The following is a 101,299-nucleotide window of genomic DNA, read 5'->3' as shown; positions in this document are numbered from 1 at the left end:
ACTGGTCCCTTCCTCCCAAGGGAAAAACACATTTGGGTCAGTCCTTAAAAATTCAGTGACAAGAGAAAGGTTCTACTTAACTTTTACAGCATTATAAAAAAACCACAGCACCTTCTCTTTAAAAGCCATTTTTTGTTCTCCCTTTTCCTTCTGCATCTGCGCCAGCCCCTTTGGTAGCCAAGCATAGAAGACTGCAGTACATGAGGACAAGCCCAAATGCAGTAGTATGAACATGGAAACAAAGCAGAGAATCTCTAGAAGCTCCCCTTACTTCCAGTGCCAACCCTTAAATGAGGGCTGGGAAGGGGGGGGGATCCTGGCTGCAGCCCCTCCAGTCACTCACTGCATTGCACTGCACTGCAAACACCTGAGCTCCCCTGGGCTGGCCCTGCCCTCCCACCAGGTGCTTCAGGCTCAGCATTTCTGCTACAGAGGGCAAGGTATTCTTACAGAAACTGCAGATATATGCAGAAATGCTTTCACAGGAACATTTTAAGAGAAACTGATTTGAAACTATTCTGCAGAGCAAGTCCTCCATCCCTGTACCTGCTTGAGAGGCCGCACACAAATACAGTGGAAGGACCAATCTAAAATTATTTCTGTGGATTGAGCAGGAGTGCTCTCACAATCACTGGAAATGCTCTTAATTGGTGTGGCTCAATGGTGCAGTTCAGAGCTGTTAGATCTTCTGCCTCTGCAGAACACTTTTCACATCCTGGCAATCACAGTCTGGCCAGAAATTTGTTTGTCACGTTCAGGATGAGCTTCCGGATCTCCAACAAAGTGCTATTTACTCTAAGGCAGGGCAGTTTGCAGTAACCATGCAAGTTCTCATCAGCCTAAAATGCAGAAACATCTGCTGGGGTCATGAGATATTTATTTGCTGTTGATGAGCAAAGAATCGGCTCCATTTGCAGCTGGCACAAACAAAGGATTGTAGGGCTGGGGAGACAAACAGGCCTCAATTATCTCCTGAGCTGCATCTGCACTGCAGCAGAATGGCAAAAAGGGGTGATTCCTTATGTTGACCCTTGGTGACCTTATCACAGCACAGGAACAACAACAAAAAACACTGTATCAGAGCCTTCCTGAGCTGGAGGTTAAAACAACCAGGGCAGGACTCTCCAAGAAACTCACAACCCAGGCCAGGCAGTCTGTGCAGCACAAAGCTGGCTTAGGATGATCTTCACCAATCACCTTGTGCACACTGGAACGCAATTTTGCAGAGGGTAAATGCTTACATCTCCACCATGCACTCCCACTCTCCCACAAGCCCTCAGACCGACTTGACTTGTTATACAATTATTTTGTTTTGAGAAGAGAAAAATGCCCCAAACATTACGTATGCACACACAGACACAAAGCCTTGGGACAACCTGATGTGAACAATTGGAAATATTAGCTTCTGGTCCAAAAGATGAACACACAGGGATTAAGAACTCCAAAAATTTAAATAGAACAGAAGTAAATCTGCATTGAAACAATATTATAAACACAGCAGAAGATGCGGACGTCACTATTTCCAGGTGCAAAAGTAAGAAGGGCTCAATAACCTGAAGGAAAAGAGCCCAGGACTTCAGGCAGACTCAGAGCACGCGATGCTGTCAGAACATTGGTGGGAAACACAACATCAGCAGTGCCACATCTGCTCAGCTCCTGCACTTTGGTTTGGATTTACACTGGTAAGTATGACAGTACGGAGCGCCTGTAGCTGTTCTGTGTTGGGGGAACCTGAAAGACTTCTTGTTTCTTCAGAGTCAAAACAGAATCAATCAAAACCAATATTCAAGCAATAGGGAAGAAAGTCCAAAATTACAACCTTTTCCTGAAGTGTGCTGCTTCATCTGACATTCGTCCACTACCGGTACAGAGCTTCACACAAGCGTTCCGTTCAGGAAGGAATGGCCGTTACACCAACGCCTGCGATTCCTCCGAAGCAACGGTGCGCGTCCTCGTGCTCCTCACCGCTCTGCGCGGGCTGTCGGCCTTCAGCTCTGAGTGCTTGGGCTTCTTGTGCGGGTAATGACTGCCACCTGCAGCAGCAAGGAAGAACTTCCCTGCGATTTAGAGCTTAATTGCCATCGCAGCCAGAAGCTTTCCTCCCCCACCGTGCTTCAGGGTGAACACAGCAGCATTCCATCTCACTGAGCGTCAGTACAGATGTATTACATAGCTTAGAAAGCGATGAGAGGGAGAAAATCCAGAAGGCAACTGAAACTCTGCATAAGGATTCTTTCACCCAGAGGATAAACAGCTGAGTGAAGAGGTGTCCCTAACCCTGCAGTCACAGCATGCACACAGTGTTCTTCAGATGGAAACTGTCCTTGAAATCTACCACTTAAGATCGATAGAAAGTCACTTAACTGAAGATGAAAGATTCAAATTTAAAGTATGTCCTATACTTTTTTTATTTTTAAGATAAGCAATGAAGTCTATCACCAATAAATCCTAGGACAGCCATTCTGCCTTGTGATGGTGCAGAAACAAAATTCAGACCCGATTTACTTTATTATGCCATCCATGCCCCCACAGAATTTAGGGAATCCCTCGTAACAGATTTCTGAGTCCTGCAACGGCAGTTACAACAAACAGGTTAAAGGCACGAGGACGCAGCCCAGCGTTTATTCACAAGGAAAACCGCAGTTTGACCAGCAGTGTTATCACTTAAGGCCCTTTCTACGGAGCTCTGCACCCATCAGAATGACTGCAGAGCTACAACTCACCGAGCCGGCCGTTCAGCAAAGCTCCCCACCCAGTGGTGAACGCTGCAGGCGCAGTTTGCCTTCCTGTGCAGGGAAACGACGCCGCTGCGGGCAGCTGCCTGTGACATGGGGCACAAAAAGCAGCTCACACACAGGTAAGCCGTCAGGTGTAGCTGATCTAACATAGCTAAAAAAATAGAAATAAAAGATAACATCTGAAAATAATTGTCCCCCCACCACGTCGTGGACCAGCTGCTGTGAAACGATGACACTGAAATTACATATGATGGAGGTCTTAACGGCTTGTCGTACGTGGACTTATCCAATACACACCTCTACTGACCCCATCCTACAGCTTAATTTCATCTTATTTTTAATCATCGGAGACAGAATCTATGTAGACCTCTGCTAACAGCAGGAAGAAAACCTGAATCATTTATTTGCATGTTGAAAAAGCCATTTCCACAGCTAGCATCCATGTTCTAACAGATCATTATTATCTTTCTCATTCCAGCACTTATGCACTATTTAGGTTAGAAGTTTCTTTCCATGATCAGAATCTTCTGGCATCTGAGCTTTGGGTGCCAGGAGGACACTAGTTGCCCTTAGGACTTCATGCCTAGAAATCCTCCCCTGCATACATTGTGTAATATTTGCCCAATGTAAGCCAGGTAGAAACAAAAGCTTCTTTAGGAGATCAGTGAAGATTTTCAAACATGATGGCTCCTAACGCAGCAGTGAAAAAGTAATCTTTATTTTAAAATAAAGATCTAAAGCACTTCAAGAGAAAGCATCAATACAAAAGCATTTATGTTTCAGTAATTTATTTACAAGACAATTAGGCAAAAATATACCAAAACTCTACTCCTGCTCACCAGCCTCATTCTTTGCTACCCACGTTGCTTTTCCCCTTGAAAAACCCAGACACAAGGGGCAATTAAGAGTTCCTCTGGAAGCTGTTCACCAAGTGATTAATGATCATGCTGTGCATTCCTCCTGGTTCTCCTATCCAGATTAAAAAAAAAAAACAAAACACACAGTACAACAAACACAGCTCCACATCTCTCTCTGGAGACCTGGCCCTGTAAGGAACACTGCGCTAGGAAGAGTTGCAAAGCATTGCACTCGAAGCCAGGTGCAAGAAAGCGAGTTTAAAGATACATCGTTCATGTTTGCTAAGAATAACATTTGATTTAACTTGCAGTATTACCAAGGCAGCAAGTGATGATAAAAGTGTCACAGAAATGGCTGTTTAAAAAAATAAGTCTCCTTATGGGTAAGCAGAAGAAAATTCCATTCTTAGATCAGTCACACATGTAGCTGCTTTCATATTGAAACTGGAAAGCTGGATGTGTTCTGTCCATAAGTAAAGCGAGATACAGGACAAATCAAAGACAGTAAACAAAAACATACAAGTCTGACATTGATTTAGGACCCCCCCATCAGTAACAAACAAAATAAAACACACAGATCACAGACACTCAGTTGAAGTACCAGTGTTTCACAACATCTACGCCATGATTGTCCTCACATATTCTTTGATTATGCAGTGAAACTTCTTTGCTAGCTTCATACGACAGGTTCTGCACTTGAGTGAAGCTCCTGGAACAAATGAAGCAGGTGAAGTCAGTCACTGTGGAGGAAAACTTTGACCAAACCACAAAAGTATCCACATGGAGATTCACAGCTTCCCTCCCAGTGTCAGAAAGCAGCATGCTGCAGCAGTCCTGCAGTCCAACTAAGATTACACAGACTGAACAAAACAACTCTCCTTTACAGGCAGGGCAGGGACAGAAACAAAGATGCCTGCAACTGAGCAGGACTATTCCCTCCATTAATGCTCCAGGACCCATTCTGGATACAAAGGTGAGATCTACACATTTTTCTCTGAACACACAGAGAGTTTTCACACTGCTGTAAATACCTTCGAAGTTCTTTCTCCAGCTTTTGAAACACCTCTTCAGTACCTTGCAGTTCACTGAACGCTTTTGCACTTTCTTCTGAGCAGTCTGGCATAACTTCTGCCAGAAGTTCCTGGGTGACAGTCAGCTGCTTTTGCAGTTTGTCTACAACATAAGAGACGTTACATTTTTTTTTTAAATGCATGCAGTTAATAATACAAGATTATGTAATAGCTACAGCAAGGAGGAACAAGTGAACAACAAACTATTGCTTGTTAAGCCATTAGAAAATCAAAAAGCCAAATCACTTTTAGCTACAGACTAACAGCAACAACTCTATTTCTACTACTTCAACTTGCTGATCAAGCTCAAGCACCTCACAGAATTTTACCAGATTCAAATACAAGAGAAAAAAGTCAAGCTTTAAACCCCCAAAATTCCATAACTAATTGCATGTTGGAAAGGACCACCAACTTGAAATTTATCCTGTCCTTTCCTTTAGCATTCACAAAGCAAAATATATGTGCCTTACATATTTCAAAAGCTCTTACAAGAATGTTATGATTTTCAATAAAATCTTCCCATTTGTTTTGAAGTGTAAGCAGGGATGAAGTTCTACAGGAAGCACGAGTGAGTCTGTCCATGGGACCCTGCCCTTCACACAGGAACAAAAAGACATCACCATATTTCTACTACTCTTCAACTTGCTTACACATTAGGAAGAGCCAGCAAGGAAGAACGGAATGAATACAGTAAAAAAATAAAATATAAAGGCTTATATAGACTGTCCTAATCCTAGAAAGTTCATTTTCTCCCAAAGATATGTTAAAAAAAAAAGTGTGACAGCAGTTTAATGGTTAGATGGAGACAGTAATTATTCATATCAAAACAGATGACAAATGTTGCAGTCCAGTGTCCAGACAAACTCTATGAATGGCACTAAAAACTGCTCCAGTGACCACAAGCAGGTCTAGGAAACACAAGATAACAAGTCTGGCATATAGAAACACCTATTTCTGAAAGTATATTTGAAATATAATGTTCATACCTAGGTACGTTGGCATATCTCCCTCTATGTGAATGTTTTTAATGGGTAATTTATGTCTAGTGGCATCCAGAGCAACTGCAAAGCTCTTATACTGCTCTTTAAATTGTTCAAGAAGAGGAACAAGAGGAGAAAGTACTTCCATCTGAAAAGGACATGATGAATCAACACTTCTTCACAAAGCAGCCGTTTTGTACACATATAAAAGCAAGCATATGTTCAGTTTTGCCAATCAGTTGTTCAAAACACCCTACCCTTCTAATTTGATGCAACAAAACTAAGAAAACCTGAGAGAATATGGAGGCTTTAGCTTCTAAAGATGATCTGCTATCAAGAAAATCATTACAAATTTGTCTTCTTACAACCAGATCAGAACTATTACTGTCTAACATACAAAAGTATAAAGCAACAGGAGATGTCCTCCACGCATTTAAGGGTTGGCATCTCTGCTCCAGCCATAACATCCTGCAGTTACAAAATAGTGTGGTTTTAAGATGTTTACAGTCCATGCACAGGAGATGTAAACTGCTCTGGCAGCTCGTGCTGCTGCCCCTCGCCTAACAGCAACAACTTCTCCTTCCTGCCTCCATCAGGGAGGGTCAAAAAAGTGACAAAGGCATTTGTTTAGATTACTAGAGAGCACAACAGGCTACAGCAGGAAGTAGATGTTTACAGATGCATAAAACTGTGCCTCAGCAGGCCACAAAAGCACAGAAATCATCTTTGAGAAAGGATTATTAGATTATTACAGTCTAGTAGCTGTCAGTACGTTGTTAACAATGTAACAGATCGTTCCAACGCAGAATGAACTGCAATAAAGCCTACCTGTTTCACAAGCTCCTCATCAAGCTTTTCTTCTCTCTCTCTGAGCAGAATTTCACGCTTCAACTCATAGAGCTTCTCCTGTTGTCTCTCTTTTTCTTCACACAACATTAACAAGTTTTCTTCTGCTTTTTCCTCGAGCTCAGCCACATTCTTCCTCTGCTGTTACATCCAAGAGACATCCATAGCTAAGGTAACTTACTTAAGCTGAAGCAACAAATGCAAGTCTAGCACACTTAAGTTAAAGCCTTCTCTCCCTTTTCTCTACTAACTCCTAATTAATATATTTTTTGTAAAGGAAAACTACACTTATGTACTACTGAGTGAAAAAAAACAAAATCACTGCTACAGCCTTGAATTCCAAACATTTACTCCTGCTTCCCTGGAAATTCAGTTGTTCCTGCTTCATGAAGAACCAGCACCAGCTTAATAAACTGGCATAGAATTCACTCAGTTTTCAAGGCGCACCCATCACGTAGGCTTAGAGCTCGTAGTTTAGAACACATAAAACCATAACAACCTGACTTTCATCAGCATGCATACAACTCGATATCAAAGTCGTTTAATTTCTTTTTAACCTGAAACACCACACGCTTCACTGACTCACCTGCACTCTTAGGTAAGTTAAAATCAGCTCCTGAGAGCTCAGCTCTGCCCCCACAACAGCAGGATTGTTTTTCTTGCAGAAAAAAAGGGAAAAAAAAAGGAAAATTCTGGATCAGTTGTGGAATTTAAACAGTCATATTTTCAGGATGTAAATAAATTACTGAAAGTCCATTCTGTGGCCAGAATCAGCATGATCATCAGCAACAGTCGCCCAGATGGATATTAACTAAATGCCTATTCTTTGTTCATCCAACCCTTATACTGCTCTCAGCAGATATCCGAAACACCAGAATAGAACCTGAGGACTTAGCACTGAGGGAGGTTAGGTAGAAGTAATTTTCTGACAAAAAATGGTTGGGAAGTATTTAAAGATAACGTGATATAAATAGAATGAAGCATAAAAAGAATTAGCCTGAAGAGATGCTACAAACTGAGCAAATTTTTTTACTACAACAAGCTGTGGTAAAACTTTGAGACACCCAATGAACAAACATTGCAAGCAGTACAACAGAGCTCTCATTTGGCTTTGGAGCAGCCCAGAAACCTGAATGGTTGTTACCAATATTAGAGAAACAGAAACTTTTCATTGCACATATCCCAAAATAAAGATGCTTAACAAACGGAAGCAGCGAGACTCACCGATTTCTGGTTTTTTACACATGGCCCTTTATCTGTTTTGCAGGAAGCCTTTGAACTTGAAGACTTCTGTAGGACGGTTTTATCTGTGTCATTAGAGAACAGTTATTAGCAATACGCGGGGGTAGGTCAACAGACATCAGATCCTTCAAAGGCACTAAGAATTTAAAGATGGTATATCTACTTACTGCGCCATGTTTTCAGCTTTTTATCGGGCTCACAAGATAACGAGGATAAGACAAATATTTAACTTTAGGTAACAGTTACCTAACAGATGTGGCATAATTTTCAGAAGAGCTCCTTATCTAACGCTCCTTATCTGTTACAAAGGCCTGATGTTACTTTGGCCTTTAATATCTGATCCTAAACTCTAAAAGAAAAAAGAGCACACCCAAAAGATACCGAGAAGTAAGAGGTTAACTCCAACTCTGAATTCTTTAAAGCTTCTAAAGTCTTTAAATAAACTCAAAAAATAAACATTTATCTTATTTAATACCATCTTTTGGCAAATCCAGTAGAAATCTATAATCAAGTTAATAGATATATATTCAAAACAATAAGAAATTAAATACGAATGGAGGTTTACCATTAATAGCTGAAAGATCAAGGTCTGGTCGAGTAATTTTATCTCCATCTAATAAAGTGGATTGCAGGTCACCTTTCTCAAAACTACTCTGATTTAACAAGCCAGAGGCAACACCTGCAGAAAGAAGCTGTTGTCAAACTAAAATTAAAGCAGATATTGTACAAGCTCACATCTCTATATGCTTTTGTATGGGAACTCTTGAGTCACAGCCTGATTGAGCACCTGGGGAAAGGACCCGGTCAGTCCTGGGGGCACAGGTGAAGGCAACTCAGCTGTGAGACAGGAGGGGGTGGAGCCTGGCTGCACCTCTCAGAGCTCATTTAAGGGCTGACTGGCCCTAGGGAAGGATTTCTTTCTGGAGGTTCCTCCTTGGTGAGGTACTTGTCAATCTAGAATCTTCTATGGTAAATATTCTTCTTCTCTTCCTTTATGGCACCTTTCTATCATGCTGGTCCTTCTGTCATCACACCTTTATGGTAGCATCTTTCCCATCACATTCATCTGTCCAATTACTACAGCTTTTAATAGTATGGGGCAAACTTTTCCCATTCACTTGATATGCACCAGTTGTGTACTCACTAAACTTAGATAAAGTAGTTCAGAATTTTATCCCAAACGTTTCCAGATTAGTGTTTTATGATAACATCCAGACAAGAGTTTGCATCTCTTAATCCCACGGCATAATCCTACACATTAATTCCCTTAGAGATAGCAGCGATGTAAGTATTATAAACATCACCTTACCACATGTTTTAAAGTTGTTAAGAGCAGCAGATGCTGGAAAAACATTGAGAAAATGACAGAATTCAAAATCCTTCTGATAAGACTTACCAGAACCTTCAGACTTCTGGGCGAGCGCCGGTCTTGCTTTAGCTGTGGAAGATGCACTGGAAGTCGATGACGAAAAGGATTTTGTTGAAGCATTCTGACGACCAGAAAGCAGACAGGAGTGAACGTGGGCAGCATCCACAGCCCGCCCTGTCCCCCCCCCCTCCAATACCGACCATCCCCGCCGCTCTCCCGGATGCCCGCCCCGCGCCGATGTCACACCGCACAACGCTTCGCTCACAACTCCGCGAGTCCAGAGCGCCCTTAGTACCTTACTGGACTCTTTCTTATCGTACTGCAGGTAGCGGGACTTCACGATTCTTCTCCCTGAAAGAGCACAGAGCGCTCAGCCGGGCCCGCGCCTCAGCCGGGCGGGCGGGGTCCGCTCACCTCACCCCGCCGCTACCTTTCCGCACGTTCTGGGACGTTTCTCCGTCCGTCAACGCGGACATTCTTCAAACATAGAGCAGGGGTAACAGCGGCAGCGAACGGCAGAAGAGTGGCGCCGACGATCGCCCCGCGCTGAGGAACGCCGCGGCCGCCAACACGTTCGAACCGCGCGCACGCGCAGCGCCGCCCCGCTCTGAGGGGATCGAGGCGCTGAGCGCCCCCTGGCGGCGCGGAGGACCAAAGCGAATCCCCACGGCCGGTCTCGGCTCCGCGCCCTCGGGGCTTCGGAACGGGATGCTCCCCACCCGGGCTGCGCTTACAGAGGAGCGCTACGCTGACCTCAGCATTAGCCTGACGCAAGCAGGGAGGACCCTACGGAGGCTGTGAGTGATTCCAGACGCTGCCCTTTTGCTCAGCCGAAGCTCCCGCTGGGGAAGCCTAAGCCCGCGAGAAGGATCTCCTGCGCAGCCCCAGCGTTGCAGAAAGCCGCTCGGGGAAGGCAGTGAGCGCCAGCAGTGTCGTGAGGCGGCCCTCCCAGCCGGGTTTTGGAGTTTTAAGGAATCCGCACACTCCCGTTTCTCGCCGCAGGGCCCCGCCTTAGAAAGCACCTGGCTCCCCACGAACACCCGCTCCCAGGAGCCGTGGGCGAGGGCGGGAGAGCCGCCCCCCGACACGGCCCGCAGCGCCTCGCGCCGCCGCCAGGGGGCGGTGGGGTGAGGAGAGGGTGGGGAGCGTGCGCAGTGCGCGCGCGGCGCTGAATGGGTGCCGCCCTGCCTCCCTCCACCCGGAAGTGGCGAGCGGCGGCTCCGCGGGGCCTGCGGCGGGCGGCGGCGCCGGGTGCAGCGCTTCACACGGCGCCGGAGGTAAAATGGAACGCGGTGCTCTTCTGTCTTTTCCTTTCCTCCGTGAGTGGCTGAGCTTTGTAACGGCGGTGCCTCAGAGCGACCTCATCTCGCGCTGAAGGCGGGAGCGGGGCTGCCTGCCGGTGCGTGGGGCCGGGGCGGCGGGGCTCTGTGGGGTGGGGATCGCTGTGCGCTGTTCCCGCGCAGCCGCCCGGTGCCGCCGTCTCCTCAGGTTCGGCCCCCCCGTTCCTCCGTCTGTGTGAGCAGCCTGTAGCGTACCGTATAAACACCTCCGCCCTCTGAGTGCTTTCTCGTTGCTTTCGGGCTACTCTTGACATCGTCGCTGTTGCTGCCGTGCTTTATCACACCTCTGTGGCAGCGCCGGCTCTTCCTGCTGCCTCCGGCTGTAGAAGCGGAGCTGCTGCGGGCGTCCCTTGAGTGCACGATGCGGAGCCAAACGCAGCAGAGCGCCGTCCTAACCGTGACAGCAAAGTGCTGCCGTGGGTGATTTCCCGGTGCCGTTATTAAAGCCGTTCTCTATTACTCTGTAAGTATTTTTGCACGGTTTACTAACGTTTGCTTTGTGGAAGGTGAGAGGGGCTTTGTGCCCAAAGGAGTTGGGGATTCCTCGGTTTTTGCCTTCTGGAAATGCAGCTGGGGATGATCTCAGGCTGCTGGTGGATGGAATTCACCTTTCGGGGATGTCATCGGGATCCTCCCACGTTGCTCCTAGAGGTGGATGGGTATCAGTTTGTCTGCCGAGCTCTTTGCTAATAGGACCTTGTGATGCATAATGAGAAGATCTCTGATTTCAGACCTGTCAGCCACAACACAAATGACGGAAGTGTTTGCCCTGCAGTCACAGTGTGAGGTAACCCCACACAGTTCTGCTCACTGGTGCCATACCTGTCAAACTTTATGACATCTCCGGTGTCTTTAATCAGAATCCTGACAGAAACAGATGTTGTTTTTCTTAAATTAAATACATGGAGAACTTTTAAGATGTAGATACATTAATCATAGCTTCAGTATTCACTGTAGTGCTTTTCTGAAGAGTTAGGATTGGGTGTTTTCGTCTTTAAACATCAAGAGCAATGAGATTCTTTACCTTCTCCACCTTTGAAGTTTTACATCATCTCTGCTTTTCTGGGCCATTTCCTTTAGCAGAAGCTAAACATACACTAAACTTGAGAACTTGTGATGGAACGATTTTTGTACAAACATTGAACCACTGTAGGTGGTTTTTTTTTTTTCTTTTTGTTACTGTGTTCAAATGTTTGCCTCAAAAAGCTTTTTTATTAGCAACTGAATGCTATAAATTGTGCAGTGATGGGGCACCAGCCTGCAGTGGCCCAGTCAGGTTGGTAGAGTCATAAGCCTGTGTTTTTCTGTGCAACCTAAAACGTTTGTAGAACTGAATAATTCAGGAAGAGTAAACGCAGCTGATGAAAAATTTAAGTGAGGTTCACCTAGTAAGCAATGCTTTGTACAGACTGTTTTCTGACAAATGATGATTCAAACATCAGAATTTTTGAGTAATCCCCTGAATAACTCTTTGACTCACACGCACGTAGCTCAGTATTGCTTCTGAATGCGGTCTTTCCATTGCTGGATGGCCGTGTGGCCACAAGATTTTCCTTTAGAATAGAGAAATTCCTACAAGGTGCAACAGGATCAGCTATCATGGCGGTTGTGGAACAGAGTGAGAAAATGATTCAACAAGGAGTCCATGCTTCAGAACTTCTGAAGTTTGAAATTTGAAGACCACAGGGGTTCATTAATTCACATTTTTAAGAAATGAGCCATTCTCATCCTGCTTTTTCCTCTGATTTTTGAATTATGATTGTGTCCGTTGCAGTCAGATTTTATTGAAACAACGTTCTCTAATGTGGTTAAATAGGATGCATGTTTTTCAGGTAGTTTCTTGGTGCATCAGTGGGTTTGTGTGTGGCTGGTAGAGTTGCTTTGGATGGCCTTTATTGTTGTGTCTTACTAAGTTAAGCTTAATGCAGATCCTGGCGAAACTTGTTCTACTTTGAAGAGCAGCAGTGTTTAACAACAGAAGCATCATAAAAACTGTTCTTGACACACTGCTGGTGAGTCAGTACTTTTTTTTCCTCAATTCACACAAAAGTTCAGTCTGAAGTTTCTTGAGATAATTTGTTATTGGTGTGATTGCAGCATTAGACCTGTAAGGTTTTTGCTCCTGCTGTTGAAAGCTGTGGCACTATGAAGGATGGCAGTGAGATGACTACAAAAGATGATGAAGTAGTCTGAATTTCTTTCTACTCACATCTACTAACACATTCAGTTGTCCCTCTGTTCCTTCTGATCTTAACAGGGACAGATTTTTGTTTCCTCTGACTCATGCTGAAGTGTCCATCTGTAAGCCACACTGTTCGTGAGGTAATAACATGTTATAGACTCTTAATGTCACTGTAATCCTGATAAGGTATCCTTGTCTCGAGGTTACATTGTGTGTCTGAGTCACTTGGAGGAAGCAGAGGCTGCAACTTAGGTGACTTATGGGCACAGATTGGGATCAGGGTCTGGAGGGCCAGAGGGAGCAGCGAGAAGGTAACTGGGGAGGAACTGCCTGCAACGAAGGTCAGTTCTTTGACTCTTTCCTGTATTACACTGTGCTACTTGCACTGCAATCCAGCTTCTGCTTTGTTAGGCAGCCTGTGGCAAACATTAACTTCTCTAGCAGGGTTGGTTGCAAACAGTAGTACAAAATGTGTTGCAAATGTGCACGTTCCACTCAAAACTACTCCTTTTGGAGTAAAAAAGAAGAGCTTTCAGTTAAGAAAAGCCCGGGATCTGGAGTTATTTAGTTCAAGAGAATTTTATGTAGCCAAGAAAAATACTGAAGTGTTACTATAATGCAGAACAACTTTCAAGTAAATCTACAGGAGTCTGGAAAGTTTAGAAAGAAATTAATTTGCTCAATAACAGCATCTGTATGTTCTTGTGATGTGGTGAGACAAGTTGAGGCTTTGCCTTACCTGTAAAGGACTGTTGGTTCTGGAAATTCTGGGCTGTGGAAGTTCCTTGCTTTGGAAACTGAGGGTAAGTAACAGCTGAGTGCTTTTGGGATGGCTCAGTGTTTTCGGTTGATCAGAAGGAGCGGGCTGTTCTTGGGACAGCATCTGGCAAACGTGATGTTTGTGGGTTGTAGAGCTCAGGTACTTGTGATGTGTTTCTACTTTTGTGTTGGAAAATACTTGATGAGCTGTGTGAGGAGCTTGAATCCTTCAGGTTGAGGAATGCAGCGTGGAAATGTATGTGAAAATTTGAAGAAGTAGAATATTATAAAGTTCACCCTCAACAATTTTGCTGTAATGGTAGCTTTCCCTTTTTAGCTTTGCTATGATTCATTGACTAAACATGTGCCTTCAAATTATGGCCTTGTTTAAACTAAACAGATACCCTGCGCTGGTCGGGGCCAAGTTCTTTTCTAGAATTTTACTGCATTATTAAATAGGCAATGTTGGGCTTGATGCATGCTAGGAACGTTAATTAGTTCAATAGAGACTGAGAAAATGGCATCATAAACATCATAGAGAATTTGACTATTTTCTTTTCCTATTAATGTTGTTTGAGGTCAGGGAAGGAAAATTACAGATCAGTGACAAAGTGCATGGATTGTGTTTCTTTCATACAGTATTGAAGTGGGTACCTGAAATGTTGCCCTAGCTGGCAATCTGAGTGGCAGGGATCAATCCTACAGCAACAGATTAAATAGTTTGGCCTCACTTTCAGTTAGATTATTGTTTGGTAAACCCAGTGGTTTTTTGGTTTGTCTTTTAAGCAAGTGAAAGTGCTAATTTATAGATAATATAGAAATAAATATAGCTTTGTGCTGTTTTATATTGTTTTTCTGCTAGTGCTGTTAGCAGACCATTGTAGCGTTTGAGTACGTGAGGCAGTAGAGGGAAAGGAAGAAAGTCCTGAGGAGAGGTTTTGGGTTGCAGGGACGTGCTTCCATCTTTGTGGCACACTGGAGTTTCCTGCTGGGACAGCTGAGTAAAGCAGCTGTGGCTGGATCTTACATGGGTCTCTCATTACTCAAGACCTCCCAGTTCTCTTCTGTCATGCTTGAAACAAGTACAACTACATCGTGTGTATGTCATACTGGGATAACAAATCCACCGTTTCAAGGGCACAGATCATGCATCACTGTGTCTTTTAACATACTAATCCCTTGCAGGTGATGCCCCACTCATATTGAAGTAATACAGTCTAATGGTTTGAACAAAATATAAGAATTTCAGAAGTTTTGTACTTCAACTTTTCTTTTGACTTCTTGCCTTTCCCAGCTTGCCTAATTCTTCTCCTGTGTTATTTTTCACCGCGCAGGTGCCAACTTTTAATTGTTTTGCAGATGCTGATGGCTGTACTTAATTTTAATTGCTGTGAAGATACATTCTTGCACTGCTAGAGGCTTATGGAAAGTAAAACAATTAAGGAAAACAGGAAGGACTCAATGTGGAGTCTGAAAGTAGTTGATGTGCACCTAATGCCAGTTTCTACCTCCTGCTTGTTAACTTCTCTCACACGCCGCTTTGTTTCTTCTCATGCTTTGAAAAAGAGCTTCCTATAAGGAGCAGCACTGAGAGAAATCGAGGTAACTTTGCAGAAATTTCCACCTCCTACAGATGGAGCTCTGCAGTGATGAGGCTGCGCTTTTCTGGAGTTTGCTCTCTTGCATGCTGACCCTTATGGTTTCATTATTACTTTAAGCTCTCGCATTTCTCCTTTTTCTTATAGTGCTCTCTGTACCTGAATTCAGTCGTGTGCTTCCTTGATGAACCCAATTTCATAGAAGCAATGTGTATTTTGATTCCAGAACTAATCATTGTTCAGACCATTCAACATAAATGGGAGGTTGGCACTTAATTAACTACAACATCCCTACAGCATATCTGTACCTGGGGACTGGCTGACTTTCTACAAAGGCCTTTAGCTGGCCTTGCCATTAGTGGCTGTTAGGTTTCTGCAGTGCAGGGCTGCCTTCTGATAACATTTGTGTCTTCTGTTACACTCAGTTTGTCTAGCTTTGAATTCCAGCCCTGGGCTTTGGTTGTAGTTGTGTCCTCGATACTGATGAGTGTTATCAGACTCCAGTTCCCCATGCAAGGACTCAAATCGCTATCAGACTACAACGTGTTTCTATTAGACAAAGCTTCTAGAGGATTTTGCTGTAAGGAGCTGCTTTCTAACAGATTTTGTTGTTCTTTACAGCTTTTTAATAAAATGTTAGGTATATTCTAGATGTAGTACTGGTTATGCACCTTCTTAGTCCAAAGGTAGCATGGCCACCTGACTGAATAATTGTTTGATGTGGGAATTATATTAACTGTTATGCCTGTGGTGTTATGTAAGAAGCTCATGTTTAAATGATTACCCACTAGCTTTTCAAGCCTATTTTTGTTACTGCTTTTCAGGGTAGCTCCTATTCCAACCCTCTGGTGGTGCTTGCTTGTTAGGGAAATCTGAAATGATGTACCTGTAAACTGAGTTGCTCGCTCCTGTCTTGCATCATTCATCCAGCTTTTTGGTTACCTACTGCCTTCTCAATCTCCGTATGATACGTTTGGTATCACTAATTCTTTGTTCATTTGTTTTAGCACCATGCTGAAAATATTTACATTGATGGCAGGAATCCAACTTGAATCTCATAGTCTCATTGCTTGATGATAATCCCTCCATAAATGAATACTGGGGCTCCTCAGGTAGCTGACCTGCAGTCTGTTATCTTGCTGTCTCTGTATGCTCTCTGCTTTTAAGTTCTGATTTGGTTTATGAAGTGCTGTTTGTAGGTCAGAGATGCACCAAAGTCTGTCTCTTTTTGAGCAGTATAATCATCAGATTTGACGTCTCTAAGAAAAATCACAAGTAAATTGGAAAGCAGCAGTTTTTCCTCAAGTATCATGTGCTGTTGTTTTTTTTCTGAAACACATTTAGTACGTTCTTAGCCAGGTAAGCTGTGTAACAAAAAGAGAAATAAGTGTAGTTGAGTGCTACTCTTCCTTAAGTGACTTGTAAAATTTTACTTTTTTTCCTTCAATCCTCATCATCAGTACTGAGTGAGCGCGTCTGATCAAAGCTGCTGAGTGAAGGAGCAGCCTAAAGCTCAGTGTTGTTGTTAGAAGCGAGCTGCCTGTGTCTGGATTTCATGTCTGATCATAAGAGGCACTGTTACGCTGATGGCCTTTCTGTCTACTGCTGATGTGACCGTGTGCTGAGATCATGCCTCTGCAAGTTCTTTCTGCTGGGTTTAACTTCCAAAGTTCTTACAGGGTGATGGCTGGGGAAGCAGAACTCTCACCTGTTTAAACTTCCATCGAGTCGCCTGATTCTGAAATCTGTGTATAGCATGATTGAGTTAAGGCCAACATCTGCACACTGCTTTGCCAGAAATCTCTCCTCTTCAGGATGAAGAGTCTTTCTCCTCCTGGTTTCTCAGTCTTACACACCTGAGCAGTCTGCCAGCTATCACACTGTTGTTTGCTGTTATGTGCCAGGCCTGGGTTTTTCACTGTTGAGAAGAGAGGACATCTGTGTTCTGGTTTCCTCTTTAGAAAGTGTCATATGGGAGTCTTGAGCAATGCACCAAATTCGTATCCTGGAAGCTGATGTGAGACAAAGTTAGAAGTGTCTGTCACTACCAGAGGTCAGCAGCTAGGTCCAGCTCTTCAGTGTAGGCAAAAAATTAGTGCAGTAGCATACAGTGTGTCTGAAATTAGTTGGTAGGAGGAAAAAAATTAAGGGGAAGTCTTCGCAAGACTGTCTCCTTTGAACCATCCAGCTACTTTAAAAGGAAGATGGTCACTGTTCCTTTTTACTGTCTGTGCTCCAGATTCATCTTCCCCTTGAGCAGCAGTCTGCCGTATGCTTTGCTGTGCATTGAGGTGCTTGAGTTTCTGTGGGTTAAATAAGCTTTACACTTGTGTAAGTTTTTCAGAGATGGTTCAGACTTGTTATGTGCAGGTCAGGGATAAAAAGCAAAAATGGAGAGGGGTTTTGGAGCTCGTTGTTCCATCCTTGTGTCTGGTCTTGCAACAAGCCATCCTTAATGAATGGAGAATTTAACAGGCAAGGAACCATTCTCTGAGGGATCGTATAGCTTGAGCAGGGATGTGCTGTGGTTTGCCTTTCTTTGTGGCTTGCTCAGCCTTCCTTTTGATGAGTAGCCACTAAAAATGATCCATCTTGCATAACAGTGTCTTCTCAAAGCTTTCTATTCAGAGTTCCCTTAAAGCACCATTCTCTGCTCTGGGGCTGTTCATGAGGCACAGCTATGTCATATGTTTCTGTGAAGTGATTCATTACTTGCAGTGGAAGTGGCAGCTAAATGCTTCCAGCTCTACTGATTTTAATTTGAAATGATTACTCTCTCTGGCCTTATGCAAGTTCCTGTGCAGTTGTTTGGTGGCAATGTTCAGCAAGCAAGTGTATAGTTAAAATGCTTTTGTTCTTGGAACAAAAATGAAGTGGTGTTCTGCGCATGAAGACTGTTAAACAGTACATCATTATCTCCTGCTATATGTTGCTTTGGTTTAGCATTTTATTAACTTAACGATGTAATCAAACGTAGCCCTGCTGATCTGGGTGCACCAAATCACAGCTGAGAGAAAAATCACTCCCCAGCAAAGGCACAGGACTGACTATTGAGGCTTCCAGCAGTAAGGAGGAGGCTGACTTCTGTAGGTGGCTGTGAGGTTGAAGGTCACTGGACTCCTTGGGGGTGACAGGAAGTAAAAGCAATAATAACGTGTGATAGGTTCGTGGTTCATGGAGGCTCATGGATGAAGTTCCTGAAATCTAGTGAGGAGGCAGCCACTGTGATCTGCTTGTGAATGAACTGGGTTATTTGGGATCTTGTTAGCTGAATTGAAATGTCACTGCGATAAGATTAATTGTATGGTGTTGACTAAAATAGGAGATAAAAGGCAAGCTCAAACCTTTCTGCAGCAAGGATGTGGTTGACTCGAGTGAAATTAGCAGGCTCTTTTCTGGGTAAGTTCTGTGTTTTCTAGAAGTCACCGCAGTGAGCAGGGTTAGGAGATCACAGCAGCGTTTGCACTGTTCAGTTACAGGCTCAGTTTCCTAAAGCTGAGCAGAGTAAAGCTGCTTTCTGTCTTGTAGGGTTCATGAAGAGAGGTCAGAGAAATGAGAAAAGATGTGAGCAGCAGTGTCAGAACTGTCCACCTCCTTGCATCCGTGCACGGCTCCTCTGCCAGATTTCATGGTAGTGCTGATTTAAGAAATGATCAAACCCTGTTTCTACCTCAAGCTGCTTATGAAGCTCTGAAGGAGTTTGTGTGGGAGGATGAATAAATGTTTGTGTAGCCGTGCAGAGAACCAGGTCAGGGCAGTCCTCTGAGTTAAAACTAACCTGTGGAGACAAGGAAGTCCTCGTGCAGATGTCTGTCCCAGTTCAGTTTGCTCTGTGGCCATAATGGAAAAGAGGGGAGGACATGGGAACAGAAGAAGTGTTGTAGTTATCCACAGCATAGGATAGGCTAAACAGACTGAAATAAGCACTAATGTTCACAGTGTTCTCTAGTTAAGAATTTGCCTATCTAGTAACTTACCTTCATCTTCTGGAAAATAATGCCTTAATATGTCTTGCACATCTTTTAAAACCTGACTTGTTTTTCTTCTATTTTTTTAAATTTTGTTCAATCTTATTTTCCTAGATGATGGGCACTGCATCTTAAACAAGAGCAGAAGACTGAAGCCCATTCTGGGGCAGAATGAGTTTAAAAGATGCGGACAGCGCAGTTTGCCAGACAAAAGCTGCCTATAATCTTCATGTTTACCCCCAGCTCTCAACAGAAAGTGCTCCCTGCTGCAAAGTGACAGCAACTAAGGACACCACGTCTTCAGATGTCATCAAGGATGTGGTTAATATCTTAAACTTGGACGTCTCAAAAAATTATGTGCTTGTGGAGGTGAAAGAAACAGGTGGTGAAGAATGGGTACTTGATACAAATGATTCTCCTGTTCATAGGGTTTTACTTTGGCCTCGTCGTGCTCAGGATGAGCATCCTCAAAAGGATGGATACTACTTTCTTTTGCAAGAAAGAAACACTGATGGGACCATCAAATATGCCCAGATGCAACTGCTATCCAAGGAGACGGATGCTCGACGGTTGGTTGAAAGAGGTTTTCTTCCATGGCAGCAGGAGGACTTTGATGACTTGTGCAATATTCCCAACTTAACAGAGAAAACACTTCTAGAGAATCTCAAATGCCGCTTTCTAAAACACAAAATTTATACTTATGCAGGAAGTATTCTGATTGCAATTAACCCCTTCAAGTTCTTGCCCATTTATAATCCTAAGTATGTCAAGTTGTATGAGAATCATCAACTCGGGAAGTTGGAGCCTCATATTTTTGCCATTGCTGATGTGGCTTATCACACAATGCTTAAAAAGCATGTTAATCAGTGCATAGTTATATCAGGTGAAAGTGGCTCTGGAAAAACACAAAGCACAAACTTCTTAATTCACTGCCTCACAGCACTGAGCCAGAAAGGGTACGCAAGTGGTGTGGAGAGAACTATTCTAGGAGCTGGACCAGTTCTGGAGGTAAACTGATACTAAAACTGCCTTCTGTCAAAATTGTTTTCTCAAACCTTCAAATAATGGCTGTTGAATGCTACCTTTGAGAGTCACCTACTTGGCCTGGGCTCTAAATATCTCTGGGTTGCATTGGTGTTTGGCCCTGTCGCTAGACTGCTTCTAATTGATTTTCCTTAAAACGTCCTGCTGTGCAGTTGACTTCCTGTTGCTTTTAATTTATATTTGACTTAACTTTCCGCCAGTAAACACTCACATTCCAGGACAGAGGTTACTTGTTGTCTCCCATCCTAGTTTTGATGGCAGCTGAATCAATCTGAAATAGTAAGTAAACCTTTTCATAGAAAGACTGCTCCACAGCTTAGTGTACCTTTGTGTCCTGCAGCATTCTCCTGGACTCGCTTATTGAGGGAATGATTTCCTTTCTAAAGGTGGTTGCTTTGAAAAAAGTAACACTGCTGGCTAGGGAGAAAGTGAGAGTCATTTTTGGCCTTTAGTTCCTACAGCGTTTCCAGTAGAAACCAAAAGTACCTATACGAGGTGAGGGGTGCACAAGCTGTGCTTTGGGGTAGGGTGAACTTCAACTCGTCCTGTAGATTTTGGTCTCCTTTTAGTTCTCCCATCTGAAAGGAAAAGCTGAAAGCTCTGATTAAAATCTTCAACATCGAGAAGATCGAACTGTTTGTTACAGTTTTTAGCTTTAGATATTTTCAAATGTAACAGCACTTTCCTTAAACGATTTTTTTTTTAACTTTTAGATAAAAGCTATGAATACTTTTAAGTTACCTCATTTATAAATAAGATTTGAAGGCTTTTGGTGGGGAATGAGGCACGTACAGCAGGGTTTTTCTGTTGGTTTTTTTGCCTTGCTTTCTGCTTCTTGAAAGCAGAAGTAAGGTTGAGGTTTGCTGGCTTCTGGAGTTCAAGTTTGCAGTTCTAAACAGAAAAACAGGAAGGGGTCACTGTGGAAAGCTCTGTTTGATCAGCTGATCTGTCTGCATTTGGTGCCGTTAACTGTTTGAGACACTGGTGTGTGGGACAGGACGCAGCTGTCCGAAACTGCATCGCAGCGCGCGTGCTGTGTGCCGTTTTGTCCATTGGATGAGAAGTGCCCGTGTCCTTAGATTCCTATTAAAACTGGTAACTTTGCACAGTCACAGGTAAATATTTTTAAGCCTGGGAATTTTCATGAGAAGATGTCTGTGATTTTTCCACAGTAAGTTTGGTTACTGCGAGTGCTGCAGCTTCTGCTGAAGATTTAGTCATGCATTTCTTGAGGAAAACATTCTGGCTAGAAGTATGATGACAATTTGAACAACAGTTAGCTTCCAATTGGGCAGATAGATTCTAACCCTGCTGTTGTGGTACATGTTGTCTGAAATGTCCGATTGCTGTGAAGCTCTCAGACAGAATTGTCACTCATCTTTGAGGGTATTTGTTAGGCACCAGCTAATCAGTGGAAACCTGTTCTTCCAAATACTGCAAAAGGAGAAGGATCTCTGACATAATTGCAGTGCATGTCAAAAATCTGCGGTAGGTTTAGATCCTGGAGAAGTAAATCAAATGATTCTACTTTTTTTCTTTTAGAGAAGTAAATCCAACCAGGCTGCAGAGCACGTTGAGAGGATGGTGGCGCTTCCAGATTTCTCAGGATGGACGTTCTCGTGCAATTCTAGATTATAAAAGGAATTTTAAAAATAAATAAAACTTGAGGGAAATCTTGATTTCAAGGAGGAACAGACAGAAGCTTGCTTTGCTTTGGGGAAGTTAAACTGCTGTGAAAACTTTGTATTATCCTTGGTCACTTTTAAATCATTTGGGTGACTCATTTGGGTTTTTACTTAGGGGAACTGAACTTGTACAAGGGAAATTTTCTTAAATGGGTGTTTCAGGGGAATTTTTGCATGATCAGTTTTGTAGTGTACCTGAAATATTTCAATGATATATTTTGAGTCCTCATGAACAGAGTGTCCACATTTGTAATATCCTCTACACTGAAATCTGCCTCCTTAAATTTACCGACGTAAAATCAGGTTGCATTTTGTGTCAGAACTTCCTCTTCTCAGTTTTTTTTTTCTGACAGCTAGGTAAAAAGTGTCTGTTTATGGGTTGACCTTTTCCCAAAGTTCAGGGAGTGAAGGCCAAACTGTCACAGGAGAGGTGAGCGATGTAACTTAGCTTAGAGGTGGATTTGAAATTGGATCCTCATTTATTTAATGAACTTGGAAATGTATTTCAGACCAAATCCTGCTCCTGTGGGGTTTAACTGATCTCTGTCCAAAGCTGTAATTATTTTGAAGCTAAACTCTGGCTAATATTCTGGCTCCTTGTTGTGTGATGTCTAGACTTTGAAAAATGGAGTTCCAGTTGTACAGTGAAAGGGAAGATGGCCTGGAATGTTGCTTAATATTACCTTCCCAACCTTATGGGAAATTAAATACATGAAACTGAGGCAGGGTAAGTAAACAAGATGCAAACAATTGCTGCAACATGCAGAAATGGAAGGAAAGCTGGTCACGGACTGTTCTGATCTTCAGGTGCTTCTTGCTCAACCTGGGCACCAGTGTGGGGTACTGAATCAAACCATTGCTTGCATATGGAATCTAAACAAGGTAGTTAAACCTTTCCACATGTACTGAGGAAGTTTACATGAAATCTGTATTATAGGGAAAAATGTCAGAAACCGTGTGTTTCAGATACAGAGTGCACAGTCTGAGGTTCTTTTTATGTAAACTATCCATCTCTGATGTAGCTCTGGTATGAGTGATGTACGGCACGAGGACCTGATGTGACCTGACAGATGTGAGCTGCTGTTGAATGGTGGGAAGTCAGATTTCCTCCTTCTCCAGGCTTTGTTTGTACTGGCTCTAGCACTTATCAGATTCTTCAAGGTAACTGAATTAGTAAAGCAGCAGAAAATTAAATGTGGGGATGGGATACTGTGGTGAGGGACATAGTAAGAAGGAGGCAGAGCTTCCTCTCTGGCAGCCAGGCTCCTCTCCTTTGCAGTGTATTGTCAGATTGTAACTGTTAGTGTCTTGGGTTTAGTTCAGAAGTTATTTTTGTAGCACACCAAGAATTTGGACAGAGGGGAAAACTGCAGTTGTTGTAACTTTTTGATGTATTATTTTGAAAAGCATCATCTACTTCCATTTGGATGTGTTCTTGAGGATTTCTGAACGTCACTGAACCGTTCCTTAGAAAGAATTAAGACTCAAATAAAATGAAGAGTCCCAAAAGAAGGATTCATTAAGTGGTTGGCTAAAGAATACAGTTTCAAACACAAATTAATTACTTAACAGAGCAGTCAGTGTTACTGGGGGGATTTTCTAGAGCTCAGCCAGTATACTGTAAAGTTTGTTACATGTTGTGTTCTACCATTCTATGGAAAACAGCTTAAATTTTGCTCCCAGCTCTGTGTTCTTTATTACTGTCCCACTGTGCGTGTGGCTCTGGTATGAGATGGGCTTCAGCTCTGTGCTGCTTCAGTTCTGCTTTTCGTTTGTATTTGCCATGGAAGTCTGCGTATATATTTAGTGGGTGTAGGCGATTCTATTTAAGGGAAAGTAGTTGTTTTCTGCATGTGTTTGTTTTAAGAATCATAATCGGAGGAGGAATGAACTTCCTTTTCCCATTGGGTTGGATGTTACAAGGCTGTTCCTGGAGAATGTGCTGCATACTTTGCCCTGCTGCACGCATCTCTCGGGAAACATCACCTCTTCCTTTACAAGCTGTCTGATGGGGATGGTCCCAGCTTCCCCAGCAGTTCGTACAGCTTGCAGGGTTGCAAACTGAAAACTGTAACTTCCATGCTGATGAGTGGGTACTTTGTGGCATAAGACCATTACTGCAAGGCTGAGTTCAACTCTGAAGGAGTCGTTTCCTCTTCCAGGCTGCGCAGTTTGATTCATCCGTCTCATCTGCTATGTTAGGGTGGCCTGTGCAGGGGTGGTTCTGCCAGGGGCTGGGGCAGCTTACATAGAAACTGATAGCTTTTTCAGATTTTGGCAATTCTTATGAAGGAATTAAATAAGGCTTTCAGTTCTGTTCCTGAGGTGGAGGAACATGCATGTGTTTGGGGGGTTCTTTTTATAGCAACAAAAAAGAGAATTCGTCTTTTTTCTGAATGCTGAAAAAGCTGTCGTTGCAGGAGTTCAGAATAGCAGGTTGCAGTTCATACCTCCTGCGTTTGGAGGTGAAAGGATGGGCTGGATGACTTCCTGATTCCTGGAATAGTGCATCCCCACTCGGATTCCCGCTGGCCTTGGCCTGCTATTTGCACTCACCTCTTTTTATATAGCTAGCATTTTGTGTTGGCGTGGTTTAGTTTTGGTTTTTCATTTTTATATGTCTCCTCGTGGATTCTCAGGGGAGAACAGTAAATAGCTTTGGTTAAACAAATGATTGCTTTAACTAAAATTGTATCTTGTCCATTCCCATCTTCTGAATTTGCTTTGTAAAGACATAGGGGCCTCTCTGGAGGTAAACCAGGGGTTGAGTTTGAGCTCTGTACAGAGCACCTGGCTGGAAACATCCCTGAAATGTGCTTTCTGTGACTGGTAGCCAGATAATGAGAGCTTAATTCTTACTTGTGATCTATTTTCTCTGTGACAAGGCTCTCTTAGATTGAAGATCTAAACTGCCAAATACTGAAATATTTGATGTTAAATTTTTGGGCTTTCCTAATTTTAGTAATGTCCATTTTTATGTAACAAACTCAGCAAAGTACATAGGAGAATATGGTAGCAGTGATTGGAGTTTAGGTCTGGAGTTCAAGGTTACAGAAAAAAAGGACCTCCTCCACAGAGTCTTGGCGTGTTCCTTATAAAGCTGGGAATGTTAAAGGCCTTTATGAGAAAACCATTCAGAAGATGAAAACTTTCCTAAAAACTGATGATATTAGATCAGCTTTTAAGAATTTGCTATATGCTTTGACCGCATACCAGACGTGTGAGATCATAAGAGCCTTTAGTTTTAAGCTGTATTCGTTGCTTGTGTGAGTAATCACTAAGAGAAGTTTTTCAGAAAGCCACTGGGGTTATGGGATTTCTTAACTCTATAATGCCAAAATATTTAATACTAAAATATATTTCTGTAGACAGAGCTAATCCAGGCGTTGGTTTCTGCAGTATTACTGGTAAAGTGGTGGTTATCCAGGTTATCCAGTGCTTAAGCTGGAGAACCTTTTCAAAAGATGTTCTTGTGAAATAAATTTGCAAATTCACTTCTGCAGCTTGGCAAAGAGGGATTTCTTAATAAAAGAGAAGCTGGGTGATGTGCTGAGAGCAGAGCTGAGCCTGGTGGGACGGCGTACAAAGCCAACAGCTACTGTGCTGCTGTTACTGGACTTCCACTTTTGGTCAGATGCTGTTCAGTAACTGTAAGGAGCTGACCAGGATTTTGTCCATACATTAATGTGCAGCTTCTGCGTCGTGTGCTCTGAAAGGAGGAACAGCAAGAAATCTGTAAGTGAAGTTGTTGGTTAGTATTTACCAAAGCTTATTGGTGACTCTGCTCAGTGATTTCTTTGACACATCTGAGTGGGACACTGTTTGTGTTACAGCATGTCCAGCATGGTCTGTGAGCATTGCTGGACAGAAATCCTCTCTCTTCAGAACCCACTGACTTCTCTAGCATTACAGCAGAGTCCATTCTCACCCTGCACAGGAATAGCTGGTGTAGCTTATTCTTTTAGGTGTAATAGTTGTCCAAAGAACTGTGCTAGTTCTCTTTGCTTATGAGAAGTTTTTCACTTGTTGCTGCGAGCCTGTAATCAGCCTGTTGGGGACAGTAATCAGCTGGCAGTAGAGCTGTAAGAGATCTTTGGGAGCCTGTTTCAGAAGCAGTGATGCTGGTATCATACTGCAGAGCAGCTCCAACTTGCTAAGGCAGTTTTTGTGTTCATTTGATCAGGTTTTAAAAGAAAAATAGAGACAGGGGGAGGATATGCAAAGAGTTTCAATGCACCAACTTGGCTGTCATGAGAGCAGCGCTCCCTGGGCAGGTACAGCATCGCTGGTAGCTGTATGCCAACAGCAGAGCTCTGCAGTGTGCGGTGCTCACGTGTCCATCGCCCTCCGGATGTGAGTCTGTGCAGGAAGAGGGACATTTTTGTGAAGTCATTCCACTCGTGTTCTATATTAGGAGGAACGGATTTCCTAATGGAGGCTTTCATTACTTGGAGCTTTAAGAGGAAATATCTGTGGAAGGAATGCTGGAAATATTCCACACTGAGTGATGTGTTTTTCTACATTTGATTTCTTCTTCATCTTCTGGACTACCTTCTGCATATTAAGAGGGGACAAGTTTCTGTTAACCTAAAGTCACATAGCTGAGTTGATGATATTAAGGATATTCCCAGTGCTAATTCTGCTGGGCCTTCAGATATAGTAGCTCATCTTTGCACTTTGTATGTGTGGCTCATGCAGAGGATAGTTTGTGTTATGGATATGCTAGCAAATATCAGAGGGCTGAAGTGTTAGAGAAGCATAGGCACACTGGTTAGAATTTGTGCCATGCTTTCCTCATACCTCGTAACAAAGCTGTGTTCTTCAGTGTTGCATAGCAGAGGTAATGGGCCCTTGGGTATGGCATGGTTCTGTAAGCCAGTTTTTGTTTGCCTGTTTTTGAATACACTGCTCTGAACACGAACAGATGAACTTTGTCAGTGGGATGTTCTGTTCTGCTCTCACTAACAGGGAAGTTGTATTCATTGAGGAAATTTTGTGTAGGAGCAGTGCTTTAGGGAACGAGGTACAGCTTGTGGCTTTTCTGTGGAAGAGTGGCAATTGCACTGCCTTCTCTGAGTTCGTGACTGTCAGGGACTGAGGTGGGTTTGAACTCTGTGATTACTTTTCCTGTACTCTTGAAAGTAACAACTTTGTTACTCTCCTTTGTCAGATTCCCAAATGATATTTCACAGGGCAAGTAATAAATGTGTCCAGATCTGTGAGGAACAGGGAATGCTTCCTCCAGCTCACTTTCTGGTATCCTTATGCTGCTGTTCCCATAACATTTTGTGTATTGCCAGCTAACATGAGGCTGAGCAATGAATTAGGAGTTAGTAATGCTGTGTCTTTGCCTATTTCATTTAATTGAAAATTACCTCACTTTGCTTTATTGCAGGCGTTTGGAAATGCAAAAACAGCACATAACAATAACTCCAGTCGTTTTGGAAAGTTCATTCAAGTCAATTACTTAGAGAATGGCGTTGTCCGAGGGTAAGTACAGTCTGAGATTCAGCTGGCATCAATCTGTGTGCTTCTAGGAATCTGGAGACTGTGGTGTATCCAAAACTGACTTATTCTCTGGCTTGCCACTGTGGAACAGGTTTTCAGATGCTATTAACCAAACTTATGTATGCTGGTGCAGAGCTCATTATTTGAAGTCCTGGCAGCTGCTCTCTGATGTTTATGAAGTTGTCTTTTTTTTCATTTATTTTTTTATTCTCCCCCTCATTCTTTTTTCCTGTCTTTGGACTCTTTAGGGCTGTTGTTGAAAAATACCTGCTTGAAAAATCTCGGCTTGTTTCTCAAGAAAAAGATGAAAGGTAAGAGATTAATTCAGTTAGTATGCTCATAATGAGAGTTTAAGTGCATTTTAAAGCATAGAATAAAGGAAAAATCAATACATTTTCATGACAGAGAAATGTATTTGACTCTCTTTATGTGTAGGAACTACCATGTCTTTTATTATTTGCTACTTGGAGTCAATGAAGAAGAGCGTAAAGAATTTCACCTTAAACAACCTGAAGATTATTCCTACCTCAATCAGGTAATCTGTACAATGGTTTACAAATGCGTTGATAATTGTTGTCTCTTTCTCATGTTGTGCTAAAGATCAAAGAAAGCAGACTGTAAGTGTATTCCTGTGATGTTTGGGCTGCTTTGCATTTAAGTAAGGGGCTTTTTTCCACAGTGTAACTTGAAAATTGAAGATGGGGAAGATCTCCGGCATGACTTTGAAAGATTGAAACAAGCAATGGAGATGGTTGGCTTTCTTTCAGCAACAAAAAAACAGTAAGTGGAACTTGTCAGCCTTTGTTATCAACATCTTGTTAATGTTTGCATTGTGGTAAAACGCGTGTGTTGGGAGCACATACAATTAAGCAGGAATCAAGGAGAGCTAAATATTTGTGAGTGCTTTTGGACAAATTCTTGCAACTGAGTTGGGTCTGTTAATCTGCTATAATGAACTTTCACTCGTAAGAAAAGTTCTTATAAGGTGAATTTTTCTTCCTTAGGATTTTTTCAGTGCTCTCAGCTATTCTTTATTTGGGCAACGTGACGTACAAGAAGAAAGCTACAGGCCGTGATGAAGGATTGGAAGTAGGACCTCCTGAAGTGCTGGACATTCTTTCCCAGCTTTTAAAAGTAGAGTATTACTTTCCAGCTCTAGTGTTTGGAACACCTGTTTGTTGTGCTTTACCTCGGCATTTTGCTTGGATACGTTGTGGCTCAGCATGCTGTGTCTCTGTGTTTTATGATGCCTCCATTATGTTCATTTTATGGGAGGTGGAAAGAATGAAAGTGGTGGAATTACTGGGATTAGAGATGGAATGTAGCCTGTAGCGTGAAGGTAGAATCTGTTTGACTTGCTAATCAGAGCTGAGCAGGAATAAATTTACTGGAGATGTGTGTTTTGCCACCATGGGGGGAGGAAATCTCAATGAATCCAAGCTGAGAATAATTTAGAGGAGTTGAAAAACTTGTGAAGCTGTTGATGTTTTCAACATCAACGCATTGATGTAAAACTTGTATCTGTTTTTAAACTGCTTGGCTTCTCTGAGGAAATAATCTCCACTGTCGCTATCACTGGCGAGTTGGAGGATGGCAGTAACTTTTGGTCTTGTTTGCTTTGAAGGTCAAACGTGAAATTCTAGTGGAAGTGCTGACAAAAAGAAAAACAGTGACTGCTAATGATAAGCTTATTTTGCCATATAGTCTCAGTGAGGTGAGTAAAACAATACTAATATAATTATTTTAATTAAATGAAGCTTAGTTCTTCTTGGCTACAAAAAAACCAGAAACCCCTAACGTAGTAAACTTTTATGTTTAGTGAGGGTTGTTAAGAACATGAGTAACAAAACAGGTCTGAGATAGAAATGCTTTTTTTGAAACAAAATGGTGAACTTTGTTTCGTCTTCAGGCCATAACAGCTCGTGATTCAATGGCAAAGTCCTTGTACAGTGCCCTGTTTGACTGGATTGTTCTGCGAATTAATCATGCTCTCCTTAATAAGAAGGACATGGAGGAATCTGTTACAGTAAGTTTCTCACAAAAGCAGTAGACAGCTGTGTATTTAGAGAGATCAGAGAGTACTATAAATGACATGTTCAGTATCTGGGATAAGCCTGGAGTCTTCTGCAGTCCCTAGTGATTTTCTTTGTGAGGTTTGCTTTTCTGTTTTCACCGTAGACATAGCTGCTAAATAATCAAAATCTCTGAACGATTATTCAGAAGTTATCAGTGTACACTTCATCTTTTGTGTTGGCTTGCTGTTGGGGGTTCAGCACTCTGACGGATTGCTTAACTAGATTTCCACTTGTTCTTCCTGCAGTGTTTGTCCATTGGTGTACTTGATATTTTTGGGTTTGAAGACTTTGAAACCAACAGTTTTGAGCAGTTCTGCATAAATTATGCAAATGAGCAGCTTCAGTATTACTTTAATCAGCATATTTTCAAATTGGAACAGGTAAGAAACCCGATTACAAACAAGTTGTTGTTTCAGTAACTCTTTCTTACAGAGGGCTTTGAGTACTGAAAGAGCTTTCAGATTGCATTTCTAGACTGAGAGCTGGTGGGTTTTTTTGCTTTAGCTTTGCACTTTTTCTGGTTTGTGCCAAATCATAATTCTCTGGTTGCTCTGCTGGAAGAACGAAGTCATTCTGTAATATGTGGTATTTTTTCAACAATATGTAGATAACTTCGAACAAGCATTTTAAGGAAAAGAAAATTACCAAACATACAGACTTCATATGTAAGCGTAGCGTTGAGATCTCTGTTTTATATCTTATGACAGAAGTCTCTATGCAGGCCAACTAGAGTAAATAGTTGCATTGTTTTCTTTTTCTAATACTGTTTCTCCAAATGAGTTCAGTTCTTGAATGCCCCATTTCCTGTATCTCTTACAGCACAGGGCCCTTGGGAGGGGGTGGGCAGAGGGGTCTCTATATCTTTTAAGAAAGGCTTTATTGTTTATGGCAAGTTGAATTTCAGTTCTGCAATGTGACATGCACACTGAGCAGTCTGTCATTAGTTTTAATTCTACCTACTTAAAAATAACCTATTTACATCGTGCTCATAGAGCAGCAAGAGGGTTGCTCTTTGTCTTTTGTTAAATGTAGAACTTATTTCAGTCAATTTTCTGTTGGTTATCTTCTTTGCACTAGTAGCTTGTTCAGCTCACTTCCGCAGTCTTTTACAGCAGTAAGAAAAGCTGATATTTTGCTTCCCTATTTCGATGGGAATTTTGTTCTGTAAAGCATTTGGTGCATTATCATTTCCGCAGAAGTGCTTCACATTTTCTTGTAAAAGCAATGAGAGCAACAGGTTCTGCTGTTGATACTGTATGAGGTGTCACTGCCTGTTTTGTAGCTTGCATGACTTCATGTGACAGTGCTATTTTGAGGTTCTGGATCATCATCATGTTAAATACTTGTCACTTTTTATAATACAAAAACTACGGGGAAAAAATTAAATTCCTCCAGTATCTCTATCCAGGGTTTTAAATGTAATGCTGTAGTTGTAATGTCTGACTCCAACTTTGTGGACTGCTGACCCCTGGAAAGGCATAGCAGGACAAGGAACATTCTTGTACTGTTGTGGTTTTTAAATACCCGTGCTGAGTGATTTCCCTAGGTAGACCTTTCATCTGAACAAACATGCCTGCTGTTCTGTTCTTGAATTTTTCCTTGTTCTGTTTCTGCTGCCTGAACTAATGAAGTCAATTTGCCATAGCTGTTCAAGAATGTCTTTTAAGCACTTAGGTCATGGTGCATTAAAGGTACACTGTACTGATGAGGGAATTCTCTTGAACTGCACAGGAGGAATATAAGAGCGAAGGGATCACTTGGCACGATATTGACTATACTGATAATGTGGCCTGCATTCACTTAATCAGCAAGAAGCCCACTGGTCTCTTCTATCTGTTGGATGAAGAAAGCAAGTAAGCAACAAATGTCTCTGGGAAATAAAAAATGTGGAAGGGAACAGAAATATAACTTGAAAGCAAACAAACAGGGAAACAAACACCTGAATGATGTGAGAAGCCAAGTGTCATGACTATGACCTACAGTTATTTGTTTCTGATGAGTCTAATATTCTAGTGATATAAATTGATGATAAAAATTAAATCTTGGCTTAAGCAGATTTGGAAACTTCCATTTTATGTTTTATGATGGAATTATGATTACAGTCAAGTGCATCTTTGTGAGCCATTGGAACAGTAAGAGACAAATGTGGTGAATAATTATTGTGGTACCAACTAAACTTGAGTGGTAAAGTGGGTGGAAGCATTGCTGGGCACTTCAAACCTCAGAATATTCAGGATACATGTGGAGCTGTTTGTTTGGATTTTTTTCCATCCAAAACTGAAGATTCAAACCAAATGTGTAAGAAACAACTAAAATTTAGTTATCTTAATATAATGCTTTCCACGAGGTCAATAAATGCTCTGCAGTCTGTTGTCTTGTGCTTCAGCATACATAACTGTATTTGAAGAAAAGCAGCTGACCCTTTCTGTTTTGTTTCCTAGTTTTCCACGTGCCACCAACCAAACTCTACTAGCAAAATTCAAACAGCAGCATGAGGAGAACAAGTTTTTTGTTGCAACCCCAGTAATGGAACCTGCTTTTATTATTCGACATTTTGCTGGGAAAGTTAAATACCAGATAAAAGTAGGTGACATGCTTGATGGCCACAGTAATAATAACAATAAAAATACTGAAAACAAACCCTACTTCCCTGACAGCTTTGTCAGGATGTAGAAAGTTTGCAGGGAATGGGTTGAATGGAATGTTTCATTGGATGTATTACTTGAAGATAACGCTCACAGTTACATTTATTTAGAATACTTTGAATAGTGATGAATATCTTGGGTCGAAACCCAGTGCTGCGTGGTGTCTGCACACCTGCTTTCCAAAGAGGTTCAGGTTCAGTGTTCCTGTTCTGCAGGATTTCAGAGAGAAAAACATGGATTACATGCGGCCAGACATCGTTGCTTTGCTGCGGAGCAGTGACAGCGCCTATGTTCGGGAGCTGATAGGGATGGACCCCGTCGCTGTGTTCCGCTGGGCTGTTCTGCGAGCGGCTGTTCAGGCCATGGCTGTCTTTGCAGAAGCCGGACGCCAGAGAGCTCAGAAGACTGCAGGTATGATGTGAGAAGACTTTCTGGAAATGCTTTCAAATGCTCTCAAACTGATAATGCTTGCTGGCAGAACAAGTTACTGCAAAACCTTTCAAAGGCAATCTTGATTTAGTACCAGAGACAAAGCTAACCTGTGAAAATGACTTAATTTGTACACAGCAGGGAGGTTGTCACTTTTTATCTGAGAACATTCAAACTTCCCCTCTAATTACGGCACTGTTGCCAGCAGTCTGGGCCAAGTTTGAAGTCCTATTATAAAAGCTTGGGAAGATAATACAAGTTCTAGTATGCATGGTTTTCTTATCACTGTTTTTGATCTTCAATGATCTTCTCAGATTGCCTTAAAGTTTCAAATGAGTATTCAAGATGAAACTTTGAAGATTAATTTTGAACAGCTTTACAGAACAGCTGCAGTTTACTTGGTAGCAGTTGGGCACATTTGAGCATTTGAGAAACTGTGTTCTAGCTTGAAATCCAGGCCCTTGGATAGATACATTGCTTGTTACTGTTGACAGGGTTTTTTGTCTGTTATGCTGCCATCTTTGCCAAAATTCAATCTCTTGATTATTTCTCACCAGGAGTGGTGCGCCAAGGCCCCAGAGTTCCCCTGGGAGAACTCCAGAGATCGAATGCGCCAGTAGAAAAAGTTTACCGGTGAGAAACACGTATCCTGTATCAGGATATGATCTGAATTGCTGAATCACATTTCACATATCAAACAGCAACTAGATTTTTCCACAAGAACGTTGGGTTTTATTTCTCCTGTCTTGTTTTGTTTGACTTTCCAAACTGTATCACAAAGGTACCCAACTTACTTTGTGTAAGACTCAATTGTACCGAATATTGGTGAGACAGCTTCAGTCCTATTTACTACAGGGTTTTTTTGAATTCTCCATCTGTGTTTTGTGTATGTTGCTTTTAGCACTGTGTGTTCTGCTACAGCCAGTCTGTCCTACTGAGGATTCGTAGGTGCACTCGTTTATTTCAATGTGTTATGATGTGATTAGGAGGTGGGGCAAGTCCTGCAGAAGTGGGCTCCACACATCACTCTATATAGGCATCTTTGCCTTTCTGTTGAATATTTAGGTTTTATACATGTTCCTTTTGCAGCCACTCAATGCTTGATTTCTCATTTGATTGTTCAGAGGATTTCGATATAAATGCTTTTGAAGACATCATTTCTTTTTATGAAAACAAGAAGTAAGTAGAAATAGGCCTGGGCTTAAAGGCCAGGGAGGCACATTCCTGGACAGTCTGACTTTCTGAGCATGCTTTGTATAAAACTGAAGCCATTAAATGTAATACACATCAAGTAATGACTTCATACTGCTTCATAATTACTTCATCCTGTGCAGTCTCTGTCATTTGTGGCAGCTAAGAATTAAAGATGCAATTCCATCTGGGTCATATTTAAATTTAACTGTTTCCTTGCGATGTTTTGAAACAGAATCTAGATACTCTAAAAATGTTCTGCAGTACCAGGGGAAACAAGCAACTATCTGTAAGAGGGTTGTTGCTGCCTCAATGAGCAGCTCAGCGTAGTGATAACATTTAACAGTCAGAAGTGACTCTTACACTTCTATTATTTTTGGTTTGTGCCTCTCTGGAGAGAAAAGAAGGTAAGTTCCGTGCCAAGACACCACGCTCCACAGGCATGGTGCATGCTTAAAATAATGGGATCTGCCATAAATTAGGGACCATCCCAGGCTTACTTTGAAAACTAAACTTACAAATAAATTTGAAGTGGAAATAAAAAAAATAATAAAAAAAAAAGTAATGAGATTTCAAATGTTCCTGTAATAGCTAGTTTCCACCTTGCTTATCTCATGAGTGTCTGCTTATGCAGCATCATTTTCATAGTGAAATTTATACACCAATATGTACTGCTTGATTACAGAAAAGCCTGTATCTATCAGAAAGGGCTACTTGGCTTAATAAGAAGGTCCTTTGCACGTGAACTGCATTTGGTTAAATTCTCCTCTCTGTACTCAGAATTGGTAGCTAACGAATTTAGACGAAAAGGTAGAATGAGAAAGAATGTGACTGGTTACTAAATTTTAAGGCACTAAAATTAGAAAGTGCTGATGACATCACAGTCATTGATGTTTAGGAAAAAGTAGTCTGGGATTGACCTGCTACTGTTTGGAGCACACTTGGTGATGGGATCTCTTATTTTTTAACTCCTGTTTTCTCCTTCATGCCCACGTGTCTTTGTTTGCCATCTTTGTTTTGCTGTGAATCATTTTAGAGACATGCATGAGCAAATCATCGCAAGTATAAAAGGACTTCCATGGCAGGGAGATGATCCCTGTAAGCTGCTTCGGTCACTCAGTCGACTCCAACACCGCTCCCACTTCATGTGAGTTCAGGTGCTCTAGGTATTGCTTTGAAGGTGCAACAATAACCAAGCACTTGTTCTAACCCATAAAATATGTACTTGTCCCAAGTTTGTGCTCTGCACAACCAAATAGCAGTTAAGAACCAAATATAAAAGTTACAGAGAATGCTTTGTTCCTTTGTGTAAGTTGACAGTTAAGCCCATTTGTCAAGTAAACTCAAGTATGTCATACAAGTTTGTTGTGAAACTGTTGATAATTCGACCTCTCACAAGTTAAACCTGATAGTTACCTGAAATTCAGGATGCCAGTGATATGTGTGTCCCTGGGTTAAGTCTCTTTGCCTGCGTGCAGCTGTCCATGTGTGAGAAAATCAGTCTGTGGCCTGTTGTATCAAACTAAATGTAAAGTAGTTGGCACGGAGTTGGAGCTTGCCTTGCATCAGGGAGTTAACGTGTCCTGGATTAGGAGGATTTGAACTACAGCTTTGCTTCTGACAGCTTCATGTTCCAGTTCAGTGTTTGTGGATGGGATTTATGCCTGAGATTTGTGTACTGCCTCAGGAAGTTCTGGGAATGATCTCAGAGGTATCAGAATTCACAGATCTAGTTCTTGGGTAGGTGGGGTTCCTCTGGGAATGGTTCAGTACTTTCACAGGGGTTCTGGTGCAAGCTGTGATAAATTCTGAATGAAGTATTTTCACTTGATACTGCCGGCATGTGCAGCATTCACTGACTGTAGCTAAATAAAATAACTTGCACAAAAACAGTCTGTAGTTTTTAATAACTTCAGAGACTTTTGACAGCCTCCAGTACCTACAGTTTATTTGAAAAGATGAAGTTAAAAACATGTTGCAAAGCAGTTTGCATTTCTTGCATTAATCACTTATATATGCTCCATGCATGAACGCATCCTGATGTTGCTGTGCTCGTTTTCTTCTGCCTTTCATCTTGCATCATAAATTGCACCATTTGTGGCTTGCTGAAGTACCCAAAATCACATCTGTGTTTTTCATAATTATCTTCAATATTTTAACAGGAAAAGTAGAGCTGTCAAACAAAAGCAGATCATTCCAAAGGTAAGGTTATTTGATAAACTTAAATTTCTCATTTGGGGTTTTTCACGTTGTGAATATTCATTTTGTTTGATGTTCTTTCATGATTTAGGGAAGTTGTATCATTTATCTCTAAATTTTCCATTTTGACAATGAGAAGTAAGGTGAACATTCACCTTTATAAGAAAATCTGAACAGGAAAAAAAAGTGGATTTTCATGTGTTTGATTGAACTAGAGAAGCCATAAATACATAAAGCCATTTTCTGATCAAGTCATGGAAGGCAAACACAGAAATTGCATAGTTCACCTTTTGTTCTTGGGATGGGGCAATGGGAGAGATTCGATCTTAAGTTGTTTTTCTCTGAAATAATATTCTTGAAGTGTAACATGTCACTGTATGTGAGGCTAAGCAGTTTCATTCAGCAGCAAGCTTCAGTCTTGCTTTTATGCAGGTAAATATTTCCACTGAAATTAAAGGACTTAGATTTTATGTTCATTGTGAAAACTTTCTTCTAGAACTTGCTGGATTCCAAATCTCTGAAGCTTATAGTAAGCATGACTCTACACGATCGAACTACAAAATCCCTCTTACACTTGCACAAGAAAAAGAAACCCCCTAGCATAAGCGCACAGTTCCAGGTAGGTGACTGATGCTGTACACACTTCTAGATGCACTCTCACCTCATGAGAGCAATCTCAGCTGAACTGATTAAAAAATAAAATGTTTTTTTATCTTGGAGTTTTTTTGAAGTAGGCTTTGTTCCTTTAATAAAGGTAGACTGCAGTTGGAGATTACCCTTGTGCTATGAAATGTGCTAGTTCTCTGTGCAGTCAGCCTCATTCTTGTGTGCATATCCAGTGCTACTGTAAAAGGATACGTAGCTCCACTTTGCATCATCCTAGAAAAGACTGAAAGCAAGAACAGGGCTCTGATGTGCAGGATGGAAGAATTATTCCATTATTCCTGCTGGATGAATTAGGATCTGTATAGCCTTCAGACCTGAAAGAACCTTATTTCTGAAGAAGTAGCTCTACTGCTGTCAAATACAACTCAAAATACTGATACCTAGAAAAATATCCAGCAGCACTTTTGCATTTCAGACTTCACTTAATAAATTACTGGAGACGCTGGGGAAAGCTGAGCCATTCTTCATCCGTTGTATCCGCTCCAACGCTGAGAAGGTAAGACTGCCTTAAGAACTGAGCTGATGAGAGTGCTGTAGATCAAAGTCTTCTGGCTCTGTAATATATCTCTCTCGACTTGTTCACTGTCATTCTGTATGAAGATGAAAGGTAGCCAGGATGTGCTTTTTTTTCTTTCTACTAAAGACTGTAGGACTCCTCAGGCAATTTTTAGCTGCTGACTTCTGATCTTTTTCAGAAAGAGATGCTGTTTGATGAAAACTTGGTGCTTCAGCAGTTAAGGTACACTGGCATGCTTGAAACTGTGCGAATCAGAAGATCTGGCTATAGTGCCAAGTATACATTCCAGGTATGTGAAAAGCTGGATGCGGATAATGCTTTTAAGAAGCATCTGCTGCTGTTGGAAAAACATGCATTATTTTAGCGTCTTTTGTGGCCCTGTATGAAGTTTATGACCACTTGAGATGGCTGCAGGAATTCATTAGGGTTTTGTCAGAGCTGCCTGCTGACAAGTTGTAGTGTAAACTTCTGTATGAGTCATCTGCCATTATGTTGTAGTTGGTGCACAAAGGAAAGCATTCGAAGAGCTGTGTTACAAGTGTAAACAGTCAGTGCTGCACGCTGCCTCTATATGATAATTTGCTTTCTGTAGAACACTTTATAGTTGTAAAGGTCACTTCTACATGATCTGTAACTTCAGTTGGGGGCTGCAGGCAGCTTATGTTTCACAATGGAGAAAAATACCTCAGTTTGGAGTGAGAAATAAGTACTTTCATATCCCTGCAGCTCAGATGTCTTAATTTTAGAAGTACAACTGAAACTCTGAACTTCTGATTTGGCTTCTAACCTTGATGTCTTGCTGTCTCTGCCTTCCACAGGAATTCATAGATCAGTTTCAGGTGCTACTTCCCAAAAATGCCAAAGCCTCTAAGGAAGACATTTTTGCTTATTTGAGTAAATTGAAATTGGATAAAAACAACTGTCAAATAGGAAAGACCAAGGTCAGTAAAACTTTCTGTCTTCCAAGAAGAAACACTCATATACACCATATTCAGTGCAGCTGATTTACAACTGTTGCTTCTTTCTCTGTGATGTATATTTTTAAATTACGATAGTCAGAAATAGTAAGTGTTGGTGCCAGTGTTGGTTGTAGGAAGACAGGTCAGCATCAGAAAACAACACAGTGCAGCACAATTCTGTATTGTAAGGGTGTTGCTTTGGAGAAATGGTTGCTATTGGTGTTTGTCCAAAAGGTCGATGTTCATTTTAGAATGGTTCTGTGATTTGAATACCATCTGCATGGATATGTTTTAAAATCCTCACACTGAAATTTGATTAATTACTTTTGGAAATGCTAATTGCTGTCAGCTGTGGAGATTTGCTTCAGTAAGTGGAGATATCTCCAGCGGGGACTGAACTGTTTGTTGATTAACCTTTTTTTAACTGAGCAGGTTTTTATGAAAGAGGCTGAGCGGCAAATACTACAGGATACACTACACAAAGAAGTGATCAGGAAAATCATTCTCCTTCAGAGCTGGCTCAGGATGGTTTTAGAAAGGAGACGCTTTCTCCGAACACGACAAGCAGCCATTGTTTTACAGGTATCTCTGAGAGCTGTTAATCTATTTTTCCTGAAAACAAGCAACCTTCCCCACAGAAATAACTCCCTGCCTTGGAGTGTTCCTCCCTCACTTCAGAAATTTCCCTTCTTAGGCTTGCTGGCGTTCCCGCTGTGTCAGGAGGGCCCTGCAAAGGAATAATGCTGCCATTTATATCCAGTCAGCATGGCGAAGATACAGGGAGCAAAAACGCTACCTTGAACACAAAAAGAGGATTTGTCTTGTGCAAGCCATGGTCAGAGGGTATCTTCAGCGTCAGAGGTAAAGGAAGAGGAGCGTTATGGCATGCAAACATGCATTTCAACTACTTAGCTACTTTAGTACATCTCCAGCTTTTAGTTCTCTGTGATAACTAACTTCATGAATGACCAGACAGTTCCATGTGGCCCTGCAGGCAGCATGAAGTGGCCAGTGGGGATTGGTTAAGCCCTTCGTGTTTGGACTTTATTCAGCTGAGCTGCTCTGATGCATGTCAGTGCTAATGACCAGTCCTCCATGCGGCCATATTGGGACTGTACATATATGTGTACTTAGTCTAAATAACAACAAAGACTCTGTGTTTAAACTGGTAGGTATCTTTCATGACCACTGTGCATTAAATACATTATTTTCTTCATAACAGATTTCAGAAAATGGTTATGGAAAAGCAGAAAGCTGAAGAAGAGCAGAGGAAAATGCAAGAAGCTCAAGACAGAGAGACTGATATGAGGAAGGATGAGGGCAATGAACCAACAACGGATCAATTGCCTGTGAAACACGAGTCAGAGCTGGATCAAGTTGTTGAGGGAAAAGATGAAGTTCCAACTGAGCAAGCTGAAAACCTGGGCTCATCTGAAAGGGCCGCGTTACCTCAGAAGAACGTGATAGAGGGCTCTGAGAAAGTGACGAGCAGCAGGGAGAAACGTGAATTTCGCCGGCAGAGGGGGCTGGAACATAATGAGCTACAGAATAAGCATGTCCAGTTTTCCTTTGAAGAAACAGCTTTACTGCGTCCTGAAGAGGCCCAGGAAAATGTTTCTGAGCCAAAAGAATCCACAGCACAAGATACTGTACTACAAAAAAGCAGTGAGAAAGAACAAAATGCAAATCATGGAAAGGCCATTTCAGATACACCACTGCTAAGTGAGATAAAAGAAGGTAGTTATATTCCTGAGCAACCACCTGCATTGGAAGTTGAAAGAGTAGATAAGGCTATTGATAGAGTGATGAAAGCAGAAGAGAGGCAAAGTAGCCAACTGAAAGTCAGCCAAAGCTGTCCTGAAAGGCCAACAAATCTTGCGCTGAATCTTGAAAACACGTTGTTTGCTACTGGAAACTTTCAAACTCCAGCTGAATGTTGGGGAGATAAAAACAAACGGCCTGTTCAGAAGGAAGCCAAGGATCTGGATAGTCCCACTTCTTCCCAGATCCAGAGATATGTGGATGACCCAGGAAAACTAAAGTATAAGAGAGAAAAATGGAAAGGAAAGAGACAGTCTGATGCTGGTCAGAATGATGTGCTGAGCCAGTCTTTGGATGGAAGAACACGTGCAGATCAGTCTCCTCAGGACCCCCTAGAGTAAGAACAGTTTCCTAATATCTTGAATTTTTCAGAAAAACCTGCCAGTAACGTTTCAGAATAGCTGGAGAGCTGCAGTACATCTGTCCATGGAGGAAAATAGAGTGATGAACAAGTGCTGCTTTTTTTTTGCCTTTTTGTCCTGTGCTCTGCAGTTGAGTCTGTACGAGTGAGAAGGACAAGAAGTCTGCCTGGACAAACTGAGAGAGAGAGTCAGGTTCAGTTAGTGTCTGGAGTTTATTTCTTGTCTGTAGCATCCATTAGAAACAAACTTTTAGGGACTGCAATCTGCAAGCACCACCCCTCTATTACATCTGGGTTTTTGGGTTTTTTTTTCTTCTCCAGTACTTTTTTTTTTTTTCTTTAACATTTCAAAGTGAGTGGCAAGAGTTTGAGGATTCTCTCTCAGATATCTGGGTTATTATGGGTTATTTAAAAGATGCCAAGTATTAACAGCCTACAGACTTCAATAAAGTGTGTATTCTAAAATTAATCTTGTAACATTGCAGAAAGAAGGGGACTTCATCTTCATTAAATGATCTCTCAGCACTGGCCCATGCTGCCACAAGTCAGGTACTTTGCTATTGTGCATATTTATATTTAGTTATCCTTGTTTATAAAGTTTGAAGACTTGTGAATAACTGGCTATAGTTCTGTATGTTTGAGTTCCTTTCTGTTGAAGTTTAGCTTTAAATCCAGGTAAAATAATTTCATTTGCAAATATTATACAATTAGAAAAGTAAATTTTAACAAGTGGATGCTTGATCATATAATTAAGTATACTTCAATGTCGGTTTAGTAAGCTAATCTCTATTATCTGAAGTGTTTTGTCTTGATGAGCTGATCTTTTTTACCATTGTAGTTTTTGGAAGTATGTTAAGAATCTCTTATGATCAATTTGTTGTTTTTTACTTCTCTCTTCTGTAGCAATCACCAGATACAATAGAAGAAGAAAAAGGCAACAAGAAGTACCTTTTGCAAAAGAAGTCCAGTGACCTCCCTACCTCTGATACAGTTGTTTCCATGCAGCCAGCAAGCCAGCAAATAGATGCCAAGTATGTATTCTTTGTGTGACTGGGGGCTCTGGTTTTAGAAAATGAGAAAAGGAGCCTTGGTACCCCCTTGGTTTTTGGATTGGACATCTTGAGAGCATGCATGACTGGAAAGACTTGTGTCGATCTCAGCTATGTGAGCGGTTGTGCTGCTGGTTGTTTTGGTCTTTGTGTTTGACACGAGTGATATTTGACCCTGCTGAGGAGCAGATTCTGTGTCTTGCATAACACATGCTTTTTGTTCTTTTTGACTTAAGAAACCATGCAGAGGCTCTGATCAAAGGTCTGTGTAGCGTACTGTCATCCTGACTTAGGAATGAGATTGCAAGGGAAAAGCTTAAGAACACAGTAGATGTATATTGCTTTTCCTCTGGCCAACTCCCCAGCTTTTGGCATTCTGCAGCTCAGGGACTTCCTGAGCCAGAAATGGTGTCTTGGAGATGAGATTTGTTGTCTCTATGTATGTTTAAAGTAGTGCTCTGGTAAGTATAAAGCCCAAATGTGCTTTCACACTGTCTTTCCTGCTGCCCAGTTTTTATGCAGGTTGAACAGACTAAATATCCACAGTATAAATTATTCCTACTGTGGATGTTAACTGTTGTATTATGAGCCTTTTCTTGTAAGAGAGTTAGGATGTGACAAACTTGCATCTGCTTTATGTTCAGGTCTGCTTTCAAAAGTCCTTTGCGTAGACTTTTGGGGAAAAAGCCAGACAAGAAAATTCCGAAGGAGTTTAATCCTGATGTGATTGATGAAGGCGATGGGCTCTCACTCACTTCGTGCCTCCTGTTTCCGGAAACGGGAGGAGCACAGAAAGTTTCAGAAGGTGAGTTTCTATGACTTGATCACCATCTTGCTAATGCCACATCTGTAATGTTTTGCTGGGAAACAAATATTGCAGAATTCAGTCACCCCGTTTTAGAATACAAATTCATTTATTTCCCAGCTTCTTCTGGGCAGCCAAGTCGTCTCCAGGCAGGGGAGCGCCATGTAAAGGAGAGCAGTAAAGCAAAGAAAAACCGTACTATTAAGATCAGCAAGATCTCCAGTGTATCTCAGAATTGGCGAGCTTCTATAGTCCGAGAGATTGCCAATGCCAATGAACTGAAACATCTTGATGAGTTCCTTCTAAACAAGGTAAAATTCACTCCACTATGATAAAATTCAGGTCTGTGTTTATTGTTTGTGTAGGGTTTTAAAGACAACTCTTCTAGATGCAAGGTTATGTTGTTATTTAAAGCAAAGGAGAATTTATTTGATAACTGGAATGCATTGAGTCTGTATTAAGATCCCTCCTATTCCTTCCTTCAAGTTTTTCATGCACTGTGTTCCATTAAATGCAGCTGGTATTCAGGTTAGTCCTTTGTGTGCAAACAACGTGCACCAGTGTGCAGCAAAAGTTGTTTCCCCCCTCCCCCAGAAAAAAAGAAAGGGGGAAAAAGACTTAAAGGAAGTACAGGGTTCTAACTCCTATTTTTGTGTCATCACAGTGCGTTAGGAAATGTGTCGTTTTAGGTAATTGGAAAGGTCCTCAATGACTCAACCTGGTACCAAACTTAGCACTGGTTGGATGTTCCCTTAAAGAAACCTGATACAGATGTAATTGCATTTTAGATCAACGACTTGCGCTCCCAGAAATCTGGTGTTGAATGCCTGTTTTTTGAAGCCACTGAGAAGTTCAGAGGAAATATCAAGACCATGTACTCTGCTCCTGTAAGTAAATCTCAGTGAAGTGAAAAAAAAACCACATCAACCCAATGGTAATAAATGAATAAAGTGTGCTGTTTAAATGTTTGACTACAGCTCTTTAACAAAGCAAATCAGCAGTTCTTAGCACAGAATTCAAGGCTGAATATTAAACTTGATAATCACGTTATGGTTCTGATAACAAGACTGCTTCATGGCCCTCTTCTCATTCATTATCTGTAACTCGCTTCGAGAAATGCTTGATATTGCTGTCTTCAGCCCCTTCACACTGCTGAATCTAATTACCAGGAGAGTTGCCAAACACCTTTTCCAACATTTTTCTGACTCAGGCTTGTCTCAGCCAAGTGCCCTTTTAGAGTGTAATATGGAACTCTAGTAACTTCTTTCCTGATGTGAGCTGTTGTATTTTGCTTTAATCACCAGTGGGCAACACTTAAATACCTGAAATCTGTATCAACTATATGCAAAAAGGCTGCCTTCTCAATAGTACTTCTTCCTCCTTTTCAGAATGGGCAAATCCATGTTGGCTACAAAGATCTGGTGGAAAACTACCAGCTTCTAGTTACAAATCTGGCCAAAAAAAGGGAAGAGAAAGAAGTCAAGCTGGTTTTGAATCTCTTCCAATCCCTTCTGGATGAATTCATCAGAGGATATACAAAAAAAGAAGAATCTGAGCAGCCCAAGGTATGAAACCTACACTGCTACTGGCTTGCAGGATGTCTAAACTATGTTACTCTCCTAGGAATAAGGAAGCTGTTATCTCTGAAAGCTTTCCAATGGCATCATCCTTGATTATTTAGGAAATGTTTTCCCTACGCAGATCACCCCCATAACAATTTTTGAATGCTGACACACCAGTATGAAACTATTAGTTATTTAGCTTGCTCTGAACGTTCTCAGAATCTGAAAATATTTGTGCATTGTATTTGGTGAAAACTTAAGCTTTCTCTAAAGGTTTTGGAGTTGGAATTGCTTAGTCATCAGGCAGGGAGCTTAACTGGTTTATAGAAGGTTCGCAGTCAGTGTGAGCTCAGGTGAGCCTCATACAAGTTAAAGCTGCAGTGTAGCGTCTCCAGTGTCTGGAGGTGAAGTAGTGTCTGGTAAACTGAATTGGAAAAAAAAAGTGGGATTTCTGGATTTTGAAGGCTAATGCCTGTTTTGCACTTCACTGCAGCAAACCAAAGCCCAGAAGAAGAAGCGAAAACAAGATCGTGCAGTAAGTCCTTTCCTTTTTGCATTGCTCAGTCCTCAGCTGTAGTCTGAGAACGCAGGGAGAACGCTGTTTCAAGAGCATGATTCTTGTACTGAAATGGCTGTAGCATCTTTTAGAACTCAATGATTTTCTCAGTTGTGACACTGTTTAAAAACAAACCAACTGTTAAAACATTAGTAGCAAACTAAGAGCTAGTGTTTGTATTGTGCTGATGAGCCAAGGTAGCAGATCAGTTAGGAAATAAATCAGCAAACACAACTGCCTTATGCTAGAGCGAAATTTGGTTTCAAAGTCAAAACCATCAGCTGTAATTACAAAAAGAGGAGTAGAAAATCCAAAATAAGTGTGTAGGGTTTTCTTGTTTCTTGCTTTGGTTTTTTTTTTGTTTTTTTTTTTTTTTAAGGAGGGTGGGGAGAAGTCCATTGTTTTCTCTCTGTCTTCCATCAGATTGAAGAACACAATGGTCATGTATTCACAAACTACCAAGTGAGCATTCGGCAATCATGTGAGCACTGCTCGTCGTACATCTGGCCCATGGAGAAGGCCTGTCTTTGCAGTGGTAAGTGAAAATGTCTCATTCTTGCCACTTAGCTTACAAAATCAACAGTCTTGCGTTGCACCAGTTGAGGTTTAGACGGATATTGGGAAGAGTTTCTGTACAGAGAGGGTGGTCAAGCATTGGAATGCGATGCCCGAGGAAGTGGTGGGGTTCCCATCTCCAGGGGTGTTTGAGGGGCGTGTGGACATGGCACCACGGGACGTGGTTTAGAGATGGGACTTGGTAGCTCAGGGCAATGGTTGGACTTGGTGATCTTGTAAGTCTTTTCCAGCCTAAATGGTTCATGAAAATGGGCAAATTCCTTGAAACTCTGGCTGGTCCAGACGTGCTGTAGTGAGCAGTAAAATTCAAAGTATTTTAACATCGTTTGAAACGTTTTAACAATTGTTGCTCTCTCTAGTTTGCAAGTTGACTTGTCATAAGAAATGCATGTCCAAAATCCAGAGCAGCTGTACATCCTGTGGGAAAAAGGTAAGACCTGTAGATCTGGGATGCCATACTGAGATACCAGGGGTGATGTACGCAAAATGCTGTCATCTTTGCTCAACAAATGAAGAACAGATGTTCTAACACTGAAATACACTTTACTTGAATTATGCTCCTTTCCATGTTTGCATGTAATTGAAGTCAGGCCCTGCAGTGGTAGAAACAGAACATTCTTCTTAAAAGGTGATATTTGAGCTAATTAGGGAACTCCTTCAGTGTGTGTGCTGCGTTGGATGAACCATTAAAAAGCTCCTTTGGTGCTTTTTGCAGGATTTCTTTACTGCTGTAACTAAGGAAATCTGCATTATGATCAAAGGTTTGTAGGAAGCTAGAATAAAACATTCATCTTTTTTTTTCTGGACTCGTAGGTTAGTTTTAACAGAAAGCAATAGAATTTTCTATCTTGGGAATAGACATTGATAGTGCCTGACCTGAATCGATTCCAGAATGAACAGGATGCAGAACCGCGGCACTTTGGAGTGTGTGTGAGTTCCCTGACCAGCGAGAGAAATTCCGTCCCCATTGTCATGGAGAAGTTGCTCGAGCATGTGGAGATGCACGGCCTCTACACTGAAGGCATTTACAGGAAATCAGGATCAGCAAATCGTATGAAGGAGCTGAAACAGCTGCTGCAAGCAGGTCTGGCAATGTCCGCCCTTTTGACTTCCTTGCACCATTGTAGTTTGCCTCTCAATTCTTTTCTGTTTGAAAGCATCTGCCACGTGTATTTCAAAAACAGCATTTTAGCAGGCATATTTTCAACATGCCATCTGTATTACTTTTGCTGGCTGACAAAAGCTACTTTGTACTGTATAAGTGCCTATCAGTGGATTTTTTCTTTTTTCTTCTGTTAGCACCCAGTTGTGCATTGTGTGCATCAAAGGAATGAACTGCATTAGATTAAAACGTTTCTTTTCAGATCCAAATTCAGTGAAACTGGAGAATTACCCTATCCACACTATTACGGGGATCCTTAAGCAGTGGTTACGAGAATTGCCAGACCCACTGATGACATCAGCACAGTACAGTGATTTTCTCCGTGCTGTAGGTAGGCTATAGAAATGATTGAAGCAGTGTTTTCTTTTTCTTGTTATCTCACTATTTCCTTGGGAAAACAATCTCTGAGGTGCTTGTGTTAGCTAAACAGCTTCCTTCTAGTTAATTTATAGCAATGGTTTTAAACTTTATGTAAAACATCTTACAGGAAACTTTCCTAGTTTATATGACCTCTTGCTTCAGAGTTCCTCTATTTTGGCAGCAGAATGTCACTATACAACCACCCTCTTTAAGAACTGCAAACACACAAATATGCTTTCTTTGATGTAGGATTTCTCTTCTCCTTGGTGTTCTGGATTGGATTTAGATATCTGGACAGCTGAAGTCTCCTTTAGATTCATTCACTTCAGTAGCAGTAAGGCACCGTAACTGTTGGAGATCATGATGCTAGTAAGAGTATCTGAAAAAGTCGGTAGCTGCAATGCCACCTGGGTACTTTAACATTCAGTTACAACAGTTGGTGAGATAGAGGCATGGCTTCTAGGAACTTTATCTGTTGAAGACTTTTGAGACAATATCGGAAGGTGCTTGGCCCTTTCCACTAGTGCTGCACAGCAGTGACAATCTTCTTCTTTCTTCCCTTGTACAGAACTACCAGAAAAACAGGAGCAACTCTGTGCCATTTACAGTGTGCTCGAGCAGCTTCCACAGGCAAACCATGATACCTTGGAACGGCTCATCTTCCATCTAGTCAAGTAAGAATTATTATTGCATTGGGAGCCAAACTCCATTCAACTTCGTTGAGCCCTTCTTAGAAGCTTTCCTAATAACTTGAGCCCCTTGAGAATCCGCGTAGGGATTGACTTGCTAGTTTAGAAATGAAAGAATTGATGTTGGCAGTTGTTTAAAATCAGACATTTGCTTGTTTCTACCATCTGGTGTATCAAATCAGGTAAGGACAGCTTTGGAGACAAAACAGATCTGAAATACTTGGTGAGGTTTTTCTGAACACTAGGATTAATGTGGCACAATGTGGTAAATACAGGTAAATAGTAAACAGTGGATGTTAGTGTAATAGGTAGGGACTGCCCAAGGATTATAAATGCTTGCACACGTGCTGGTCTTCAAAGCAGAGATCAGTGATGCTGATAAGGGAGCCTCTTTCATCCAGAGAACTTGAGGAGTTTCTCTGTGATCCCTTGAACATAGGGAGAAGTGATTTTTGAAGGGGAGGCACTGAATCACCTGCCAGACTTTCACACTGGTACCTAACAGCTTAACCTGGGTGGTTTTCTGTTTCTTTTTCTTGTATTTGGCAGGTGTGAAATCCATTTCATATCTCTGTGGTCTCCTTGTATCTGTATTAGGGGACTGTGGCAAAGTTTGATCAGATTATTAATATTCCAGCAAGGTTCAATTACTTTTTTTTTTTCCTTCTTCTGAACACTGGATTTCAGAGTGGCTTTGATAGAAGATGTCAACCGTATGTCACCCAATGCCTTGGCCATTGTTTTTGCTCCATGCCTCTTGCGTTGCCCTGATACCTCTGACCCTTTAACCAGCATGAAGGATGTTTCAAAAACAACCATGTAAGTTGGAGCAGTCTGCTGCAAAGGAGTTTTTCAAAATATGGAAGTACTGCCAGCTGTGTTTGTTTTGTTTTGTTTTTTTACAACACTCGCATACTTCTATAGCATGAGATTGTTCAATAAAATCTTTCCCTTTCGTACAGGTGCGTAGAGATGCTGATAAAGGAGCAGATAAGGAAGTACAAGATAAAGATGGATGAAATAAGTCAGCTGGAAGCAGCTGAGAGCATTGCTTTCCGGCGGCTCTCATTGCTTCGGCAGAATACGGTAAGTTTTGAAATAAATCACAGAACCTCAGCATCCAGCAGAAGGCATCTCACTCCGTGAGGGGATGTCCTGCTTGTTTTTCCCATCCATCTCATTCTGTAAGTCAAAGATCAATTAGCAGATGAGAGGAAAAGGGATTTGGGTTTGTGCAGAATAGGCAGGAGATAAATACACAGCTGTGCTGGGGTGTCATAAATGATGGATGTGGGAGTGTGGGGCTTTGCTCTTGCAGTAATCTAAATCTATTTCCATGTAATTCAATCAGTAGAATTAAGATTGCAGTCTGTTGAATGGCAAAGGAGTTCCTTCACTCCTGAGGTGGATGGTGGACAAAAACATTCTCTGTTCTGTTATCACAAATATGCTTTTTTTTAATTGTACTGTTTCAAAAAAAGTGAACAACAAAAAACCACCTCTGTCTGATCAGAAGTCGTATTATAGTGTATTTGATCTTTATCTCTCTCTAGCTGTGGCCTGTAAAACTTGGGTTTTCTTCCCCGTATGAGGGGATGCTGGTATGTACACTGCCTGTGTTCAGCATGCATGTTGTTGGTTTGGTTTTTTAATGGTACCATTGCATGACTAAACCTGTTAAATGTGTTGTAAGTTGGTTTTAAAAACTCCTGAATAATCAAGACTGCATGTATGGGTTGCAACTTTCTCTCCTGACTGCATGCAGTGCTTTTCACCTGTTCGCCTTGGCTTTGGTATTTCATAGACATTGAGTGGAACTTGTATGTATTAACGTTCCTTATAAGTAAAACTAAGGTGAGGCTGGTAGATCAAACAACTGCTTCACAAAAGGTAACAAAACCACAAATCAGATTAATAGGAAAAAAATATATATTATCTCTTGGAACACTTGTATGACTAACAGCTCTTCATCCATGAGCCCTTCAGCTGTCCTGCTCATTTGTCTTCAACCTTACAGCTAGTAGCTAGGGTAGGTGTTTAGGACTGAGTCATAAATTTGTCTTACAGAGTAAAAGTCCACAGGTCAAAGGAAATGACAGTGGCAATTCAGAACTGGGCTCTCTGCATGAAGAAGAGGAAGTTTCTGAAGCTGATAACCGAGAAAAGGAGATTCTCATTGATCGGATACAGTCAATAAAAGAAGAAAAGTAAGTCGTAGCTTTGAAAACCCTGCATCTGTAGGTTGTGCCCTTTGTGGTTGGGGGTAATACAGACAGCAAAGCACTATATTCTGGTTAGTTAGCTATGTTCTTTGGGCCTTTGTGAAGGTGAAAAGGAAAACATAAAAGCCAGGACAAGAGGAAAATACTATGAGAATTATTATTTAATGACTATATGCAGGAAGGTTTACCTCTGAAATATGTGCTGCTTAAGGTTGTATCAGAAGTGCTTTCTGTTCTGATGTAGGGAAGACATAACATATCGGTTACCTGAGCTTGATCAGCGAGGCTCTGATGAGGAAAATGTGGACTCTGAGACCTCAGCAAGCACAGAGAGCTTGCTAGAAGAGAGAACAGGACGGATGGATACCGAAGGTCAGTATTAAGGTAGTGTGTGCTTTTTTTATTCTACATATTTCACTGCATAGAGCCGGGTGACCAAATGCTACCTGGTCACACCAGCTTCTGTCAAGTTACATTTTTATGCATGCTTTCAGTGTGTTGTTTTTTTTAAAGGAATTATGATTTCTGGAGTACAAGGCTGCACTCAGAGCTCCAACGTGCCTGCCAAAGATGTTTGCACAGTGCCTTCTCTTCTGCAAACATCTTCGGGTTCTTTGTCTGCATCCCTGGCTTCAAGACGCAGATCATCTTTAACACTGTCCAAGATTAAGGTGCCCCGCCGAACACCGGTGATGCCAACAGCAAACATCAAGCTTCCTCCTGGGATTTTCAAATGTACAGAATCTCAGGGCAAGGCTTCAGCTGATGAAGAGTCTCAAACCGTGGTGAGACGAAGGGAGCAGCCAGCAATACGAACTGATAAAGTCCATTCTATATACATTGCACAAGGGTCTGCAATGGCCCACGCTCAGGAACTTCTGGATGAATATGAACCAACAGCAAAAGTAAAACGGAGGTTTTCAGACCCTTATTCCCACCTGACGTGTACAGACAAGTGAAATACTGAAGCTGTCTGGATTTGTCTGAAGTTGACTTTAGTTTTTTAAGGCTTTGAAGGCTATGAACTTATTCATGAGTGTACAGGTAAAAAATAACGTCCCGTTTCTGCTGCCGTGCCTTCTTCCATTTGCCTTACAGTGGACTTTAATGGGACCAACAGTGAGTTTGGGTCAGCGTACGTTGCCTTAATTTTTTATGTTTTTATGACAACTTTGTGTGGTTTACAGAACTGTTAATGTTGTAATAGCCTTAACTGAGACCAAATGTACAAAAACGTTTATTAATACATTGCACTTTTTAAAAAAAAAAGTCTGTGTTCATTTATCAACGTCCTTTTGCCTGCGTCAGTGCTGTGTGGTGAGCACTGCCTGCAGAGGGAATGGCTGACTGGAATCGTTGTTGGCGTTGAGAAAGCTCTCTCCACAAAGGAAGCACAAATGCCCCAGTGTCACCATGACGTATTTTGGAGCCCTCTCAGCAAATTCACGGCTCCCACAGTGCTTGTGCAGAGCTGCCTCGGCCCCCATCTGCGTGCCGATCAACGCCCTGAAGGAGAGCTGTGCACACGCTGTGGAACTGAGCTCCAATCCCCTCTCGAGGGCCCTGCGCCGTTTCGTGGCAGAGCTGTGACGGAAGAGCGCCGGGGCTGCTTCGTTGTGTGGAGTTTTGAAATAAAACCGCGCGTCGAGCGCCGCGGGGCGACAGCGCCCGGCCGCCTCCACCGCCTCCCGCCCCGCCCTAAGATGGCGCCCGCGCCCCGCCCTAAGATGGCGGCGCCGCCCGGAAGCGCTGCTAAGGCGCCTTCCGGTGCCGGTTGTCCGCAATGGCGGCGACGCGGCTGGAGCTGAATCTGATGCGGCTGCTGAGCCGGTGCGAGGCGCTGGCAGCGGAGCGGCGGGATCCCGAGGAGTGGCGGCTGGAGAAGGTGAGGCGTGACCCAGCCCTCTCGTTGGGGCGGGACTGGCCGGGAAAGCTCCCGGCCTTCAGTAGCACGATTCTGCTCCTCCAAATAAGCAGAGGCAGCCAGCGTCAGAGCGTTAAAAGCCGAGCGCGCCCTCAGCCGTGCTGCGGCCTCTGCCGGAATTAATATCCGTCCGTAATGCTGACGACTGAAAGCCTTTCTCTCCTCAGTACGTGGCCGCCCTTGAGGACATGCTGCGGGAGCTGAAGAAGCAGTCCAGGTGAGGGTGCTGCAGTGCGGCAGGCGAGCGGAGCAGCTGGGAATCACGTCGTGGGGTGAAAAACCTCCCCGTCATCCTGGAGTTTTAATGGTTTTAAAACCATTCCCCCTGCGCTGTCACTGCCTGCCTGCGCCAAGCTGAAAGCCCTTAGTTCCCTCACCATTCTTTGTGCTGAGTATCAGCGTGGTCCTCCTATGGACCCATTCCAGAAGTTCCACGTCTTTCCTGTTCTGAATGCAGTCCTCCAAATGGGGCTTCAGGGGCAGAGCAGTGGGGGAAAATCCCCTCCGTGCCCTGTGCCTCCCCTCCCATCCCCCATTGACGCGGCCCAAGGTGCCGTTGGCCCTCCAGGCTGTGAGCATCCACTGCTGATTCGTGTTCAGTTTTTCTTCTACCAGGACCTCTAACTCCTTCCTGGTAGGGCTGCTGTCAATGTTCTTCTCCACTCTGTTCCCATGTCTGGGGTTGCCCTGGCCCAGGTGCGTGAGGGAATTGTGCGGCCGTGGTCACACAAATGCTTCATTCTCCTTGTCAGGCTCTGCACAGTGCTCCTCTGGTTGGCTGTGCCCTGAGCTGCTGCATCCACAGTTGCCTCGGCAAGGTGGCTTAAGGGGGCTGCAGGTATGCTCCCAACTTGAGGCTATTTCTGTCTTGAAAAAGCCCCCATTGTTTAATTTGATATGAAAAGTTTTCTAAACAATAGAAGATGGTGCTGTTTACTGGTTTTCACATGGCTTTGTTTGTTGTTTTTCCAATTCCAATAGCAAGCCTGCCCCAGAACTGCTCAATGAATACACACGTAAAGTAGACTTTCTGAAGGGACTTCTAGAAGCTGAAAAATTGGTAAGACATATTAGTTTACCTTGGAAAGACTTAAGAAGTATTCTCCACTTAAAAGCAAGCGTAGGAACAAGGCAACAAGGAGAATTTATCTTACATCTCACAATAACACTTGTCAAGGATTGCCTGATAAGATTTTAACAATAGTAAATAAATATATTGTATTTTGTTGAAGGAGGCTATTGTGCGAAGTCTGAAATTTCTTTCTTCCTTTTCCAAACTGTAGAGTTTGCAAAATTCCACAACTGTTCCAGCAACTGGGGAAGTGCTCCCCAAATCCTTGTAGCTCATACATCCAGGTGGCCTTAGCTGCAGAACGCTGTTTGTGACTCTTTCTCGTTGTTTCTTCTTTCTTACAGCCTTCATCAACTGAAAAGGCCCTGGCGAATCAGTTCTTAGCCCCTGGACGTACCCCTACTACAATGAAAGAGAGAACCCCAGCTACCAAAACAGTTCATCTGCAGACAAAGGCTCGTTGCACAGGCAAGATGAGGAGTGAGCTGCTTGGTACAGTATGTTTTGGTGCTGCTGCTTCTTTACTTTTAACTTGTAGGTGGTTTCTTATGACATTTGGTTGCCTTTGGTGGCTGTGCCTCAGATATGTCCCAGGCTGGGGGTGGAGTCACCTTTTTAGTTTTGCCATAGATAATCTAAATACTGGGCACAGGTGCCATTACTGTGCGTGGAGGACTTTGGTTCTGTGATTCTATATGGTTGTACCTCATGAGCCTTTTCACTGGCCATGTGTAATCTTCTGTTTTGTTTCTCTTCCTGACTCCCAGGATCCCTTGGCTATCAGTGGTAAGTTTAATCTCATTTTCTGTAACTGTAATTGACTGAGTTTTACGGGTAAAGAAAGAGGAAGGCCAGGTGTTAGAGGCTGACCAGAGCGTACTTTTAAATTACTGACCCACTTCTTGTTAAGATACAAGATTTAAAAAAACAAACACTGAATAGCTGAGAGCATAGGCACTGTTACCTGTGCAGCAGAAGAGACTTGCAGGAACCTGTTTCTCTAGAATTCATACAAAAACAGGTGTTTCAGTTATAGCATTAGCAAGGACAGTTTGTGTTTGTCACTGCTGATGTTCTCTTCTGCTGTGAGCAAACCACGTGATCTTAGGAGCTCAGAGGAGGTGTTATTCAACTTCTCTTAAATATACAGCTGTGTTATTCATGTAGGGAACTGGTAGGAATTAATTTGTGGTTTCCATAGCTACTGTAACAGTGGCTGGAGCGAGGCCAATCTGACGTGTCCTGAAAGAGAACACAAAGCCCGTGGGCTGAGCTGCCCTCAGGGATGTGATTCATCTCAGCTTTTCCTCTCAATCAAATGTATGATGTTATGTACTGTCTTTTCCTGGTAGAAGAGAGGTAGACATTTGAAATCCATATTCCTGGTGTAAAAGGCCAACTGGGATTACATGTTGGGGAAAGAAAATCTTGCACAGAACTTGTTTTTTCAGCCTGTGATTGCATGGCATTGTGTAATACACTAAAACACACATTCTTTTTTTCCAGATTCTGAGGAGCTGAACATAAGGAAGCGGAAGTAAGTCCAAATTTCTTATTTGGATGCTCCATGCTTTGGGACCTACTTTCCCAATGACCTTAAATCAGAGACATTTCCATTTGGGTGAAGTGCGCGTTGTTTTATCAGGGTTGCGCAGTCTGGGGAACCACTGGGAGATCAACTGGTAAGTACAAATCCCAATTCTTTTTCCCTCGTGTCCTTGCAGAGGCCTTGCATCTGATGAGAAGCAGTCAGCAGTGGAGCTGGATGCTGTGTTACAGCACCATCAAGACATGCAGGAAAAGTTAGCGGAGGAAATGCTGAGTTTGGCTCGCAGTCTCAAAAACAACACTTTGGCTGCACAGAATGTGATAAAACAAGACAACCAGGTAGTATGACAGTGCTCAACTCCTCAGTTTGCAATCCCAGGAGGTGAAATTGCTAATGTGTTAAAAACAAAAGCTGTAACTTCCAGATGAGATTAGAATGAGGGAAGTTTGCAGGCAGCGCCTGTCTGCCTCTGCAGTTCAACTGTAAAGCTTTTCTCTGTTGGAAAAATTGGTGATGAGAACTTTCAAATCAGAATTCCTGAAGCTGAAAGTTCTGTCTTAAATGATGTTTGGAACTGCTGGTATTTCACTTTGACGACTGGAACTTTTTAAACCAAATCTACTTGTTCAGACCTTGGTTTTCACAACTGACTTACAGGTGGTGCCTCATCCTCACGGGATAAGAGAGTCCTTCCTGCTCAGGCTGTCAGCAGTGTTTGCTCTCAGTCCTGGGCAGGTTGAGCACATTTTATCCTCCGTGCACCCCTGCTGATGCTGTGCTCTGTGCCCCCAGACGCTGTCCCACTCTCTCCGGATGGCAGACCAGAACTTTGAGAAGCTGAAGGATGAATCTGACCGCCTTGAACAGCATGCGAAGAAATCGGTCAACTGGCTGTTATGGATCATGTTAATTGTTGTTTGTTTTATATTCATCGGTATGATTCTCTTTATCAGAATTTTCCCCAAACTAAAATGATTTTTTTTAACTGCCACGAGTCAGAAGACTCAGCTGGTGTGTTACGTATCAGTAATAATTCTTGCCACCTGTGGTGTCCTGGAGGAGGCTGTCCATGGCCTCCCCTCCCACCTTTTCTGTGCAGTTGATGAATTCCATGACAGGTTTCATGGAGAGCATTTTGGGTACTTTGTTATGTGTTTTTCCCAAGTTAAAATCGTTGCCTATTGAGGGAAGAACAGGGTTAAAGATAGCAGTTCATACTGAGCTCCTAAAAAATTCCTTAGCAGATACAGTCCTCTGGTTTTAATGTGGTTGTGGCAAGTGTTACAACTTCTGAAAGGCATTACTCAATAAGGACATAAATAACGCTCCGTTGAAGTCTTAATTTTTTTTCTTTAACAGCTTTACTGTGCTGTGCTAGATCTTGCTGCCAACAGGATATTTAATTACAAGGTTGTGTACATACACAGCTGTAGGGTGTAGGAAAAGAACGCTGCTATTGACTTGCTATCCTGGCTTGGATTCAGAGGCAGACAGGTAAAATTATTCTCAGGCTCACCCTCTGCTCATAGGAATGCTTGTGTTTGCAGACTTCTTCAGTTTAGTGTTGCTGTGGGGGGGCTGAAGTTGGTTGCTTCCCTCTTCGATGCACTGCTGTTGTCACTTATTGTCGGTTATGTTTTGCTCTTGCGTAAGAAAATGCAGTGGCAGTTTGGACTGCACACATCGTGCACTCCGTGCACACAGACCTCACCTGCACAAATATTCCAAGGAAGCTGCTGTTTTCAGGACAGAAATGGGAAGAGGGTGGGAAAAAGAAATCAGCCATTCCCTCCTGGGACAAATTCTGTGGTCAGGAGTTTCCTTGTCTGATTGGGATTCCTAAGAGATAACTGTGATAAAACTGGAGAAAACTTCTTAAACTGTTACAGCTGGAAGAAAATAGCCGCAATAAAGCGAGGTTGGTGGTAAGAGTCTCATAGCCATTCTCTGGGGCTCGTGATTCAGCTGGAGCCCTTCTGCACCTGTGCTGTGCTTTGTGGAGTTGCTCTGAAGCTGTGGCTGTTGCCGTGCTGCACGTGGAGGAGCTGAAGAGCCGCCCGTGGCTGCTGCGCTTTTCGCCATTTGCTCCTTGGGGCCGCGAGGTGGGGATCTTTCAGCTGTGTGTGGATCCCAGCGGAGGGGAGGTGAGGGGGCAAAGACTGACAGCGGTTGTGTGCTCGCGAAAATGGAGCTCATTTCCCAATCCATCCCAACGGAGCAGCTCCGTCAGAACGCCTGTGTCGTTTACAGAATCTCCCAACTGAATAAAAACGCGTCGTTGTGACGTAGCTGCATTTCCAGAAGCGGAGCTGTGCTGCTGGACTCCTCCCTGTGCTCCAGCAGTGGCTGCAGTGTCACCAGTGTTTGAATCCAAACTGTTTGCTGCTTTCCCCGCGGGGATTTCAGAGCTGAGCATTTCTTTTAGAGCAGAGTGCAGTGCTGGAATTTGTTGTGTGGTTGTGGGATGTTACAACGTTAACACTTCCTCATTGTCTATCACATTTTCCCCTTCCATACTCAGAATACACTGTTGTTTTGAATACAGCTTGCAGAAGCTCTGGTGCACTGCGTTACCATCAGCCGTGCGTTGGCTGTAACTTTTTGGCACTTCTAAATGAGTTCTGTTGAAAAGCCCTGGAAGGGAAGTGGCAGCCTGCCCTCCAGAAACGTTCAGTCCTCCAAATCCCCATCAATTGCTATTGAGCTTCACAGCGCTGACATCTTGTGGGTGCGTTGTTTGGAAGGATGAAGTGACAGATGAGATTGAAGCCCATCCCTTCTGCCACCTGCAGTGCTGTCACACACAGCAGGGCCCCACGGAGCAATGTCACCCTCTGCACTGATGAACCAAATGGATTAATTGCCCCTGTGGGCAGCGGTTTCCCTACACACCATAAGTGCTTTGTCAATAGAAGTTGCAGTCTTTGCTTTTCTGGGGTTCCTTTAGTAATTATAGTGTTCAGAGACGCTTTGCAGGTCAGTGCAGGGGTTATTCAGGATCAGCAGTCACAGAATGCTCTGTGGTGTCATGGACGGACAGCCCTTATTTCTGACTGAGGTCACGCTGGTGGTGCGCTCAGTGACTGCAGGCCTCGGCCCCATGTTGTGCTGTGGGGCTCTGATGTGTTTCCTTATGTATAGAAGTGGCATTCTGCAAACGTGGTCAAGTGAGAATTGCTTAACTTTCCCAAAGCTTGGGAAATCGACATGGGGAGCTGTTTATCAGACACAGGCTGGGCCCTGATCCGCAGGCAGCAAGTAAAAATGGTACCACTACTGCTAATACTGGTGCTGTCAGAGACCTAAGCCACAGCAGGAGGGTGAATGCAGCTTTCCTGAGCCTCACACGGCAGAGACTGCGGGTGGCCTGAGCACATCTGCCCGGCTGTGTGGCGGCTCTCACACCCCATGCGTCGTGTTTTTTGTAGGGCAGTTGGAGTGGATGGGTGGACGTCCGTCCCACTGCTCACCACGTGCTGCTCTGCCTCCCTTCTCATTGACTCCATCATAAACCTGGAATGAAACCTCAGAATCAAAGTCTTACACAGTGACAAGCACAAAAGAAACGTCGACCATAATAATACAGCAGATAGGAGCAGAAAATAGCAATCAAAGCCCTCTGCAGGGTGCTGATGCCATTCCCAGCCCGGAGCGCGGTGCCGGCTGCTCCTCCTCGCCGCAGGTCGCTGTGCTGAGCTGTGCTGCTTGTTCCCATTGACCAAGAGCAGCATTACAAACCATGGAAGATAAATCAACGCCACCTGTCACATGAGACCACTGTGACATTTCTGGCACCATCGCTGTCTCTTAATAGATGGAAGTGGGAAGCTGCAGCAGCTAGTGAATAATGGATTCGATATGCTTGATTTGTAACATTTACAAAGAAAGGGTGTGTCTCCTAGCGACGGAACAAACTGCTTATCAAAGTGGGAACTAGGAGTTCTGTGCTGTCCAAAAAGCAAAACATGAGATAAAGCAGCGTGGAGCACAGGGTTATGGTCTGCTGAGCACTGCTATGCTGCTCTGAGGGGCTGTGCCTCCAATTCTGACCCTGGATTAGCGAAAAATATGCGTTAATTAATTATAAAAAAAAAAACAGCACAAACTGCAGATGAGAACTGGCACAGCCAGTTGGTTGCCTGGGGCACAGTGTGTGCATATGACGTATTGGAGAGTGACGTGGCTGCAGCCACTGATTTGCACGTGGCTGCTGATACAGAGCTGCACGGCTGGCAGCTGCGGGGCACAGCGGGCCTGGGGTGGGAGCTGAGCTCTGCGAGAGCTGCAGGGCTGGGGGCAGCGATGGGGCTGGGATACAGGGTGGGCTGTGGGCTGTGCATGGAACGCGGTGACCTGGGGTTGTACCCAGCGGGAGAAATGTCAGTACTCTAGCTGAGGAGGTCAGTGCCGAATTGAAACAAAGAAGTTGTAAGGAATGGGAAGCACGAAGTCTAACGTTGTGTCTGCCTCTGTGACGCCCAAACATCAGCCAGGACAAAAGCTGAAATGGGCAGCGCTGCCATTTCCTGCGCTCATCCCCGCCGGCTTTGGAGCCGTGTGGCAGAGATGCCCTCTGCCATTTTCACCTCAAGCAAAGGCTGTATTTGCTCACGTAACAATGGAATTATCTGGAAGGATCTGTCAGTGTTTCCTGTTTCAGCAGCAGGAGGCTGAGGCTTCTGCCCTCAGCACGGAAGGCGAGCGGGCCGTCAGAGCTCTGCTTTGGGAAGACAGCGCTCGCTTATCGGATTTGGTGCGGACGGAAGGAAGGGTAAGAGAGGAATTCGGTCACTGTGACGTGAAATATTTTATATTGGGAGATCTGGCAATAGTTCTACGTGACTCCAAACAGGATGAGATACATTTCCCAAGGCCGGCTGTGCTGTGCTCAGTGCTAGGCCTCGCTGAGCAGCCCGTTCTGGAACCTTCTGGCCGCATCCTGCCAGCCATGCTCATGCTGAGCCGTTGTTGGCTGCAGCAGAAACTCGTCCGCATCCCCAAAGGACAGGAAGATGGAAAACGTGTGCTGCACACCGGGCAACTTGTGAGCCTGGATGGAGCTTTGACTCAATAAAAATAAGGCAACCTGTGCTTTATTCCAAGCAGAACCGTCTCCTCCTGAGCTCCATGGGGTAACTCTTCACCTCAGCAACCAGAACCTGCTCCTAAGAAACCATAAAACGTACATGGGGAGAATGGTTAATGCTTAAGAAAGGAGTTGTACTCGATAGATCAGACATAGATCAGACTAATGGGTTTAGCAGTGTTTCTTAAATTGGAAATGAGAGGAGAGCACAAAGTGCAGCAATTGGGAATAGGACCAGGAGCACACTGGTGCTGGGTTCCCTTCCTGGAGCCCACAGTGCTGCTGCTGGGTTACGTGATGGCAAAAGCACGATGGATTCAGAGCAGCGACCACATGGGAAAGGTTGCACACCGATGTTCCTGATCAGTAATTAGAAACTAAAAATAGTATTTTAGTGAAAGAGAATAGAGCTGTAGCCTTTAATCCTCCTTGCAAATCTGTAAGATGATATTATTATCACATGGAAAGCAATGAGAACGTGAGTAAGCAGAAGCAGGTTGCTATTACAGTCACATTCCGAATTCCACGCAGCTCTGGGGATGACGTGTGGCTCTTTCTGCTTTGTGCAAAGGCTCTGATACGAGGCAGGCTGAGCTGCAAGCACAGAGCGCGGTTTTGCTGCCCCTTCCCATTCCTTCTGCCCTCACTTCCTGCAGTGTCCTGAAGTGAGCGGATTCTGAGTCTCCCACACTCCTGTGGGTTGTAAATAGAATCTGAGCAAATGCCAGCCAGAACAGAGCTGGGGGGAGCATTGATCCCACAGCAGCAGCTCTGACACACCTCCGTCCTGCTGCAATGATCACAAAGGAAAGCAGTGCTGCTCACACAGGGCCCTTCATCTCAACATTCCAGTGCTTTGCAAAGGGTAGAAGCGGCCATTGCTGCCCAGCGACCACAGCCGATCTTGTTTGCGCACAGGTGACTTTGAATCAGGCCCCGTCCTCAACTGGGAAACACAGAGGGTCACAGCGAGCTCCCCCAGAACAGCTGTGGGTTCATTGGCCGCTCCTCCCGCCATTCGCAACTATGGGACACCCCATGGCTCCCTTCATACAGAGAGATGGCACAGATATTTACAACGGTGCAACCTCTCTTAATGCAGCTCAGTGCCTGCGCAGCGCTGGGGCTGCCTGCTGCTGCATGGGGAGAGCTGTGCAGAGCTGATGGAGGGCAAAGATTTGGTAGAACCTCTTTACCGAGCAGGGCTGAATTAGAAAGGTTTTATTCCCGCAGTTTACGTAGCTCCACGTCTTGCAGAAACGGGACTGCAAACGCGTGATAAAATGACTGCAAATTGCCAGGAAATGTCCGGTAATGGCTTCATTCAACGGCGCATTCAACGGCGATTAAAAGAGGAGGGAAAAGGGCTTCAAACGCCGCGTCCCTGCGTGGGAACAGGGCGGGCCGGGCTGCGCGCGGCTGCTCGGCGGCCAACAGAGCGGCACCGGGAGCGAACGGCACCGGGCCGCGCTCAGGGCCGCTCTCCGCTCCGCTCCGCTCCGCCCGCGGCCGCCCCCGCCCTCAGCGCAGCGCCCCGGCCCGGCAGGTGGAAGCCGCTGCCGCCGCCGCGCTCCTCCCCCGTCCCGTCCCTCCCGGCTCCGCGCCGCCTCTTGCCGCCGCCCGCTCGCAGCTGACGGGGGCAGCCCCTTGTTTACTGGGCAGGAGGCGGCCGCCCGCCCGGCCTGCGCTGGAGGGGCCGAGAGCCGCGTCCCGAGCCGGGCCGGGCTCCGCAGCGGGGACCGCGGCCGTTCCGCGGGGCTCTTTCCGACGATGCGAAGCCGAAGCCGGGCCCGGCCCCCGCGCCCGCCCCGCGGCCTCTGATTCGCCCCCGCCGGGACGCGCCGAGCGGCTGCAGCGACGGCCATGGGAGCGAGAGCGGCGGCGGCGGCGGCCGTGGCGGTGGCCGCGGTGTTGGCGGCCTGCGGCGGCCGCGCGGAGAGTGAGTGCGGGCGGGGAGCGGGGGGCGGCGGGGCGGCGGGGAGCCGAGCTGCGGCCCCGCACCGCGAGGGGAGAGGCGGCCCCGCAGCGCTACCCTTTGAACCTCTGCGCGGCGGGGCAGGGCCGGGCCTCGCGGCGGGCGGCGCGGCCTCCAGCGCGGGGCGGCGGGGCCCGGAGCGCTCCCGCGGGGGGCGGAGAAGGGGGGAGGCTCGGGTGACCTTCATCGCTCGGTTCGGCGCTTTCGGCCCCGGGCGGCTGGGAGGCGCGACGGCCGCCGCTCCGCGGCTGTTCGGCCGCTCGTTCGGCGTCCCTCCGGGGCCGCGCCGGGAACGCGTTGTGCCGCTGCGCCGGGCGCGACTCGCGGGGTCCGTTGGGGCCGAGCTGCGCCGCGCCGATCCGTCCGGGCCGGGCATCGGGCGGGCGTCGAGCAGCGCCGTGTGCGGATCGCGGTTCGGCTCGGGCACGGGGCGAAGGAGCCGCGCGGTGGGACGGTTCGTGCCTTCGCGAGTTCCAAGAAGGTGAACGTGTTTATTGGGAGAGAAGCGGGCAGGTGCCGGGGCTGCCCCACGGCCCGCCCGTCGGCTTTCCCACCGCGAAAGGCAGCGGCGAGAGAACAGCTCCGAATGCACCCGCGATTGGGCATTTCTGAAACGTCGCCGGCGCTGCGAGAATAAAGCGCAGAGCGCAGCGCTCGATGGCAGCGCGGCTTCACCCCGCTGTGAGCTTCAGAGCCCCGTGCCGCCTCACGCCGAGGTTTGGCATTGAAGCCCTGAAGGAGGCCCTGGAGGTGCGCGGCTCCGGAGGGGCACAGCAGCGCAGCGACGGGCTGGTTGGTGAATAGCACTGATAACAAATACATGCACACGCTGCTCCAGCCCGCCGATGTCAGATCTGAAAGCGTTGTTGTTGCTGCTGCTCCGAAGCGCTGTTTATTTGCTTATTTAAAAGCTAATTCTGTTTTTTATTGCAAGTGTAAAAGGTGAGCAGTTCGGATGGTGTTTGCTGTGTTACTCCATGGTAGGAAAGGAAAATGTGCTGTACAATTGTGGATGGATAGCAGGAGCGACATAGGAGGTGCAGAAGCAAAACCTGGGCTGGAATGTGTATTGCTCACACAGCACAAACACTGCAGCAAACATCTCACAGCCTGCTGCCGTGCTGAGGTCCAGCTCAAGGGCCCCGCAGTGGCTCACACAGCACAGTTGGGTCAGGGGATGCAGCACAAAGGCTGTGTGAGCACAGCACACGTTGTTCCCGGAGCGGTGGAGCTCATGGAGGCTGCGTTCTGGGCAGTGTCTCACATTCAGCACTGTGTGCCCCGTGATAACGCTGCTCCCCAGTGACGGTATTGTCTGATCTTTGAGCCTCATGGCAGCATTTCTCATGCCCCGTACTTTTCTCTTCCCTCTGCTTGTTCAGATGACCGGAGAGCACTCCCTCCCCTTCTGAGTACATCCTCGTGCTGCCCTGGGGATGCTCACCCATGGGTTCTGTGTTGGGTGCTGCCCCTGGGCTGTGGATCCATACCCCACATTGCTGAGTGCTTCTCAGAACTTGACATTGTTCATATGTAAATGATGGAGGTGGAAAACCAAAGTTTGAAAACGAATGGCTCACTTATAGGTGTTTTTTGTTCATTGAGGCATGGCTGCAGCCTGTCCTGGTGCTGGGCAGGATGCTTTCTGCTCCGTCACTTATCCCAGGGATCACCCTGGGGCCCTTTTCCCATCTCCTAGTGCTGCAGCAGTGCGTAGAGCTGCCGTGGTTTGGGCTCCATCAGCCAGCGCAGTTTTTCTTAGGCAGTTCATTTCTTGAAGCAGTTTCCCGTTGGTCATCTGAAATGATTTGTGGGCTTCCCATGTCATCCTGGCAGACCCAGTCTGGTGCAAACCCAGAGCAGCAGCAGTGGCTCACGGAGGTCCCAGGGTTTGGCCTGCGTGCTTTTATCACATTGCAGCCTTCTTCACGTGGGGGTGTAGTGAAACTTGTCTGTGACAATTAATTGATTCGATTTTTTAAGTTACTTCGTTCTGAGTAACCAGAGACGGAGGAGCAGCTCCTCTCTGGCAGCAAGAGTGTTACTTCGCCTAAATCTGCTTCTCGTTGTCCTGGTAACAGTGAATGCTCGGCTGAGCGAGCAGCTGCACTGAGCTGCTGCAGAGTGGGATTCGGGCAGGGGATGGGGCTGAGGGCCCTGCAGCAGAGAAGCAGATTTGGCTTCACGTGGTTACGGCTCCTTCTGCTGGGTCCTGGAGGTGTGAAAGAGGAGTTTGAGTGCTGTGGGTAATGCTTAGCACGTAAAAACTAACCTGAAGTAGATAATGAAAAATATACCTTAAATGTGATTCTCCCTACAGGTGGAAAAATCTGGCTAGAGCATTTAAATCTTCATAGGTTGACCATCCCAGCAGCTTTTATTCAGTTGTTTGTTTCAGAACAGACCTGGGATGTGCTCTGGGTGCCGCAGGGCCTCAGAGCAGCACTGAGCAGCACTGAGCAGCACCCCTTGGCAGTGCCATCAGCACAGGGATCTGGTGAAGGAAGCCGGGCAGCAGCCCTGTGGCTTCCCTGCTCCCGGTCTGCTGTGGCTGGAAAGCAGCTTGTTCTCCTCGCGATCTCCTGTAGGTTTGTGAAGCTCTTCCACTTGGCACCAGCTGAGCTGTGATTACGTTCCTCTTCCTCCAGTGAATGTCAGGAGCTCGTTAGAGGCTGTGGCAAAGTCAGTCACTTCTCAGCGCAGGCAGATTGTTGGGTTCAGAATCAGAGAGAAATGTGCTGATTTTAATTGTTACTAAAAAAAACCCCAGCCTTGTTGCACTGATGAAATTTCTTCTAGATCTTTCCTTCCAACCCAAACCATTCTGCCGTTCCTGATGCTCTGTGCTCCTCAACTTCTTCCAGAAAGCATTTCTGAGGCTGTGCTCAGTGTGCCAGCAGCCCCGTTGGGCAGTAAAATTGCTCTGAGTCCTATTGCAGCGCTGCCAGTTTTATTTTTTTTATTGCAGTTGAGCAAAGTTTTAAACAATCATTAAGACGTTTGCATAAAATGTATTTTTAACTCACGCAGCAGTGGCACCCGTGGGGGTTTGACATTTGGAGCTGCCCAACATCTGCACGCACCTTCATTTCATAAGGCTTGATTACTGCAGAGTGATTTCTCGAAGCTCAGTTTTACAGGCAGTGGTCTGTATATACAGTGAGCAAAAAAGGTAAATACTCTGCTCTGTTAACTCTCAAGGGAGGATGTGTGTGCACAGGGCAGTCCCGGCTGCAGGCAAAGGGAGTCCCTGCAGGGGATGCAGTCTCTGTATTTGGCTTTTGCACTGTCATGGTTGGGGCACCTCGCAGCCACAGCTCTGATCTCCCCACCTGTGCTCGGTGTCCCCTCTCCCCATCTCCGCTCCCTGGACGTTCAGGTTGCTGCCCCCCCTGCTCTGTTGCTCCCCATCTCCTGGGGCGGCTGCTCCTGCTGAGCAAGGCTGGGCAGGGCAGGGAGATCAGCAACCTTTAGAAAACAGTAACAAAGAAAGTCCCAGGGAAACACCTGATCTGAAAATAATGCCTTGGGCGGAGGCTGCCGGTGCAGTAAACCATTCCTGTCTGCTGGGCAGGAGTACAGCCTGCGTTCCTTCCCTCTATTTCCAGGCTTTTTCTTCTCTTCTGAGTGCTGCTGTGTTCTCCCCATTATTCCTTTCCTATCTTCCCCTCCCCGCCGCCATTCTCAGTGACCCCCCCAGCACCCATTGCACAATGCAGTGAGGTGGTTGTGTCGCTGGCAACTATCTAAAGAAAACAGACTGCGTTGCATGGACACCTCCATGTCGGTAAACGCTGAGTGACGTCCGCGGCCCGGCGCTGCCTTTCCAGTCGTGGTAGAGGTAAAATCCACGAACTCAAGATGGCAGAAAGTTATGAAATCCCCATTCAGTCGTGTTTTGTAATCGTATACTAGGGAGTGTTCCCAGCTCTGTTTCTTAAGGCTCCAAGCCTGCTTTGTGGCACAGGACCCGTCCGTGTAATCTGAATGCAGCTGTATGTTATGATACAGTTGGAAAAATGGGTGTATTTAGCAAGCTAACAGTCACCTTTAGAAGAACAAATAAACAGCATTGTTCTTTGCCTTCCAGTTTGCAGAAGCATGGACATCCGCAACAACCTGACCCGGCTGAGCTTGCTGGAGAACTGCACGGTGATTGAGGGCCACTTGCAAATACTGCTGATGTTTAAAACCAAGCCTGAAGATTTCCGCGAGCTCAGCTTCCCCAAACTGACTATGATTACAGACTACTTGCTTCTGTTCCGTGTATATGGCCTGGAGAGCTTAAAGGGGCTCTTCCCCAACCTCACGGTGATCCGAGGAACCCATCTGTTCTTCAACTACGCGCTGGTCATCTTTGAGATGGTTCACCTGAAGGAGATCGGCCTCTACAACCTGATGAACATCACGCGCGGCGCCGTGCGCATCGAGAAGAACAACGAGCTGTGCTACCTGTCCACCATCGACTGGTCGAGGATTTTGGACTCCGTCGAGGACAACTACATCATCGCCAACAAGGACGACAAGGAGGAGTGCGGAGATGTGTGTCCAGGAACCGTGAAAGGGAAAAGCAACTGCCCGCCCACCGTCATCAACGGCATCTTCATCGAGCGCTGCTGGACCCACGACCGCTGCCAGCGAGGTGGGTGAGCTCCATCAGCTGCTGTCTGTCCACCTGAATAATGCCCCCAAAGTGCCGTGTTTGGGTTCCCTGGAAAGTCAGCGCCTGCCCGGAGCTCCCAGCTGTGCTCTGTGGGTGCAGCTCTTGTCTGTGTAATAGTATTAGGAATTCTTCTGGGGCTTCTGGGGCTATGGGATTACAAGCCTGGGTTGATTGAAAGGCGGAAACGGAGCGGCAGGGAAAGGTCGTGTGGAATAAAGCTGAGTTGGGAAGGATGCAGTAACATTTTTACTGAAACCTTCCTGCCATAAAAAGGTGTGAGATGGGTGGGTGGGTGAGCAGTGTTTGCACACAGCAGGAAGCTGGGAGCTGGTCGGGCTGGGAGAAGGGGGGGGAGGAAGGCCGGGTTTGGTGCCACGGAGATGCGCGCACAGCTGCCGTCCCAGCCCCCAGACTCCTGATCTCAGTGTCCATAGGGTGGCTTTGAACTTCACACAGGTTTGTTTCTTCCAAACTTGAAGCTGACCTTAATTTTGGTTGTAATTATATGTTTGGTTTGATTTATGTTAAGCCCGTCCGACAAGAAGCAAAGTGAATTGAGTTAAAAGTGACACATTCAGAGCTGCCTGTCTCCTCAGCGGTGCTGCATCCAAATGAAGCAGTGTGTCCTGAGACGAAATTAGGAAACTTGCGGGCTGAGGAGAATTTCTTGCCAAGCTCTAAAGGGCAACTCTGAGCGCTGAGTGCCAGATTTCAGGCGGAATTCCTAGCAGTGTGCATAAACTAATGAAATTAATGTGGTTTCCCCTCTGCTACTCCTCACCCCAAATTGTCTCGCTTCCTTTTAAAGAAAGTGGTTATTTTTTATTGCTGGAATAACAGGCTTCGAGCAGGATCATGTGAAAGTCTGTGTGCCTTTCTTTTCTGAAAGGAAACATAAGGTTGTAAAGCATTTTAGTTTGGAAGCTCTTCTGGTATACAGTCACTATCAGCAGTGCACCTGGTTTGCTGTGCGTTCGTGGTCTGTTTCTACTGTTTCCCAGGGTTAGAGGTCGAACTGGAGCAGTTTTCTGTGACTAGAGCATTCATCACCCCTCATTCCTGTGAGTTTTGGGGCTGTGCTGCAGCAGACTGGAACGTATGGCTTTTCTCCTTTACGTGACTGTTTATTTCCACGAAACCAATAGGAATTTAACATTGCACCTCTGGGGCACAGCTCTCAGCTCCTGAGCCTCTCCCATGGGCGCAGCGCGGGTCCCGGCGGGCGGCAGGCATTGCTCACACTGCGCTACCAAAGGAAGCCGACCTGGTGTCTCCGTATGGTTGGAATTTGAAATGGGAATTTGGGGAATTATTTCAGCAGCGCCAATCCTCCATTCAGTTTTCCGTGCTCCTTTTAGCGAAATTGGGGCAGCGATGCTGCGATGCCCTTTGGCTGTAATGGGCGGACGTTTCCAAAGACACCTGAATGAGTCTCATGTAGCTTTGTGGCGGATGCTGCTTCGTGCTCTCAGTGCAGCTGGTGCTCACAGGGAGATGGTGTCTGTCTGTGGCACCTGCCTTTGGCCTCACAAGTTGTTGTAACTGTTTACGAGCGCTTTTTCAGACTTTGTTTTGACTTTTTTTTAATTGCCTTTCGACTTCCTGCACTGACGCTCTGTGCTGCGGTAGCTATGGTAGAGGCTGTGGTATTCATTTAGAGAATCTGTTGGTGGAATTGCTGCATTCCCTGTTCTTTGCCAGCCATAACGTATCCTTCATGCATGTAATTGCTTTGTCACAATTACTGTGAGCTCGTGGCAATACAACTTGGGCTTTCCTTTGCCTAAAGAGCTTTGCAGAGACTCCCAGGACTGAGGGCGTCAATGGGATCGAATCTCCCTCTGCACTCAGGCAGCTTATCTGGGGATCTCAGCACCGAATGCTGCAGCCCCCAGCACCCCCTGGCCCTGCCCTCCCCTGCCCATCGTGTCCGTGTCCCTCTGCTGCTCCTTGTGCATCTTTGGCATTCCTTCCTTTCAGCCAATTCCCGTCTCCCATTTGACTCCAGCACCGACTGAGTCACAGCATGCAGTTCAGAGCCGCTCCTGCAGCCCTTGGAGTCGTGCTGTGCAGCCCAGCAGTGTTTCAGTTAGTGAAACACGCTGGAGGCAGCAGAGCAGAAGATCTCCTTGCGGACGTGGGAGCTCGGGTGGCGCGTGGAGGAACTGAAATAATGTGGGCAGCTGTGTGCTTTGGGATGGCCAACTGGTGGTACTGGGGAGTCTAGAAGGGGATGCCCAGCGCACGCAGAGAGCAGCCTGCAGGCGTGTTGCTCAGGATGCGCGACAGAATCGTCCTTTCCTTTTTTCTGCGTCGCTCGTGTTGGTGTGAAAAACGAACAGCAGTTCAGCTGAGGCCAACTCATGTTGTATTTTGGGTAGGAAGGGAGAGAAATATGCAGTCGGTTTGGAATTTGGGTCTAGCCTTGTGCTGCTTGTGGCAGCCAAGGGCTGTGCCTCTTCTGGAGGTTTTCTATCTTTTCAGCCCACGTTTTTATAAGCCTTTTTTATTTTTTAATACATATGTATTTATTTTCATTGCTGTAGAAATTCAGTTCTTAGTTCAGCGCAGCGTCTTCACGCAGGGTGTCTCTGCTGAGGAATCCAGACAAGAAAAATGCTGGAAATGCCACGTCCCAGACCTCAGTTCAGATCTGCCAAACATGATTTTCATATTTTGCATTTTTTTTTCTTTTTTTTTTTTTTCCAATGCAATAAAAAGTCTATATGTCTGTCACTGCTCTCAAGGAAGGAACAATTCCCACTGAAATGGATTTCCTGCCAGTCTGCGCTCAGTCCTCTCTGTCCGTGTGTAATTTGAAGCTGTCTGATGTTCTCAGCAGTGCCTGGTTCGACCTTCTCCTCGTGTGCTGGGTCATCCAGAGGTGGAGGAAGGTGAGGGGAAGGAAGAGCGGAGCGGCCGAATGAAATTGACAGGGAAAGGATCTGTAACATCAGGCTGCCCTCAGTGAGCATCGCAGGGCTGCGCTGTGGGATGGGAGAACGCATCCAGAATACAGGGTGGGTTCTTCCTGGAGCAGATGGTGACGTCCAGGTTCTCCCATTCATCCTGAATGAAACCTCTATCGGTTTCTGCCATCTTTGTGACACTGGGACTTCGTGCTGCCAGGAATTGGAGCGTGGGCAGTTTGGGGTTTGTCTGTAGGCTTTTCACGTGATTAAAAATAAAACTCGTCTCTCTATCAATTAATGCAATCAGGAATTTGTTAACTTCATTAAAAGGCGGTGGAAGGTGCGTGAAAGCAGCTGAAGAAGGGGGTAGAATAGAGCAGGTAGAATTGAGGGTGTTTTGGAGTACTTGGATGTCATGGAGCTGCTGAAGAGAGGCACCGTATGAGAATAATGATGCTTGTCTGGATTTTTTAATGATGTGTAAGCAGGGCTGGAGACAAAGGGCGCAGCCAGATCTCCCTTTCATTTTCCTGTGACCTATCCAGGAAAAATAATGGGGCAGGTGAGGGGCAGGTAAGGATCTGAAGGGTTGCTTTAGCAGCCTGCTTTGTTTCCTGGTACAAACAGCACAACAAAGCGCTCCGAAAAACATTGCTCAGTCCAAAGTGTTTTTCAGCTGCTGAGAAACAAAACGGAGCGCTTTTCAAGGGACTGCGCCAAAAGGAATGCTGAAAATACGAACATCTTCAAGGCAGTTTTAAATAATAAAGTTCAGAGGTGTGTGTGGGAAACGTTTTGTGATGTTTACTTAGGTAGAAATATTACTTAGCAACAGTTTCCTGTAATTTTTATGTGCTGGGAATTTCTGTAGCCATAAGCTTTGCTTTATTACCTTTCTATGGGAAAGGGGTCTCAGAGCACTGAGCGGACTGAGCCAACCCCAAGGGCAAGATATTTTTAAAGCTTCACACACAAAGAAATGTTTCCAGTCGCTACCACACGAAGTGGAAGTGCTCCTTTATTTGCAGATCTGATAAGAACTGCCTTTTTTCTTCCCAGCTCTGACAAATGCCAGATGGAAGTTGACACCCGATAATCTCTCTGGGGCGTCAGTTCCCATCCTTGCCAGGCGACAGCATTAGGAAGTGTGTGTAGTGCTGGGGCTGCTGTGATGCCTCCGAACAGCCACAAGTCCCAGACTAATTCACTTGGGCTGGTGAAGAGCTCATAAGGCATTTATGGTGCTCGGTGGTGCAGCCCAGAACCGGGGGGCACAGCAACAAACCAAGCTGGGCTCCATGCAAGATGCCCATGGTTGGGTTCCGTGGGGCAGAGGGGTTTTCTCTTAAGACTGGAGCAGTGTTGATCTGTGCTGGCTGAGCTGCCCATTACTTCTGTCCCCTCCACCGTTCTCCATTCATGGAGGTGTTTAACCCCTTGTGTGCCACTGCTGACATGAGCAACGTTTGGGGTCGGGTCAGCTCTCAGTGGCTCAATGTCATTGTGATTTCCAGGGCTGGCCAAGCGTGCTCTGACAGAACACTTATTTTTGCCATTTGAAGTACGCTTCCAAGTTACTGTGTTTGCTTAAACCAGGGAACTTGCTTTAGCCCTCATTAGACAAAACGTGGAAGGCTGGCAGCACTTGGCGGGCAGGTTTGTTGGAAGTGCTGCTGTCTGGGCATGGCAGAAGAGAATGATAAAGAGCAAAAAACCTGAGCAACAGGTTAACCAGTGTTAGCATGGGTGCCCTGCAGATGGTTCACCCGTGTGTGGGGGTGAAGAGGATGGTTTCATTCAGAGGGGGTCCCCAGGGCTGAGGGCACTGGGTGAGGTGAGCTCTGGGTGTCCCATGTGTGCCTCCACTCAGCCTTCCTCGTACAGGCGGAGCAGCAGTTCTTTATTTTAAATCTAAATCTTTCATTATGTGCTGAAAGGACGTCTTGTGGGAGGCACTGCAGCACCGTGAGCCGGTTGGCTCCGTACAAAGGCGTGCATTCAGCGTGTGTGAGAAGAGCAACTGAAATCTGTCCCTTGGCAATGCTCTCTAAAGCATCTCTCTCTATCAGGAATTGTGTTTGACAGGGTTTGCCGCTGTAAATAAATCTTGTGTTAAAAAAACAACCAAATCATGCAAAAACACAGGCAGGCAGTGAGCGGTACAGGGGCTGTTTGTGGCTGAAAGCTGTGGGTGTTGGGTCCTGCGGGCAGTGAGGGGTGCAGTGGGGGCTGCTGTGTCCTGCAGGAAGCTGTGATGATCCTTCTCTCGGCCCGTGACAATGGCTGGGTATGAGTTCAGTGCTCGTGCTTCCCAATTGTATCCTATAATTGTGTGCGAGTTCCTATTGGAGGGATGTGAATGAACTTGCTGGGATGTTTATGCCTCTTAATTAGTGCTGGGCTTCCAGGAAAATAAGGCAATGTGAGTGCAGCCATCACGGGACAGCAGGGGCATCAGGGAGCCGAGCTCCTGTCAGCACCTGCATTCCTGAACTCCATGGGGCGTCCATGTTATGTTACAGCAACACGTGGGCTTCAGTGCTTGACGAGCAATAAAGATGTTCATTAAAGTTGGAGGATCAGGGAAGCACTTCCTGCCTGTTCTGCAAAACACATCAGTCGCACTCTATGGGTAAAGAAAGCATGAAGGCAGGGATTGAATCAAGGCAGATCAGACTTACTTTCCCTAGTCTGCGGTCTCCTCGCAGTGCCGTGGCATTGGAACAAGGCTGCTGGCACTGCTGCTGTTGGTGCAGCCCCAGCAGGGCCGGGACCCCCCGGGGAGCCCCAGTGTGTGGTGAGCCCATACCTGCTGGATCAGGGTCCCTCTGTCGTGCATCACTTTGTTCCTGGGGTACAACAGGTGAGCTGTGCTGTGAGGAGGAAGCAGCGCGAAGCGAAAGCTGCCTGAGATGCCGTGGGTGAAGCTGTGGGGCTGCCCTGGGCTGGCGGATGGGCAGCGTGGTGTCCGGGGAGCCCCTCAGAGCTGCTCCCACTGAACACCGCTCACAGGAGCGGCTGCTCTGCGCTGAGATCTGAAATCTCCCTGCTCTGCTTGAAAAAAGGGATCTTTGTCTCAGGAGGAACTGAGACGGCAGCGGGGGTTTTGTGTAGGACAGCCCCAGGTCACCTTCTTGGAACACAAAGCTGGCCTGCGTGCCTTTTTTCGAGAGGACTCTTTCCACCGTGAGATTATTTCCCTATGTTTGTTCCCCTGCAGTAGCTACCCCATTTATGGACCAGCAGGTGACAAGGCTGACACTTAGGATATCGGTTAAACCGGCTCTAAGTAGTCCTAATAGCTCTGAAGTGGACGATGCTGATGGTGTTGGTGATAAGGCTCCGTCTGCCTCCACGGGCTGGAGCTTTTCAGGCCTCCCAGCGCTGCTGAGGGTGAGACTTGTGCTGCTTCCTTGCTATTGAACCGAGCGGCAGTCAGTCCCGCTGTAGGAGCCAACCGCGTGGAAGGCACATGAAATACACCGAATTTCCAGGGTTCTGACAGCTGACCTTTGTCAGAAAGGAAGCAAGATTGGAGATCTTCAGTGGGTTTAATGTAACGTCAGCAGGTTTGGTTTCCCCGTTGTTCGCCTCTTTGTTGGGGTGGCACAACTGGTTTGGGATTAAATTCCTTCCGATTACAGCTTTCTCTTGCATAATTTACAAGGAGAAATAGATTCGTAGTCTCTAAGGATGGCTTGTGCAATATAGCTGTTGTTTTTTTGTACCAATCTGTAGTCATTTGCTTTTCCTTCGGGTTGTATCTGTGTGACTTTTTGTCACTTTTATCATGTCTCCCTTTGGGGCTTTGATTAGAGAAGCAGAAGCACGTGCTGTACAGTTCACAAACTGTAGGAATTCATCAGGTGGGTGAGTGCCTGTGCTGGGTGGTTGGTGTGGGCTGTTGTACGCTGAATTACTGGAAAATGGATTATTGGTGCACTGAGGATGACAAGGGCAAGTATAGTAAATCAAAATATATTTCATAGGGAGGTTTCAAGTGCTTGGCTCTGGGACTGCAAGCAAACAGTATCTATTTCAGTACTGCTAAGTAAATTCTTATACCTAGAAATAAACTGTGGAGGGCATGCTTGCAGCTCTGGGCAAAGAGAGAAGGGTGTGTAGAAAAGTGGACATGAGCTGATGTGGCCAAAATGCCTTGAGTATGTGAAAGAATTATCTGGGTGCAGATAATCTATGCATTTGATCCTGAGAAATGAGATCCTTTCCACAGTGCAGCTACAGCTTTGGGAAAATGCTGTAGGTTCAGAGCAAACCACCATTCTATGAGTCTGTAAAAACCTCTTACATTGTAGGAAACACACTTGGGATGTAGGCACGTGGAAATAACCCTGCTGATGGGCACTGCAGGAGGCTTCCCTGCAGCCTCGGGACACGTGGTGTCTCACCTTCAGTGCCCATCCAGCCCTCGGCTGCCAGGAGGAAAAGTGGGGGCTCTGGTTTTGAAGGTTTTGTTCCTTCTTCCTCTCTGGCTCCTTTGCAGCACCTTCATCCTCAAGCACCACTTCAGCCCCAGTGTCTATGTTTACAATTCGTGAGTACACCGTGGAATCTGTCCAGATTAAAATCTTAACCTCTGTCTGACATTTCTGTGTAGATCATTAGTTATCAGCTTAATCTCCTTGTGGTTAATCTTACACTTCCGCCCGCTGCGTTCCCTTTCTGTTACAGACGGCTCCGCTCCCCTGTTTGCTCTGTGCTGTATGTCCCGTCCAGTGTAAATTGGCCCTTATTTTGTGTGCCCCAATGACATTTTGTGCATCTTTTCACAACCCACACCTACATGTAACCTTCCTTATCCCCACAGGCTGAATGTGGCAACTTAGCTTTCATTCTTTAGTGTCTTGTTTACTCCAACATCCTTGAGAAAAGCCTCTTTATGCCCCTCTTATCTTTCCAGAAGGCAAAGGTTATAATTCTTCTGTGCTCACATCACTCCTTGTTTTCCAGACAAGGTCTAACGTAGAAGCAGTAGCTTGCATTAGACCTACGTTTGGGAAGTTGAGGGTTTTGGCTGTCACCATACGTGGAAGCACGCCTGCTCATCTCTGTGTGGCTGTTTCTCTAAGATCCCAGCTTCTGTGCTCATCTCTTGGGGCTCATCGTGATTCAGCACTCAGCGCTGAGACACCACTGCTTCGTTGCGGTCACAGTGTGATGCCAACAGTGAAGAAGGGAATGGAAGCAGAGACCTTTGGCTGTGTTGGTGGTAGGGAACCTCACCTCACTCCTGCTGTGTTTGGGACAGCCGTGGTGCCTCCCTCACTGTGGTGCTCCTGGGCTCTCGGCATGAGGAGAGGTTAAAGTAGAGGGGGATGTTTGCAAGATGCTGTGTGTCGAAAAAAGTAATGCGCGGTTAAACATTAACATGAAGCTCTCATGAGATTCCTGGCTGGCATGTCAACCACTGAGCAATAAAAGCTGATCCTTGGGTTGTAACATGGGCTGAACTTTAAAGAACAACAACAAGGTGTGAGTGAAAACATGGGCAAAGGTTTGCAGAAGAGTTCCCCCAAACCCTTTCAAAGATTCTGCTCTTGGTTTCCGTACAAATCCTCTGCTCTGTTGTGTTGGCCAAGGGCAGTACCAGCTGGCTGATGCCCAGGCTGCCATCACTTTGTCTCCTTCCCAAAGGCTGTAGGTTGCTGTTGGGATTGGGGCTGGGAACCTCACAGCCCCCAGGTACTGGAGGACAGTGGTTTTCCTGATGTTGTTCAGCTCTAAGCCACCATCGGGGCCAAGAGCAGCAATGGTTGTGTTGGTATCACTGCGCTTAGTGATAACTGGCTGGGGGCTCCAGGCTTTGCTTGGAGATGTAGTGTCAGTTTGGGGCTGAAAAAGCAAACCAGACAAGCAAAGATCCCTGCACAAAGCGTGCCTCTGACTGAACACGAAGCACAAGGAGCAAGCTCACTCTGTGCCAGAGAGCGGCACAGCAGCGGGGCTGTGGGCACTGCGAGAGGTATTCACTGATTCAACTCCGACTGTTGTCCCCATGTGCACTTTGTGACACTTGTTCTGCCCTTAACGGCTCTGCTGTTTTCAAATCAAACTCCGTGTTTGGCCGTTTTTATCTCGATTGCCAACTCAATTGCCACTTTAACCAGGTTCCAGGAGTTGTTTTTAGCTGCTCGGGGATTCTGCTCACCTGATAGGTGCTGGAGGCATGAAAACAGAGCTGCGTTTTCATTTTATATTTCAGCTTTGTTTCCCAGGTCTCATCAGGGAGAACTGCTTTGCTCTGAGATCGCGGAGTCGTAAAGGTTGGAAAAGACCTCTAAACTCCCCAGGCACAACCCCCCCCTGCCCACTGACTGCATCCCCCAGTGCCACATCTCCACAGTTCTGGGGCAGTGACCCCAGCATCTCGGGGAGGCCCAGGCTGCTCGCTGCCGTGCTGTGGGTGCTCGGGTGTCTTCACTCCATTTTCTGCACACCCACAGAGGGGCTTCTGCTTCCCCCTGTAAATAGCTGTGATGGGAGGGGAGTGGGATGAGAACTTCAGGAGAGGGACACAGAAGGATCTGGGCACTGGGGCTGTGGTCAGTGTGGAGCCAGGCAGAGCTGCTCACCTTATCCTGTATTTATTGTTATATATATCAAAAGGTGTGCATGTGCCCATTTAGAGGCATGTATGAGTTTCTCGTGGTAAGTTTTCTGTATTCCTTGGCAAAAATTATCTATCAGTAAATTTTTCTATTTGGGAAAAACGCCAGGGAATTAAGAGTGGTTTCCTGCACAGTGCAAACAGCAGAAGGTCAGCGTGAAGGAGACAGGTCCTCGAAGGTCTGCCTTCATCTGCCCTGCTCCTGTATCAACACCAGAGCTCAACCTGCTCCTGTCTCCATGCACCCAGTTCTTCCCACAGCCCCCATCCTCTGATATCAGCCCCAAACCCCTTTGTCTTTGCCAACCCGTGGTGGTGCTGGGATGTCCCACTGCCATTTGGGATGCAGCCCCGCAGGACTCATCGGTCCCTCTTGGAACATCTGAGCCATTCGCCATGGCTTCATCCGAGCGGGTCACTTATGAAAGGGGCTGGAGGCAACACAAGGCTTCCCTTATCCTTACTGATACGTGAGATAAGAACTGTAATATTGTCCCAGAGAAATGTCAGTGGGAAACGTTTCCTTTACGTTCTGGTAACGGCGTGTTGTTTTTGGAAGCTGCTATCTGTGGGAAGGGAGGCACCTGCAGTTAATTTTATCTGTTCCTGTGTGAGGATGGAGCTCCCGGCGCTCCCAGCGCGCAGCTCCGAGGGCTCGGGGCGTGATGTGCTGCAATCTCTGCTTTATAAATAACACTTCAGTTGGAGTCTGGTTGCAAGGCCTTGAGTTCGCTTTGTGCAGTCGCTGCTGTGTCGGTGCAGGGCGTTGGAGCCTTGGTGGGTTCCAGTTAACAGCTCACAAACAAATAGGTGATGGTGAGTTTAAAAACAGAAAGTTGTTTCATGGAGAAAAATTACAATATAAGGCAGTCCCAAAGACTTCGGGGTGACGTGCTGAATTGGAAGGTCTTGACAGCTGGGTTGGGTTGACTTTGAGAAGCGATCGAGTTAAAAAACAAATTGATGTTCTATCTGATGTACTTCATAGATAACTTTATAAGGAGAATCCGTTTGGGGTTTCAATGCAGTCAGGGCTGGGTGCCCACAGGATGCAGGGAGCTGTGGCCGGGCTCAGGAGCAGACAGGAGCCGCTGTGCCTGGGTTGTGCTGTGTGAGTCCAGGGAGCGAGCAGCAGTGCAAACCCACCCAGCAGCCTGCAGGGAAAGCAGAGCTCACCCAGAGCGACTTTCGCTTTATTTTACTTTGAGCATTCTCTCGCTGGTGTTGTCTTAGCAGCGAGGTAGAAACAAGACCTAATGCGGGTGCTTTTAACCACACCTCGATGTTCAAATGGTGTTAATTAGCCAGACAGCCCCGTGCTGATTGACTTTCCTGCTCAGTGCAGGTCCCCTGGCCACTTGTGCTGGTTGTGCTCACAGTTCCGTGTGTTCCTCTCCCACCTGAGGCCCAGAAGGGAGAACCCTGCAGGTGGGAATTCCTTTGCGTTGACTCGGCTGCCTCTGCCCCCCTTTGCTGGGCCTCAGCTGTGCACAGAAGTGCCCGCCTGGCTCTGCAGTCAGAAGGCTTTGCAGGATGCATTGCGTCCCAGGTCTGCAGAGTGCCCTCACTGCTGGTTAAACATTGATCCGCCCCGACCAACAGCTGGGGGCCTACGCTCCCCCGGCCCAGCACAGATCTGCTGCCCTCCTCCTGGGCTGGGGGCTGTAAGGGCGTGTGGGAGCGAAGGGATGCTGGAGGGGTTTCTGTGAGGTTCTCAGGAGCTCAAAAATTGCAGTGCATCCCACTGTGTGTGCTTGGGTTTGAGAGTTTGTCATCTGGTCGGGTCTGCGGTGCCGAGCTTTTGCCCAGAACGTGTATGGAGCACCTAATGGAGGGAATAGGAGCTTTGGCTGCCTGGCTGTCTTTGGGCTGGATTTTACACGTCAGAGCTCTTAGAGCAGGAAAGAGAGAAAAACATCCAGATCAACTGAAAAGTAGTTTAGCTGTACCTTCTAAAAGCCTTCAGAGTCGAGAGTTGGGCTGGTTTCTGCCCTGTGAATATGTGCAGCTGAGTTTGAAGATCTGTAAGTAGGCACGGCGCTTTGCAGATCGGTTTCCATTGCAAACAGAACTGCTGTGGCACGGGGCAGAGGAGGCACTCAATGCCACTCCGGGTTTTGCAGAGGAATTGCTCAGTCTGCTCCCTGCCCCCCTATCAGCCATGAGATTTCATCCTACGATCAGAGTGTTTGATAGATATTTTGGATGAAATGCTGGAATTTTCTGTCTGCGGCCTCCTCTTGCCAATATCTCTAATAAACTGCAGCCATGACATCTGTTGCCAGACGGAGCTCCGTCCACAGCCTCATCAGGAGTTAGGAGCATCGTTTGGGAAGAAGCCTCTCATTTTGTATGGTCTGCTGTGAGGTACCATCTGCAGGCTGCTTTCCTTGCCCACTACATTTCGATCCTTTGCCATTTCTAAGTGATGAGTTCACAAAATGAAACCAAGGGCCAGAGAAGGGTGAGAGCTTTGCATACACAGTGAATTTGGAATGCCCTCTGTGCTCCGTCTTAAGAGGAGGGCCTGGGGGATGCATGGCACAGTACCTGCGGTGGCTGGTGGAGGAGCAGCAGATGTTCGGGGTCAGACCGACCTTAGGATGGAGCTTCAGCTGCAGCCAGCTCCTATTTTTCGAAGGCTTCATTGGCTGCAATGAAGCAGAAGTTGCTCTCACCCACCTCTGCTGTTTGCTCAGGGTTGCACCGGCTGCTCGACGCGCTCAGTTCTGCAGCCCTGCAGCACGGGCTTCGCTTCCCCGCTGCTCTGATGGGACCTCAGCAGCACGCAGTGCCACGGGACCGGCACGCTGTGCTCCAGCTGAGTGCTGGCACACGTCTGCCAGGAGTTAAAAATAACACCGTGGTGCATCAACACGGCTGGAGCCTCCCCAGAGTGAGCCCCTCCAGCACTGCGTGGAGAGGAAACGGCCCGTGCACCCAACGGCCAGGGTTTGTGTGGGGCTGTGGGGGAGAGGAGCTGCAAGGGGGGGAGAAGTGTTACATGAGGACAGCAGTGGCTCCTTTACTCAATCTGCGTTCTTTTGAGGAAGGTTTGGGGATACTTCATGTTTTTTTCTTACTGTACATTTCATTTATCGTGGTCTGAGGCCGGGAAAAAACTCAGTTTGCTTTTTTGGAAGATGAGCGTGAATGAAGTTTAAATGCCAGCACACCTCCAGAATGTTCTTCAGATGTGGAATCGGCGATTGAGAAGTGGGGGAGCAGCAGTTGTGCCCTGAGGGCTGTGCCTTCGGGGCGAGCTGCGGGCGGAGGGACGGCACAGGGTCGCAGCTCAGGATGTGCCAATCCCACGGCTGTGCCCATCCCACGGCTGTGCCCATCCCACGGCTGTGCCCATCCCATCGCCACGCTGCCCGCAGCACTCAGCTTTGTCCCTTCTCACTCTGCAGTTTGCCCACCTGCCTGCAAGTCCCAGGGCTGCACGTCGGACGGGCAGTGCTGTCACAGCGAGTGCCTCGGGGACTGCACGGAGCCCAACAACGCGGAGCGGTGCGTGGCGTGCCGCAACTTCTACCTGGACGGGACGTGCGTGGAGACGTGCCCACCCGGGCACTACCGCTTCGAGGGCTGGCGCTGCGTCACCTTCAGCTTCTGCCAGGAGCTGCACAACAAGTGCAAGAGCGCCCGCGAGTCGGGCTGCCACGTCATCCACAACAACGAGTGCGTCCACGAGTGCCCGTCGGGGTACATCATGAACTCCAGCAAGTAAGTGCGGGGCTGCGGGCTGGGTGTTGGCCTGGTGCTGCGTCCTGTGCTTTGCTTTCTTTTGGGTTTGGAGGATTTGCGGTCTGTGAGACCAAGATTTCCGTGTTTGAGTGTGAGTTACCTGGTCTACTTTAAGGTGATTTGCAAACTAATACCTTGCTAATTGAAGCCATTAGAAGCAGACAGGCTTACCTACTACACGCCAAGAGTTTCTTCTTGCTCTGCTTCATTTGGCCTCACTTGCTCACTGTCCTGCCTGGAAAAAAAAGTGGGAGAGGAAGGCTGGAAGAGAGGGAGGAGTGTCCTCAGGTCAGAAGGGTCCTCCTGTAACCAAGGGAAGTGGAGAACAGAGCGGCCCCAGCAGCCCTGCATGCCTTCCCCTGCAGTCAGCCCTCAGAGCAGGAAGCCTTGTTATTGAGCAGAATGGGGAGAAGTTGTGTCTAATCATGGGAGCACAGCGCGTTTGGATTGGGCCATTCTTAGAATGTCTGTCCTTCATCCCCGTAATTACATTGATTGGGCAGGTTCAGGTTGTGCCAGACAGAAGTGGACAAACAACCGCAGTGCGAGTCAAAGCAGGGAGCAGCCGTTCCACTTGTTACCAGGTTTTTTCAGCAAAGAAATGATATAATTGATGTTGCTGAGCTGTGTATCACTGAAAACTTTGCTGTTTGTCCCACAGTAGCGTTTTGTATTGAGATGAGTCAGATTTCCTATGAATATTGCTAGCTCTGTGCTCCTGCAATAACGGTTTCAGGGAATTCACTCTAACAGGACTTCATGTTCTGTTTCCTCGTTTGCTTTTCAAAAGAATGATCCAGCAGCCCCCAGAGCAGATATGCTGTTGTGTAGCAGCAGCCATCTCCTCTCTCCTGTGCCTGTTCCAGGCTGCTGTCAGTGGGACCTCACAGTGCTGGGCTTTTCCTGGAGCGTGTATTTCTCCAAACAAGTTGGAAACACATTCTTGTGGTGTTATGACCAGGGCAAGCACTCATCGTTCTTGCTGCCATTTAAGAAGCGTTTCCCCAGAGCACAAAGCACGTGTTGCTTGCCTTTTTCAACGCAACCTCATGTGCAGTCCTTAATCAGAGGATTCCCAGATGAGCAGCCAACTCTGCTCGTTGGTTGGTGCTCTGAGGTTGGAAAGCGGGCATTGGGTTTCTTGGTCTGGAGGCCCCGGGTAGGGGTGGCACTTTGCAGCATCGTGGTGGCCAGGTCACTCAGAATAGACTTCAAAATACGGAAACGACAACTTTAAGAATTAGCAGCAGTTATTTGGAGTTCCTCGAGGCCACGTGTTGCACACCTTGAGTGAATGCCACGGCATGTTGTCAGGACGGTTCTGCTTTGAGTTTATTACTCTGCTTTGGAGAACTGCTGGAGGTGTCCCAGAGTGCATTCTTCAAAGAGTGTCTCACCTGCATTCTTGCCTCTCTGTTTTTCAGCTTGCACTGCACTCCTTGTGCAGGGCCCTGTCCAAAGGTTTGTGACTATGGGAAAGAGAAGACTATTGATTCGGTGACGTCGGCACAGGAGCTCCGTGGCTGCACAGTTGTTAATGGAAGCTTGGTTATAAATATCCGTGGAGGAAGTAAGTTGTGCATGAGTGAGGGTGTGGGGAGCACTGGATGTCAGATTGCTGAATATGACACCATCCATGACCTGGGGCGTTGCTTTTTTGCTTTGACCATTTTGAATCGAGAGAGAAATGACAGCAGAGCAAATGTTCCTCTCACATTCGTGAGGGTTTTTTTTGCTGAGTGATTTTTGTAAGGTCTTTTGGATTTACATAGAGCGGTTCCATTTCATCTCTCTGAGCTCTGATATCAGTGTTCCCCCCCGCATTATCAGAAAACTAAAAGCAATGTTTTCCTCTCCCTAGATAACATAGCAGCTGAGCTAGAAGCGAATCTTGGCTTGATAGAAGAAATCTCAGGTTACCTAAAAATCCGCCGGTCTTATGCCTTGGTTTCTCTTTCTTTTTTTCGTAAACTACATCTGATTAGAGGAGAAACACTGGAAGCTGGGTGAGTTCTTTCAAAAGATATCTGACTTTACTACTTTGAAGTGTCAGGAGTGCCAGTGCTTACCAGGGTGATTTGTATTGACAAACAATCCCCGCGTTGCTGTTAAACATTCCTCTGCCTGCGGATTGTGGCCGCCCAGGGAAGACAGTTTGCATTTCTTTTATGTGGTGTTTGGGGCAGGGGGTGGCATGTGGGGAAGGGCTGTTAGTAGATCCCCTACCAACGCACATTTTCCTTCTCTGCCTTCAGAAATTATTCATTCTACGCCTTGGACAACCAGAATCTTCGCCAGCTCTGGGACTGGAGTAAACACAACCTCACGATAGCACGAGGCAAACTCTTCTTCCATTATAATCCCAAACTGTGTTTGTCAGAAATCCACAAGATGGAGGAGATCTCTGGAACTAAGGGGCGTCAGGAGAGGAACGACATAGCCCTGAAGACAAACGGTGACCAAGCTTCATGTAAGGAACTTTCAGAATGCATTGGCACTTGGGTCATTTTTCTTTCCCTCTGTCTTTGCTAACTTCATGCTCTTAACGCCTTCAGCCTAGCGTGTGATTTTTGTCCAGGGTCTGTCCTTGTCCTTTTGGTAAAGCACCAGGCATGTGACTGCCCACTTGCTTGTGCACCGCAGGGACGCTGTCAGCGTGCCACGAGTAAAGCACTCCTGGGTGCTGCCTCTGGCCAGGAGCCCGCCTTGCCAGCTTCGGTCCTCAGAAGTTTTCTCTTTGTGTGCTCAGCTGTGAGATTTTCAGGGCTGAGTGTATTATTGTGTCGCTTTGAAGAGCTGAGCACAACATAACCTCAGTCCAAACCAGGACCTCGTGTTACTGCCGAGCACCCAGTTTATAGTCATCATCTTCTATTCCCATGTCATGAGGAGGCAAGAGGAACACAGAATAAGTTGCTATGACAACTCTCAGAATTTTTTTCCACAATTTGGACTGTGCTTTTCAGAGGTTTTTAAGCTAACAGTTTCCTTTGATGATAACAATAACCCAGTGCCTGTACTGGCGCAGCTAAAGAGCAGAGGGGCAGGAGGGATGCCAGAAGTACATCGCTCCTGCACTGCCAGCTCTGCTGTTCGTTGCCATTCTGTGCCACGTGCAATCCCCGCTCCCTGTGAAGCAGATCATACAGCTAATCTGGGGTAAAAAATGGCCATTTCTGCTTTGTTTTCGTGTCTTCTTTGCATCTCTGCTCTGATTTGTTGTGTAGCCTCACACAGTTTTAATGCATGCACAAACAGGATCAAGGACAGGGCATTACAGGATCAGTAAGGTTGGAAGAGACCACTGAGGTCATCTGTTCCAACCATGAGGTGCTGATGAACGTATTGCCACTAAAGCTCCCAACATCTGTTAAGCTGTGGTTTCAGTTCCTTACACTCTTTTTACAGCTTGCATGCTTCCATCATCCTGTGGCTGCATGTTTGTCTGTGTTTGGTGACAGCACTGCTTCAGTTCTACCCTTTTGTTATGCTGTGTAGCTGGTAGTGAACAAATACAACAACTGGAGATCTTTCAGCTGAATCATTTCCCTGATCTGGTTTGCCACATATCAACACATACAGGCTTGCCAACATGGTGGGGAGTGAGGAACAGAATGACTGCCTACCTAAAAACTGCAAAAACACGCATTGAGCCACAGCCTCAGGGCTATCACAGCCCTGCTTGGGCAGAGCGAAGGCAGCACAAGGAGTGAGCTGTCTGAAAAGGTCATCTCCTCCCTTGAGACAGCGGCGAGGCCTTCCCACACTCGGGATGAGGCTGGATTTGGGGTTCAGGTCCAGCTCTCCTGTGGCATTGCAGCTCCCAGGCTGGCTGGTTGCTTTGTGCTGGACCACACGGTCACATTTCTCTGTGCCAGCTTTAACCCTGCCTTGCTGTGCTGCTCTCTGTGCCACCCCCACCTCAGACCACACATTGCTGGTGTGTTTGGCTTTTTGATTTTATGGTTCAAGTCGAGTTTTCACATTGGCAGCATCCTGTTTACAAAAAAAAAAAAAAACAAACAAGGAACAACCAACTCCCAAACACAACACCTTGTTTGTGCTGGATGTGTGGACAGCAAAGTGAATGTTCTTCATCCCGTGTGCAGCTACTGCAGGAGTGGCAAATCCCATCAGGGCTGTGCAGTTTGTCCTTGGGCTGCGTTGACGTTCTGTATGGTAATGCTTCCCTTGGGAATCAAAACTCCACCCCTCCTGCGACTGTTTGTTGTCCTGTGCTGCTGTTTGCAAAGGCAGCGTGCTGCTCCTGGGGAGGCAGTGCCTGCAGAAATGGTGCAGACCCCATCACTGGGTCCATGCTGTGTCTTGTCTTGTGTACATGGATTTTAAAGCACATTGCCTTTAGATTTCACACTCAGTAGAACTCAGTTCAGCTTTTATAGGATTATTTTCATAGAATCATAGAAAAATGTAAGCTGGCAGGTTCTCATATTTTTCCCTGGAGGACTGAAAGTCCTACAATACTGAAAAACAAAAACAGAAAGCCTTATTTTTCTCTTAGCATTAGCAAAATGATTGTCATCTCTGTTTTGTTATAGGTGAAAACGAATTGCTGAAGTTCTCTTCCATCAGAACATCTCACGACAAGATCCTGTTGAAGTGGGAGCCATATTGGCCTCCTGATTTCCGTGACCTCCTGGGATTTATGCTCTTTTACAAAGAGGCGTAAGTGGCAGCTCAGGGAGAGGGGAGCTTCAGCAACCGATGGTTGGGCTGCAAAGCAGCAGCAGTGCTGGGCTTCCATAAATGACATCTGGCACTGAAGAGCAGACATTAATGCTGCTGTGCTCATAGCTAATTAGAAGTCAGACAATCACAGAGACCACGCTTAAGCTTCCAGCGTTGCCCTTTTATATAAGTATTAATTAAGTTCTCTGACTTAAGTGATTTGTATGAAGTCAAATCCCCCATTTAAGAGCAACCCCAACATCAGTTGTTCCAGCTGTTCCAGGTGTACGTATTCCAGCCATTTCCCCACTGCCTCCAGAGTTACTTATTCCCCTTTAGGTGGGAAGCACTTTTAAAAACCGGTTTTGCCAAACTGGTTTTCATACAGCTGAAAATAATCAGCTGAGATTGAGTTTGTCTGGGTTGTGGAGCAGTACCTGATGTGCGGTGCTGGTAGGAGGCTGGGCTGCAAAGCTCCCTCTGCTTTATTTCCAGAATACACAGCACGCATAGGATGGGATAATTAGAATTTATCCAAGGGATAAGGGATGCCTTCAGAAATCATGTCTCCAATGCCTTGGTGTCAGGATTCTGTTAATTTGAGGCTTATTTTTGTTTGTTTTTAAGTCCGTACCAAAACGTGACGGAGTTTGATGGGCAGGATGCCTGCGGCTCCAACAGCTGGACAGTGGTGGATGTGGACCCACCGCCGCGCTCCAACGAGCCCAAAGCCCAGGCCCAGCCAGGCTGGCTGCTGCGGGGCCTGAAGCCATGGACACAGTATGCTGTGTTTGTTAAAACTCTGGTCACCTTCTCAGATGAACGAAGGACGTACGGTGCGAAGAGTGAGATCATCTACGTCCAGACCAACGCTACAGGTCAGTGCCATTACGTTAACGTTGCACTGCAGATGGAAAGCTGACTTCTGGCAGGTTGTCACAGCAGTGCTGTGTCTGTGGCACTTTGCTCCCCTCTGTGGGAGGCTGTTCCTAAAGGAATGGAACGATGTGTGTTTCCCTGAGTGAGCAGAGAGCGCCGTTGTGCTCTTGTTCCATCAGGTCCACGTGGCCGTGGGTGAGAGCCTGTGTTCACTCCACGTCCTGCTTTTGTTCCGTGGGAAAGGGAGCTCACTTGTGGAGTTGTCACAGAGCTGTGGAAGTGACCTCTGTCTCTTTTCCTCCCACACAGTTCCGTCAGTCCCATTAGATCCAATTTCTGTTTCCAACTCTTCATCCCAAATCATCCTGAAGTGGAAGCCGCCCTCAGAGCCCAATGGCAACATCACACACTACCTGGTGTTCTGGCAGCAGCAGGCAGAAGACAGTGAGCTTTATGAACTCGATTACTGCTTGAAGGGTGAGTTCCAGTTCTCTCTCTGTGCCCTTCTTTCAGGCCTTCCAGATGGTGGAGCTCTCTCAGCATTTATGGGGATTTTTCACACACTTTGGAGATGCTCTGGAGCTGTTGTTCAAGAAGCAGTTTGAGGCACAGTTGTGTTATCCCCCGTTCAGTTGCATTTACATTATTCTCTATTGCTGAGTCATGTGCAAAAGATCTTCAAAGCCCTCTTTTCACAAAGTAATCAAATATATATTTTTTGGATCTCCCTTCTGCACTTGTTTTTTTAAACTGAGCTACAAGTTTAATAACAGCTGCGGAGAAGCAAAGTGAAGCATTGCAATACTTCTGGGGATCAGTGGCCAAGTTAATTTTTGAAGGCTTTTTGTGCCGTGGGGTTTGGAATGCTTTCAGGATCCACTGAGAAATCCCAGAATCTGGTGCCCCATGTTCCCAAACTGAGGGGAGCAGAGGTAGAACTCTGACATCCGAGCTTCATTTCAGAGTTAGCACAGATCTGAATCAAAGCCCTGTCATAAGAGAGGGAATGTGAGCATGGATATGAAAGTGTGGGAGGCAGAATGTGCCGTGAATCTCATGTACGCTCGTTTTGAACCTTGGTAGGATCGAACTTCTACTTCTGGCATGAATGACAGTAAAACTGTTTTGTCCATAGGACTAAAACTGCCCTCAAGGACGTGGTCTCCTCCTTTTGAATCTGAAGACCCTCAGAAGTACAACCAAAGCGAAAGTGAGGATGTCAGTGGAGAATGTTGTTCCTGTCCGAAAACCGACTCTCAGATCCAGAAGGAGCTGGAGGAGTCTGCGTTCCGCAAGACCTTTGAGAACTACCTTCACAACGAGGTGTTCGTCCCCAGGTACGAGCAGCAGCCGTGGCTGCATGTTGTGGGGGGGGGGCTGAGCTCTGCTCCTGCTGCTCTTGGGATTTGGAAGGTCACGCTCTGTCTTCTGTCTCTGAATTCTCCTCAGCTTGAGATCAAGGGCAGAATGCTCCGCGAATATCTGAAGCCCCGTAGCTCGCTGTAACTTGTGTGATGCCAGGAACAGCCTTTTTTTTTTCCTGTCTTAAAATGTTGTGGTCACTTTTCATCCTGTTGAAAAGAAAGGAAAAGAAAAATGGAAGTTTTCCACGCCACAGCCTTGTCCTTCAGCGCGGTATTGCGGTCTTCCTCACGCTTAGTGGGGGAAATACCTCCAGTACCACGAGGAGTGCAACTGCTGTGGGTGGTGAATGTCCTGTTCTGGATGGCACACACGGTGTCACATTAAGGGGTGTTGAATGTCTTCACACTTCATATGCAACTGACAAAGGGAGCACTGGGAATCAGGTTAGTCTGTAATGGTTTACCCTCTTCACTGTCATGTATTCTGTGCTCTAAATCTGTTCTCTGCTTCCTGCCCTTAGCTATTAAATGTTTCTTTGCAGCTGCCTGACAAAAGCTACCCTACTGCACTGAGTGTTGTTTATTATTTGAGTGCTTTCCTCTTCTCTGAGAGTCCGACTTGGGGCCTGCAGTTGTCCCATCACTCCTCTTGCAGCTTTTAGTGCTGATCAGAAGGACAGGTTTCAGTGTCAGGACACATCGTGTTTAAAAGCACAGGGGAAGCAAGCTGTGTACAAAGCCAAACTCCTCTTGATGTAGGCAGACGATTCTGACAATCTGATTTCTTTTTTTTCTTTTCTTTTTGTTTTATTTTAACCTTACTGCACAGCCAGCCCAGGATGCTTCTCAGGCCAGTTTCTGGGGTATGTATTTTGGGAAGAAACCAATCACCAGGATGTGCCACCTTGTCAGCCTGCTAAGGAAGAAACCTCTACTGCCCCTAGACTGAATGATATCTCAAAAACAAACCCTTAAGTTGTGAGCAAGCAGTGAAGATATTGTTCTTCTGACGTGCATCCTGCATGTCTTTTCTGACAGGTTTCAGGCTGTGGCAGTGTGGATGAGTCTTGTTTTTTCTGTGCACAGTGCACAGCCTGTCCTGAGCCTGACAGCTGAACACGGAGTGTTCTTTTTAATCACGCTCCCAACAGTTTCATCCTCTCTCAAGCACTGTGTGGCCTCCCCTTGAGATGAAAGCCTTCAGCTGGCCATGGGGAGGAAGCATGGAGATGAGGCCAGCAGAGAACAGAATGCTGCAGGGCTGCAGATTACAGCTGAGAAATTGCTCCCCTACATCTCATGGAATCACAGAATGGTTTGGGTTGGAAATGTCCCCAAGAAAGGGGCATCCACCACCTCTCTGGGCAACCTTGCCAGTGCTTCACTACCCTTACCATAAGGAACTTTTCCTTATATCCAGTCTAAATCTCCCCTCTTTCAGTGTGAAACCATTTCTCCTTGCCCCATTGCTCCTTCACTGTCTGCACAGCTAACTGGCTGCTCCAGGAGTCCATCACAAGTCTTGTGGGTCCGTTTGCTCTGGCAAAGCAAACTACAAGTGTCCAAATGCTTCATGCCATTCCCACTTTCCCAGTCAGAGCTACTGGATACCTTTTCACCGTGTGCTTTGTAACCTCCCTTAGCAGCTGAACAAAGTGGCCGTCAGCACCTGATGCTTTGTTTCTTCTTTCCTGTGTTATTGCTCTTACATTGGAACAAGTTTTGCAGAGATTGGAGCGGAAGGGCGATGGAAAGCAGTGCAGGTTGCCCAGGGATGTCGGGGAGCCTCCATCCCTGGAGGCATCACAGCCAGATGCCCTGAGCAGCTGCCCTGCTGTGTGCAGGGGCACATTGGAGGTGCTTTGCAGCCTCAGCAGCTCTGTGACTCTGTGGAAAGCATGGAAAGGTTTCAAAAGTAATAAAAGTCCTGAGAGGCAGAGGGGGAGTAACTGGCTGCTGCTCAGGATGTATTTTTGTGTCTGCTCTCAAGCGCTGCTACTGAATAAGTAGCGTGACTCTTCTCTGTCGCTGTCCTTCTTTGTCAGTCTCTGTCACTCATTTCTGCCATGACAGATATTAGAGGGCTGCAGAGTGAATGAGGTCTGGGAAATGACTTGCATTGAAAGCAGCTTTCTTCTGGGCTTCCTCATCCATTCATTGTATGGACAGACACACGACCTCGTGTGCCGGCGTGGGGGAAGGCAGACTGGCAGCAGTGGCAGCCTGTGGTTGGTGTGGGTGTGTGGAAAAGAGAATTTGGCAAGAAAACAGCTGCAGGCCTTGGGTAATAAGTAAGGGAAGAGCTGCGTCTACAGCTTCTTGTATTTTACAGCGTGTTGCATCAGTGATCAGATAACTGATCTACTTGTGAAAAACAAAATTCCCCTGAGCTGGAGGAGCAGCTGAATCCACGCTTTGTAAGCAGCGGTGTGCAGCTCTGCTGTGGGGAGGTGGGGGCCCAGAGCTCTGCCCTCTGCCCCTTCACTGAGGGGGGGGGGTGCTCAGAATAACCTGTGCTGAGGTAACAGCAGCTCCAGAACGGTGCCTCTGGAGTTAATTAGTAATGAGAGGGAGAGCAAATGAAAAGCTGGAATGCACCCTGCTGGCCCTGCCGCTTGGCAGCAGCGTCAGTGCGTTGTTTGGAGGAGCTGCTGTGAGTGCTGTGTGGGATCCATCACACCAGGAGGCAGAAGTGGGGCGGTGCTCAGTCCGGCAGCAGAGCTTCCATCACTTGGTGCAATTTTAGAGGCTGGAGATGCCTCAAGTGTGGGTTCAGCTCGGGTCGCTCTTTGTGCCCTTTAACAGCTGCACACACAGACAGAGATCATCGTCCCCTTAAAACACAGCCCTGTGTCACAGCAGTAATTCCTTCTGTGCAGCCATTGCTGATCCACCACGTTGGTTGGGACCCGGCATTCCTGGTGGCGGTTCTGTTCTGATCCTCGTTCCTTTTGTTTCCAAGAAAATGACATTTCAGAGCAGTTCTTAATTCTGCCAAATTGATTCTGTGTGCTGGGTGCAGCGCATTGATGCGATCGCACACCACTTCTATTTTTACAAAGCAAAACATTGATTTTCAGACTGAAGTGCATCATCTGAGAAGCGACATTTGGTTGGCAAACAGCACAACCAGCGCGAGGTCTGAATCTGTGCCTTTTGCTTTGCACTGTTGAGAAGATCTGGATGTGTTTTGGCCTAGGAAGAGATTAACGTAGTCTAAATGGACAAGTTCCAATGTGGTTTTATGACACCTGGGAGGTGTGGAACATCCCGGGTCACTGCAGCGGGGTCTGTGGGATGACCACGTTTGCTCCCAGCTGAATGTGGAGGAGATGAACTCCCCGGGCATTGCAGCAGTGCTGTGTGCCATGAGGAGCTCCGGCAGAGCGTGGGTCCTCCAGCAAATCCCTTTGACGTGAGCTTTCCCTGTGTGCAGAGTTGTGCAGGGAAGGTGTCCCAGGGTTACATCATTGGGTGCATTGCAGGGGCTGAGGTGGACTGCTTGCTTAGAAAACAAAACCAAAATGTGTTTCATGGCAAATATGGGTCTTATTTGAGTTTCCAGTTGCTCCCTGTGCTCTCCTGTTTTAACTCTTTGTTCTCAGATGGATGTGCTTGTATTGGATGTAGCAAATAACGTTGTCATATTATTTAATAGGCCATCGAGGAAGAGAAGAGACCTGGGCTCCATTGCAAATGCCACCGTGGTGATCCCCACCATCCCGTCCTCTCCAAACTCTTCTGCAGCAGCATCTGAGAGCGCAGAGGAACAGAAACCTTTTGAAAAGGTGAAGTTCAAGGAGTCCCTGGTGATCTCCGGGCTGCGGCACTTCACAGGGTATCGCATTGAGCTCCATGCCTGTAACCACGATGCTCAGGAGTCCCGGTGCAGCGTTGCAGCTTATGTCAGTGCCAGGACCATGCCAGAAGGTAATGAGCTTGATGAGCTCTGCGTTGGGTAGCTGTTCCAAAATGCTGCTTTTCCTATGAGAGCTGCAGAAATACAGAACAGTAGAATCATTAAGGGTGGAAAAGACCACTGAGATCATCTGTTCCGACCACTGACCCATCGCATCGTGTAGCACTGGTGCTCTCTATTTCCTAATGGGAAGGGATGTTGGATGAGGTTCTGTCTGTTTTGCAAGAGATGAAACAAGTGTCATTAATCCTGACCTTACTTTTAGCTAAGGCAGATGACATCGTTGGTCCAGTCACCCATGAACTGGTTGAAAAAAACACCGTGCACTTGAAGTGGCAGGAGCCCAAGGAGCCGAATGGCCTTATTGTGCTGTATGAAGTGAATTACGGCCGTCTGGGGGAAGCAGAGGTGAGAATTTCTGCTTGTTCCTTCGCACAGCACACATGGGAAGCAGCTTTGTGCTTCTCCCTGCTGTGGTGGCTGTGTTGGCGGAGGTGGTGGCTAACAGCAGGAAGCTGCACGTGGAGGGAGCTGTGCTTGTCTCCAGCTCTCCTTTTCCTTTGGCACACACCTCCTATTGGCACAAGACGTGGCGATGTATTTTCTCTGGTACCCGATTTGCCGACATTCTGCATGGACTGTTTTTCAGAATTTCATTGCGCAGAAGGACAGGAGCTGGCTGTGTGCATCCGAATTGCTTAGAGAAATTAGGGAAGCGTTCAACAGGCAAAGGGCTGCTGGGTGCAGGCAGCCGTGCGGGCGGCGCGCTGCCAGCTCAGCTTGCGTTTCAGGTCTGAGGTGCGGAGCGGCAGGCGGCACACACTGCGTAATCTGAACTACCGCACTGTAAAATACAAACCCGGGACAAACCGCTGCCTCAGAAAAGCCCTGAGCATGTGAAAACCCTATTTGTGTCCATTTGCTCATCGAGGAGGCGAGGGAGAAACCCAGCGTCCTGTTACAGAGCTGCAGGGCAGTAACACGAGGCGCCCTTCCCTCCTCCTGCAGGAAGCGCACTTCTGCGTGTCCCGAAAGCACTTTGCCAGCGAGCAGGGCTGCAAACTGCGCGGGCTGCAGCCTGGAAACTACAGCGTGCGGATCCGAGCGACGTCGCTGGCTGGGAACGGCTCCTGGACAGAGCCCACCTACTTCTACGTGGCCGATTACCGTGAGTTCTTTTGTCTTTCTCAGCATTTTAACCTTGGTAGGAACCCGCATCGCTGCTGGATGCAGGCGGTGCACGGGGAGCTGCAGAGGCTTGTGGAATGTTTACCAGTGCGTCCGCTTGCAGTAAATCAGGGTTAGTGAGCAGTGTGTCTGCTTCCTTCCTTGAGCAGCACTCTGAGCTCTTGTTCTGATCCACGTTAACCTCTGTCAGCTCCACGTTCACTCCTGTTTATGCAAGGCAGAGATCTTACTGAATTCTGAGACCTGTGTTAATACCTCCAACTCTCTCTTTCTCTCTTAGTGAACGCTCAGCCTAATATTGCTGTTATAATTGTTCCGATTATTTTTGCCATTATCATTGCTGGAATTATTGGAGCTGCTTACGTGCTCGTGAAAAAGAGGTGAGTGCATCATTTCGGTCAGAACAAGCAGAACTTCCATCTAAAGATTCTTTTTATTTGTTGGAAGTAACTCTGTGTTTATTTTCTAACTCTCATAATGATTGTAGCATGAAGTTCAGGAAATATTTTTGCATGTTTGCAAATTGGGATAGTTGCTGTTTGTTGCACACTGTGGGAATTAGTCAAATTCAGCTCAAATCTGAGCAGTGTGCAGTAAACAACCCTCGTCCCTCTTCCAGACAAACTGAAGGACCAACGGGGCCACTCTACGCGTCCTCTAACCCCGAATACCTCAGTGCCAGTGATGGTAAGAGCAAGGAGGGCTTCTGGGCCTTATTCAAGGTGGGGTTCTTATGGCTGCCTTTTGAAGCCCAGACCTCCACGCCCTGCGGCGCTGCTGCTGCAGCAAAGTCTTTTGAAGGGCTCTTGCTCAACCCGTCCGTGTCTCTCGGCAGTGTACGTTCCTGATGAGTGGGAGGTCCCACGGGAGAAGATCGCTCTGCTCCGTGAGCTGGGCCAGGGCTCGTTTGGAATGGTGTACGAGGGCATTGCCAAGGACATCGTGAAGGGAGAGCTGGAGACCCGCGTGGCTGTGAAAACGGTGAACGAGTCGGCCAGCCTGCGGGAGCGCATCGAGTTCCTCAACGAAGCCTCTGTGATGAAAGGCTTCAGCTGCCATCACGTGGTAAGCGTTGCCGGCGGCTCTGATGGTGGCAAGTGAGAGCCCCGTCCTTTAATATTCCTTCAATGCTTTGAAAGCTTGATGTTCCGGTTACAAAAGCAGCCTTTCTGCAGAAGCAATTGATGAAGAGAGCTGGGATTTTCCATGTCTGATTTAATAAAGCACACCAACCTCTGCATCGTTTCTCTTTGCCCTGTCAGAAGTGCAGGCAGAGCTGTGGGTGCTGCTGCAGGCTCTTCTGCACGCTGGCTTTGTTCTCACCCCTGTTCTCACAGCTGGGCTCTGCCCCGTGTGCTCTTACACAGCCCTGGCAGAACTTCTCCTTTGCTCTCAGGTTCGCCTCCTCGGGGTGGTCTCCAAGGGCCAACCCACGCTGGTGGTCATGGAGTTGATGGCACACGGGGACTTGAAAAGCTACCTGCGCTCTCTGAGACCCGACGCTGAGGTACGGATGGGGAGAGGCGGTGTGCTGTGGCACAGAGCAGCTCGGTTGGTGCTTTAACGCTGCCGTGTTTGTTGTAGAATAACCCTGGTCGTCCACCACCAACACTGAGAGAAATGATCCAGATGGCTGCAGAGATCGCCGACGGCATGGCCTATCTGAATGCCAAAAAGTTTGTTCACAGAGATCTGGCAGCTCGGAACTGCATGGTTGCAGAGGACTTCACTGTAAAAATTGGAGGTATTCAGATTGCGGTCAGCAGACAATTCTGTGCGTCGTATTTGTGATGTGTGTGAAGCCCAGGCCCAATCCTTGCAGGTATCCAAGGCCACGGATGGGCCTCGGGCAGCCTGAGCTGCTGGGGGACACCCAGCCCACGGCAGGGGTGGGACTGGATGACCCTTAAGGTCCCTTCTGACCTGAGCCGTTCTGTGACAAGCCTTTTGAAAGTCATTTTTCTTCCACAAGAGCCAGTTTTTAACTGAAACCCATCTAGAATAAGTAAATATAAAATCCAGAAATAAGTGAAAACCCGACAACTTGGTGGTTTTTCAGACCTCTTTGGACATAAAGCCAAAGCAGTGGGATTATGGGCAAAAAGAACTCAGTTTAATTCAAAGGGATGAATAAAAATGGTGTTCAGAATAGAATCTGTCACTGAAAATTGTAACTTTGGAGCCTCTATCACAGCTCTGTAGTAATTAATAAAGGGAAAACCGTAGGGAAGAGGAGTTTTGAGCATTAATGACAGCGTGAGCAGTGATGGCAAGTTGCATAGGAGCCCTGCTGGGAGTGTGGCAGTGGCCTGGTGCCCAAGGAAGGCATCAAGAGGTGTTGTACAGTGAAAGCAGCATGGAAGGAGAGGCATGAACACAGCCCCATTGCTTTTGTCAGACTTCGGCATGACCAGGGATATCTACGAGACGGATTATTACCGAAAGGGCGGCAAAGGGCTTCTGCCTGTGCGCTGGATGGCGCCCGAATCGCTGAAGGACGGCGTGTTCACAACGTACTCAGACGTGTGGTGAGTTGTGCTCAGCCAGGTGGATCCTGGATGGGAGGTTCACTGTTCTGACGCACGTGGTGCAGGCACAACACGGCCTTGTTCTGAAACCCTTTTCTTAAAATGCAGTAATTCTTGAAGATGTGTGTTGTCCAAAACAGGACTCATCGTGGATCTCTGGGATGTTTCTCACCGGGAGTCTTGTTTCTTTCTTAGGTCATTTGGGGTTGTCCTGTGGGAGATCAGCAGCTTAGCAGAGCAGCCGTACCAGGGACTCTCCAACGAACAGGTGCTGAAGTTTGTGATGGATGGAGGATACCTGGATCAGCCGGACAACTGCCCAGAGAGGCTGTAAGTAGCGGAGCAGCGCCGGTCAGCAGAGCTGCACGCTGTGGGAAAAGCGTGGGCAACACAGGCAGCCCCACAGATGGCATTTCTGACCCACCTCTCTCCTGGGGAGAAACAAAGCAGAATTTAGTGAGCCACCTCTCACAGACATTAATTAGAGCATCCTTAGTGAGACCAGCCCTTGATGCTGCAAGGGGAAATCAAACCAGCCTGCGGCCTACACTGTGAGTGCAGACTGGAGAAAGTGAAATTCAGAGCACAGGAAAAGCTTAGAATGCAAGTAAGCATTGCATCAATAGCCCTAAAAGAGGACACTGGCTAAAGACAGAGTGCAGAGCTCCTCCCAGAGGGGGTGGCAGCCTGGAGCAGGCGTTCTGATGTATGGGGTTGGGGTTCCTGTCCCCCACTGCTTGTGATGTCCAATGTCCGTGGGCTGGCGGTGACTGCGTCCCCCAGCCGTACCCAGATGCTCCCTGAGCTGCTGCTGTTGAAGTGTTTAAAAAGAAATCCTGTTGGTAAGCCTTCAGCCTGAGCAGGGTGTTGGGACTGAAGGCTGTAAGGAGCCTCTGGAGCAGCGTGCAGAGTGATGGGAAGGAGCCCTGGCTGGGAAAGGGAATGCCAATAGTAGCTCCCTGTTCCCAGCAGCCTCTTACACATCCCACCGCTGGCCAAAGCAGCGCTCCCAGACTCAAAAATAAACATGTTTTGTGAGTACCTTTATGAAAAAAGCCTGCTGTCCTGGGGACTCGTCTCTCCTGCCTGGTGCAAACTCCAGTTTGAAACTTTTTTTGTACCTAGGAGATCTGTAAGTTTGTGATACGGTAACACGTGACCTCTTGCTGCAGCCTTTCCCTTGGGTTTGTTGTTCACAGGGCCTCTGTCCTCTGCACAGCTTCCCCTTTTCCGTGTGGCTGTAGAAACTTTCAGGCTGTGTTAAGATTGAATGAATTAAAAACTGTGAGATGGCTCTAAGAGTGCACACACACACACATGGAGTGCACGAACTGCAGCCCTGTATCGTTTGGAAGCTGAGTCAGGAACAGTGGAAGGGATTGGAAGGAATTTTTAATCTAGACAGAAATAGAGAAAAAGCAGGGAGAGGACGAATGGGAAAATGGAGATGGGAAACAGAGCCGAGGCCTCGGCTGGAGTGGGAGTGAGGGGTTGGGGAGCAGCAGGGCAGCCCTGCTCTGTGTGTTTCAGCCAGTCGTGGAATTGTTTCTTCCAATGCCTGACTCTCGTTTGCCCTCACCAGGCACAACCTGATGCAGATGTGCTGGCAGTACAACCCCAAGATGCGCCCCACCTTCATTGAGGTCATTGAGATGCTGAAGGAGGATTTGCACCCCAGCTTCCAAGAGGTTTCCTTCTTCTACAGCGAGGAGAACAAACCTCTGGAAACAGAGGAGTATGAGATGGACTTTGAGAACATGGAGAGCATCCCCCTCGACCCCTCCTCGTACACACAGAGGGACAAAGCCCTGGGGAGGGACAACGGGCCCTCCATGGCCCTCAAGGGGAACTACGAGGAGCACATACCTTACACTCACATGAACGGTGGCAAGAAGAACGGGCGGATCCTCTCCATGCCCAGGTCGAGTCCTTCCTAACGCCTCCCGTGGCCCAAGGGTTGTGTCTGCTTTTCTCCCCTCCACAGATCTCAGGACTCTTTGTTATTGCTGCCGCAGTGTATGACACACATCTACAGACTCTTCAGATTTTTAATCATCTTATGATTAATACTTTTTTTTTTTTTTCCCTTTTTTTGCCAAGTTGACTGGTTGTCAGTGGACTTATCTGTGAACATAAATGGAAGAGGTTTCCATGGCTGCTCTCCTTTCTGTAACCATGGTTTCAAAACAGGAAGCGACCGTGTCAGTTCAACTGAAGGAGGAGCATCTGCGTTTGCCAACAACCGCCGTGAAATTCGCCGCTCTCTGAGCTGCGGTGTAACGGTGTGGAACAAACCTCAGCGGGGCAGCAACGTCCCCAGGAGAATTCCAGGCTTCAGGCATCCTTGTCACTACAGCCGAAGGTTCGACACCGCGGTCGGACGCGCCAGATCCTCAGATTGACCAAGAGCTGCTGCTTTCGTACTTTTTCCGTGGGTTAAAGCCCAGGGGTGCGTGCGTGTGCGTGCGTGTGTGCAGTATACATATGTGGGGTGTATATGTATAGCAAAATATACACTTCTGGTTTTTGTACATAAGTTTTGTATGTTCTCACGGGAGCTTTCCTCTTCTCGGAAGCGTGTACTTCTCTTTCTCCCGTTTCCCTGGAGTGACCGAATCCTACACAGATTATTTTTATACTGAGGACTCTTGGGAGTAGGTTTTCTCTCATTAATAAATGAGGAAAATATGCTGAGAGCCAAAGGAGCAGAAATCTGAGATTTATGGGTCCTTTCAAGACCAAACGAAGGAGGAGTCCCCAGACCTGAGAAACCGTTTTCTGTCCTTACAGCATCGAGTATATATATTGTTTGTTGTAACATATTTATAATGTCTTTAGTTTAAATTTTAACTTCATATAAATTATTGACTGTTTATGGTCCTTTCGAGGAGGGGAGAGTTCGGGGGACTGTTTGGTCTTAAAGTGGTCCAAAGATTTCAGAAGGAACTAATTTTAGCCGGTTACCCTTTTAGGAGCTCTGAAGTACATGTTAGGTTTATACTTGACAAGGCTTTGTAAAACACTTTCAAGATTTATACAGTGCAGCGCATCGGCGCGGCGCAGCGCTGCGGAGCGGTGGTGGCTCTGGTTGGGCTGTGGGGCACCGCTGTGCGCTGCTGCTGCTGCTGCTGCTGCTGCTGCTTCACCTCGCTGCCCTCGTGCCTCCCGGGGCGCTGTGCCACAGCCGGGGGGCTGCAGGAGACGCGGATGGGGAGAGTGGGGGCCCTGCGTGGAGCGGGGCCTGGATGGGACTCGGCCCCCCCCCGGCCACGCGTTTCCCCGGCCGTGCGTTGGTGGGGAACGTCGACTTTGGTCCGTATGGACCGAGCTTTGTTCTGCTGCTGTTTGCATGAAGGCTGATAAGCACAAAGCGTCGGAAAATAACCACGAAACGAAACGCGTCTCACTCCGATGAGGGAGCAGGGAGATGCTGAGAGCGAAATGCAAAGGTTACCAGCAGGGAGCCCAGAGCCCCGCTGTGCCAGCAGGACGCCGTGGGGTTGGGGCACTGCGAGCAGCCGTGTGTGGGGGAGCCTCTGCTTTCCAAAGGCCTCGTTTACATTTCTTCTGCTTTACTACGTAGTCACTGTTACCCAGCAGCTCTGTGCTACACTGCAGGAAAGAAGACATATTCTCACACTTTTCTAAGGAAGAGAAGTTTTTCTTACTAGAATTTTTTTATTTATTTTAATATATAGAACACTGTTTAAAAAAAAAAAAAAAAAAAAAAAAAAAAAAAAAAAGCTAAATCAATTTGCTGAAGAAAACACGCAGAATCTGTAAATCTGTATCGGTGAAATTGGGGCAGGTGGGTGCGGTGGGGTCGTTTTGTCCTGTTGTGGTGCAGTCTACCTCAGTGTTTCTTAAGGATATTTTTAATACTGCGCACCTCAAAACCTGTTCTGATGTTGTGGGCTGGACCTGTTGAGGGTCGGCGAAACCAGTATCAGCTGATCCCAATTCTGGGGCCGGAAGGAAGCGGATGGAGCAGCTCCATCACTGCTGATCGCTGTTGTTAGTCGTAGTGACCAAAGGAAACTGCTTCCAGCTCCGAATGCGCAGCAGCAAATTTGGATCTGATACTCTGATATCATCTTAGTTCTGTTGTGATTGGAAAAGAAAACAAACACTAAAACAGACCCATTGAAATGGACGTTGTGAACAGAGGGGCAGGCAGCGGCCGCCTGCAGTGAGCCCTCCCCGTTGTTCTGACATCTTAAACCGCAGTGGCTGTAACTGCAGGAATAGAGCACTGTTTGCACCGGGCCTGTGCTGGCTCTGGCTCCGCAGCTCGGCTGATGCCTGTTGGCTCTGTGGGCACACGCAGCGCTGCAGTCGCTCGGTGTGGGGCTGTGCGTTGGGCCTTGCAGTTGTCCTCACTGAGAGCAGCAGTGGTTGGACCCAGCGCTGTGCACGGCAGCCCCACTGCTGTCCTTCCTGCGTTGCTCCTGGCCAGGAGTGGTGCGGGGCAGCCAAGGGAGGATATCCTCAGCCGCAGCGCTCCGCCCTGATGGAAACAAACAGCCCCAACTGCCACTCGTTGGCTGTAAAAGATGATGCTCAGCTGCGGGATTAGGAAGAGCAAAGGAACTTCATCATAGAGCCCAGCTCGGAGTTTGGGAAAACCCTCTGCAACCAGCTGCCACATGAGGCCCTCCCTGCAGGGCAGCTCAGCATGGTGCAGGGTGCTCCATGCCTGCCTGCAGGGCTGCTGTCCCAGCACAGAGCTGCACGCACTGGGGAGCAGCCGCAGCCCTGTGGGAGCTGCAAGAGGTGCCCCAAGCAGCCGCAGCATCGCGGCTTTGAAAGCCCACAGAGCAGGAAGCCACGGCACTGCTTTGCTGTGTGCTGTCAGCAGGTGTTGTTGTGGGGGCTGGAGAGGTCCCAGAAACATTTGTTCCATTCACTGCCCGCCTCCCAGATGCCTCTTGCAAACCCGGTTCTTCTCTTGCCGTACAGTGCAGCATTGCAAAGCTTGTCTGCGAGGCTAAAAGCCCAGCGTGGCTGCTTGTAAATACTGATTGTGTTGTAAAATAGAAGAGCTCATTGTGTGATATTGCAAACTGTGTGCCAGCTCTGGGTGGGGAAACGTGGTAGGAAATAGACCAAGCTGCAAGGAGGGTGTGCTGTGCTGTGTGCGTAGGGAAGAGGCTGCTCGATGGTTGCTGTAGGGTGCTCAAAATTGGTGGGTAGTAGATCTCTTTCCTCCTAAATTTGTATTATAGTAATGGGGCACTTTGCTTAATTTTACTTTTGTTGCATTTAATGTTGGTATCTCTTTGGAAAACGTTGCTTACTGTGTTACTGACTGAAGGGTGATGAAGGAGAATGGCAAAGAGGAGCAGGAAGGGGCCGTGGCAGTTACCCCCGAGCCCCCATGGTAGGGGTGGCAGAGAGCCCATAGGTTCCCTGAACATCCTGCGATGCAGATCCGGACCCTGAGGTCCTCCAGGGCTGTCAGTGCCAGCAGTGACACCCAGTAGTGAGCCTGGCCCCTCGCAGAGAGGAGGATGCATTGTGCCCCAGCACCCCGCTGTGCGCCGGGGGAAGGGGCTCTCGGATGGGTTGGAAGCGACTTCAGAAGTATGTGAAATTCAAAGCAGGATTCGTTCAGCATCCGTATGAACTGAATTAATTTGGCCTTTTTATCAGCTTCTGCTTGCTCTGCGGTGGCTCCGCTCAGACAGACGTGTGGAGGAATGGGACTTTTCAATGCAATTTGGGAGCTGCCGGTTTTACCAGATCTGCTGTCGCTCAGTGTGCATTTCTTTTTACAGTTAAATTGCTTGTCCTTCTCAAAAGTAAGCACTTACTCTCGCAGGTTCAGCAAAATAACTGCAGCACAATGCAAGCGATAGGGGGACGGGTCGAGAAATGACTTTTAAAATCTTGTATAATAAAGTTAGTATCAACTCCTACAGCATGGTCACGTTTTTTGCCTACGCGCAGGGCTGCAGCACAGGGTGGGGGCTCAGCAAAGCTCTGCAGACCCCCTGACGGCTGTGCAGCACTGGGTGGGTTTGCAGCCCCAGCGCTGGCGCTCACTGAGCTCTGTGTTGCCCAGCATTCTGAGCCGGGCCTCTTCCCAAAGCCTCCAAACTGTCCCTGAAAGTCGCTTCAAACCACTGTTGTTTCCAAACGCTTCTCCCATCACCTGCAAAGCAGCCGCTGACGACTCTCAGGCTGTTTGAAAAAGGTGAGCCGTGATGAAAACGCCGCATTTTGGTGTTGTTTGCAAAGTGCTGCTGTTTGTGGGGCGGCGGAGACCAACGCAGCCGAAAGCAAGCGCTGCTCCGCCTGCAGCGCCCTGAGTGCTGTGGCAGAGCTTTGCTGTGCTGCTCCCACCTTCCTCACCGCCCATCTGAGCTCACAGCATGCAGACTGTATTGCAGATCGCATTGCAGACCTATCTTGTATGAAACAAAGGATCAAATGTGCCGCGATTAAAAAGAAAAACAGAAAAAACCCTCAAAGCCTCCCCTTTATTTTATCGCTTTCGTATGTAAGAGCCGAGCAGTGACGTGTACAGAAAATAACATTGAGTATTAAGAGAACACCCTTGCTGTGTGACAGAATGTTGAGCAATTGACGGTTTATATTAAAATTCTGAATAAATTATCCAAGAATAACTTCCATTTGGTTTGTGCTGTCTCTGCAGCAACAAAGGCTGCTTTACCACAGGGAAAGCTCTGAGCTCCTAGCTCAGGGCATGCGATGCTTTCGGCTACAAAATGAGTGGTGTAAGGCCCAAAGAGCCACGGGGCTCAGCTCAAGGCTCAGCTTGGGGCTCAGAGGCTCCCCACCCCGTGCTATGAATTGCCAGTGTGAGCAACGTGACGGAGTCCTTGTGAAGAACGCTCCTTCTTTTGAGAGGTGGTGGCCACCCCCGATGGCACTCCCCACCCCGGTTGGTCTGCGGTGAATTCCAGCGCTGTGATGTGCAGTGATGTCCATCAGCAGAGATTGTGCAGAGCTGATGCCACCTAGTGCTGCCGTGCATCCAGCCGTGGCGCTGGATGGGGCCGAGTGCAGCCTCTGAGCCCATCTGGAGTTCTGTCATTGGAAGAGCGATGAGAAAGAAGCATACTCGGAAATGTCTGGGAATTGCATCTCCAGACACAGGCTTGCTCTCAGGGGATGCAAACAAAGCGTGGCCTTGCTGTCGCAGAGGTCTGCAGGCGGCGATGCGGGCGGGCGCTGATGTCTGTGTCCCTCATCGCTCCTCCAGGTGCACCGCTTCACTCAGCCCCAAACCACGTCCTCCACTGTGGATGGAGGGGATGAGCTCTGATCCTCACTCGGTTGGGGTCACTGTGCTGTCCCTCCCATCGGCCCGGTGTCTGAGCAGCCCCGCTGTGACACATTGCGCTCTTGTGGACTTAGAGAAACGAAACCTTAATTCCTCTTTGCTCTTGTGGTTTCCTGGAGCACGGGGTAATTGCTATCCCAAGCGTTGCCAAAGCTGCGGTCTCTGAGTAATTGGAGTGTGAGCTGATCTTGTTCTGATTAGGGCTTGGCTGAGGCCAGCGTGTGCGCGGGGCTGCAGGGAGAGGTGCGTGCGTGGGGCTCAGTGGCACAGAGCGAACGGCCGCCACCATCATCTCTGTGCTTTGGTTCCTCCCATTGCTTCAGTACCAGGTCAGGGACTGCTGGGCCGGGGTTCTGCCAGCGCACAGCCCTGGGAGCCCACGGTGCGAGGAGCCATGGGCACAGCTTGTGCGTGCCGGGCTCACACTGCAAAGCACGCAGAGCACTTCTTCTCCGAACGGAACAGGAAGCCGTTTGCTGCAACCGCAGTCGCCGTGCCCAGCACTGCTCAGCAGCTCCCAGGACCCCACAGGGGGGGGTTTGGGGTGCACGACTCCGGAAGGGGTGGCCGGACCCCCACGGCTCCATCCCCTGCCATAGGGCCACCATCGAAGGAGCAGCAGTATGGGCGCGGCGGTTTTGTTTGCGCCTTCGGAAAGGGGAAGCGGTGAAGCGGTGCAGCCCGAGGCCCCCGCGAGCCGCCCAGCGGTGTGGATCTTCCTTCCTCAATGAGGGGCTGCTGCTCGTGGTGCACCTGCAGGATCCGGGCTGCGGGGTGCGGCTGTGCTGTGCGGGGACATTGCTGGAGATGCCCACGGCCCTCAGGGTGAGTTGC

At 46.6% G+C, this 101,299-nt stretch overlaps 4 protein-coding genes across 7 annotated transcripts; 3 read left to right on the top strand and 1 right to left on the bottom strand.

The window, feature by feature from the left end:
- Window positions 1-4,183: 4,183 nt before the first annotated feature.
- Window positions 4,184-9,578, bottom strand: HAUS8 (HAUS augmin like complex subunit 8; the record flags this gene model as incomplete). Its single annotated transcript, XM_079546933.1, has 10 exons — window positions 4,184-4,304; window positions 4,627-4,768; window positions 5,652-5,793; window positions 6,474-6,632; window positions 7,078-7,149; window positions 7,716-7,798; window positions 8,299-8,412; window positions 9,130-9,223; window positions 9,398-9,453; window positions 9,533-9,578. The coding sequence occupies 10 exons, from the start codon at window positions 9,576-9,578 to the stop codon at window positions 4,184-4,186; spliced, it is 1,029 nt and encodes a 342-aa protein (XP_079403059.1).
- A 9,542-nt stretch (window positions 9,579-19,120) lies between these two features.
- MYO9B (myosin IXB) lies at window positions 19,121-49,989 on the top strand (the record flags this gene model as incomplete). Its single annotated transcript, XM_079546803.1, has 41 exons — window positions 19,121-19,957; window positions 27,074-27,168; window positions 27,435-27,497; window positions 27,622-27,721; window positions 27,866-27,966; window positions 28,191-28,320; window positions 28,811-28,900; window positions 29,096-29,212; window positions 29,507-29,641; window positions 30,993-31,114; window positions 31,703-31,844; window positions 32,122-32,317; window positions 32,893-32,968; window positions 33,425-33,514; window positions 34,563-34,673; window positions 35,689-35,728; window positions 36,222-36,344; window positions 36,807-36,887; window positions 37,087-37,197; window positions 37,727-37,849; window positions 38,300-38,449; window positions 38,562-38,728; window positions 39,090-40,025; window positions 40,535-40,598; window positions 40,953-41,080; window positions 41,743-41,903; window positions 42,024-42,214; window positions 42,692-42,790; window positions 43,292-43,468; window positions 43,959-44,000; window positions 44,445-44,556; window positions 44,957-45,027; window positions 45,489-45,681; window positions 45,962-46,090; window positions 46,688-46,793; window positions 47,496-47,627; window positions 47,771-47,894; window positions 48,362-48,409; window positions 48,876-49,015; window positions 49,275-49,402; window positions 49,544-49,989. The coding sequence occupies 41 exons, from the start codon at window positions 19,121-19,123 to the stop codon at window positions 49,987-49,989; spliced, it is 6,627 nt and encodes a 2,208-aa protein (XP_079402929.1).
- Window positions 49,990-50,813: 824 nt separating this feature from the next.
- Window positions 50,814-54,550, top strand: USE1 (unconventional SNARE in the ER 1; the record flags this gene model as incomplete). 2 transcript variants are annotated; one of them, XM_079546854.1, is made up of 8 exons in its annotated part: window positions 50,814-50,915; window positions 51,122-51,171; window positions 51,936-52,014; window positions 52,371-52,523; window positions 52,794-52,812; window positions 53,533-53,563; window positions 53,751-53,913; window positions 54,368-54,550. In XM_079546854.1, 8 exons carry the CDS (start codon window positions 50,814-50,816, stop codon window positions 54,548-54,550), a joined length of 780 nt encoding a protein of 259 aa, XP_079402980.1. The 2 variants fall into 2 exon arrangements, with proteins under 2 accessions (XP_079402980.1, XP_079402981.1); XM_079546855.1 differs by lacking the exon at window positions 52,794-52,812 and having other exon boundaries at window positions 52,371-52,518.
- Window positions 54,551-60,524: 5,974 nt separating this feature from the next.
- On the top strand, window positions 60,525-95,163 carry INSR (insulin receptor; the record flags this gene model as incomplete). Of its 3 annotated transcripts, none has more annotated exons than XM_079546716.1 (21): window positions 60,525-60,600; window positions 64,727-65,278; window positions 78,253-78,568; window positions 80,014-80,159; window positions 80,451-80,595; window positions 80,845-81,059; window positions 83,149-83,275; window positions 83,906-84,156; window positions 84,467-84,634; window positions 85,293-85,494; window positions 89,180-89,451; window positions 89,706-89,848; window positions 90,449-90,608; window positions 90,909-91,008; window positions 91,248-91,315; window positions 91,464-91,693; window positions 92,025-92,135; window positions 92,213-92,372; window positions 93,027-93,156; window positions 93,352-93,486; window positions 94,739-95,163. In XM_079546716.1, 21 exons carry the CDS (start codon window positions 60,525-60,527, stop codon window positions 95,091-95,093), a joined length of 4,062 nt encoding a protein of 1,353 aa, XP_079402842.1. In that variant the 3' UTR covers window positions 95,094-95,163. The 3 variants fall into 3 exon arrangements, with proteins under 3 accessions (XP_079402842.1, XP_079402841.1, XP_079402843.1); XM_079546715.1 differs by having other exon boundaries at window positions 60,525-60,789; XM_079546717.1 differs by lacking the exon at window positions 60,525-60,600 and having other exon boundaries at window positions 64,738-65,278; window positions 85,293-85,509.
- Between the last annotated feature and the right edge of the window lie 6,136 nt (window positions 95,164-101,299).

The sequence above is a fragment of the Tetrao urogallus genome (assembly GCF_951394365.1).
Source record: "Tetrao urogallus genome assembly, chromosome: 25".
Taxonomy (NCBI): Eukaryota; Metazoa; Chordata; class Aves; order Galliformes; family Phasianidae; genus Tetrao; species Tetrao urogallus.
Note: the sequence above shows the minus strand (reverse complement) of the source record. Positions and strands in the feature narration are given on the sequence as shown.